Source organism: Trematomus bernacchii, unplaced genomic scaffold (assembly GCF_902827165.1).
Source record: "Trematomus bernacchii unplaced genomic scaffold, fTreBer1.1, whole genome shotgun sequence".
In the NCBI taxonomy this organism is placed as follows: Eukaryota; Metazoa; Chordata; class Actinopteri; order Perciformes; family Nototheniidae; genus Trematomus; species Trematomus bernacchii.
In genome coordinates this window covers 9,524,562-9,646,457 of record NW_022987705.1, presented here as the reverse complement: position 1 = coordinate 9,646,457, position 121,896 = coordinate 9,524,562, and the positions used below count along the sequence as shown (strand labels likewise).

General features: G+C 40.6%; 2 protein-coding genes across 2 annotated transcripts; one reads left to right on the top strand and one right to left on the bottom strand.

Annotated features, from left to right (window-relative positions):
* Positions 1-2,096: 2,096 nt before the first annotated feature.
* yipf5 (Yip1 domain family, member 5) lies at positions 2,097-7,087 on the bottom strand. Its single transcript, XM_034140299.1, has 6 exons — positions 6,991-7,087; positions 6,141-6,253; positions 5,653-5,828; positions 4,497-4,642; positions 4,143-4,324; positions 2,097-3,224 (listed from the first exon to the last, which is right to left on the bottom strand). Exons 2-6 carry the CDS (start codon positions 6,245-6,247, stop codon positions 3,062-3,064), a joined length of 774 nt encoding a protein of 257 aa, XP_033996190.1. The 5' UTR covers positions 6,248-6,253; positions 6,991-7,087; the 3' UTR covers positions 2,097-3,061.
* Positions 7,088-23,248: 16,161 nt separating this feature from the next.
* Positions 23,249-88,042, top strand: kctd16b (potassium channel tetramerization domain containing 16b). Its single transcript, XM_034139879.1, has 2 exons — positions 23,249-24,737; positions 87,513-88,042. Exons 1-2 carry the CDS (start codon positions 23,900-23,902, stop codon positions 87,974-87,976), a joined length of 1,302 nt encoding a protein of 433 aa, XP_033995770.1. The 5' UTR covers positions 23,249-23,899; the 3' UTR covers positions 87,977-88,042.
* The last annotated feature ends 33,854 nt before the right edge of the window (positions 88,043-121,896 follow it).

Here is a 121,896-nt window from a genome sequence, read left to right as displayed (position 1 = left end):
AAAACACAAACAACAGTCTCTGAAAAAAGAAATGCTTATCACAATTTGAGTGTATTATGATTTACACATTTAAATGAAATAATTCCCTTGCTTTAAACTATGTTATATACAAGGAACGAATCACACATCATTTATTGGGTGGTGGTGGCGGCTCAGTCCGTTGGGTCTTGTCCTGGGATCCGGAAGGTTACCGGTTCAAGTCCTGGGACGACCAAGTAACTACCGAGGTGCCCCTGAGCAAGGCACCGTTCTCTACTCTGCTCCCCTGGGGCCGCACAGACTCGTACATTTACCCGCTGTGGGACTAATAAAGGATTTCTGATTCTGATTACTTGAATATATACTTCACAAAGTATAAATGCATCCTAGATGTTCCCTTCTGTCCCTTCAGGAAGTAACAACAATCAGCTGGTGAAGCGGAATAAATAAGGATTATATAAAAGCAAATTAATAAATTCCTTCTCCAGGCCCATAAGGGAAAATGTGAGATACTGCTGAGTGAATCCAGATGCAAGATATTGAAACTCAACTGCAAACTGGCTGAAACCAGATACCGTACATACACAAAAATGTGTGAATGTCAACATCCTGCTCCCTTCTATCGTACCCAAAACATCTGAAGTTTTTTCCTGAGATACTCAGCGTTGAAAAGACACAGAACAAATGAACAATTGAAAGCTTGAAAACACTCTCCAGTGTGAGCAGAAGGTGCAGAACAAGTTGGAAGACAAGGAATGTTCTTTGTAGAGGAATACCAAATCCACATTTAGGTCGGACAATGAACATTTTTATACATAGAATTACTCAAATCAAGGTTGATTTTACCGCCCTTTTAAATTGTCTTACAAGACAGATTATACATTCAGTAGATGCATATTTAAACACTTGCCATCTGAGATAGCGGCCTGTGAGAGCAGACTGCTCCCGTTAGATTTGCTTGAAATGCAAAGCATATCCTCGATGTTGAGTTTTCTGGAATAGAAAAAGCACTTCATTTTCATTTTTGAATTATTCATTCCTCCTAAGTGGGTTATCGGCCATTTAAGGAGCCCCCTATGTGTATAGGTTTTGTGTATGTTAGTTCAAGGAAAACCCAGAAGGAGGAAGAAAAAAACTGTTCCAACAATAACCATCAATATTTCTTCTTGTCAACCTTCTGTTTAGATAATGCGAGAGCCTGCATTCTAAAGCCTTAAAGTCAAGTCAAAGTCATGTGCTGTTTTTCCTGCAGGCTAGCCAAACTCCTACACACACCAGCTTAGAGTTTTAGGCTCTGCCTGATCTTCTAAGTGATCTTCAGGCCATGTAGTCTTACTTGTCAAATAAAAAATATAAGACACACTTTTACCAATAATCTCTGCAGAAGCCTTTTTTTAGTAGTTTGATCAATAGGCAACAACCTCACATTTAATTGACCACAATAACATAAAGTGGTGTTTAATAAAAAAACTACACCATTATGGACAAATCCTGCCATTGACTTGTTCCTTGTTTATGTTCCCTTGTGTACTTCCTGTAGCCTGAAACCGGGTGTAAAGGAGGTTTCTACTTAAAAATCATGCTCCACTTGTAAACAACTACTGCAAGGTGATGAAACTGAAAAAAAACATGACGATAGCCACTAATAGCTGAGCCGAACATTTTAGAAAATCACTTATAATAATCCATATCCTAAACAGGAGGGAACACAATGACTATGAAAGTGGAAATATTCGTAGGGGTGAAGCAGAAGAGGTGATGTGCGGTTATTGTGCGTTATCGATGGAGTCAACATGTTCATAGAGAATTGTCTGTACTCCCTTTCATGTTATGACTAACCTGGTTTAATACCCTGAAAAGATTCCAGACCTAAGAACAAGAACATTTATGAATTAAGTGGATCAAAATGTGCAGATGTCTTCCTTTGATCTAGCAGCCTTCTGTGATAAACTCTCCCCAGGTTGTTGAAAACTGTTATTATGAGTCATACACCCACGTCTTCAAGTAAGCACCTGCCATTCTCCTGACACACAGCCACTAGCTTCAAGTTATAAAAGGTTATACCGCTTAAATTATGAGTTGACCATACAAGGCATCTTTTAAAATCACAAGGCGGATAACTTTCAAAGACAACTTTAATGTGCATATGAAGACATGAACAACAGATGACACATCAAAGCATACAAAGTGAAGTGACTAAATCAAAAATGATAGATGTCTGGTCCTAGAAATGTACACTCTCAGAATTTCATTTGTCTCGATATCTAATCAAATCTGTTTGCTTCGAAATTAGAATAATGCCTTTGTTGCAACTGGTGTCTTCTTGAAAAGCATCAACATTTGAATTAATATAATAAACCAATACATTAGAAGAGCTGCTGTTTTAACATCAAAGATCAGACCGATGCATTGATGAGTGAATGATGAGATTATAGAATCCTTGGTCATGGAGCGAAGAAGATACAGAGGAAGATATCCCATGTTTTATGTAGTCTTGTGCAGAAGGAACGTCTGTGTTTCACCTTGTCTCACAGGGTTAGATTCTAAAAAGGGGTTTTACAGAAACACCTCACAACAGCTTTTACAAAAATCGTTTCCCGCTGGCTCCAAATTGTTGCTGAGAGTCGGTTATCAGTCCTTGAAAATTGATGAAAATTGTTCCGTTTGTCTAAATTAAAATGTCCTCTTCGGGTTTTCATTGTGTGAAATAATTGCTCACTTTCTTCCCATTCATGTCCTTAGAATCATCGGACTGTACAGCCACTGAAGGCTTAACAAGGTCCATAGGAGAGTTCTTTTTCAATTCTTCACCAGGTTTATTTCACAGTCCTCTTCTTTAAGATGTATGATGGAGCAAAGTGGACAGGAGACATGAATGAGACAATACGCCAGCCTGCATATGGTCAAGTCGGAATGTAGTGAGAGGTGGAGGCTTACTAAAGAAAACAAAAACCTTGGTGCCGTTTTAGAAAGGAGCTCCTACTTTTCTACAATAACAGTGTAATTGGCCAATAATTACACTAATTACACTGAAATTACAGAAAGCGTGGAGCGGTTATTTGGAACTGTTATTTTATGGGTTTTAGAAGACAGAAATGAGTGCAAAGACCCCGTATAAGAGACCACACGGGTACGCAACCAGCAGCTGCTGCCCATCCATGGCCAGCGCCGAGATGAAGATCTTTGATGCTGAGAGGCTGCACCAGCCAATGATTGCTGCCGTTAGTATAATTCCCAGCATGCCCCTAAAGAGGACAAGAAATAAAAAGGAAGTTACCTTTTACTGTTTTATATGTAGCTATTTTGATGAAATTCAAAGACACCATTATTAACCATGTACATAGTACTACACAATATCTTACTTAAGCTGAGCTTTTTTGGAAGTCCTACAATACTAACACAACGACTGAAAAATGTAAACTTCTTCAGGGCTGTAACGGTTTCTTTATTGAGCGATATTCCAGGTCTCAGTCTGGTGCATGCAGCAGACTTCCACTCGGAAACTTTCAGCCATTCGGCGTTAGCAACATATGTTGAGATTAAAACAACAAGTTGTTTGGTGTGTGGAGTCACACACACTTTGGTGTGAACGATAATCAGAGCTGGAAGACCCTCCTACAGTTGCAAGTCAGCTACAACAGCAACAAATAGAGAGCTGTGGACAGAGGTGCTCCACCGTTGTAGGGTATGTGAATAGAAACATAGCCAACAGCTATTGTACATTTGATGGCAGAACCCAGATGTGCCGAGACGAGATAAAGTCATTTCTACCAGTATTTTTTTATTTTCTGTTTTATTGTATTGAGAGAGTCTTTTGAGTTGTATATACTATTGAGAACTGTTGCCTTTTCTTTAAGTGTTTGTTAAACCTATAATGTAATACAGAAATGTTTTATTATGAACACAGTATGCCTAAGTTGTGTCTTTCTCTAACATTTTCCGTCACACTGCCATACTCTTTGTTGAAAATAAATTGAAACATGGCATTCTTATGCATTTGTTTTTTTCGTGTTGTTCCAAACTCACACCACACAGAGACTCCCTTTTACTGTTACACCCCAGGTGTTAAGTAATAGATAATGTCTAGCAGTGCGGTCTATAGACAAATGAAAGCCGTTGCTTGTTTTACAGGTTTTAAAGAGTTTTTTTATCTCTGTACTCACTGTAAAGAGAGGAGGACTCCAAAGGTGGAGAGGAGGATCATGGGGAGGAGGCAGTAGCCCAACACGCTGGCCACACAGCCGAAGGAGACGCCCGTCATACTCATGAGGTTCAGGAGGCAGTACATGCCGAGGCAGCCGATCGCACTGATACCGTACACGTAGCCAAACTGGATCTTACCCGTCTGTCAACAGAAAGAAAACAAAGTTCACACAGTCAGATATAGATATGCACACACTGACATGATGACAGCTGTACAGGTGTAAAGATACAAGGCTGTAACAAAAGGTGCAGGATGTCAGTGCCTGATTATACTTCGACAGATTCGAAACACCAACATTAACTACATGATTTACCAGAAGGAGAGTAGCTCCGAAAGCCAAACAGAAGACCATCGGGCCAGCCAGGTCTGTCTCATTCATGATGCTGCCGTCTGCCACCTTCATTGGATGGAGGACGGTCAGAGTCTTCTGCCAGATATGGTCAAAGTTGATCCCTAATTCTAAGACGGAGAAAACACACACCAGGCATTTTGGAAATTGGATCTATGATCAAAAATAGTAGGTAGGAACAAATTGGCACGAATAGATTTACAAGAGTTATGTAGGGACTTCTAAAAAGGATGACATAATAATAATTGTACATGTAGGTAGTTTACCTAGTCCTGCATTTAAGCTGCACCATTGTTTCACTTGCACTATTTATTTAATGCAATTTTTAACTCCCTTATTTCTTTTATGTCTTGTTGTATTGTGTGTTGCACTGTTAGCAGGGGCCTGGGACCTAAGATGTTCAGTGCAAAACAACTACACTGTTGCTATTGTGCAAAGGACAATAAAACCTTTGAATCTTAGCTCTTCAACCTAAAGAATACAAGAGGGCGTACAGAAGGCGCACTGTTTTGCTATAAACACAAGCAAACAGTGAAAACCACAGACACGTCTCTCTTTCAGGAATGCTCAGACCTTTCAGTCAGCGTCTTGCAGGCCGATGAAAGCGTTTATCTTCATCTTATCTATCTAGGTCACTCTCATTTAAGTATAAAGAGTGTGGATTTGACCGATGAGCGACATTTTAACGTTAGTGTACCACACATGAGTGCAATGGAGGTTAACATTGTGATTTCAGCTCTATATAAATGACTGAAATAATAATACAAATAAAATAAATATAAGATACATTTCTAAAGTGTAAGAAGCAGGAAGTGAAACTACCATTTAAATCCACAACACAGCGTTATAAATAGCAACCAACCACATTTTGGAAAAGTCAGTTCTGCTAATTTGAAGTCACTTTTTCAGATAGCCAGCCTTGGATTTGTCAGCACTTCCTACTCTGTCAAAGCTCTCTTGCAGCTATTAGATTCTCTGACTGTGCTGCCGCCTGCAACTGTTGAATGACACCTTAATATCAACATCAACAAAATCAGCAATAGGGATCAACTGACAGAATAACAATCAGATAATTTTAGCACATTTAACAAAACATACAGTGACATTGTGGTTTGCCTACCTTCTAGCAGTGGCGGCTCATCATCGAAGCTGCTTCCATACATGGATTGTGACGGGGATGGAGTGTAGGTCTGTGTGGGCTGGAAGATTTGTCCTGTGTAAGGCTGCTGGGGCTGCATCACCCCCTGGGGAGCGTAGCCCATGGGCTGGGAGTAGTCGTACTGACCATCGTATGGCCTGGGGAAAACAGAATGAAAATGATCAACAGTACTCTCTTTGACTCCAAGAACATAAAATGCCTTGCAGGTTACTTTCTGATGATGTCGTTTCAATTAGACAGTAGTATTTCTTTTTTTTAACAGACACTTTATCTTAAATCACATTTACAAATACATTGAATAGACGTAAAAGAAGGTATTCAGCAACACAAAAACGTTAGGTAGGTTAGTCTTTAGCAGCTGAAATGGAACATCAACTATCAATTTGCCCTTTTGGATGTGATGTGAACAGCTGAGGGAGTATTAGGTAATGGAGGTTTTCTTCACTTACTTGTATGGGGTTTCAGCATTGTTGTAGCCCTGGGCTGCCTGGTTTTGGTCATCTACACTGTAGCTGGACTGATAAAAGTCTGTGTTGAAAGTGTCAAACCCCGACATCTCTCACTTTGTTGCAAACACAATGGAAAAAAAGGAACACAGCTTATCAACTAGGTCAAATATTGTGGTCTACAGTGAGATGGTAAACAACGATGGTGTCGTTATAAGAGTTATATTATCTAAGACAACATAGCACTTAGAAAGGAAACGTGTAACATGGTTAAACATATGGACGCTTTCCATAATTATTAGCTTTACTTTCGGTAACTAATGTTAGGTTAGGTGACTTAGGTGACACAAGACGTTGATTCTTATAACGTTTCAAACACTGTATTTATACACATTAACGCATAGGACAGTTAGTTAGAATAGCGGTAGCGGTAACGTAAAATCCATGAGTTAAATCCATGAGTTAAATACCACTGTGAGCTAGCTTACGTAGTCAACATCACGCTCAAAACCAAGATAAAAGTGTATGTTTTAGTCTATGATGAAACCACTCGTTTTATTATTAACTGTATACATTATCACATGGTTTAACCATAGACTGTATATATAACATGGTTTAACCATCACAACCACTACAACAAACATGTCGGAATACAACAATAACTTTGGGAGGCTAACGTACCGTTAAATCTGCTGCTAGTAGGTAAGCTAGTGTTAGCAATAACAGTTTTGGAGAACTACTGTAGCAAGCATAGCTGGTGGATAATGTCAGTGAAGCCTTAAATATTTAATTGAACTACCCTTTCGTATACATCATTATTAAACTGTAAAGCAATGCAAATGCTTACACGTACCTCTGTTGTTTGACAATTCTACACAGAGCCCTGCCAACTTGGTTGAGGCTGCTACGTGTCAGGAGAAAGGTAAATCTTCCGGGATGACAACAGCCAACAGGAAGCCTCTTCTTCTTCTTTTGTGTTTTTGGTGGACTGCACACCAACGTTTAAAGGTGCATGCCGCCACCTACTGTACCGGAGTGTGGAACGGCACGACTGATATTATTTAAAGGGGACCTACAGTATCATGCAAAATGCACTTTTGTACGTCTTTTATACATGAATATGTGTCCCCGGTGTTCCAGGGAACTCACCAAGTGTCAGAAAACACAACCCTCTCTATTTTCCTCCATACCCAAATCTCTAAAAAAGGGGCTGCAACGGATCTGATAAAAACTGATCCAGATTTGAACACTGTCCTGACGTCAGGACGGTGGCGCTACGGCCATTGCCGTTCGAAAGCGCTGGAGACGCTGTAGTACATATGCAGGCCTGTAAGTGGTGCTGTAGTCTGCCACAAAAGCAGCGAAGAAGACTTGGTTACCATGCTTACCCTTCTGTTTATTCTCCGCTGTGGCTTTCTTTCTCCCTCCCCGAGGCAAGCGTTTGCTCCCGCTGCAATGCAATCCCTCCCTGTCGAGGCAAGCACTGTAATTCTCTCCGGTTAGTCCACCAGCAGATGACAAACACCCACCTCTCCGCCTCTTCCAAGGAACGAGGGGACCGTGCGGCAGAGTTTCAGTTTCAGTTTGTTTCGCCGGTCAAGATGTCCGTTAAAGTTTAAATCTTCCGGACAAAATTAGAAAAGTGCCGGTCAAAGGTCTTCTTTGTTATTTATTGAGTTTTAAAACAAATGAATAACGACTCTATATAATAAAACACGGAGATCTCTTTTTCTCCCCCTCTTCTGACAGCCCAGCAGCTGATCAGAGCACGTCTCACCTCTCCTGCAGGGGGGCGTGGTCAGCAGAATCAGACCCGTAGACAGCAAACAGCACATAGAGCGAAATGAGGCATGGCTAAAATGCATGATCTATTTGGTATTTTGAAAACAGAAACGTATAAATATACCTTATATAGGTATGGCCCTACAATGTATCATTTAAATATAGCATGATAGGTTTCCTTTAAATGATTTAATTAAGGAAAATAAAATGCTATATTTCAGATATTAACCCTGTATTGTTCAAATAAATAAAGCCCTGTAAACCTGAGGTCCAGGAAGACTCTTCTTCTTTGTGAATTTTAAGTCAGACTAGACCCGGTGAGTAGGCCTACAACATGCCTCACTCTGGACTAAAGGTTTCAAGTTTCAAGTGTCAAGGCTTTTATTGTCATTTGTGCATTGCTACAGTGTAGTTATGACAATGAACATCTTAGGCTCCTCCAACAGTGCAACACAATAAAACAGATAAAATAGTACAAGTAAATAAAATAAAATAGAATAAAATAGAATATAATAGAAACAGAATATGATAGAAACTGTGCAGAATAGTCTACAGTAATTGGAATATTGATATATATAATATAGGTGAGTTGCAAACAGATGCATGTTATGTATGTTCTTTCAAGTACTTTTGAGTACTTTTCAGTCGGCACCTGGTGGCATAACTTTACTAGCAATTGGACAATAATTAATATTTCCACCTAACCCAAATTTCCCCCGTCAAAATGTAATAAATGGGCAGTCTATTTATCACTTGTTGTATTACATGACAGTATTACACGATAGTCACCAAATGCAGGAATTTTCAAACTGTGCTATGCATGTTTAAAAAAATAGAAGTGCAGTGCTGACCACTGTTTCTTAACAATGTAAGCAGAGACTGAAGGCAAAGCACATCCAAATCTAGGAGAAGAATAACCAGTTGCATTCCCAAAGATATGTGGTTAGATTACTGCGTGTTTTGCGTACCATATCATAATACCCTATTGAGTTCAGATTCATAGTTTGAGAAAACCAGATTATAATGGTAAGAAATAGTGACAGCGAGTAGGAGATGATTTAACAGGACAAGCTGTGGGCTCCTTGCAAGAACAAAGGTTGTCCCTTTCATCAGGATGCAGAGGAGCAGAACAATCACCCATACTGCAGAGGTGGTTCAATTCTCCGATGATGAAAGATAATGTAAAATAATAGGCTGAATAATAGGCTGATGACCTCTGCTGAGAAGAAATAAGGAAGGGAGGGAATGAGAAGCAGTCACAGATGTGGGTTTGACCTTTGATGCATGGAAAAGTACAAATCAACCTTATGTTTTAAAAGACAAATACATATAATTACATATGGCAAATACACATGGTAAATATAAAATGACTAAACCGTAATACCGTACTTCTGTCGCATCTGTGAATACTACAATCCTGGTGTCCTTTGCCTAGGTCTTATGAAAACTAGATTGTTTCTGCCTTAGCGCTGAAACAAAAACACCTCTGGCCTCCATAACAATAACATGTTTGACTTTAACTAACTGGTGCAGTGTGAAAAGGAACTAAATTATACAGACTTGGCTCTGCTCCTAGCCTGGAGTTACACAATATTTTACAGAAAGAGAAATGCGAAAAATAATGCAGTGGAAAAAGCATGGAGGGAAACGTTGTCATTATTCAACAGAGACATTATAAGCCTCTTCCGTATTTGACAAAGAAACTTTGATTGAGTTTGGGTCTCAGGGCAACAATATTTGAAAAAAATATTCATATATTTGCGAGACAAAGCAGTTGTCAAGGACATTTTCTAGCCCAAAAACTTTGTGACCATCAGTCAAATGTTGATTCCTGAGGAAGGCAATGCTGGCAATAGATTCCACTCTCTATGTAAAATTACTCGCTCCGAAAAAGCTCCAAGACAGTTTAGTATGCTGAAAGACAGATGAATGCAACTCATGACACAAGAAAAGTGGGGAACAGTGAGAAAAAAACAACAACACTAACTAATATAATGAAGAAAGAAATGTTATGAACAAGCCTTTAAGCTGTACAGGCTCAACATGGATCATTTCTCTGCCACATGATGAACAAAATACATTTGATGCACAAAACAGGAATTCCTACAACAAACGCCCACGACTAATGAAGCAGAAATGTGTCCCCCCCCCATTGCCTCTCATCTTCCTATAGACTTTTAATCATGTATGTACTTGAAGAACACGTCTTTCTTATTAATCCACTTAATGAAAGAAAATTGAAAAGTGCTGAGAGGGTAATGGAATTAAGGGCAGTGTATTACCATATGCTGTAATAATTGGTTTCCTCTTTTAAGGGCTCATGCTGTAATCCTCGTGTCACTGGCGGGGTGGATGAGTGGATTAAAACTACTGAATTTACTCTACTGCAGCAAGTCCTCATCTCCAACCACCTACTGTACCCTCAATTAAGATTAGTCTCTCAGCCTCTCAAGGCTCAAAGAGAGGAAAAAGCAAACTATCTTATTAAATGTTCGTATGGACAAAACTGCCAACGGGATCATTTTTGACCTTCTGCACACGACATGTCGAACATGATATTAAACACAGAACACACACAAACCTGAGTGATTGCAAACATTTCCTAAGAACATTTGTAGGATTCAATCAATTCCATTGATTAATAAAATTGAATTTCCTGCCCCTTATTGATATGACTGCAGCACAGATCATGAATTAGTAGGCATCTGGCATTTGCAGTCCTTTCTCTGAAGCAGTTGTTCACTCTGTCAGAGAGTCACAAGAGAACTGAAATATTAATCATGAGCTGAAGACTTTGTGAAGTGAGTTTCTTCCAACATGAGATTTCCATCCACTGGCGATGTAACGGTTGAAAGTCAACATGAAACATGTATGGCCTGAGGAGGCAGACTCTATGCTACAGGACAAGTTTCAACACACAGCCTGGAGTGTGTTTGCCACCCAGGCCACCTTGGATTCCCATACAGACATTGACCACTACGCCTCCTCCGTACTGGACTACATCAGCACCACCATCAACAGTGTCACCACTCTGAAGCAGATAACAACATACCCAAACCAGAAGCCGTGGATGAATAAAGAAGTTCGCCAACTACTGAAAGCACGAAACGTTGCCTTCCGATCAGGTGACGAACGGGCTTACAGTTTATCCAGGGCTCACCTAAAGAAGGGCATTAGGAAGGCCAAGCACTGCTACAAACTGAGGATTGAGGAGAACTTCAATAACTCCGACCCCCGAAGAATGTGGCAGGGCATTCAGGCCATCACTGACTACAAACCCACCACCCCCTCTCTCCCGTCAAACGACGTCTCCTTCCTCAACGAGCTCAATCATTTCTATGCTCCCTTCGACAGGGACAACCAGGAGACAGCCACTAAGGCTGTCCCCCCTGCAGACCACCAGCCCCTCACACTCTCACCTTCTGACGTCTTCACCAAACTGAGCAGGATTAATGCACGCAAGGCTGCTGGACCCGATGGCATCCCAGGCCGCGTTCTCAGGGCCTGTGCAGGGCAACTGACTGAGGTCATGACGGACATTTTCAACCTGTCCCTAGCCCAAACTGTTGTCCCCACATGCTTTAAAACCACCGTCATAGTGCCAGTGCCCCAACACTCCGCTACAGCAGGCCTGAATGACTTCCGTCCCGTTGCACTTACACCCATTCTCATGAAGTGCTTCGAGAAGTTGGTCGTAGCACAGCTTAAATCCCGCCTATCACCGACACTGGACCCCCATCAATTTGCATACCGGACTAATAGGAGCACGGAAGATGCTGTTTCCATAACACTTCACACCGTCCTCTCACATCTGGAAAAAACCAACTCCTATGCAAGATTGCTGTTCATCGACTTCAATTCAGCCTTCAACACCGTCATCCCCTCCAAACTAATCACAAAACTCAACGACCTGGGCATCAACGCCCCCCTTTGTAATTGGATTTTAGACTTTCTAACCAACAGACCCCAGCATGTCAGGTTGGATAATCTCTCTTCTATGATACTCAGCCTAAATACCGGTGTCCCACAAGGCTGCGTGCTGAGCCCCCTCCTCTACTCCATCTTCACCCACGACTGTACCCCTGTACATGGTTCAAACACCATCATCAAGTATGCAGACGACACAACGGTGATCGGCCTCATCCACAACAACGATGAGACGGCCTACAGGGAGGAGGTTCAGCATCTGACTAAGGTGTGCCGACATTAACCTGGCCCTTAACACAACAAAAACAAAATAACTCATTGTGGACTTCAGGAAATCGAAAGGCAACACACATACTCCCATCCACATAAATGGAACGGTGGTGGAGCGTGGGTCTAGCTTCAAGTTCCTGGGGGTCCACATATCTGATGACCTCTCATGGTCCAACAATACCACCAGCATAGTAAAGAAGGCTCACCAGCGTCTCTTCTTCCTGAGGAGACTAAAGAAAGATCACCTCTCTCCTCAGATTCTGGTGAACTTTTATCGCTGCACCATTGAGAGCATCCTGACCAGCTGTATCACAGCCTGGTATGGGAACGGCACAATGCTCAACAGGAAGGCATTGCAGAGGGTGACGAAAATCGCCCAACGCATCATCGGTGTCCCACTCCCTGCCATCGAGGACATCCAGGGGATACAGTGTTTGCAGAGGGCGCACAACATCTTTAAAGACACCTCTCATCCTGCAAACTATCTGTTTGTCCTCCTACCCTCGGAGAGGAGCCTCAGGAGCCTCCGGTCCAAGACCAGCAGGTTCAGGGTCAGCTTCTTCCCCAGGGCTGTTACCCTGCTGAACTATGCTCCCTGATAGACTCAAGCCCATACCCACCACCCACCTGTTTATATATTTTACTATTAATGCCGTTTACACTGCATATATTCATCTGTTTATAGCCTACAGTATTTATAATTATTCTATTTATAATAAGTGAACTTCCATTTATAATTATTCTTATTATGTAGACTCCTGCACCAACACCTGCACTGCTATTTTGCACTTCTGGTCAGATGCAAAACTTACATTTCGTCTCTAGTACTGTACATGTACTATGTAATGACAATAAAGTTGAATCTGAATCTGAATCTGAATTTGAAAACACATCTCCTTTTGTAAGTGATGAAACTAGTAATACCAACGCTTTTATACATAAACTTTATTTGTGAAATTTCACTTTTGTAAATCTGTTGTGGACAGAACAAACAGAAATCAGGTAACACTTCTTCGAACATGCGCGATCTGTGCTGAATAGATTCAATACGGGAGACAATTTATATTTTCACCAAATGAACACGTGAACCGATATAAGTGTAATTTTGTTTAAAGCCTTGATCCTGAAATGTAAGCCCTGATCCGAGATTGATGCCTTATGACAGACTGTGTTGTGGAGTTGCATGGCATCTTTTTTCTCATCAGCCTGTGGTTGGCATCAGGGACAGCGCCAGTCAACCCACGAGTGCTCTACATGTCAACATAGATTTAGAGGCTTCTAAAATAAGTCTCATATTAAAAACAGTGGCATGGCCTTGGATCTCCGAATCTAACAGCCACTCTGCCAAGTTTCACTTCCGAGTCCCCTTAACTTTTGTTACAAGTTTTGGCCTTGCTGATTATATTCCCTGCGTGATAGTTCATGCTGGACATAAATTGGCTTTGGCCCAGTGAGTCAATGCTGCAGAATTTTGTTATTGCAGATCAAATGAAAGACAATCTATATTCTCTCCGCCTTGACAGCATCTTGGGGGTTGTTGTTTATAGCACATCAAGAGTGCAGAATCAACATTTTACAATTAAAACCTCATCTCATTTAAGATCTTAAGTTGTTGATGCAATTATCTATTAAGATTAATGCAAGCGTCGAGGATGGTGTCGGGATCAATGTCTTTGGAAGGAAAACTTTGCCAATCTTTAGACTAACAAATTTCACGAGGTGTCAGTGTGTCGTATTGATTTCTTATAATGACAGAGAAAAGACTGAAATCCACAAGTGCATCTTCAGTACTGCTATACATCTTATTATTATTGGAAAATAGATAACACATTTCCATGCACACTTAATTATCTAAATTTGTATTCAATTTGAAAGGGCTGACACAAGGCCACTTTCATCAGTCTAGCTCCCCATCTGATTGGTTCCTCTCTTTGTCTAACTGAAACTAATGACTTGACAGGGGTAAGAGCGGGTCCAACAGTAAGAGGCAGGCTCTCTTGTGGGACTCTGGAGGAATTGCCAACTTACATAATGTGATCATCAGTCTGGCTGCTAAGTGCCAGAAAGTCCTCCCTCTGATACCCTCACACAGTATTATATCACCAGTTCATGATGTTTAACTTAGAAGTTTCAAAAGTAATTATGGCAATTTATTTTGTGTTTTTTGTTGGCCAACCCACTTCCCCTAAAACGGCCTCCTATATTTCAACTTCACGCTATATTTCCCAGAATGCCGATTCACAATCCTTTGAGAACAGGTATGATCTTGTTGGCTTTAGCTGTGTTTTCTTCTCTACATGAGTTGAGAGAAAATGACAGCCATTGGTTTATTTCAATGAATGCACAGTGTCATGAGGATCAGTTGCAGTGTAGCATTATTAAATCTACTTTCAAAAGAGAAAAGATATCCTTTTAAAATTGATTTTCTTATTGTATTACTGTTTAAAGTCACTGCTAAAAGATGAGTCTTGACATATAGCCCGTATGGTTCTGTGAGGATAACACAACATCTGAATTCACCATTTCTGTCTTGGTACAGGAATATTTTCTGCAAACCAGCTGAACTGGCAATATCCATTTAAAAACATCAACGAGAATTATTTGTATCAAAATAAATGAAGTTGTCTGTCATTTCAAGTTGACAAAAACTGACTGTCTCCTGACATATTAAGTGAGGACTATTCAAAAATGCAAACGTAGCTGTAGCCAAGACTTGTAATCCCTATAGTAATTTGCTTGGAGGTTCTGCTTTCCTGATGAAATGACTGATGACAGGAGAGAAGAGAGAACCACCAAACGTTCAATTATACATCCTCTAGTCCTTATCTGTCATCTTCACTCTCTCATGCTGAGAGATACTGACAACATGTTTTAATTTCACTCTGTGCAGCGCTGCATGCAGTTCTTCATTGCCCACTTTACGATGTGTTGTATGAAAGTCTGAAAAGTCTAGAAAGTTGTGTTTATAAATGCTGTGAGTATAAATGTTAGATGAGTATAGGGGTGTTGCAATATACTGGTATTGATGATGTAGCGGACAAAATCATAGACAAGTAAAACAGAAAGTTAACTTAAAAGTAAACTGCCGCTGAGGCACCAGATAGCAAATCTTACCCAGGGAATAATCAAAGTCCAGACAAGATCGTCAGTTCTGTGCATTGTATTCCTATCACAACTGTACAATAGCAGGTTTACTTTCCTTAAGCTTTTCCTAGGGCTTTCCTTCTTTCTTGAATCACCCTGGTAGAAAGCAATATGCCTACTCGTGCTCTGGCTCCAATATATACGATTACACCAGGTGCCCCATTAACCCAGTGCCCAAAGATGCCTTCAAAAATAAAAGCATAACACTACTTTAACTATCTATTAATATCACAATTTGTTTTTACATTTACTATACACAAAAACAACAAGAAAACAAATGTTAAACTATTAAATAATATATAGCTCCAACAGATGATAACCGATGATAACGCTGATACCTAAAACATGAAGTATTGATGTCAGATTAATACACCTGTGCTTATATTGTGTAAATAATCCAGTGTCTCTGAAATTATTCCCATTCCTTTCTCGCTTTGTCTTTCTGCCCAACGACCCACATATTATTGTATTTCATTTGTGAACATTTGAAACAACGTACACAAAAAAAAGTAAAAGAATAATTTGATTTGGGATTAATATATACATGTTTTACTAAATCCCTATCCCAAATATATTGTGAATTATTTCGGCCGTGGTAAGCGTGTAGTGAAAATCAGATATTGTGAGAGCACATTTTTACTTCTGCAATACATTTGCTTTTTCTAAAGTTCAGAAGATCCTTTGAAGCCTTTACAGTAAACTGCTGATGGTATTAGCTGAAGGGTAAAATTGGATACACCTTAAAATGGGTTTTACAGTACTAAGGGATTTTGGAGATTTGGCCTCATGCATCAAGAGATATTTCACACATTGAAGACCTGTGGAAACAACCCTTTAATCCCAAGAGCCACAGACGAAAGCATGGAAAATGTTGGAGGGAGAGAAAGAGAGCAAGAGAGAGGGAGAGAGAGACACACACACACACACACACACACACACACACACATACACATACACATACACATACACACACTCACAGAGGCAGAAACTCACACCACGGGAGAGCTGACTACGGCAGTAAACTAGCTCAGCTATCTGCCCTCCACAGTGCTCCCACATGGCCTTTACGCTATAGCAGAGGGAGAGCCGGTGCTTAGCAACATCTCGTCTGCATGGTTTCTCCAAATCAACAGGGTTAAGATCCCTTTAGGCTCAGAGAACTCACCTTCGTTGTTCTCCGCCAAGGAGGGGCCTCAGAGATGGAGAAACTGTTCGGATATGGGCTGACTTTCTTCTTGGCAAACACATCAGTTCTTTGCCTTTCTTTGAGGCTGCCAATGTGAGGTGATCGGTTTCTGTTAGGATTGTTAATGTCAAGATATATATTTTTTAAGGCAGGTATCATTCTGCATCGAGCTTCATGTTTATTCAGACTTATAGGCTACTAGATAATTGCAACAAAAGGTTTGAAATACAATTATATGTATAACAAGTTGGACAACACATTTAAACTAGTGTACAACTCTCAATTGTAAGTACAAACAGAGACCTGAGATTGAAAGGGATATCATGGAAATTGAAAGCACATTTAAGTTTATATAGTCTTTCATTTACTCAACACAACCTTCCAGCTCATATGGTCTACTGAAAATAATAATAATGGGTTCCATTTATAAAGCACTTCATATTCGAATTCAAATCCCGAAGTGCTACAGGCAGTGAGCAGGAACAGTATAAATAGACATGACACAACACGGTAGAATTAATAAAAAGCAATACAAAATAAATAAATAAAATAAAGATAAAAGGGTGGTAAAAGGGGTCTAGGCAAAGGCTCTTTTAAAAAAAACGTGCAGCACCTCAAGAACATCGTTATCCACGAGCAAATCAAACACCATTCTAAAACGGTTAGTTTAAATGCAAGAATTTGATTGTGTTTTCAAACGGAATAATGCTAAAGAACATGTACACTTTGTTGTATTTCAATTAGGTTATGCCACATTTTACTGAAGAGTACTCCTCAAAATATGAGTGCAAATGTAAACCGGTCTAACATGTATCTGATTGAATAATATATGCTCATCACGGCTCATCTGCGTCTGATGCCATCCAGAGAGAGAGAGATGAGTCAGTATGCACTTACACATGCTCTGACTCAATGGATTGCATTTGTTCTAAAACAATAGAACAGAGATTATTTCCCTTACTGAGGAGCTGTCAGATCATCCGCCCCCTCCCATCTTTACACTACTCCCACTGCTTGAACCTGGCCAACTGCTTTCTAAATCCCACATGGTGCAAATTGAATCAGACACCAGCTACTGTACTGTAAGATACCAAAAAAACCTCCTGGTTGTATACGTTTGATCATCTCTTTGAATGCCAATATACTATTTCCCTTGTAACAACAGCGGAGAGGACTATTCAGTTGGGTATGCTATTATTACTTTTCAGCACGATTTATATTCTCCTCATAGATATATTTTAACACACATATTGCAGAAAGGAGGAGTTGATTATATGTTTGCCAAAAAAGAAAACCAACTGATTGCTGTATTGCGTCCATTTGCCAAAGGGCATTGCAATCATTTTAACACAATCCTGTCATGTATATTATCTCTAAAAGTCCCAGAGTTGGACATTTAAACGTAAATGCTGGTTGTCATGAAATGATTTGCAAAGAAGATAAGGATTTTACTTGTTTCTCCCTCATTGTACTGTGTGCCCACACACAAGACTGGTATCACAACTATTTGCCTGAAAAAAAGCATGGTGTAAAAAGACTTTTAACTATAATTCTCTCTGCTCTTTCAGTGCCTGTGACAGAGGAGCGACTTGAACATACCCTGCCCTTCATCCGTTGCATGCCTTTGTCAGAATAGAAGGTTTGGGTGTTTGATGGATTAATGTTTGTTTCTTTGTTGGTATCCATTGCTGAGTAAATGTGTCTTTCAGTAAACACATCTACTTAGTTATTGAATGCTGTAACATTATTCTTGCTAAGAACTGAAAAACACATAAACCATTTTTATGCTTCAATTTCAAGTGAATGTCTTGAAATTGAAAAGCATTTGTGTGAATGACACATCATTTCACATGCAAAACTGTTTAAAGTAAGTTGCAAAAATATAACATGTCATACTGCTGTCATAAAAGCTACAAAGTTATCAATTGGGTCTCAGCCCACAAACAATTAAACATTATGGAAAAGGTCAGAGCTTCTGCTGTCAGCTCCACAAGAGTAACTCAAGAGTAACTTCTCGCTCCGCTGGCGTCATCCAAAATAGATTCAACATTTCCCTGCTCTGCTCAGACCTGCCTCCAATGAGACACCCTCTGCCTTGATGCTATCACCAGTACACAGTTCAACACACACACACACACACACACACACACACACACACACACACACACACACACACACACACACACACACACACACACACACACACACACACACACACACACACACACACACACACACACACACACACACACACACACACACACACACACACACACACACACACACACCTGACGACTGAGTGTAAGTGAGTGGGATGACAGCTTTGCTGCTGTGTTGCTGGCCAGAAGACAAGCTAGGGCGTTCAACTTCCTGTCTCTCTGTGGTTTCTTCCAGGCTCATAGTTTCCTAGCTCCTGCAGCCGTGTGTCTGTCCCTCAACACCCCGCTCTGCTCTGCTGCCAAAGCCCTTAATGTTTAGTGGGCTTCCTGTTAAATAGCCTTGTCTCCGGGGAGAGCAGTGGACCTAGTTTAGCATGGAAAGCTGCCTTGGCCTGTACAGAGAGTGGGTGAGGGAACGAGAGAGGGGCAGCAAAGCGACACAAAGCACAAAGAAAGTCATTTTTTGACCGGCTGAATCGGACTGAAATCCTGAGATATTGTAATTGTATTTCTCACGACCCAAGAGAATATCACAGAGTCATAGTCACAACAAATATTCATCTAATGTGTCTGTTGAAATGTTGTCTGTTTTGAAATATCTTTCCTGTAAAGAAATGTGTCATAAAACCGATGCAAACATTTGATTTATAATGTACCAACTAAAGCTACTTCCTCAGCTTACCTGACTGACTCATGAAGCACATCTGAGTGAAATTGGTAAGAAGCTCGAATAAGCTAAATATATTTAGTTTTGATACCAAATCTGGGACATTGGGACTTGTTGCTAATTCCCAGAAGGACTTAAAGTGTATGTTTGAAGATCAATACTGCAGAGGAAAGGAGCTTCTTGCTTATGAGTTCATCAGCAGACTTCTAAAATAAGCTGAAATCCTTGCCGAGCAGCCTTTGAAGACACAATTAGTTTGATGACTCATTGCAGTATTAGCCGAGGGTGTTGGAGGGTACCTGTTAGGTAAGTTTAAGGCTAGTCACCAGCCTGCTAAGAATAGGGGGGCTGAGCATTTGTAAACTTCATAAAGAAATGACCAAATAGATGATTTCCTGACACAGTGATTATGCTTCTATTCTTGTTTTAAATTGACAATTTTGTATGTATGTATTAAAAGTAGTTTCACCGAGTGCAATGTCCCTTCTTGCAGAAACACCATCATTTTATTTTGTGTACTATATACTTGACATTTTTCAGATGTTTTCACAACTGGTCCAATCCTCTTCATTTTGAATAAGTGAAATAAAAGGTTAACTGTTAAGTTCAAAATACTTGGTGGTCTTTGATCCACTGATTGGTTTAGTGTTTTCTCACATTTTAAACAGAATGTACCCTGCATACTGTTTTCATAACAACATTCAAAACGGACAATTTAAGTTGCAGCACTGTTCAAAGTTTTTTGTATTTATAAATAGCTGACTAAGGAAGTGCTGAGGCTTACATATAAACTCATTTTGGTAAACACTCTCAACCAATTTTCCGCACTGAATGTCTGCCTGCTGTACGAGCAGACATCCCATCGAAGGCCTGGCATCATTCAGCGTGGCTGTACTCAAAGATGGAAGTAGGAGTAGTATGCTGTGTATTTCAACCATCTGTGACTGGCCCGAAATTCCCTTTAATAATGTTGTCTGCACTGCACGAGGAGAACATGAATGTGCTGCGAGTTGGTCTTTGTAAAGGAAGAGAAGTGCTTAAGATGTTATTTGCAGAGTAAGAAGTGGATTTATTTTTAATGTACAAAATTAGAAACCTCTTGAATATTGCATCTCTCTTGGAGGAATAATAAATTATGAATGTTGACGCTGTGCTTGTGGGGTAAATATTTCATAATCTATTTTGTAATAACCAGTATAGGATTGAAATGAGTTTTCAAAGATCTGATACAGCAAAGGAAATAAGAAACTAAAATACACGTCACAGCCTGTTTGATGTAAATATGTGCTTTCAGCTGTGGGATTTGTCTCACTGACTGAGTAAATGGGAATCTGATTTTCCAAAATGTCCTTTTAAAAAACCTTTTACCAGGGAATGTTTCAGTCTATGTTAATATATTTCAAAATGCCTGCAGGAAACATGGAGGAATGTGTGGTCTCTTATGGTAAAGGGACTGCTGGGCGTTTTGCTGTTTGTATTTTAAAGCTTTTATGCCATTTAAACTAAGTGCTCTTTGGGGACTGAGAGATCGGAGTTTAAATAAATATTGTGCTGACCCAAACAGGTTTAGGTCTTTACAGGTGGTCAATTATCTGGTCTTTAAATAGCCGAGCAGCAGGGAGCGGTGCAGTGGCTACATTTATTTATGATGAATCTACAAGCATGACCTACTTCCAGGTGACTGCTCAGGTCCTAGTCAGGCTCACCTCCTCTCTTTCACTCTATATCATTCACTTTCTTTCATATTACTCACTCTCTTGCTCCATTTATCTTTGTATTTGTCAATCAATGTTAATAGTTACGGGAGGCATTGATTTTGTGATTAAGTGTCTCAAATTGTACTGCCAAGAAATACAATAAACATACTGGCTGACACAGACTGTTTAGCACATTTGTATTATTAATATCTTCTGAGCATACGCTGTGTAGTTTATGTATCTGTGTCATACTGAGCTGTTTAAAAAGTTTTAACATTTTAAAATGTTTCCCATCCTTTTTATATATATATATATCTTTTTAAACACTGAATAACACCGCAACGCAGACACAGGCGTAAATATTTTCACCATTTACTATAATTTATTAAATTGGATTTGAATTTTTCAAATGTATACAATGTGAGAGTATAGTGAAAAAAGGTGGCTTGGAAAGGTGGGACAGAGACTAGGGGTTGTTATTAATTTAGGCTACATACAGACAGGGCAGCTCGAGAGGAAATACAGGAGTTGCAGTGCTTGTTAATTTAACTGATGTCCAATATTTGCAGAAGTGCCACTGAGCACGAACAACTAACTCCTACCAATTCATGCACCAATATAACGCAATGACTGCCTCAGTGGTTCCGCCTCTGTACACGTCAGCTAATACAAGGCTGAACAGACTGACAATTCTATCATTCAAAGAGAAAAGCTGTGGCATTTTGTCTTCAGAGGTACAACACAGCTGGCGAAGGAATGCCACAAAAAAAAATCTCAGGGCAAGGTTATTGAAAAGTGGACAGATGGAAGTAAAAGGAAAATAAAAAGCAGCATGTAAGCAGAGGGCTGTGATGACAACAGAGTTTGCTAGGAACAACACTCCCGGAGAAACAGCAGACTTTGTGTGTTTTATATTTTATCTAACAATATTTGTTTTTCATACAAGCCCTGATTTGGCCCTGCAGCTGGGGCAGGCGGTGTGTGCTCGTGACTACGGATTATACTTTGACTTTTCTAGCAGTCTTGTTATTGATTAATCACAAACCTATGTAGAAATCTAATGCATGGTATCCTGTAAATCAAGATCATCTGGTCACTTCTGTCTCATAAACTCAAACTGTGACTAAGATGGATGTTCACGCAGAACCAGAAAAGATCAATCTTAGTCACATATCTTGAAAATTTAAATAGGAAATTCATATACATCTTCATCAAGTATATTCGGTTAACAATGTGACTCCACTTATTCTATTGCTGTCTGTGTGAGGATCTGTCCATGGTGCTGACAAATTAAATGTGGGCATCTTTATATACAAACAGAGGGAGGCGCTGTTGCTCATCTTTAAAAAAATGTCCCAATTCACAACCATTTACAGCCCTCCACCTGGGTTTTGAAGATTTGTGTTAAGATCATTTAATATTTACAAAGTCTTAGTCTCGAAATAAAACTTTAAACATGTTGCAATCAAAAGGCTAAACTAGGAAGAATACACTCTATTTATTCAGTGGAAACACAAATACTGTCCTGTATTTACATATGCAAACTAAATGTTATGCAAATCAATTCAAGCTATGGGTCAAATTGCAGCATTGTGAGCGTTTAGTTTATTATAATAATGGCACAATAATGAATGCAGCAGTTCCACAACTATGGACTGGAATTGCTGTGACAGAATACAACTGATGTTTTAAACAGGTGCATTTAACCTTTGACTGTGTGTCACAGGTGCATGAAGTTGGGGGTAATATTATACACATTCATATAACACATGTGTGATGTGCTGTATATGATTATTGGGCTTTTCTGAGAATAGGACAATAGGACTGATTTTAGTTGAATGGTTCCTGAAACATTCGTTTTTCCCACCCAGATGCCAGGATTCGCCCCATACGCTAGCTAGTGTGTGTGTTTGTACGTGCACGTTTGTATGTATGTGTGTGTGTGTGTGTGTGTGTGTGTGTGTGTGTGTGTGTGTGTGTGTGTGTGTGTGTGTGTGTGTGTGCGCAAGAAGGGAGAGCAGCCGTGAAGACACCACCCAGCTCTGTAGGGGAGGGGAGTGAGGAAGGGAGGGAGGGTGAGTAGGAGAGGGGGGTTAGATGCTCGTTTCAGCACCGAGGACAGCTCCCGGTAAAAGCAGCGAGCAGCAGCGGGTCGGTGCTCTCCCTTGCACCGTAAAAGGAGGACAAATCTAGATTTTTTTTTTACACCTCTAAGAAATAAGATTTCTGAGGGGGTGACTTCGGATCGGGAGACATGTTTCCAGTGACAGGCTACAGACAAAACGATAACAGGACTCCCGAGGGTTGAAGGCAATCTCTGCGAAGTTTCTCGCCACTGAAAGGCATCCTGCTTCCTCCCACAGCCCGGAAAAAACTGCCGGTGTTCAGGGGAAGTTGAGGAGAAAGTGACACTACCTTCTACTGCTTGGACTATATCCTAAAATAAGTTGTTGGACTTTTTCTCGCGTTTTCCCTGTTCTATTTCGCTTTTTTTCTGGTTGTGTGCAAAAGGATTGTTGGAAAATACTATTACTATCAAAAAGGCAAGCTTCTTACAGCTTGCTCCGGCCCCCCACCCCGTGTAATTGTCTAACATTAGCCACTGGTTTAAGGCTTTGATGTGCCCAGATACATTTCTCCTCTCTCGCTGCACTGAATCCTCCCTCCTCCAAGTCACCCATCTCAGCCTTTTCATTTAACATTCACAGAGGAACGCCCCGGACTGCAATCTTCCCCCCATTTTCGAAAACTGCTAAAGACTGGTAGGTGATAATGGCCATGGATCGATGAAAAATGCTTATTCAGTTTGTAGTGGGATGAAGTTGGAGGGCCTGCATACACGCAGAATAACCGAGGACATCGTTTGGCAACTTTTAAAATCTCGATCAGTCGCTTCTTTGCTGTAGAAATAGGTGTAGCCTGCTCTGTTCATGACGGAAACGATGGCGCTGAGTGGACACTGTAGGACTAACCCCAAAGAGCCCGCTTCAGTTCAGAACAGTTTCCCAGATGTTGTTGAATTAAACGTAGGGGGGCAGGTTTATTACACACGTCACTCAACTTTGGTGGGCACCCCGAATTCTTTACTCGGTAAGCTTTTCTCCTCCAAAAAAGATGCAAGTAACGACTTGGCGAGAGATCCTAAAGGCCGGTATTTCATCGACAGAGACGGGTTTTTATTCCGCTATGTGTTGGACTACCTCCGTGATAAGCAAGTCGTCCTCCCGGACCATTTCCCGGAGAAAGGGAGGCTCAGGAAAGAAGCGGAGTACTTCCAGCTGCCCGACTTAGTGAAGCTCCTGACCCCTGAAGATATAAAGCAAAGCCCGGACGACTTCTGCCACAGCGACAATGAAGACGGGTCCCAGGGCAGCGACCACCGGCAGTGCCCGCCGCCCTCTCTGGTCCCCGCGGACAGAAAGAGCGGTTTCATCACGGTGGGTTACCGGGGGTCGTGCACCATGGGCCGGGAGAGTCAAACTGACGCCAAGTTCCGGAGGGTGCCTCGGATACTGATATGCGGAAGGGTGGCCCTCGCCAAAGAAGTTTTCGGGGAGACCCTGAACGAGAGCCGGGACCCGGACAGGACCCCGGAACGGTACACCTCCCGGTTTTACCTCAAGTTCAAGCACCTGGAGAGGTCTTTTGACATGCTGTCGGAGTGTGGTTTCCAAATGGTGGCCTGCAACTCGTCAGTCACAGCCTCGCTTGTCAACCAGCACACAGAGGACAAGATCTGGTCCAGCTACACAGAATACGTCTTCTACCGTAAGTGACACCTTTGATTTTATAACAGCAGGTCAACTCTCACATGGACGTTGGACTGACCGCTAGGAGGCGCACTTGTTTTGCTGGTCCTTTGTGGGAGAGACATGTCGTTTTTGGGGAGGATGGGCGGTCCTAGCCAACGACAACCCCTTTTCTGGATGATGTGGGTGTACTGAACATTGTGATGAGAGCAGCTTTCACCTGTTTCCATGACCTATAGTTACTTAATTTAGGCACTTTATAGTTGGAGGCGGCCAAAATAAAAAAAGGGTCAAACTTACACGCTTCGTCATTGTCTGAAGTTTTGTCTGGCCCTTATGGAAAAAGACAGTAAGGGCTCTTGCTATTGGAGTTAAGTCAAGGTGTTTTTATTTCTCACTGGAAGCAATACAACCATCAGTAGCAAACCCATAACTGACAGGCTACTTCCCGTGCAGTGTGCTTAAACCTATTGCAGCATGTTGCAGCATTCGGTACGCTCTTGCAGGCTATTTGACATTTCACAACATTTAACCAGATTTTTAATAATTTCACCCCCATCTGAGCTACCGCAATCTTCGAGGCAATGATTTGTCAATGCTTGCCAATTTTCATCAAGGTGCAATTTTCTACTCCACCTCCTGTCTGCTTTCATCCGTCCCATCCTTTCAACTTCGTGAATTTCCTTCTGGCTTTTCTATTTCTTCCATTTCTCCATCTTACCTTAGCTGGCAGAAGTCTCGCAATGGTGACTTTCAAATTAGCTCCCAATAAGATTTTATGATGCAACTAAAACATTTATATTCTGTGATCTGACCATATGTTATCTATCAGGAACTCTATGATAGCCGCCATAAAGAAGATTGAGAGTGGAACTGTAAGTGTGCTTATAGGTACTGTAAGGATGTTATCAGATGAACTTTTCCTTGGAATAAATACTGAGATGTCATAAAATATTGTGAAAAAACAACAACAAATAAATACACAACTCTTTACTTTCAAGAGATATTTGTATCCCTCAACTTTAAATCAAGTCTTGTTACATACAGTCAATGATATACATTGCAGTATTACAGCAAACGCTGAATATTGTTGCAAATAATATTGGAGAGGCTGCCAGCACTGATATCAATGTGTCAAGGCAGCGACCATGATATTTGCTAATAGCATAAAGCAAAGGTTTCTTGCACAGTGGTTTTAAGAAATATGGTTAATTGCCTTTAAGAAAAGATAACATTTTGAAAAATGACACCTAACGCTTATCAGGTGAGGGCTTCATTTGAATTCTGTATGCAGTCATTGTAACTAACCTTGTGATCATAAACCCTTTTATTCAAACTCAAATCTTATCAGATAACTTCGTAACTTTTGGAAGTTGATGTGGTGAACAATGCTTCATATTTATAGGAAAACAATTTCAGATCAATGAAAGGGACATCTTACCCAGCCAGTTCTTTTACTTACTGGCTTTTTATTTCAGTACCTAAGCATCCAGATGTTTTGCAACAGTGACAGGACGATATGCCAACATCGTTTAAAGAACAGTTTGTAGATTGTCTTGATCAGTTGAGTTTTATCACATCAGTCAAATTTGTCTCTGAAATATGTTTTATTTATTAATCTTCCTTGTAAGGCTGGGGATTGGTTCGAAGACCGCTGGTTGGAAATCACTGAACCATACGTTCACCACCACTTAGGGAACACCACTACCAGCCACATAAATCACACAAGTCAAATGGTAACATGGTCATAGAGCTAAAAGGAGTTTAAAGAAAATTGATGACAGGGATTTGCTGGTCAAGCTCCAGGGGAAAAGAGCTTTGCTTTAACGGCTTGAATGAAGCGGCTACAATGACTGGAAAGCTTTTGGCTTTTATAACCCCTGATTTAGTGCTAACTAGCCAAAGCCAGTGGAGGTAGGGGCTACTGGCACACACACACACACACACACACACACACACACACACACACACACACACACACACACACACACACACACACACACACACACACACACACACACACACACACACACCACACACACACACACACACACACACACACACACACACACACACACACACACACACACACACACACACACACACACAGTCGTGCAGGGAGTTAGTTACTAAATGCAGCAGCCACCCAGTGGATTATATGAAGTCACTGCCAGTCTTTTGTTTATCTGGCTGTCACATTTTTGGCAGGGTTGTTTTTCTCTTCTCCCCATCCACCCTCTTCCTCGTTGTCTTTTCTCTTCCTCTTCTCCTTTCATGTCTTCTTAGTTTGCTCTCGTCAATCATACCCAGCTTTCCCTCGTCTCCCTTCTCACCCTCCCAGCTTTATTTTGCTTCATGCGCCGCAGGGGCAAGGAGCAGCGCGGCGGCACCAGTTGCCTTTACATGCCTCACTGCTCCGTCGCGCCTCCTGTCTCCATTCTTAGTCATATCTCAGCCTGTCTGCCTGTCCATCTCCATGATTGTTTATTTGACTTCATTTAGGCTGTCTCTTTTTACATTTTAGGCATTTTGTCTGCCTTTGTGTCTCTCCTTATTATACATGCAAAGAGTTTGACTTATGTTATGATTTTCCATTGAATGTCCTAAGCTCTTCGCCAGACAACATCGATGCTATAGGGAAGGGGTTTCCTGTTCAAACTTGACAATGCCCTACTCACAAAAAATGGTTCTTAGATCAATTATTTTTCCATCTTGCCCTGACTGGACCTTGTCGGTTGCGACCCAGGCCTTATCGCAACATCAGAAGTCAATCTCAATCATTTGGTTTTGGCTGAAAGGAATTACACATTTGCTATGATCCCCAACCCTGCTATGTTAAAGTAGCCTTTTGGAGTTAGCTTATAAAACCTAACTTTGCTGTGTGTAAAGATCAACTGAGCAGACTCGGTTGAGTCAGATATTGAGGTCAATGTTATAGAGAAATCTACATTTTGGAGCAGTCTTAAGCATTCATGAAACTTCTTTGTTTCAGGGATCGTATTATTCTATATTTGAGACACATTCATTTTTTTCACATGCACAGCCTCTTTAATGAAACCATATATATTTAGGGTAAAGTGTTTCAGGGCCCCTCAACAGTAATGCACTTCCCGTTTCCAATTTGACTGATTTGACCAACTTTCACTAACAGGTTTCATGTTGTTCTGCCTTAAGCCTGAACTCTTTAAACCCTCTGTTTGTTTGTTATCTATTGCTCTGGATTCTACACTCGTCTGATTGGACCTATCAATCTATTTTTCTGTTTGTGGCTATTCAAATTCCTCTGCAACCCCAGAAGGCAAATGTATTTATCAATTTGTTGCATGGCTGGAGTGACTGATAATTAATCATCACTGTTGACAGTTGGTTGTGATATTCACCGCAGGGCTTGACTGAGCCAACAGAACCATCTAACAGGACATCGTCATAGTGACAAAAAATGGGAAGCCTTTTGAAAGTTTGTTAAGGGGATGGAAATTGCATTTTTTGGCTCTGGATGTACTTCCCCAGGCTTTTTTTTCTACCTCAGCTGAACATGCCAGAGTGAAGTGTGTGTCATTGCAAATAGCCATTTTCATATGAGCATGTGACACACTGTGCCATTTGCTTGTTACACACAGTTGGACAGCTCCTTGTGTTGCAAATGTGTTTTGGCAGGTGGGAAAAATGGGGCCATGGTAATGGTGTTTGTGTGTGTATGTGTGTTAATGCGTGACCCATGTTGCACTACTAGAGGCATTTGCACACCCGTTGAGCCGCTGGCAAAACACACCTGCACATCAACCAACCCCACACACACCATCTTGCCCACACACTCATCCCCATATGAAACTTCATCACGCTCATCCTGCGAGAGTCTCTGGGCCCAGTCGGTGACGACATTAGCAGCGGTGGTCCCATGCTGCAGGCCTGTAGGAAGTGATTAGCCGAGGAGCAGACAGGCCATGACAGCTCTAAGGAGAGCCTTGATAGGGACAGCTGCTACCCCGGCCCCGGCTCCACAGGGAAGACCACCACCACACACCTCAATTCGGCATTATTCAGCCTGAGACAAAGAGGAAGCAGAGAGGAGCAGGTGGAGACCACTGCTGATGGATGAAAGAAGAGTAAAATGCTGTTTTTCTGTTACTATGACTACTGTTGAGGCTAACAAATGGTATTACAATCATACCAGGACTGTAACTACTATAGTGGTAGATCACTAGGACATTAGACAAGTTGATTCATGTAATTATTGAGATTCTTATATTAATCAAAACATGTTTCACATTTCTAAAACAATATAGTAATCATACACACCAAGTCAAAGTAGTGTCAAACACTATTGTGTGACAACAAACTTTACTTTTCACATTTAATATCTAGAAATACTGACAACATCTACTAAAATGTTTAAGAAAAAGTAAGTTATTATTTATGTAGAATGATTAAATGTTTGCATTTTTGTAATAACATTATTTCAATCAGCTGCCATATAACTTTTTTCAAATATGAACTCACTAAACGTATTCAATCTTTCCTCTGCTTTCCTCAAATAATTTGCCACAAGACCTTCCTGAAGGAATACAACCCAACATTGGACCCATTCTTGAATAAGAAATACATTTGTCAGCCAAAAATGTGGGATTGAATCAAATTGTAAGATTTTGAAGCGTTTACTTCCCTACTACTACAGCCAGCTGCTCTTTGTTAATCCAAGGCCAGATATTTGGCCTTTTATGTGTGTGACGACCCGGCAAGCAACCTGGGTAATGGTTTGCAGATAGTTTGGTATGCAGTCTGTGTGGTTGTTGACGTGAACTTGCCTTTGGTTCCTAGTAAGAATCAAAGCTTCTACATGTTGTACATGTTCTAGGCAAGGACAAGAATACAATGTTGTACATTTATGAAAATCTTGCAACTGTTGGAGGACACCTTTTTTTTAAGCAGCATGCAACTAAAAGTACAACCCCGAATGTAGCTTTTCAAATTGAAAAAGTGTACTCACCTTTGAAAGATGATGTTCCAAGATGATATAATATAAGTACAGTAAATGTTAAAGAAAGTGAGTTTGATGGAAATAATCTTTTAAAAGAAAAGAGTAACCCTATTCTGAAACAATTTATGTGTTTGCATTGATATTGCTCTTTTTTGATTTAGCAACAGAGCTCACAGTGGGGGGTGCAGGTAAGGTTGTATGAAAGCAAGAGGTTGTAGAACATAGATATATAACCGATAAAGGTTTAATTGGTCGAATGGAAGGAAGATAGACTTTCTTGTTTGTCTAGCCTCCCGTTGACCTTATCCCCTGGAAGCTTAGTGTATCTACGTAGCGTAGACTCCCATAATCCTCGGCCTCTGGAGGATGTGGGAAACTACAGAGCTCTAAGAGAGAAAGAGAGAGAGAAAGAGAGAGAGAGAGAGGGAGAAAAGAGTGAACAACAGAGCGTCAACAACAAGCTCCCATAAGCCCTCTGTGACTCCCATCTCTCCTTGCCGCCTATCAGCCCATGTTCTCCTCCTCTGTGACTCTTGACACTCTATTCTCTCTGCTGTGGTAGGCACAGTTTATATAATGCTGATGCTCTTCCCCTGTTGTGTTGGTAAAGTGCTCTGTGGTGCTACGAGGTGTGGAGCGTCGCCATAATGACAGAAGCTGCAGGTGGAGAGCCTCTTCACGCGCACGGCCCACCGTCTGGCAGCTGCAATGCATCAATGCGTTAAAAGCCCCGCTACGCGCAAACCCAGATTGGCTGGAAAAACCCATGTTGAAGATGCACAGGATTCCCATTGCATCAGTAATCGCTTCGCCTAATGCATGTCACCGTTCAGATAAATGCCTGCTGCCATTTGGTCATGTTTCCCAAATAGAGGATCTGATGCCAAATAGGAAGTACATCCTGTTGGAGACATTTCCGGAATAATGTTCTGATGTGGTAAAGTTTGGATAGTTGATTCGATTTCAGAATACTTTTCTTAGACAGGGAAGCATTTTGTAACAGTTGCTCAACTAAAACACATTTTCGTAAAATAAAAGATGTTATATAAACAACAAGTTGAAGTAAAAATGTGCACATTGTACTTTCATATATAACAACAATAAATATATCAAATGTATATATAACAATATATACAGAAGTTGAATGCAGTGTTGTTTTGAAATATCAAGACAGGCCATGAAAAGTGTTTTTGCAGTGATGTCTTCTATAAGGATGCTTTGGACAGGTCTTTGCTTAACTAGTTTTTCCTTTTTCTTTTTCTCTCCTCAGTTAGCTCAGTTTCTCATTCATCTCTACTAGACCCATCACCCATCATCTTTAGTCTGGAGCTATAGTGTGACTGATGAAACAGTCGGTCAATATTCAGACTATTAGCACTTAAACTTCATGACAAAACTTCAGTCTTTGATGGTGTTTTGGATCGTTCTGTATTCCTCTGTGCCTCATTAGAATCACACATTGTCAGTCACACAGCAGTGGTCCACAGCTTGATGGAGCATATGGTCATACTGCTGTTATTTCATCCCACAGTGCTTTATAGCATCCCAGGGCAGAATGTCAGTGGCATTTCATTCGTAAGTGGCTATGAAGTCTTAATGTCCATTAAGAAAGCTTAAGGCACTAATATAAAAAAATACAGAGGAAATTATCTCACCAGCGGCAACTTGTGATAGGAGCCTAATGTATTTTTATGTTTCATAAAAACACAATATCACAGTTATCCTATTCTCCTTTGTAGTAAAGAAGGGAGGGCAGTTTACATGTATTCATTTTCATTGACAAATGATGACTACCAAATAAGGCCATGAAAAGAGATAAAACTCTATATTATAAACTTTTTTTAATTGTTTTGATGAAATAGAAAGGATAAGTAGTTGTCAGTATGGCAACATGTGTCCAATGATTGAGACCTAAGATTGATAATTGGTCATGAAATGTGTTCCTACACAGAACAGTGAAGATGCTTTGAAACACATTTGAACAATCCAATAGGATTGTAATAGGTGTTTAAAACAGTTAAAGTATTTAGCACGATACCATGCTAAAGTTATTCTACTGGAGAGGATTATTCAAAACTCCAATACTTTGTCTCATTAGTAATCCCTTGGTGTCATTTCAGAGTACTCGACTGCTTGCTAGAGCATACTGTCATCACCATTTCATTCCTAAGTGGCTGTGAAGCTGCCTGTCCATTAAAACACACATACATTATACATATACTGTACGCATCCGCAAGCCATACAGGCACACTCTGGGTTTATACACCACGCAATGTGAGACAGTTGCATTTCACAAAGTAACAAATAACCTCACATTTATCCAATATTTTCCACCATCACTATAATTCTCAGATGGTTTGGTGACAGGATTTTCCATTCAGCATGGCTCACTAATTTTCTTCATTTGGCGTGAGCAAATAAAACAATATTGCAACGAGTCAGATGAATAATGCATTCTAGGAATTCCCCCCACTTTTGAACATGGCATGGCCTGCTGTGATTTCCAAATTAGAATTTTAACAGATAATTATGGATTGAAAGTTTGCTCCACCCTCCCTCACATTCGAACAGTAGTTTGAATTTAACACCTTACTGTACAAATCTGCAAGCGATGCCATCACTCATTGGCTGGACCATAACTTGGATAGTATTGGAAGTGAATCATTATTATTCAGACATGGTGACACTGCATAATAGACTTTTGGAACAATGAAAAGAGTTGTGTCGAATGCACAGTAAGTACAATTGGTTAAACAGGTCGATGGAAAGAAATCATTACACACGTAAGAAACACTGAAGACCCCTTGCATACGAAATGAGGCTGGAATATAACTAATACATGAAGAGACACCAGCATCACGTTGGTTTGTGTCTGAAGAGTTTTTGTTTAATGACTTTGTGTTTTCTCTCATAGCTATGATTTATATAAAATTAGAGTTTCACTATCGTCCCATCTAGCCAACACTCCTGTTTACTATTCATGCTGTAATGAATAATTGAGTGCTGTTCACAGAGGACTGCACAGTCTAAGGCAGCCACACAGAGGGCCCGACTGTTTGTTTGCAAAGGTAATGGGTTGCCGCCTGGGGTCCTCTGTACACACTCTACCTGTGTTATGGTCTCCTAACTACAGACGCCTGTATTAGCAGTGTGTAGATAATGATTTGCTGGCTGTAAACACATGTGATTATGGTCTGCAGACAGGAGGTCTGTTAGTTAATTGGTTTTGCAGGACAACATCAGACGCATCAGGGCGTAAACACACAACAGGACGTATACCGAAACACACACACTCACACACATTATGCAGATAAGATAAGACAGCAGTCTTGTCTAGAGAAATATTGTTCAACATTACGATTAACCTGGTCAAAGCTTAGAGGGATTAGTTAGTCAGTTGTCACTATTTCATCACAACCAATTTACCAACACAAACCAGCAGTTGTCCATCTTCAGACCCATGTTTGTGTCTGCATTAAGGCTCCAGCCCAAAAAAAAGAATTGCAATGATTTTGTTGCCGCTTAATCTGCACACATAAGACAAAAAGAAAAACTCCTAAATGCACCCCTAACTGTGCTGCCAAGCTAAAAAGCCCCTCCAGGCTGCTGTGCTAATTGCACATGTTTAAATAAGGTAATATGCATTCATTTGGCGCACAAGTGGCCACTTTCTATGCAAATGAGCGTCATTAGAGAAACAATCCTAATCACAAAGATCACAGCATATAGTCACAGTTACACTATCAGCATCTTTACTTGTATGGAGAAAGGTGTTCACTAAAGCAAACTTTATAGGACTGACATATTTAATCCCACAAAGGGTTTTTCCCGTCACCTTGAATCTCTTGCCTTAAGTTTTGAGAAATGCTTCTGTACACGGTTAGTCATGAAATGTAGCTCCACCTTTATATTTTCATTTGTCTTGATACAGCAGTTGCCAGTGATGCGCAAATTCTCGTTGCTATCGACGGCCACAATTCATTCTTTATAAAGTTTGCCCCCGAGAGTCGAGATCGGATCTCTGGAGTGCGGCACGCCTCATTTGTACATGCCCGTGTGTGCTGGGACGAGAAACAAGCAAATGGAGCAAGACAATTATCAACATCCATCACCTCAGAAACTCATTTAGCCAATTAAAGGCGACACTGGCTGACATTTAGGTGCAACGATCCCTTTTAATCATTGAGATTCTGTCTTTCAAGCACACGCACACACCCACACACACACACACACACACACACACACACACACACACACACACACACACCCACACACACACACACACACACACACACACACACACACACACACACACCCACACACACACACACCACACACACACACACACACACACACACACACACACACACACACACACACACACACACACACACACACACACACACACACTGTGGGATCAGAGCAATAATGTAAATGTCTCCTAGTGTAATGACATGTCCTTGTTGAAGAGCAAATCTCATTCATCTTGATTAGCCCTTGTGTGTGTTTTATGTGCATTTTCCTAATTGTATGTGAGGTCAAATAGAGGACACTGACCTTTCCAGATCTCACTCTCCTGTTTGCATGCAACACCTGAAAACAAATGTCACTTTGCCTTCCACCTTTAGTCATCACTCCTTCTCTTCCTTACTCCTATACATCACTCAGCTTCACCTCTCTTTCAGGCATGTCCATACAGTTTAAATGACCCTCATTAATACACAATTAGCTATGCCTTGTTTTATTTTTTACATACAGTCGGAGAGATTTGCTAGATTGTGCAGGCAAACAAACCAAAAATAAGCTCAAGTACAGACAAAGTCAAAGAAAATATGCATATTCAGTGAGTCAACCAATGAGCCAAAACTGAAAGTTATGAATAAATATTCAGGGTGCGTGGTTTGAAGATTACTTCAAAAATCCTCATCTGTTAATACCATAACTCCTCAAGGGCATTAGATGGCTTTGCCGTGTTTGGTTTGTGATTCCCGGCTCATTTTACTGATCAGGTGGTTTGTGTGTCTGCTGTAACACTTCATCACTATCACAATGCTGTGCTGTTAGAGACACCACATGGGCCTTCTGGGTATTCGGTAGGAAAGTGTCCAGCATCTAATCCATTATTTCACACCAAATGGCACATTGCAGTATCAGCTATGTGAGAGAAGACATGTAAAAGAGCAGAGTGGAGAACAGGAAACTATTTAGGAAGGAAGGATACATTTCTCACACACATGCACATGTACAGGATAATTAGTATGGCCCAGCTGAATCTGTGGTGATATCAGTTGATCTTATGCCTGTCGGTGTTGCATAGTTATCCGTTTTCCAGCTTGGAAAGATAATGTGAACAAATCCATGGATAACAAACAGGTTTGCAGAAGAAATACAAATATATTCCTAGATTTCTCTCACTGGCAACCTAGAAATATGTTTTGGATTGAAATCTACAAGTGGGCGTTGAGACTGTATGCCAACACTTTTTTTTTCTTGGTTCCAACCTTGTTCTGGATCCGATGTTGCTTTGAGCATTTGACTATCTGCCAGTTTTGCAGATCAAATATTTTTGGGGGTTTCCCTGGAGCATTTAAAGCATCAAGGTGTTATGCAGAGAGCTCAGGCTGTTTTCTGTGAACCATCTCTGGCTGATCTCAAATATTTCTCCAGGAGTGCACAAAGTGGTATATGGTGTTTGACTGTTGTTGTGTTTCGCAGCTCTTACTGCTCTGAACTCTTTGACTCTTTAGGCCTCTCTCCTATTACCTCTATACCTTTGTGTTTGTCTCCCTCTGGCAGCTGGAGTGGAGTGTTTGGTCAGTGCTCCTTTCAATGCTCCAGGCCTTACGGTACGTCCACACAGCAGCGTTAAAAAAATCTTGGAGGTGGGCGTATCTGAAGCTTGGGGATTTTTTGCGAGCAACGCGACCAACAACCAATCACATGAATCTCCCGCCCCCGACATACAAAGCAAAAAAGCCCGAAGTAAACTGGATATAAACTCCCCAAACAGGCGAAAACCTACCACTGTCTCTGCCACCTCCCTCCATGCCTGGCTCCTCCGGTTTGTATCCTGGTAGGTAAATAGGGACTGGTCATAAAGCACCGGGTGATTCCCTACCGCTATAATTAATCTCTCCTCCATTTTTTGGAATATGAGGAAATGACCTGCGGTATGTCTCTCCCAGCATACACGCGGTTTGATTGGCTAGCGCTTGTACTGTCAGATTTGCATAAACGGGATTTGATTGGCTGACGCTTCCACCTCAGCTTCAAAAGTTGAACATTGCTCAACTTTTGAAGCCTGAGATGCCTGGAAATCTCCGCTTTGCTTCCCACAATGCAGTTCGGCGAAAAGTGAGGCAAAGTGACGTCACCCCATTCAAAGTGAATGGGCAGAAGCGTTGGAAGATTTTTTTAACGCTGCTGTGTGGACGGGCCGCTAGTGTCTTTCCTCTGCCCTTCTTTCTGTATCGGAGACTTCTCTGCTTGAGATTGCCGTGATTTGGCCCTCATTTTCTGAAACCGTTGTAACCATTTCTTTCAATGTCTTTATCATCATGTTTCTGTTTATTTGGTTTGTGTCTCTATCTCATTCTCGCTTCAAGCGCCTGAGGAGTCAAATCAACAGCAGCGAAAACAACAGTGCAGCTGGTCCTTTTCATTTCGTAGCATTCTGTTTTCTGCTCCTCTCTCAATCTACAATATTGGATCCATTTGATTCTGTTGTTTCCTGACAAGATCCTCATATCTTGTATTTTGCTTACTACCAAAGCCAGGGAAGGAAAAACTCACAACAAGCAAGAGCAATAGAAACAAAATCACTCTCAGCACATGAGATGCACCTCAAGGCCGTTTGCTGCTCTTATATGTAACATAAATACTCTGCCTAACCGACCGTACATTTTGGTCGTCCACAGGACCGTAAAATAAACCTCTAAAAAGGTCAGCAGCAGAGGGATGAGCTGGACTCTGAGTCATTTGTAATTGAGGCTGGGTGCCTTGTTAGGTTTATTCTATACTCAATTAGGAGGCACCGCTGTGTAAAGTGCAAAAAGGTCACATTTTGAACAATTTCTCCAGCCCCTGTGGCGACTGTAAAAGCTTATGTTATTGTGTTTAGCTCATTTGCACCCTAAGGCACCTTCCACACCAAAACTACTTCATCATCTTTGATTTCTCCTACATTAAACTGTTACTTTGGAAGATAGGAAAAGGAATTGAGTCTGGTGACACTAATGTGATCTATGAGCCTCTATTGTCCAACACAATGCAACCTACCTACATGAAAACACAGGGGGAAACTATTTATGCTACAGAAAGCAATTTCTGCAAGATTCCCCGTGTAGGATAGTGACCCAATACATAATCCCTCTAACATGTTCCAGGTCTTCCACGCGGTCTCCTATCAGTTGGATGTGCCCAGAATATCTTCACAGTGAGGCATCTTACTGGCATCCAAATCAGGCGCTCAACCACTTTAATGCGTTACTTTTAATGCGAAGGAGCAGGAGCTCTACCAAGCTACTTACAGATATCTGAGCTCTTCAGCCTTTCCTGAAGGGTAAGCCTGTGAAGTAAACTCAATTATATGTGTGTGTCACGGTGTACGGCCGCCCCACAATAGATGCCTCTGGTATAGGAATTGATTTTGAGTTGAGTGTTGGATTTCAAAGCACTGCAACACACAATAATGTATATCATCAAGCCTTATCTTGCTTTTATAGACCCTGAAATAACTGTTTCATATTCCTAGAAAGTGAGTGTGTGCTTTTGCTGGATAAAAAAACTAGGTCCAGTGTAACTGAAGGGGAGATTACTTAAAGGGGACCTATCATGCAAAATGCACTTTGTGATGTCTTTTATACATACATGTGTCCCCGGTGTGTCGGGGAACTCACGCAGCGTCAGAAAATAAAACCCTCTCTCTTTTCCTCCGTACCCAAATCTTTTAAAAACGGGTGTATAACGAGTGGATACAGATTCCATCCGAACTGACCTGTACTGTAGAGCACATGTGTTTAAAAAGCAGGAAATAAAAAAAGGAACTCACCTTGTGGTAAACCCGCAAGAGAAAAAGCATTTGAGCTCCATACTGTTTCAGAAATAATCCTTGAGGTGGTTTAAACAGGATGGCGTTTTATCACAGCAGAATTTAACTTTATCTCCGGTAGAATTCTGATCAGGCATTAGCTCCGCCTCCTCTTCTTTCTTTTTTTTCAAGCTAAGGACCCAAGATCCGCGTTTCTCTAACAGGGCTTCAAAAGAGGGGTTTGAGCAGTATGAGGCATGGCTACAATGGGTGAACTGTTTGGTATTTTGAAACAAAAACTTCACAGACATGTTTTATATCAGTATGGCCCTACAATATATGTTTCAAATATAGCATGATAGGTCCACTTTAACCTTCTTCCAAATTGGGTTACATTAGCCGCATCAAGCATACCAACCCAGAATATTCGACATTAGACCAATCAAGTTGCATTATGGTATACAAGAGAGATATGTCGACGTTGGCTTGATTTTAAAACTTTTTTTAAAACTTTACATCACAAGTCAGACAATGTGTAAAAATTGCAAATACAGATCTAAATCGGTACCCAAAGAGTTGGAACTCCAATTGATTGTTATATCAAGGTCCCTTGATAATGCTCTGCTTCCCACAGCCGTAACCTTTGTTGGACCCCATTACCTTTGAGAAGGATATTGACTTAATAGAAATAAATGCAGACAAATCTTGTCTCTAAACTGTCATGGCTCGCTCAAAGCAACGGCCCTGACACAATGTTATCTTTTTATATCTGGTCATTTCAGTTTTTGCTATAGATTTCTTTGTCAATTATTTGTTGGTTTGCTGTAGAAATGTTTCGTCACTGCTCTGAAAGCATGACTTTTGAATGTATGTATAGGTTTTTTGTTTCAATTTGTGGCTATTCCTCCCATTCTGCCTCTGTGGCATTCATGTGTTCCCGTCTTCCCCCTAACATGGATATAAATGCCTCCTACTGTAACCTTCAATCACAGGAAGAAATTGTCACTCGTATTTCCTTATGTAAAATAAAATAAATAAATAACTGACTCGAGATTGTGTCAGTAATGTTTCAGGCCTGTCTGTTTCAAGTTATTAAATGTGTAGTTCATAGTAGCATCTGTGCTTGCATGAATTCACGTGTGTGTTCATGCGAGTCAGACACTGCATGACCACAGGAGGAGTCATAGGGACATCCAGAACATTAAATCACTTAACACAGCAATCTAAACAACCAGAAAATGAGGCAGGACATTTGGGAACAACCTGCTATCTCGTGGACACACACACACACACACACACACACACACACACACACACACACACACACACACACACACACACACACACACACACACACACACACACGAACACACACGAACACACATAACCTAATGCTTACGGTAAGACAGGAATCCATTATCCATATGAAGTAGCCCAGAGAGGGTGTGAGTGATGTGGTGTGAGTGGGTGGAGTGCTAATGTGAATGGATGTCTCTAATATACTGCACACAGCTACCAGCCAACCGAACTGATGACTTTGTGCATTGACGCTGATCCGAGGACTTCCTGTGATCAACTTAGTTACGTTGTGATAAATGCTAGCGAGTATGATTTCATTTCTGTGAAGCGAGGAGCTTGAAGCCTCTGTGGCAGGGTATGATGACTTAGTTGAGAACAACTTTGAAACTCACACGTAGCAGGTTCTCATATTGCTTCACCTGTATGGATGCATATTTTATTATGTCAGGGCTGGAATATTAAAGATTCATTTGTTCTTATTATATCTTCCATTAGTATAATGTTTCAGGTAGAAGCTAAGCTCTGTGTTGCTGGTCTGGTTTTATTTTATTCAGACTGCTCCATTTGTCTGGTGCCTGTTCAGTTAAATGATTTGTCACATAAAAGTATTTTAAGTTTTTACAAAGGAAGCATGATCGATTTGATTATGATGAAATGTTTCAGCTTAACAAAATGCTGACCTTTTTGAGAAATCAATCATGTGAAAAATATTGGAAGAAATTACAATTAAGTTTATTTCCGACATGTATATATTGTGTTGGTTTCTCAGCTGTGTTGTTAGTTTAAATTGCTGTCAGTCTATCAATTAAGAGGCCACTGTAAAACGAAAGCCTCTTGGTCCGTAGCTCACTGTCACTCAGCTGCTCATAGTGCATGATGGGATGTTGCTGTGTAGTTAGAGGTTCTTTAAGTTTCATGATTCTGCCAGATGGCTATAAGAAAGACACTTGTGCAGTTTCAATTAAATATTTAACACCAAGAGCAGCTATATATATTTTTTTCCTTCATTAGCTGCTGGGTGCAAACACATTTCTGCCATTTGCATCAAAGACACTCCACTGGGCCTGTAATGATGAGGTACAAGCAATTCTCAGAGGCATCGCAGCAGTCGGTGAGAGACTTACTCATTCACTTCTACCCTTTACTTTTTTTTCTTCTTTCGAGTTCACACAAACATCTGGCCAAGCCAATTTATATAATCTCTGCCTCTCCTTGAAGTTTCCCTCATGCATCCCAAGCATTATATGACCCATAAATTGCAAGGTCATGTGTTATGACAGAGAGGATCTGATCTGGTATTATCAAGCGATATTTCCACTCCATGGACTGTCTTTCACCGCTGCTTCACACGCTCATGGATCATCAGATAAGGCAGCTCTCTGACAGGGAAGCTATTGGCTGGCAGTGCCTCTGGAGACACTACGGCTCACATTGGCACTCACACTATGCACACACACACACACACACACACACACACACACACAAGATATATATATAGGAATGATGCTGTACATTGCAGAGAGACAGAAAGCCATGCAGATACACCAACACAGAAAGACAGACACACAATGCTATGTTGTGATAATATATTCTATTCTAAATAATGGAGACATAGAGTAGGTGTCGGACTGAGGCTCAGGAAGTAGAGCGGGTGGTATATTTATCACATGGTTTGTCGATCTATACTTGCTCCTTCATTCCACATGGAGAAGAGCAAGAAATTGAACCCCAAATTGCTTCTGATGGTGAGGTCAGCACTTTGCACGGTGGGTACACAGCCATTAGTTTGTCAGAATACATTTGGGAATGAGAGGCGAAGTAGCCAGCTGGGACTTGTATGTAACCAAGAGAGCTGTTGTCAAACTGTCGGGTAACCTGAGACACATGACCTTTACACACGTGACATCTCATCTGAAACTCGTACACTCACACTTGAGAGAGAGCCACAAAGTTGGAAAACTCAATCAATGCACTGCCCTTAAAGGTTGCTGGAAGATTTGAAATGTACCTCCACTTTCTCACAGGGTTTGCCGCATGATCAGGGATCCAGAAGGTTGTTCACATTGTGAAAAAGAGAATATATATAAAGTGCAAATGATGAGTATGCTTTCACCAGTGTTCATTTTAAGGCAAGCTGAAAGCATTCATAAGAAAAGCTTCAGAATAAGACCTCTGTGGGAGGCATGACCTTGAGGTTTGCCTGAACATTATTTTTTCACAGTGGCTTTCAGGGTAGGGGCCTTTGAAGTCAAGATTGTCCTGGCTGAAAGGTACTCTGTACTCTTTTTTACATTAGGAATCAAGTGCTTATGGCTCCAGGAAATGTCTTGTTCCAAATGGGATTGTCTATTGAATTCAATTTACGTGTGACTCGGCGTGCTCTGGGAACCTTTAGCTTCATAGCATACAGTGAAAGAGATATAAAGTACGGATGTTTCACCCTGATTTTGCAGCATCCATCTTGGGGCTGAGAATTCAAATGAATAGAAAAGATGATTTCCTGGTACGTACATGTAAGCAAGACCGCTGTTAGAAATAATTATTAAGGGACGATTTCAGATTGTGCTTTTTTTTAAGCCCCTGAATGTTAATGTGTTGATTCTACATGAATGCACCGTCATTTAATATGTCTTTTTCAATATTTTTTTTTTTCATTCCCACATCATTACAAAATAACAGCTTACAATGGACCTCACTCCTTTTTTAAAAGACCAGTCCTTTATTATATGAAGCGTCAGTGAATTAAAAAGTAACATGTTATTATATCATAAAAGCACTTCCAAATAAAGGAAATTAGCTACATTCACACGTGCCGAATGTGAACATCTGCTGCAGAAAGTGAACAGCATGCTGATCGTTGATAAATCAAGTGTCATGAAAGCTGCAGATGCGTTTTAAACACAGAAAGTGCCTTATTTGTGTTAAAGCTTTCTAAATACCAGTGTTGTACCTGGTTAGCAGTCTTTACATATATTGAGATTTATATAAGTAGTGATATCTCCAAACTCACTAAAGGTTGAACACTGGCATTTATTAGTTCACACATTTAAGATTTATAGCAAAATACAGAATGTCTTTTGTAATATCACATATTGCCTGGTGCTTTATTATTTATCTGAATAGGGAAGTATGCTCTCTTTAATTCAGAGAGCCGCTTCGACTGGTGGTTTTCTATAATTGATGTAAGGTGCTCTGTAAGGAAGGAGAGCAAAAGAGAGATTCAGGGATAGAGGTAGATATTGGATTGAGACTAGTAGATATTGGATCAGATATTCCTCTAGAAACATTGCAATACTTTGTCCTAAAACATACACCTGTACTCAGTACATTATTGAGGTAAAATGGAGAACTATTATTCACTCTGACTGCTCTGAAATATTTCCATTTTTCAACATATTTCTTCAAATGGAGTTGGCATCTGATTAAGTAGTCCATTAAATTCACTGCTAGTCTCATGAATTAATGAGTTTGTTCTGATCATGTTTTTTTCTCTGACTGTGAACCTAGTGTACTGATGCTGTTATGCTAATGCTGTTAGCCTTTTGCCTCCGTCAGTCCATGCCATCAAGAAACATGCAAGCTGTAATTACTGCATGTGTCTGGTTCACCTCTGCATTTAGTGATTGTGGATGAACTAAACTGTTCAGCTAATGATTTGCATGAGATGTAGATTTGCATAAAGCACACAATTACACAAGCCAGTGCCACTAACGGACAATCTCATTTGCATGTAAGTCCATGTTGGACTGCCTGCCTGAAGTCAGTAATGGACTGGACGACCACATTAACAAAATGTAAGCGCACAGTTTAAGACAGTAGTGCCACTGAAAGACACAATTGAGACATTTTTGGGAGACAATCTTTTCCAGAGTGTTCTCTCGAGAGAAAGTTTATATTTTAGGGACACTTGATGAGGGCTAGTTTCATAAATGTGAGGACTTTTCCTAAATGGCTGTCTGACCAGCTGTCACCAAGACTTAGGGAAAAACTAGAAAATGTGTGACACCAGCTCAAGCTCTTTACTTGATTTTGTTGGATGATTTTTACAGCTCAATGTCAATACAGCTATATTTGGAATACACAATGCACTTCTCCGCTTTGCTTCCTTCACCTTTCTTTTATGTGGCTTTTACTTAAAGGTGGGGTAGGTAAGTTGGAGAAACCGGCTCGAGATTGCTAGAATTTGAAAATACACAACCGGAGAAAATCTCCCACTTCCTTATAGAGCCCCTCCTCCAACACACACGAACGCGCACATGACCAATGAGGGCACGAGATAAGTTTGTGCACAGATGGAAGGCTGACAGGCAGGTAGGCCATCCAGTTATTTTAGCCGGGCCGGCTAAAATGATTGGTCGTGCTTTTTACAGTACTACGGCTTCCACAGATGACATTTTTTTATGGATTTTTTGTCAAAGCACTTCAGATATTCATTGCTATCGGGATGTTAAGAGCATTCCATGGAATATAACAAAAACTGTATCTCGAGCCGGTTTCTCAAACTTACCTACCCCACCTTTAATCACTGTGAGCGTTGAAAAGGTTAAATGCAGTACCCTTTTGTTGTCGGCCTTTCCCATAAATCAATGATCATACATGAACAATTGATTTGCCATTAGTCATTTTTGAGCACTCTAAAGGAATATGACTAAGACCACCTGGGCAAAACACTTTTAATTGGGGTTCATTTTCCCCGGGCAAAGGCCAATATACATTTCCATAACATTAGCATTTTCCTCGGTGAACTAGATCCACTGATCTTTGTGGGCAGGGACTGCTCTGACAAACATAGTCAGGTAAAACACAACAGATATGCATATATGTGTATGCATATAAAGTGTTTACTGATATGATATGATCCAATGTGATCATTTAATGCTTCGTTGCCTGTCCCCTCATAGAAGTATTTCATTGCTTAATAAGTTGAGAATCTTTTAGGACAGTGTTAAGTATTATATACTGTATAAACTATGGGTATAGGTCAGGGGGAAACCCACAAAAATGATCAAATGACTGTGCAGACAACCTACAACTGCAGTGTTTTGGTTCACCCCCATGGCTCTCATCAACAGCAGGCAGCTGTTTTCAGCAAAATGCTCTGATTAACCTACTGCAATTTACAGCACTAAGAGCAAAGACACACATTCAGCTGGTGAATGTAACATTTAGCAGAGAGCTACAAATGTCTCCCGGGAGTTGGAGTAAAACAGCTAAAAGAAGGACACTAATTAAACCCTACATTTATCAGGTGCACAAAATCTAATGAATGCTAACGCCAGCCTTGTCTACTACAATTGGCAAGATGTTTACCATATAAACTTTTTAATGTGATAATATGTTTATTATTTATTGTGTTGGCCAAAAATCAATTACTGGAGGTTTAATCTTCACATGTGCACATAAGCCCTTCACATAATACACAACATTAAAGGTCTGCGGATGAATTTCAGCAAGAATTAGAATGCATAAAAGAATGTGTTAACTCTGTGGCTAATGCTCAATCACTTCTCTGCAAATACGACAGAAAATATAATTGCTATGGAGACTTGGCATTACACACAATAGAGAACTCTGGGTGGAAGCAATTTTACAGTCGCGTGCTATTAATTAATTAGACACTGCTCTCAACAAGAAGGAAGGAGAGGCAAACAAAGTATGTATTTTAAGCAAATCACCACTGATAGCCTGTAACTCAAGGCTGATTCTCTCTCTAGAACTGCAAAGAGTTGCGAAAGTGTTGTCCCTTTATAATCAGCAACATTCATTTTCTTCCAGGAAATTAATCTTAATTTTCCTCCTCAAGCGTACTCTTTACAGCAACACTTTATATTCATATTATCCCCTCAGGGAGTTTTGCAGAACAACAACTCGTTACTGACAGCAACTCTGGAGGAAAATGGCGGCTCTGTGCCTTGCTCAAGGGCACACTGAGTGCAACCACCCATCTAACCTTTAGGCTACACCTGCAGGTAAAACAAAGCAGAAATAATAGTGGGTGTTATTATAATCAAGGAAATGTTTAAATGGAGCAATGACCTATTTGAAATCAGACATGTCAGATATAAGGATTACGCAGGAGTCACTGTTTCATTGATAACTGAGATTCTGTCTCATGACCAGTCCCCTCCATTTGTATTCAGATAACGGTGAAGCTTTTTTGTTTTGACTCCTATTTATTAAACTTCAAAGACTTTGACTTGAAAGACTGTTTGGGGCTTTGTAGATATATAGCATGTCTTGAAATAAGTTTAATACACAGAAGGAAACTTCTTAAATTCAATGTTTGAATGAAGATGAATGAGCTTATCCTTTCCTCGCTGTGCTGTGAGAGTTTAGTCAACAGCCGTGGTGGTGACAACACATGTGCTAATGAGCCGCGTCCTGAAGAACTGCATCTTCTTTCTTTTTTTAAATCCGACACCTGTCTTCCTGCATTGGCTAAGAATATGTTTTAATCAGTGGTGGAAGAAGAAATATAAATCTTATAGTAACGCATTAACAATTTCAGTTGTTAACCAGTACAGGTGGTTCTCATACTCTTTGTAAGCTATTGTACCTACAAAACATAAATGTAATTGAGTAAAAGAAGTCAAATATTACCCTTCTGAAATGTAATAATCTGGATTTCGAAAGCTTGACAAAATGTTAACACAGTAAAGTACCTGTAAATGTGTACTGTATTTTGCTTTATGAATAAAGTTCCTTCGGGAATTCAAGCAAATATATAATGACAAAATCGGTCTGCCTGAACTCCCAGAGAATTATGTAAATGTGCAATGTTCGACACATTTTTTTATACATATATTGTACGTGCCACGCTACACAATTGAAAGTAAATGTGTACAAATGAAACAAATACAATGGAGAAAGCCATTTCAGGGATTTCTGTAATGCTCCGTTTTTAATGTTTATGGATGTGATGCCGATAGATTTGAACTTTCTTTTTTTCAGTTAGTTTCCTGGTTATATTGGCGTGTTGATTTAACAATTTGAGCAACAAGAGTCGGTTGCAAATGCCCAGGGTCCTGTTTTGATGGACAGGGATGCAGATTTTGCAGAGCATTCTTCAGTGACAGTGTTCACTGTTCTATGGCTCTCTGCCTCCAAGCAGATGTCCGGTGAGGTACTGTAAAGGGGACAGGAGAAGGACACAGAACATTCAAAGCTGACCTGAACTACAGGAGAGTTCAGTCCTTCCCCAGAGGGACAAGCACCTTAACTTGTTCTTTGTGCAGGATGAAGGGATAATGAACTTGGACATATGCGACCTTGCATAACATGAAACTTTAAGTTATCATCTGCTCATGTGTACTGTAGAGGGACCAATCTGAACACTGACCTAAATCACTGGAAAAGAAAGATTTAACAACCAGCCATGTGGAGAGGAGGCTGCCATCCTTCTTGTTTATTAGCTGTGATCGGCAGCTCTATACTGTAGCTCCCTGTTCGGGGGTCAGTCCGCAAAAAGTTTTCCCCACCCTTTGACAACTTGTTCTACCCCAGGACGCTGACATTTCACATGGAAGTCAGTGTCAAGTTCATGAAGTTGTGTGTGTGATTGCATGACGCTTGGATGCATTCGGGTAAGTGGTCGCAGCTATTGAGAATATGTTCTTGTTTATTTCTGAGTCATAGTAGTACACAATGAGATAGAAGTTTCCATAAATACCACAAAGCTTCATTAGATTAATAAAAGACATCTATTGTTCTGGTAGACTTGAAGATATACGGTAGTCATTTTTACACTTGGGGGAATGACGAATGCTGTTTTTAACTCAATGATGTTTCCCAAAGGAATAGTGACACATTTATTTTGTGCGTGCTTTGGACTCCAGAACATTTGACTTGAAATGAGACAATGAATATCAAGTAAATTGCTGTCACTGTCTCAGAATAATAGCCCTTTTTATATGAGTCACAGCCAAGACTAACGGACTATACTGGATGAAAAGAAAAGACGTCAGATTACATAAAGACTGATATTTCAGTTTTTTTGGAGCATCCGATCCTTAAAGCCATTGACTTTTAGGTTAGGTTATTATTCTGCCTAATTATTTCTCCATATTTGAGTTCCATTCAGAGACCCAGAAGTATTTTTTTTTTTTAAACTAATGTGTAATTAAAATATTGCCATTCCACCAATTGAGGATACGTGCTATATTTAGACTGTTTCACACTTTATAATGTTGAATCCGCGGGGACCTGTGTTATGTCATGGATGACATCACTTACATCGCATTATAATTTTTCCACCGTGTGAATGAACTGCATACGCTGAACTCCATTTGAAAATTCTTTGTACTCTGAAATTGGGGCACAGCTTCTTTATCGTCTCTTCTCCATCTCTCTCAGCAATGTGCTGAAATATTCACACTGTTTCTCTCTGTAGCGCTGAAACATTCAGATGCTGTCTCTCTTCTTTCAAACCTTCTGCATCTTTGTGCGTCAGAATATGTGAGTGGGGAGGTGTGAGAGCACACATACATATATTATGAAGCATTTACTGTTACATTCAAGCATAATGATCAAATTAGAAAAGGTTTCCGATGGGCAAAACAATTATGCCATGGATTTTTACCGCATTTCTATTTCAGAATATAAATCATTTGGCTTTTAACGCCAATATCTGTGCTTTCCACTAACCCACACACCATTAGGCAAGTTTGCCTTCGCTCTTCAAAGCTTTCCTTCCCCTGTTTGGGGCCTTTGGAGGGAGCTGTAGTTTGTTCCTCGCACATCAAAGTAGTCAGGTTACAGACAGATAGAGGAAGAGAGAGGAAGGGAGACGGAGAGGAAGAGAGAGAACGTACTGCAGATCTCATCAGTTGGATGTATTTCTGTTCCCACATTCACTCACATGCTGAGGAACGGCACACCGCCTCCTCATTCCACACTATCCACTCTTCCCACTGTCACACACACACACACACAACACAACACACACACACACACACACACACACACACACACACCACACACACACACACACACACACACACACACACACACACACACACACACACACACACACACACACACACACACACACACACACCACACACACACACACACACACACACACACACACACACACACACACACACACACACACACACACACACAGTCAATATCCAATGGCAATAGTGAGGAGACAAAGAAGCGTATAGCTGAGAGTCAACATCTCCAACTGTCTATCTGTCAATCTACAAGTTGATTCTGCCAACAAGAATCAACAAAGCTGCTTACTCACTTGTGGGTATTTGCCATTTGTTAAATGTTCTCTTTTTTGTATCTTTCTTCCCAGTCGCCATGCCTATGTTTCGTCCATTTTCCCTTAATGTCTATTCATTTTCTGTCCTTACTAGCCCAGTTGCCAACACCCCTTTCCCAGCTCTTTCCAATCCTCTCTGTCCATCCTTCTTCCCCACTGTGTCCATCTCCTCATTATCCTTTCTCTTTCTTCATCACCCACAATGCTCATTCAGCCCACAGCAGCAATTTGCCCTGACAGTGATTTGTGTCCAAAACAATTCCCATTTCTGGGCGGCCAGGTCCTGGGCTGGGGTTCAGACAGACAGGACATGATGGGAAGGGAAAAGACAAATTGTCTCCCAGGAAAACACACAGCCAGAACAGGACAAAGCAAAAAATAATAATCCTTCCAGTTCCTGGTACAGAACAAGAACAAATAATGTACTGTTTACAGGAAGCATTAGCAACATCATATCTGTTAATTAAAAATAACTACAGAATGCATAATGAATTTATGTCTGCTTTGCTTCAATGCTATTGCTTTTATTCAGTCTTTTACAAAAATGCTACTGAATAAGATTTCCTTTTGTTATATTTATAACACTGAGCAAGGAATCAATTCAATTCCATGTTACACTAGCTATTTCCTGCATATTTAAGGACAATGCACTCCACAGCTAGCATCTTATCTCTATTGCAACACAAGCATTACAAATACGCTAAACTCATTTCTATAATCCGCTAATCTCCCCTGCAGTGTTCTCATCACACAACACACACACATGGAGGCTCACAGGCATGCACACACGGCATCGATTCGATTGAAAATCCCACATGTGTTCCTCCAATTCACAAACTTGCTCACACACACATACAGTACATGTATGAAGACATACACTCAGGACTGGTTTCCGGGATGTTCTTAGCCACTGTATTGTCTGGCTGACAACGATCCAACTGTACTCGGATCGATGGATGCTGAGTATGTCTGCTCGTGGCCAAGATGGCTTCGGGGCCAAAGTCTAATTCCTGCACATTCAATAGCAATCTGATTAGAGCTCTAAATGGCTTTTCCGCTCAACCTCTTAGCGCTCTCACAGTTTCTATCTCTTCTTACACTCTATCTCAGTCCCTTTCACCATCTCTCTTTTCCTGTTTCCAGCACGTATTCTATCTTTATAATTACCATTTACCTCTCCATCTCTCTCCTTTTCTTTCCTCATCCCTCACACTCTCTCACCACTACTACTACTGCATTGCCTCCCACATCCCTTTCCCCCCAGATTCTTTCACTTTCTTACCCTTGTCACTTCATCTCGCTCACATTGTCTTTCTCTCTCACTCCATTTATTTCTTTCTCCAATTTTCTCCCACTCACTTTCATCTTCTTTTTTTTTCACCAGCACTACCTCAGTCTCTCTGGGTTTTTTCTGTATCCGTCTGAGTGGAGGCTATTCTTCATTCTTTTCCACACTCACCCCATTAGCCCATTAGAAGCTGCAGCATGATGTACATTATTCTGGTATCAAGGGACAGCATATCACTTTCACTATAGTCAGAGAGCCTCAGAAAATGGCCTGTACTCAAGGCGAAGGGCCCGGCACGCCTTGTTAGGTGTGTCTCAAGCTCCAACGATTAGCAATTACACTGTCTGGCTAAACTTCTTGGGACTAGATGGAGTCAGCACTCTTGACCAATCAGATATCAGAAAGAAGCTGTTTTACACCCAGTGACTAGGCGTTTAGTGATGATACCGTGTTTGCCAGTGTGTGGGTCACATCTAAGAAATTCTTTATTCATCTGTAGAAATGAGTTTGGTTTATCGACCCTTAATCTAATTCACAAATGTACTATTGTAAAACTAAAGTAAGAAAAGGTTAGGAGAGGAACATAATCTATGTTTTATGTGCCTGTTTGATAGCGTTTTTATTATATCCCTTTATGTGCTTCCTGTAAGAGCTGTACAACACTTTTCGCCTTCATTTGACACCAACACACATCACATAATTATAATTTGTAGAGCATTTCTGCTTCATCTGGCAATAGAGTGGCGAGGGAGTGGAATGGTCCTAGAGATGTAAATTGAATGAGCCATATCCCTTCAATAATGATAATGTGATACCTTGATGATCACTATTGAGAAGTTCTCTGTTTGCCAGTCACCCTCCAGCAAGGTCAGAGCACACGTGTTAGAGATCCAGCTTTTAGACAATCATAACGGCTCGTCCCCACAGCGGCGTGTTCTGCCCATTCACTTTGAATGGGGTGACGTCACGCTTCGCCGAACTGCATTGTGGGAGCGAAGCGTAGCTTCAAAAGCGTTGCTCGCTGCAAAAGTTGAGCAATGTTCAACTTTTGAAGCTTCGGCGGAAGCGTCAGCCAATCGAATCATATGCCAGTACAAGCTCTAGCCAATCAAACCGCGTGCTTGTGTGTCCGGGGCGGGAGATTCATGTGATTGGTTGTTGGTCGAGTTTCAGCCCCCCCCCCGCCGGCAAGCTTCAACGCACGCCGCTGTGTGGACGGGCCGTAAGAGTTCATTGTCATTTTGAAGAACGTCTAACAGCTTTCAGGAGCAAGTTAAACAGTGAGTAACATACTTTATGTAAAAGGTCTTTTAAGAGGCTTTTCCACCCAGACCAGAAAACAGTTCTTTAAAAAAAAAAAAAAATTAATACTTGTTGTGGTCATATTTCAACATAATGACCATTGTGCAAAGTGTGTAGAATTACAGAATGTTGAAAAAAAACATTTGGTTATTATTCTTACGGCATCTTTGGCTATTAATGCTCTATTTTGAAGCTATAATGTGCAAACACAATGTTCTTTTGTGAATTAGATGTGTGTTGGAACAGTATTACAGAGGCTTTCTTGTCGTGTTTTCCCTTGTTATCCCAGATTTGAGATCAAAGCCTACTCTGATCACAAGAAGAAGAGTGTGGCCAGGCTGTGATAATCTCCATCCTTCTTCATCCCTGACTTTAAACATCCTCAGTCTGCTGCGGCTTCACTGGCCAGCTCAGCATCATTCCACCAAACACACACACACATACACACACACAACCTCATTTTATCCCTTCCCATCTCTCCCTCTGCATCCAAACTCTAAAGCCCTTTGCACCCCTGTAGCCCTTCAGCTCTATGGCCTGTTACCCAGACAGCAAAGTGATGGATTTGTTTTCATCAGACCTTGTGACCTCGCCTCTGGCCGAGCACTGGCTACACTGCCCGTACTGCGAATGACATTTAGCCCTCTACCCACACCCCTAGCACGTCTCTGCAAGGACTGTGGATGACCTTTAAACTCTCAATCACCGCCAGCATATTTACTTTGCTGATACAACACATATAAAGGCAGAGCTGGAGGGAGGGCCAAACATGAAAAGAAGAGAGGGTTGTAACTTTAGAGGCTAGGGGTTTATTAGCTAGGGCAAACCCATACTACATCTATTGATCACTGTCAGCAGTTTGCTGGGATGATAACAGCCAGACAGTTGTGCATCATCTGAAAAATAAACAAGTGAAGGAACATCAGCATAAATTCGGCTTTCTCAATATCTTTATTATTGGATTTATATTTAGTGAGTCAAAGGAGCGTACTAAAAGCTCTGTTCTGTCTTCATTAGTGTAGCTTCCAAGGTTATTATTCATTAACTAAACTTCGACTGTAAGCTGAAATCTGAGAAGATTGTGGTCATACAGCACTATCCACCCAATCTGTTTGTTTTCCCAGCATTTGATGTCCAGCTTTGATGAATGATCTTGGGGACTCACAGAAGTGTTGTCTGAGCATATCCTGTTTAATCAGCCTACAGTAGATGCAGATAATGCAGCATACGCTTGCAGTTATGAATGGTATGGCCACACAGAAAATGACAATTCTGCAGCATTGAAACAAGGGGAACAGGGCTGAGAATGGCTCATTTTCCTTTGGTGGACAACCTGTCTGGTTTCTTGAGGGGGGATTCTGCTGATTGTACACATCAAAATGTGTTTACTCATCATGGTTTGTACTACACAGCATGTTAAAACTGTTTAATAATGTTTTTGTTCTGACTCTTGGGATACATTAATCAAGTCTGAGAGAATATTACCAGGGTTGTCTCGGCAATTTACAAATGAATAACAGGACGTCAGCTACAAACTGCAGGTGTTTAGTTTGAAAGAGGGGAACTTTAAACACCTTATTTGCTTTTGCCATGCATTATGGGAATTGTAGGATCCAGTGATTTCTGAATCGACAACAGAGACGAAAAGCCAGGATATCTTAGCGTCCACTTTTCACAAAACTCTCTCTTAGCGCTTACTCAAGTTCAAACACAATACTAATGACGCCAGTATATTGCTAACACAGAGCATCTGAATTGAAAACAGTTGGATAATAAGCAATGGGTGCAACGTGTTAAACAGAGTTTTAAAATTGAAGGCCTCAAAGAACGAGGAAAATACTGTGAAACCGCAGTGGTCACAAAGGGGATATTAAAAGGGTGCTTGTGTTCCACGGTCAGGCCTCGTAGTAACAAGGTGCCCAAAGTGTTGTAGAGGTTGTGTGTGTGTTTAGATTTAACAGCCACGGTACTGCCCCCTGCAGCGACACAAGATGTGGGCTTCATCATGACAAGCCCTTAGACCCTTGCAATTGTTCTGCCATCACTTGAGCTGTCTCTTTGTCTTATTCCGTCTCTCACTCTCTTCCCTTTGTATCGCACTGTTTCTCTGTCTCGCTTTCTTGCTCTGTGTTTCAGAGCCACTCGTTGACAAGTCCTCAACCCCCTGCGTGCCTTATCGGTTGAGGCAAGCCGATGCAAAGATGCCCCAAACAAATGCTAGAGCAGTGTGTGGGTGTTGAGAGCAGGAATGGAGGCTTCTTCAATTCCATTCCCTCTAGGTCTCCTCTCATAGCAAAATATGGCGCTAGAAATGTCAGACACACTCCCTCTCTTTTTTTTCTCTGCATGTTTGTTCGCTGTCCCTGCAGAAGCCGCACTCTTTTTTTTTCCCGCTCCCGTTCTCCGGCTGTCCAAAGTTTTGACATGCACCAAGCTTGTTTAGGCCAATGATAAGGAGGCTTGTCGTTGATGTGTGGTCAAAGTGTTTCTCTGGGGAAGTTCGAGGTGGCTGTTTTTGACAGCAGATAAGGTGGAAGGTGGGTTTCTGAATGCTAATGCACGCCAAAGGAGTCAGCAGCTCCTTTCATCTATGGAGAGACGAAGCACAGACGGCTGCTACATCACAGGGCAAGAACTTCAGGTGGTTTTGTTTGTTTCTACACATCCATCAACTGCTCTTTGACCCACTTATGTCCGCTTGTACACTGCATAGCGTAGCTTCAAGCATGCTTGTAAGCTGTGAGCATCCAAATGAAGCCCCGCTGTGTTTTGTGTGTGCATAAACAAACATGCATCCGAATGCATCTACTTTCATGCCACTGTACATAACACACAAATATAATCATTGTAAACAGTGCTATTACTTTCTCTTTGTATTTCAGTCAGTTTTCCAATTTCCTTGTATTATTCTGTGAAAGGAAAGGCAATTACAAAGGCACAGTGTTCCAATTACATAAACACTGATATCTAGCTCTGCAGTGGCAGCTGGTTGAATGGTGTTCATGTTACGCTTAGCTGTTGCTTCATTTCTCTCCTCACTAATTGCCTACCCCAGAAAAGAGAAAATTAAGAAGTTCAAGGGCCTCTGAAACTAAGGTTCCACCTCTCCCTAAGTCATTGGCAAAGGGTAAGTAAGAGACAGAGGCGGGAGAAAAGAAAGGATAGTGAAAGAAAACGGGAATAAGAGGGAAAAGAAAATAAAGGAAATACACAAATGGAAAAAAAGACCAGCATGGCTCATCAAGTCACCCCAAGCAAACCTGCAGGTGTGACATCTGAAAGCTCACCATTATCACTGCAACCTCGCTTCCCCAGGTCGGCTGATAGCTTCTTCAGGGCAGCATATTGGGGTCAAGGAGGATGTTATACGAGCAGGTGGAGGCAGCTGTGCAGGACTAGAGATGAGTTCAGGGTCCAGCTCTCTGCAGGGCTGTGGAGAGGAAATCAAGAAGATGACTCAGGGGAGAGAGAATCTCAGTGGCAGGTTTATTCAGTCTTATGCAGGCAGTCAATGGCCTCCCTCACACTACACACACACACAGTCCCATTCACACACTCTCCCTGTACTTCTTTACTGCAGTGAAAACATCATTATAACCAGCAGAAGTTGCCCTGAAAATCAATTTTCATGTTGAAGCCCGGTGAAGGAATAGCTCATTCCATTTTCTAAATGTCCTCATCATTGATCTGGTACTTGACCACTTTCTGATAAATTGCCTAGGCCTGGAAGGCGCCACACACACACACACACACATACACACACACACACACACACACACACACACACACACACACACACACACACACACACACACACACACACACACACACACACACACACACACACGTCATATTTACTATGTATTTAGCATGACAAGGCATTGAAGACGTGTTTATTCTTACGTATGAATGGGGGATTAACAACAATGCCATGAAATAATTAGGGCTGGTGGTAAATAACACTGACTGTTTTACATTATCCTTTTACATATTCCAGAAAGAACAAGGTCATTTTTTGTGAACCAATCCAGCAGATTTCCAGTCGAATCCAGTAGCATGACGAAAAACAGTGTATAGGCCGATAAAAACTGGCAATAGTTATATAATATGTCTACCGTCAAAATTATTGATTGATGCAATCATATTACAATGCTGATATTAAATAGGTACTACTGATCAGTCAGAAAATAATCTGCTAGAATGCACTTCCTTGACGTAAGAAAGTTTGAATATGCCATTTAACTATTGGTTGATATTGTTGATCGAGTTGGGTAGCGAAACACTTTCATGTACATCCTAATAACCCTCCATCTCCGGGAAGCCAAATCTGAATGGTCGGTTGAATTACATGTTTTCTGACTGAGGAGGCCCAACAACTGATGAGGTTGCCTTATTTCACGGTTTGTAGGTTCTGTTTCTAGGCTTTTTCCAGCGCTTTAAACTGTAATTGGCAACCAAGGAACCTCGACCTGCTGTTGAAGTTCATGACTCTTCTTATGTTTACATACAGTATGTTATTACGCTTGTGAAAGAACATATGCAGTAAGAATCTTTATTTCCATAAGCTGGAGCTTTATTTATTTATTTCGAGTTTTGCATTCACCCATGCTTTCCCACTAGACTTTTCAAAAATGTTGAATGATACTTAACTTTATGAGTGGATCAAAAAAGTCATGGTTTAAAGTCATTCATATTAAAATCATAACTTGGTGCTGCTCAGTGTCTAAGACAGTAGTTGAGTAGTTGAAGTGTATACAGAAGAGGTATAGAATTTCAAGAGGAATTTAAATCCATCTGTATCGTCTCATAAAAGACTGAGGCCATCTTGGACTAAATCACACATATAAATGCATTATATAACAAGGATCTTTTGCAGAGGGGATTTAATGATATAATTAGCATGCAGAATTGTAATTACTCCATTATCTAAAAAGAAGAAAATTAATACTGTAGTGATTATTCTAGCCTCCAACATTGCTGTGCTGTTGTGTCACGGTTAGTTTGATCTAGTTGATGTGATAAGATATGAGGAAGTCAGTATCTGAGGATCACATCTCGACCTGCCGCAACACTAATAAACACTATAATCATCATAAGAGTGTGCAGCACAAAGTGCATCGGAGAGAAAATACGGCACCACACAAAAGAGTGAACCGCAGCTCTTATCGCAGAACTAACAACTGGACTAATACACCGCACATTTAAATGGAAAAAACCTTCAGCAATTTCAACTTGTGCCACTGTCACAAGCACAATATCTGGGCTCTGCCTCAGAGCCACTTCTTCTGCAAATTAACAATGTGTGTGTTAAAGTCTGTGTGGGGAGCTCTGCCCCGCTCTGTTTAATTTACATTTCTTCCCCTCTCATATGCTGGATGATTTAGATTTGTCTTTGTCTGTTTCAACATTTCTTCTGCCTTTCTCCTCTCTCAAACATTGTATTTTGAATGAATATGAAACCTTTCTTCCTCCCTCTCCATCCTGCTCTCAGGCCTCTTTCTGCTGAAGTGAACCAAGCATTATTTGCATTCTTAATGAGCGCTCTTTGAAAGGCACTCTGCTGTAACAGCACAGGCTGGGGCAATAAAGAAATAAACACAATATAAACAAGAACATACATACTGTAGCCTGCTCTTTTAAAAAGGTCCCCTGTAATGAGTCACTTGGGGAGGGGCGGTGCATGCTATTTTCTAACAAATACTTGCAAATCTCTTTCAATCATTTTAAGTAAGCACACAGAGGATAATATTGGTTCATCTTGCTGCCTAACCTGCCTGAATTGGAGCATCCAAATTCCTAATTTACATTCAAATACCCAGCAGCAAAATCACAAAAGGAGTGCAGGGCTTTTGGAGCTGCTCAACCTGAAGAAAAAGTGTAATTCTCAAAGCACCCGCAGAGGATAAGCTGCATCCCTAACTGCGTTGCCAACTCAATAACGTCTCGGTGCTCCTTTGTTATTTCCACATAATTCAATTAGGTGTTATGCTTACATGGTGCACTACTGGCTTCTTGTTATGCAAACAATCCTCATTGCAAAAACAGTCCAATTCACAAAAATCGGTGCTAAAGCCCCAAGCTCTTGTCTTATAATGTATTTTTGGGCAGAAAGGCAACATTTATACGTCCGAGCTATAATATCATTAGTGCAATAACTTTGGTGAATCAGACCACTAGTATTGTAGATAGTAATTGCACATGTTACTATCAGAAAACCCCCATCCATTCTTTGTAAATTCAGACGTCTGTGACAGCTGCAGAGGCCTGAAGAACGATACGACTAACACGAAAAGAAGAAGATGCAAAATGTTCACATTGTCCTGCGGGGAAAGAAAACACTGAGTCATTCGCAACAGGAGATTACATACTCCACGCTGAGTAATAAACAACAATCTAACATTTCAGTTTGGTAACAGTTCCCTTGTTTCACAGATTTATTTCAGTAGATTTAGTGATATTATGCCCTGTGTCCTTCATGATACTCGTTCATATGTTCTATTTAGACTAGCAAGAAGGATTTTAAAGATGTTATATTTATACCGTTTTTAAACTATTTAATGGGTATTTTACAGGAACTTAACTGGATTACAAAAAACAATAAGTTTGACAATTATTTTTGTAGGAAACGCCAAGAGACATGCAGTAGTGTAGTTACTGTGAAGCCAATCTTCACTTGTTCGTTATTTAACTTTTTGAATTTGTTCAGTTGCAGGGGGTAAAGTTTTTATTTAGGCTCCAAAACATCATGGAGATTAGTTTAAGATTTTAATCATAATAAATACAAAACCTTTTGCTCAACATTAGAAGAAGAATTAAGCTACTCTAATGAATATTTCTCTACTCAAATTGGTTCAAATCACTGTGTACGTGTAAGGTTCCCGTTATAGTGAGGAAAACCCAGACAATTATATCCCAGATCAGCTTCAGTCTTGTTTTTTTAGTTTTAAACTCTGCATTTTTATTCATTTTAACACTCATTAGCATTGTTTCCACCCAAATCAGGCAGCTGTTGTAGCATTAAAATGCAAAAAATCTCTTTAATGGGTTGGCTTTGATATTACAGCTCCATTTTTGCCACAATTTTATCTTACTCAAAAACTGAATGACAGCAAACTGCATGCAGCAGTATACTCTTCTGTGTTAATGACACCAGTGAGAGGCTATTCTGTAGGAAATAAACAACCATTACACATTTAAATAGTACTGGCGAAATGGTGTATCAAACAGTCCCACATTTTATCATCACTCTCCAGCACAAATTCATTTTTCACTCCATTTCCCAGAGCCCATCCAACCAGGTAGGGAGCCTTGACCTCCTCTACCTGTAATAAATCAAGAGTGGGCACTGAGTGTATCCACTCAAACATTTTATGCATTCTAATGAAGTTCTCATAATAGCCCAACACGAGAAATAAAAACAATTTCTTTGCAATGCACATTTTGTTTTGATAAAGTGAATATTCCTGGGAAAAACACTGCTCCTTTTTCATTGTTTTCCAACGTTATAAAGCAGCAATATGCACGTGAAAAGGAAGGGAATTGTCCTGCTGCAATTTGTCTATTTCTATCACCATGAATAATTTAAAACACAAGGCTATTTTAGGGGCATTGTGCAGGCTGGCAAGAGTGTGGGCAGAGTGTGAGCCAAGTGGATATGAGTACACGACTAATGATGGTAATGGCCACAATTATATGGCAGTGTTCTCATTTGGCATAACAAGTCACTCCCTTTTCCATCTCTGTCCCTGCTGCCTATCTCCCTTTATCTTTACCTTTGAAAGACAGCCACCTTATCTGCCGCTACCTCATTTTTCCATTTCTCACTTTCCCTACATCACTCTTAGTCTGTTTAGCCATCTGTGTCTGTGCTGACAGGTGAGGAGCTCTAAGGCGTCTCACTTCTGCTAACCTATCTATAGCCACAGTGACACTGCCGTTGAAAAGAAAAAAAAATCCTTGAGTGTGTGACACCAATCAGAAGGAGCGGCACTTCCATCTTAAGTGCGCTTGTTCCAAAGTTGATAAAAGAACTCTCTGGAGACTCAAACATTTTCACAGCAATTTCAAGAAAAGTTTTAAATGTTTGGGAGCAGTTTGCTTTCAAAACGATGCTAAACAAGACTCATATGGAAATAAAATAGATATGTTATAAAGAAAAAAACACGTTCTACCCTAGTAGGTGACAGACTGTTACCTAATCTGTCTGGAAATAAGAGAGGAAACTACAGTTATGATTAACTTAACAGCAGTGGGCAAATGCTTTGTTCCAAACACACCTTTAATTGTTTGTTTGATATTCATCCCACATGTTTAATGTTCTATTCTCTGCTCTATGGTCCCTTTAAAAATAATTCTTCAGAAATATTTCTCCAGATACCTTTACCATCACATTTGCCTCAAATCAACTATGATGTGTTAACTTGATCTCAATCATAGCTCTCCTTCTTCTACTTTTTCCAACTTCCTCTTCATTCAAGTAATTATTCATGTGTAGTTTAAATATTTTAAACTCTCACACATTCTAGTACAACTCTGCACTCATTACTGTCTTATAATACTGCATGTGCTCTATACGTTTGCCAAGTCTTATGAATATGCAGTGCAAGCTATGAAACTTTTATGCTCAGGCTTCTTATCCTTTTCTACACTCAGGTTTATCTCTAGAGGAAGACGTAAGCTCAACACTGACAGTAAAAGCGTGGTTGTCACAGCGGTCCAGTTGAAGCAATTTCTCTCAACACACACACACACACACACGTTCATATTTCTCTCTCAGGCATTTCATGCTGGTCAGGATGACATGATTTATAGAGTTCTCTCTGGATAAATAATCCATTGCAGTACAGGGAAATATGTAGGCTTATAAGAGAGGAGTGGGCAAGGGACAGTATTAAGATGAGAATAAAGGCTGAAGGTGAAGACATGGAGAGGAGATGGATACTCCGTTATGATGTCAGCATTGTGTGTGTCAGCCACTTATGCATTACATTCTACTGAATCCACAATACAATCTTGCATGCTATTAGATTATTTTCAGTGGGTTTGGGATTGGTTTTCCTTCACAACCCATGAAATGGGACTGTTGTTGAATGGGTTTTGTAGCCCCTATATTTGCTTTTTAGTGTTACACATGCTTCGATCCAGATATATCTAATGCCAAGCTGAAGGTACTTGTTTTAACTTCTGCATAATGTTGTTTGGATCCACATTTGGATGAAGATATTAAACGTTATTGTGTGTATGGGAAGCTATTTGTTATTCTTCAAATTCATTTTAAAGCAGAGTTTACACAACATAAGTTCCTATTGCAGCAGCTTTTAAAACATCATCAAACTAAGTAAAATCCTCTAACAAAAATGTTTTTAGAAATGATAGTAAGGTATTCGGACTTCTTTTCTGCATGTCATGGCTGTATACAGAAAAAAACTACAATAATGTGAAACGGAAAAAAACGGAGCTCCCGCACAAATACAGCATGATCAAAATGAGTGATATGAAGCAGTAAGTAAGAGTAACAATGAACAGAGAGTGTTGAAAGAAATATGATGAGCGGAAAGAAGTGTGATAACTAGAGTAATGCCATGTGCCAATTCCAGAGATATTTCATAGGAAACATGATGTCATTCACATTATTCACATGTCTGAATCTAAATCAGTTGTCTTCTGCTAAATAAAATCTAAAGAAGCTGAAGCTCACACACTACTGGTACAAAGCTGTGAAAAAGTGTGTGGGGGTAACAAAACAAGTCTGTCATGAAGCACTCAACACAAACACAAGATATTTTTAGCCTCACATAAATATATGAGAAGTACTTCTGATGTTTGCCTATAGTGTTATTACACACGCTTCCATTGGGAAGCTGCAGTTGTTTGGGCTTCGTGCATCAATTATGCATATTACTTTGGTAAAGATGCAAATGAGTCTCATGTGAGCATCTGGCTACTTCAAAGGTAGCTACGGCGATGGTGAAGGTACAGCAGGGCGATGGGGGCCACTTACTTTTGTTGACTCTAAGTATCTAATAAAAGGATATGATTATGAGAGAAGGAGGATGCTAAACTGCCAAATGCCCTTTCATCTTTGTCTGAAACGAGCATAACTGCAATGTCTTTGATGTCAAATTGAGACCATGAACTTTTCTGTAATTTGCATTGAAAATAAATTCAACACAATGCTAGATAGGAGGCATGACAAAACATATTCACGAAAAATATGCAAAAAAGTGTGCAGCATTTCCTGCCTCAACTACAAAGAAATGCCTTGAGGCAATTTAACCATTGAAATGAACAGAACTATTTATTGAACGCGAAGAGTATCGGTGCTAATCCTCTTTAGCTCATGGAAAATATATATAATAAATGACAACAATATCTACATCTTGTGACATCCTTTGGGATCTCTGATTAAGAGACAGTGAACAAAACTAAATCAATGTAAATGAATTCCTTTCTTCACACTGACAAATCCTGAAAATGGTTTTAAAGTCACTGCATCTCACATTTCCCGAAAACTTTCAAAATATGAATGGACCATTCATTTTGACTGATAGTAAGCAGAACTTCAGAAACGTTTCTGTGTCAGGTAATCAAGTTAAAGGTGGGATATTTGTGTCAATATGTTGTCACAAAAGTTGAGGTATTTGAATAATCTCAAGCTTGTTTTCCACCATTTACCATTTGTCCAACTGTGCAAACACAAGGGCGTTCACATTTCTCTTCAGATGATCGTTCATTGCCAAATCAGCTGACAGATCTAATCAGATGAATCTTTATAGAGCAGCTGAATTAGCTTGATTATCACTGGTAATCCTGCACATCAATCTACATTTCTGGTGAGAGTCTGAATCTGTCCCTGTGGCTCCAGCTGTTACAGTAGATGTGAAGAACCAATCCCCTGTCTCATTAGCAACTGTATACACCTTTCTGATGGAATGTGCATGAATTATAGAAGTGATTTCCGTTTAATATAGCGGTGCCGCCATTATCAAAGTGCATGCTGGGACTTGTAATGTCTCTTTACATTGTCCAACATTTGCTGCCACTTCTTCTGGGGGCCCAATCAGAGTTGTTCTTATAGTGTTTCATTACAGTGATGGAGTGCAGGATCAATCTCTCCGTCCCTGAGATCATTATCCAGTCATTTTGATTCTGCTACTGCTTCCAGTTCGACTATTGGACAATCGTAACTCATCTCACCTCTGTAACTTCAGATGCATCTTTACGCCTCACAAAGTCATTTGGTCAGATTAGTGCATTTCAAATGAGTTTGCTCATGCAAATATCTAAGGGTAGCCCTTGAAGAGTGTGTTGTGTAACACCCAGATTGATATGCAGTTCTGTTGACTGGACTTTGGCAACAGTGGTTGCAGAGATGTGAGAGGCGGATATGACTTGGGAATGTGTTATTCAAAAAGCATTTTGAAGTGTACATCAGTCATTCATTTATTCATGCTTTCTTCTTCCTAAAAAACCTGCATACATACATACAGTACACTATGAAAGCTCACAACCAGTGGCCACCAAAACTAGATGTGATTTAAATTCAGGAATGGAAAGCCTGACCTGTGTTCCACATTTAAGCTGTTATTGGATGTGTGTAATGCATCACTGGGAACCAATGATTTGTGGACAGGGAGCATGTGAGCGTGTTAACGTCAAACTGAAACCTCCCACACTGGCCGACCCATTACAAAGCCAGGGGAACAAACGGTTGTCCTGTAGGGATACAATGTGTTCTTGTTGGTCTTTTATCTCCTCTTCAAGAGAATCTGGTGTTCTCTTTGATATTCGTCCCACATGTTTTTCAGATGAGCATCAGAGTGGAGTGAAGAGTGTGTTGGAGAGCCCTCTGTGATTGTCTGTTCTGCTTTGTCTGACCCACAACTACCCTTGTGTACACGTGGACACACACTCTCTAGATCTATCTCTCTCTGCCTCTCGATTGATTGCTGTAATCAAACAGTGGGCTGTAGCCAGGTCGCAGAGTGCCGTGCTATTGTCCACTTCTACAGCCCATGCTGGGTGGAATACTCCATTTTTCTGCACAACCAGGTCAGAGTGAATGAGGTCACAGGTAAGAGGGGGAAACAAAAGGCAAACACAAAAGCATCACTGTGGAAAAAACACTATTCCCGGTAGTAAGAGAGTAGGAAAGATATGTTGTGATGTGGGCGGTATAGAAAATAGGAGAGAAAGGGTAAACTGTGAAATGATTAGGCCTCGCTGTGTGCTTATTCTATTCCATCACATAATGCTTACTCTTCGAAAGAGGGAAAGCATTCCTTCCTGGCACGAAGAGACAAGTGACAGTAAGAGCATGCAGGTTAATCGGCTGGCAGAGCGACAAGCTGGCAGACAGGCAGCAGATAGGAAGTGGGAGCAGACTGAGAGCTCCACAGCAGAGACAGACAGAGGCTGCGTTCAGCCAGCAGACCTTCACAGTCAGGTTAGACTCGCACTCATGGCTGAGGCCTTTGCAAATCTGTGACTGATGCAACCTGTATCTAATTCAAAGAGGCAAGTAACATCATATGAGTCCAATTAAGATAACTCAGTCGCTGTACTCTTCTCAGTTGATGAAGTAATCACTGAGGGGGTTTCCTATCCAACTGTATGAATGCCCCTTTCTAGATTTGTACACACAACTCAATGCAAAGCCTCATGAACATTAAGAGAGAAACAAATACATGGGAGTGGGAAAGGAGCCCGTTAATAAAAGGAAGCCTAAAGACAAAAATAGCAGCAGATGGTAACCTCATGTTACATACAGACAGATGAAACAAACTGCAGTAATTAATAAAAGGTAACAGATGGGAAGCGCCGGTAGCTTGACATCATTTACTGGGATACAGGGCTAGAAAATAATTGCACGTAGAGGCATTGTTTAATATTTTGTGTGGTCTAGTAAAAAACAATAAATCCCCTATTTTAAAGTACACTCATTTATTATTTTGGTCTTGGAAACCGTTTATGTTTGTTAGACAGGTACAGGTCATATTTCCCTCTCTAATATGTATTTTATATCACTGCAAAAACTAAGATATTATTCAAGTTTCAGGCCAAAAAATACATTGGACAAGATTTCATTTGAACACGTCAATGTCCCCAATAATGTATACTGAATAGAGTTGGAAGGCATCATACTCTTTTTAGAAAATACATACAAATAGACTACAACTTAGTATCAGTGAAACCTTGTTTGCACTACAGGAGAAAATATGTATATTTCCCTTTTTTCAGTTTGCTGTCTAATGCCTTTCCCCCCCGTGTCCTTCACTAGGAATTTGTGTGTTTGTGAGCATGTTGGTGAGTGCAAACAAGGACAGAGAGAGCAGAAGCAGAGTTGAGGGGTGCGGCAGAGACAAAGAGTGTGATCAAGAAGCAGAACAAAAAATGAAAACATCATAGAACTCAATAAGGACGTGACGAGAGATATAAAGAAAAACAGGAAGAAAGGAGAAATGAAAGGGCAGAGAGAAAAAGTGTTGATTCCGAGCAGGACTGAGGAAAACAAGAAAGAAAGAGGGAGATGAAAAGGAGAGAGGAGAGAGAGGTGTGTGTGTGAGAGACTGAGTGGAGGAAAGATTAGGGAGGCAATATCAGACTGTCCATCAATGTCACAGCGCCTGTGTCCTCTGTAAGCCATTTCATCCATCAGCCTGGCTGTGTGTCGACGCCTGTTTACCCTTTTCTACATGGAGAAACTTAAATCCATTTCTCTAATACCGGCTCTAGATTAGGGATTTCAGAAATCAGGCAATGGGTGCAATTACTGATAAGGTATTGAAGACAAATCCACATTTAGAGTACTTTGGAAAACTAATCATGTATTGTCCAGATGACAACAGCTTGGCACTAGTTTTCATGTACCTCTGTGCAGCATGTCAAGCTATAAAGCATGTTAAGATGTATGCTGATGTGCACCAGTAATTGGTTTTTATGCACAATCATACTAAACCTATTAACCTATGTCACTGTGCCTCCATTTTGGCCAACAAGAAACACCTCAAACGCATATCTCTCCCTGAATGCACAATTTGTCGTTTCTCTTTCTTTACGAGTTGATCAAAAACAATTACAGCATTAATATAGCAAGTTTTGAAGGTGTTGAGAGTCCTGCAAAGGCTCAATGGTTTCTTAAACTAGAAACCTTTAATTTATTGATGTACTGAAGTTGTAGATAGAAGACATCCATGTTAACCTCTTGGAAATAGTGCAATATGTGCAAGTTTGCCAAAATGTTGAACAATTCCTTTAAAGTAAAATATAGACTTGAATTTCAAGGGTAACATTTTGATTTCCCTATTGCATGATTCACACCTTTTTGATCAGGTTATGCCAAGTTTAATGGGATATTTAGACAATTGAATACAACATTTTAATCCTAATAGAGACAGTAAAGCTGTCTGCTTAGTGTACATCAACTGACCACCCAGCTCAACATTAATCCACTGTTAAGTTTTGATAAGGCGATTAGAGCTCAATTAACACAGGCTTTAATGACTGAACATTACAGTCTGTCAGCATGTTGCCAACAAAGATGCTAACAACAAGTCTGAAGGGCTCTGAAATCCCCTGTGTACGGCTGTCTATAAGTGACATTGCTTTGGAAATAGAGTAAGGGCTTTTGTAGGTTACAAGTGCTATAGAGTGATTGTCGGTTGATCCTGCTGCTGTGATTACCCCCCCCCCCCTCTTAAACACAGAATGATAGGCTCAGTGTCAGTATAACAAAATATGTTCCAGTGCTTAATATGTAAATATCTTCAGCTTTGTCGGATAAGTTCTGACCGAAAGCCTGTCGAGCACAAAGCTAGACTACCTTAGAGGCCCTTCGAGGCCGTTTTGCATGCAGCATTTTAATTGGTCTGGAGAACAGTCAGAGCTTTTCAGGAAAATTCACCGATTACCGGCTGAAATTCAGAGAATGTCCTAATTAAAAAAACAACATGCAAGCGGAAATTTCAGCAGCCTGCTCCAAATAAAGGACAAACTATTCTTAGCTTGCAGAGATATTATGCAACATTCAAATGTAATTCTGCTAGTAGGAAAAAGTCAATACCCATATTGGATAAATCTGCTTATTTTACAGTCCTCCTTGTGTCCTATTAAGGTCTCTATCTATCATGCTGTTTTGAAAGCAGGGAACCATGTACATTCTTTCACCTCTGGCTTGTTTATTTTGTCAGCATATGGAGTACAATCTGTAATGAAGGATTGGTGCTGTTTCATAGCAGGAGATTGATTGACGAAATCTCATGTAAAGTAAATAGGGAGCAGAACAACTAAATTGTGTTTCTTATTCCTGTGCAAAACATATTGAGTGAGTTCACATCAATTTAATTAAATGTTCTTCTGACATTCAAATGACATGTTTGTTTGGGAATTGATAAAAAAAAAGGAAAAGGGTATTACATAATGTTTTTAGACGACGGCTGTCTCAAGATGTTGAATCTATTCACATTGATCTATTTTGACCATGAGAAAATAAAATTGTAAAATCCTTTATTTACCTTTCCCTCACTCTCATTCATCATCTATTCGTTTATTGGTATTTGGTAGACCATGACAGAGCTTTATAAAGTTCCGCCCCGCGCTCAAAATCACTGATTGTCACCTTTTTCTGCCGCCGCTTAGGAGAATAATCTGCCGGGGCCGCTCACTGCAGGCGTCAAATAAGATTTTCAACCCTACATAATTCTACCCGGGGCAATTTATTCATTTTTCTTCTCTGTATGCAAGCGCGTATTCCAGAAGCTCCAACGTGACAATGGTCCAAGAAGTGGAGGCTATTCACAGAGCTGGGAATGAAGGTGCCTCTATTCAAATGGTGTGTGCAAAGTGCTGCATTGCAAAGAAAGGCAGATAAATGTTTAGCCACAATGAGGTGCTACGCTGAGTGTTTGCATTTGCCTCTAAATGAATGTATGGTGATGAGCATTATGATCATGATGATATTCATTTGCTTTATATGTAAAAGAAAGTGGAAGTGATGAGCAACTCTGAAACTGGCACAGACATAATCTTTCTTTCTTTCTCTCTGTCAGTTTTTCTCCATCTCAGTTGACTAGAAGATTAATGCCCTCATTTTGTTAAATAGCCATGTGCTATCTGACCCCACATTCCCTCATTTCCAATTGCTTCTTCTTTCTATTTCTGGAGCATGATGTCCCCTTACATTCACATCTGTCATCAAAGTCCATTAAGGGACTGTTCATCAAACAGGCGCCACTATGTCATGCGGTGACACGCGGTGAATAAGGCATAATTGGAGACGGTGGGGGCTGCTGGGGGTAAATTACCAGCATTGATTGAGAGAAACAGGTTTCCATTGATTACTTCCACGGAGAGACATTTTGCAAACCTTGCTTGTTGAAATGATGGAAAGATGAAGAAAAGAACAACGTTGCAGTAATACAAACAAATTAAAGAACTGTTCATTTCAACTCCTTGTTGAGATTGAATTGCTGTTGCCTTGGATACTGTGAAATGTAACAGAGAGGGTGATTGAGAGACAAATGGGCAAAGACTGAAATAGACGGCGAGAATTAGAGAAAGAGAGAGACACAGCAGGACACATCGTTTAGCATTGTGCCTCTTATCGATTCCACCCCTTCATCGCTCAGGTAATGGCGGAGAATACCTACCAATTAGGAGATTAGGGATGTGGTTTATCGCTAACGGACAGCAGGAAGGCTGGAGAGTGGAGGGATAAAAGGAGAGTTAAGTTTGGAATCGAGGCCAGTTAAAGTCCTTGAAATTCAATCGAACATCAAATGCACCATATGGTTTAATGGAGAATAACAATAAAAGAGAAGGATGGAGCAATGGAGAGCGATTTCATTCCCTCTGTTGTCCTGCTGAGTCACAAGTATAACTAAACGGAACTGATATCTGGCACATGAAATACTTATAACACACAAAGCCTCCAACACCTGCCTCCTGCAATCAACTTTCACAATGCATTTCTTTTGATGAGTTATAACAACCCTCAACTTTCCCTTCTGCATGACCATCAAGGAAGCTCATGGTCAAGCATATACATGGCTGTAGGGGTAGTTGTTCTTTGTTGTTTTTATACATTTTAAAGTTTATTTTATAGGTGGAGTCAGCCAGCATGCAAAATGTCGGACCAAGAACATGAAGTTAGCAGATTGAAATTGAGCAATTGTCAGCCATGTTATTATATACACCTTTGCTTTCTACTGTGACAAGTCAAGATGTCTTCCTTGAAGAAAGGTCTATATATTTCAGCCAATGTGAAATGTCATTGAGCACTTTATGAACAATATGTACATTTGATAAGATCATAAAAGCTGTTTTGCTGACAGTATGCTGCTGCTGCGAGGGGTAGTATGATGTACTGTAAATGCTTTTACCCCTGGTGAGGAGGAGAAGAATCCAAACTCTCCTACTGCGCCATCTGGCCTCATTATAAGACAACGGCTGCATGTTATAAACAGTTGGGAGTTTACCTGTGGGAAAGTGTGCATACTGAATCTGTAAGCCAGAAATAACTCGATTAGCATGTGTTTGCATTTACAATTCATGGGTGAGTCTTTTTTTACACTGCGGATTTGATTGGACGCCACATGACTGAATGCCCATGAGTAGCTTCAAGGCATACAATACCTCTGAGCTGCTTTCTTCTGAGTTGCAGAAGCTAAGGTAGAAGAGTCTCTGCAGTCAGTCTCCACCTACGGTAGAGCTGGATAAATCAATTAACAGACTGAAAATAAACACTGTTAAGATAACCGTCTTCCACCATTAAATTACAAAACAGCACTGTACTGTCAAATGTATGATTTAGTTGGAATATTTTGCCACAGTGAAGAAATATATATATTTTGTTTCTGGACAGTTCTGGCTTAATTGAATGGATTAATTTTAAATCTTTTTTCTCGAAACCTGCTTCAAAATATATATATAAATATACATATCCAGCATTTAGATACCTAACAACTATTTACTATTTGATAAGAGACATTTTTTGTGAAAAGCCATGACAAGTGTGTTTCTATTCACAGTTTATTTAATAGAATAACACGTGACATGTCCACAGTACCTGTCTTTCAGCGAGTAAAACAAAGAAGAGGAGAGGGATTAAATGTGACGGAGAACAGATGAATATGTGGGTTGGATTGAATCTTTGACATGTTGAGCAAATGGTACTGAACACTCATGCTTCAGCTTGCCAAAAGAACTCCATGTTATTTATTTCATTTGTTTACTCTTTTGACAGAGTATAAGAAAGCAGGTGTTTACTACAGTCATGGATTGACATGTGGTCTTTTGTCTTTTTATTTAAAGTCACCATTGCCCGCACCTCAATAGAAAATGTAGACTTTTTCCTTTTTACTGCATCATAAATGAGTTGTGTGTCTTTCCTGAGTGTGTGTGTATGGTGACCTGCCTATTAAAGAGACATAAATCACACATTGTGCAGGGTGTGTGAGGTAGAAACTGAGAGACACCATATGGAGCTCCGTCACTGAGCTGTAGAAGAGTTAAATGTAGTGTGTCGGAAGGCAACCTTCTCTCAGTATATGCACACACACATGCACACTTAAACACATCGAAATGTACACACTCGTGTTCGCCAGCTCTGTCAAAAGACGAGAGGCTTAATGACACTTAGCGTGAGATCAACTTTTGAGACGCTCTAAAAAGTCACAATGAGCCAAAGCTGCTGTAGCTAATGACCCAAAACAGCACACACACACATATGTATATACGTGCACACCCAGGGACACATGAAAGGAATACCCTAAATAACAAGGTAGCAACATACAGTAGCATACCGAATGGGGTTTCATTTAAATTCTCTGACATTTAATGTAAAGAAATCTAAAGTGACACGATCAAATTGTTTTTCTTTGTATCCGTCTGCACTTGTTTGCGTGGCACTTGGTGTACAGAGCAGTCCTGACACATCACTTTACTGCCAATTACTTTTGCACTCAGTCATGCTCAAAGGTTGTCCCCCCCTATCACATGTCTGTATGAATGTGTGTGGGCAAGAGAGAGAGAGAGCCATGGCATGTGTGTGTTGTGTCTGTGTGTTTGGTCACATTGCCCCACTTCCTCCATCTACCCATCATGCATAGTCCTTAATGAGGCCCCTGGGAGCTTGTAGTTCTCCGAAAGCGCTCCTGTTGCAGCTCTATTTCAAAGCGGTTCGCTTCAAGGTTGGCAGCCTTTGAACTGCTATGTCTGGTAACCAGCAGTCCAGATTTGTCCTTCCGCTTACTGACATTATCACTATCAGATCTGCTCTATATGACCATTTTTCAAATAGTGTTGAACACCCATTTGGTCACAATTAGCACAAACGAATAAACTGCACAGAGAACACTCCCACACAAATGACTTGGAGCCCCTTACATGATGTAGATTGTGTTTGCCCAAGCTGTATTACTAAGCATTCCATCACTTCTTTACAGTTTTTCATCTCATTGTGAGACACACTCGAGAAGAATCAATGGTGACTCAAAACAGAGCGACCACACACAGAGAAAAATAATGTCTCTGTTTTAACAAAACGCCTGCAAATGGGCAGAATAATACATGACTGGCAGGAGAAGTAAAAAGCTCCAAAATAAAAGGAGATTCGGGCAGCTAAATGTACTCCCTGAAGAAAGACAGAGAACAAAAAGCATCAACATGTAGAGATTTACAGTAGATTTAGTTAAAGAATGTCACTTCCCCCTCAGGGAATATCCTATTCCTTTTGGTTCAGCAACCATGCCTTTGTTCCTGCACATCCTGTCCTATGCTGTTTTCATTAAACCCTGCCTGCTGGGAATAGTCCAGGTAAAATGGGACAACTGCGATGAGTCTTTTACAGATGATGCTCCAGATTGAGGCACTTAACATAGGAGTAGATGCTTGGAGGCGAGTGTAAAACGGGAAAAGCAGCTCTCAAGTTCACGTTGTGTTCCGTTCTCGTGGAGTTCATGGGGATGAGATTTTAAACTCTCATAAGCATGCACTCTCACAGCCACCTGCTCGGAGAGAAAGCACTAAAGAGAAAGATGCACAACACCAGAAGTCAGTGTTGTAGGAAAAACCCTGCAAATACGCACAAATTGAAAATTATCCTTGCTTGCCTCAGACCAAATCTCTCCAGATTTCTTCGCATCTGTTTCCGCCCAGCTTCTCCTCTCAATAAAGGAAAACAATTCTGGAGCATGTGGCCGTTTGCTTAGAAAGAGTAAGACAGATCAAGTAAGAAAGAGAGCATGATGGAATCAGAGATAAAGAGGCCAAGTACAGAGAGTCCTGCCAGTACGTGAGAGGATATCAAACCGTGATAAGGTTGTATTGATTAGACGCCTTTCAGCCTGTAGAGCTTTCAAAGACAACAACAGCCTTTCTTAATCTTTTGATTCCTCCACTTTCCAGTCAATTTTTTCATCACTTCAACCATCCATCTTGGATGCAGCATTGATGCCGTCTGGATCTAGTATTTATTTGATGGTTTTAAACTTTAGTCTTTGTATTTTAACTGTTGGCAGTTATTATTTCTTTAGCTTTAATATTAAGATGTTGATTATTCCTGACAGTCCACCACTTCTCACAGTAACATGTCAGCCGCCAGGACACAAAATGGACAATGCGTTCGCTGCCAAGGCACTTGAGACGTCTGGCTGCAGATTCTTCGAGGGAATTTAGTGCCAGTCCCATGAATTGTTAAAATGAAATGGTCTGGGCTGTTGTACACTGTTTGTGAACTCCCGTGGAGCTGAACCAAAACACAGCATAGCTATAATACATTCCTCATGTTCATACAAAACTACCTTTATGTGATGTGTACAAATGGGACAAAAACAAAAGGTGCATTTTTATATTTGGCATTATTCTACAAAGTCAAAACTCGTTAGATTGCCTGAAAGAAAACTAAGCATTAACAAGCCATGGTCCTTTTTCCTGTCCTTGTTGTTACAAATGGCTCAATCCTTATGTCACTAATGTAGAAAGCATTGAAAGTTTTACTTAAAGGGCCCATGTCATGGCCATTTCCACTGATCATAATTACATTGTTGAGGTATACTAAAATAGATTTATACTGTGCAATTTTCCAAACTCACATTGGTTTCGCATACAGCATCTCTGTCAAGCATGTGTATTCAGCAGTATTCACTTTCTCCACTAAACGACTCGTTGGAGCTCTTGCCCCCCCCTCCCTGTGAGCCTAGTGTGCTCCGATTGGTCAGCTCGGCCACTCGTTCTGATTAGTCAACCACCAGAGAGGCTGCGCCCATGTCAGTGCTTTTCCCGGCTGCTCTCAGCGTAACATCAGTCTTATCATGGCGTCGGTACAGCGGTATATTTTATATACATATATATTTTTAACTGTTGTTATAGAAGAGTGTGACGGCCCCAGGGCCTTTGTCTTACGATGGGGTGGAGCTGAAGAGGCTAATCGGCACGATCACGGACACCTCCGGACACTACGGCCCCAGTCTCTCTCCAAAGCGGCTGCAGGAAGACTAACTCTGCGATCCTCTCAACCACCTATCTTTGCATTTACCACAATAAATGTGCCGTGGTTTTGTAAACTTGTGTATGTCTCCTTGTCTTTCCGTTGTGGCCTACGAGCTACTCTCATAACAAAGAGTAAGTTATTTTTACCCGTTATAAACTACTACTGTTTGATGAGAAATCAAATCATGGTTTGCTATATATGAATTCAGGGAAGAAAGGATAGGCCTACTAAGTATTTCCATTAAACTTTATTTTTAGAAATGTACAAAATGAACATAAATATACATATATACACGGTATATCATCCATTCCTCCTCCTCTTGCCTGCGCACAGCCGGTGCGGTGCGGTGCCTTTTAGCACGAGGCCTCAGTAGTAGTAGAATCCCTTCCCCGTCATGGATTGTCCGCCAGGATCTGGCTGGACGAAATCAAATGCAAATCACAAAATATTAGAGAAACTTAGTTGTTTTAGATTCGTTAGTAGTAGTTGTGTAATGAACAGCTTGCCTGCTAATATGCTAACCTAGCTTTGTTTACCTTGGTAGCTAACACGATATGAACGTTAGCTTGGAGGAAAGGCAACTATAATGCAGTGTAATAAAACTACTATGAACAAAAGCTAGTGGTTCATATTAGGCTAGCAATAACGTGTTTATAATTGCAATCGTATACGGGTATTCTGCTACCATACAATGTAACTTGCATGAATACATTGTTTTGCGCTAGCATACAGCTAGCCTCGTTAGCTACATGCAGTATATGTACGGTCACAATGTACGGTAAACCGGAGTATACTGTATGAGTATTCCGTGTGTGTGACTGCAGACATTCTCCTGCCATGACAAACATGTAAGGCCATCTGCTGACATTGTAGTTGATATATTTAAACGCTAGCAACGTAGCATCACAAAAATGTTTTTCTGACCAAAACTAGCTCAAGCTCCGTGTGTTAGATCGCTACGCCAGCTATAATGTAATTACGTTTCGCGACTGACCGGCAAATCACCCGCAGTATACTGTCAATAGGTATTTTGTGTGTGAATGCAGACATTCTCCTGCTATGAGATACATGTATGCAAGGCCATCTGCTGATATTAGAGTTGATATATGGAAACTCTAGCAACTTAGTTAGCACAGTTAGCACTGTGTCAATGGCTTAGCAGTCCAACACAGTTTACACATTTAAACAGTCTTGTTTGATAAATACACAAATAACAATGCAAACTTACAGGTTGTATACCCAGATCTTCCCCTGCTCCAAACGGTCCAAACAAGCTGTGCATATCCGGCCTCAAACTGGGCAATGTTTTGGAAGCTTTCGTCTGTGAAATGCCGGTTCTTCGAACCTCTGGAGGAGGAACACGCCGCTGCTGGTGTGGCCATAGCTCTTCGGGATTGGTCCATTTCGTTCCGGGTACCGCATGACATCAGGCGGTACCCGGAACTAAATGGAAGACTCAAATGGGCAGTGACGTATCTCCAACGAGGCGTTTTGGGGAGGTATTTTCTGTGTTAGAGTTTTACTCGCTACAGGGTGTACTTTGAGGGTTTTGACTCTGCACACCGTTTACATGCATAAAAACCTTCATAACACACAAGGGGACGGGTAATAACCGGAAAAGCATGACATGGGAGCTTTAAAGGGGACCTATCATGCAAAATGCACTTTTGTACATCTTTTATACATGAATATGTGTCCCCGGTGTTCCAGGGAACTCACCAAGTGTCAGAAAACACAACCCTCTCTATTGTCCTCCATACCCAAATCTCTAAAAAAGGGGCTGCAACGGATCTGATAAAAACTGATCCAGATTTGAACACTGTCCTGACGTCAGGACAGTGGCGCTACGGCTATTGGGCCAACTCCACCAATCAGGAGGAGACAGCCACGGCCATTGCCGTTCGAGAATTTATTGCACAAGAGTGTGTTTTGCCCCCTGACAATGACAACAAAAACCACAGCAGTCAATGGCAGTCTTGTAAATAATGTCTAAAGAATGAGAAATGCGAAAAGTAGAGCCATGATCGTCTTGAATCCTGTTGAAATCAAACATACAAAAATATGGGCAAAGAGGGTCTTATCTGATACTAAGTAAGTATGTCTGATGCTGTACGTAGGCCACTAAGCAAAGGAGGAAACATGCTTGTTTTTTCAGTAGAGGTGGGTTTGTAGCTCAAGTCTTGTGTTATTTACAGACTACTTCGGTTTGTGGATCTAAGAGACAGGTCAATGCAGATACTTTGTATTATGAACATCCAACAAGGCTGCCATTCTCACTGCTGCAGCCAGCATGAGAGCAAAAGTACTATTGTAAAACCCTCATCATTTTCCATCGCAGACAGAGCTACAAAAGACAGACTTGGAGCGAGTTACTGGGAGAGAATAAGAACTCAAAAGTGAGACTCAGACTGAAGAAAGAAAAAGAGACAGAGAAAGAAAAAAGTCGGCAATCGCACTCCATTATGTTGGCGGAGCTGAGTAAGAGGGTTCAGATGAGAGATCGGGGAGACAAAGGGTGAAGATTGATAGAGATTTGATGATGGAAACTGAAAAAATATGAGACTGATAGTGAGCCGAGTGAAAAGGCAAATAAATAAGAGATGAAAAGGCCCAATCTTGCTAATGATGAAGCAAAGCAATAATGAATGTAGAAATCGTATAGAAGATAAGAAATAGATGATGATTCTTGCAGATGATGATAATGGTGGAATTCAAATTAAACAAAGCACCATTTAACCTCAAACTCAAGATTTTGCGAGCATAATGGTCTGAAAATGACTGAAACTATGAGAGTTACCACTTACTGTCATGAGGACACATTCAGTAATCTGTAAGCAATTACAGGTTTGAAAGTAACCTTCACAACCTTGTGTGTGTGTGTTTAGCCGATGGATAATGACTAAATGTGTGTGACAGAGGAACAGAGATAGCGGCTAGTGAGCGCTCTGCTGTGCAGTGATAATGCATGTGCGATTGTTTGCAGATAACAGTCCATTTGTTGATGCTGACATCACAGATAAAATTATCACCGGACACTGTGTATATTTTTCATGGCAGACACAAATGCTGTGGCAGTGTGTGCTTTTATTACCGGTACTGTGGCATCCTGTTGTGTGTTCATACGGCTTCACCTATTGCACAAATGCTCAGTGTGTTTAACCTTAATTATTATAATGCCACAATTTGCAAAACTCGTTTTTCCAGTGGGTTGTGGTTTTAAAAAATCCCAAAGGAAAATAGTTTTGTTCTATTTCAAGTCATACCAATGCTTAAACCAAAATGGGGTAAATTTGTCTAAAACCACCTTTTAGAATTTGCCATATTACATTACATGTTACTTGTTAGACCCTTTTATCCAAAGCGACTTACATACTCAATACTGTGGGCAATCCCCACAGGAGCCATTTGGGGTGCCCAGGGACACACCGACATGCTGACTGCAGTGGGGTTTGAACCTGTGACCCCCTGATCCGAACCCCCATACGGACAACCCACTACGCCACACACCTCCATATGTTCCTCCCTCATCAGCGTCCACCCCTCAGTTGAAGAGTAACGTTTTTTTTTATTGTTAACGCAGCACTCTGTGTGTGTGGTCTGTATTCCCCTTGACTGCAACATTTTGTGCTGCTTCAGGCTTCTCGCTTGGATGCATTCAGATTAAAACCCACTTTATATTTCTCCCTGTAGAAAAACACCTGGTCAGAGGCTACTATTAATCACCCATTTCTTTGCCCAAAGGCGACATTAAACACATTAACAGGTGAATATTTAAAATCAGTACAATTGAACTGGCCATGGAAACTATGGAGGTGATGAAATTACTGCTATTTATGGTTTTTCTTTCTTCTTTTCTTGATTTTTTTTTAATGGCCATTTTAACCCTTTGCATCAGTAAAAGCTGTTTTCTGTTACAGTCTATTAGCAAACAAATGCAATTAAGGATCAAGAAGAAGACATGCATAGATGTTGAATAAATGGATGGGTGAAGGGCAAAGTACCAATGAAGAAATATTAGGAGGGTCGACAGATAGTGGATGGATGGTTGTATTAGATTAGTAATACATATACATACATATACATACGTATGCATATGTCGAGATAATATATCCCCAAAATAGCCACCATACTATAACTAACGGGAGTAACACTATTGACGATCAATAGATATTTTTGCATGACCTATTTTTTGCAGTAATTGCAAGTCTTACTGGCTTGGACATCGTGTTCTGTATGGAGAGAAAGCTACTAATTCATCTCTACAACTCATGTGAGAAACTATACAGTTTTTGCCTTTATCTGCAACTTCTTTTCATTAAGGCTGTTTATATTATTAAATAATAGAGGAGAACATTTCACACAGTAACAGTGTGAACACTGATGGCCTTGCACTCAGTGACAGCTGCAGAGATGGACCAGAGTTCTGTTTTTTCCAAAGAAGGATCATTCATTTGCATCATGATGAATTTTAAGAGGGCAGTCCGGATATGGTGGGTTGGAAATGATCATTTGCCAGTATTACTAATGAATGCCATCAGAGGCTAAGGTAAAAAAAGAGACTTTTTTAAATTTGGAGAGGAAGCTTGATTAGTAATCAGGAGGATTGGTCTTCAAGAGGGAAATGTCACTGAGCCTGCATCAGCACAGCCACTCTGAAGTGGTTCAAAATACGCAAGTCCCCATCGTTCCAATCAGGGGACTGCTGGTCTACAGTATGTCAGATATTAATGGGCAATTTTTCATGTTGCAACCGTTTAAAACTTTAAACCTTACTTTTGAAAAATTACCAGCTTTCCATATTCCCTTTGTTTGGCTTCTTCCCATCGTTCTTTTCTCAACCTCCCCTATCACAAATGTCTTTTTTTTTTACACATTCAACTTGTACTGCGACTAAAAGTGGCATTGGATTCACATTTGTTCTCGGAACTTGCACCAATTTGCCATAGTACCACTTGTAATCCCTTTACGAAATAACTTGCCAGTGTGCTTCTGTAACATATGGTGAATTATATGCATTGGCATGTGTTACATACATTTTCAGATGTACTGTTTTAGATCACCATGGCTTTATAAGAGACACACACTAAAATTCACAGTAATGACTCTAGGGATGGATGAGTGGAGAAAATCAATAGACAGAAAGAATGAGGAACAGTAAAAGGGAAATACAAGTGCTGCTAGAAATGGAAACTCCTTCCACCAAACGTGTCACCCTCAGGAAAATGTAACACCTGCTTCAAGGGAAGAGAGGCATTTCCCCTCCACAGGGACACAAAACAAAACAAGCGTGAGTGCAGAAGCACACTTACCCTTAAATGTGCAACGTGTTACACAGAGCCGGCTGCTCAAAGGAAAAAGGGGGCAGCATTTTACCTATGAAGAAACAACAAGTAGTCAGTTAGCATGCTAATTACAGTACATATCTCTGCAACACTAAGACGTATTGACACCACACCATAACAACACTGTAACCTATTCACATTATGTTGATAATGTTTATCCATTTTTATTGGTTTGCAAAAAAAATCAGACCATATCTTACACTGTCCACCCTTAAATGCAGTGGTGAGAACATGTTAGCATTAAAGAAGTGGCTGTTTAGGATGAACAGTCAGTCACATAATGTGCTGCCTTGTGAGGGACTAATTGCGCTTAAAGAGAAAGACGGGAGGAGAAGAGAGAGGCAAAGGGGGAGAGGGATAAGAAAATGCCTTATTCTCGTTATCTATTATGCCAACCTTGCAAATACAGCTCGAAATCAACAGTCTGCTTGGGAATATACGCGTCTTGCATTCTGAATATGCTGCATTTTCATTTGGCAGCTGATATCTTGGTCCAGAATTGCTTCCCAGGGCCAGGGACAGTTCAATCCATATCTGACCCACCAAGCTTCTTCCCACAGCTAAGGGCCGACAGCTGAGATGTACAGCCGGCTGCTGCAGGTCCACACTCCTGACTAAAGCAACATCTGTCACGCTGAAGCGTCCTTGGGCAAGACTCTAAATGACTGTCAACTTAAGTTGCTGTTCTTTCAACCTCTCTTTGCCCTGGAAGATATAATAAAATAAAGTATAATCTCCTTATTGATAAACACATTATCACATTTTTATCACAATTAACAGGTCGTGCCAAAGTGCTGCAGGAGCTGCTCCGCAGACAATAACATAAGACTGACTTTGTGGAACAAAGAGCATTTGTCTGAGCTTATGAACTCAAATAAAATCCATTTTACATCAGCTCTCAACCAGAAAATAGACTCGTATGCCCAGAAAATCACACAGGGTACAGCCAGCGTCTCATTTTCTCTCTTTTTTGATTGATTCTCTATGGTGCTACACATCGGTTTTTGTTCGCATAGACTGAACCCTCACTCATATAATCTCAACATTCCTTAGTATTGTAGTAATAGCATCAGAGGGGCCAGTCCATTAATTATTGAGTTTAAAATGTATTCAGTTTATTATGTATGAAATATCAGAGCCACAATCTTCTGATAGTAAAACACAGTTAAATCTGTATGTATGGTTTGAGGTTTTTTCGAAAATCATCCTTTTATGTTGTTTGACAAAGACCTCATGTGCTTAAGTGTGATTCATCTACCTCCGTGGACAGTCTCTTTAAAAATAATAAAATTAATGATTGATATAAAGCAACAAAGCAGGCCCGGTCAAAATAAGAACTGCAGTCCTCAGATTTGAGTAAACGTTGGTATTGAAATGATTGACATGATGATTGAAGTTATTGGGGAAATTAATATTAAAAAAAGGATTAATCAAAACAGCTCATCATGAATAAGCTTTGATGGTTTGTAAAAAGTATTTGAGTGGACATAGTGTTTGCATTGTGTTGCTTAAATCAAATGACAATCACTGTCAGAACTAAACTGTAATGATTTGATTTGAATTATTTCAAATCAGTGAGCTCATCAGTTTGGGTTCCCTGATTTTCATTGCTCTTGAGGTTTTCTGCCATATCTTCAAATTAATTTGCATTTTTACCAGAGATCTTTTGACACATTCAACTATAACACTAGAATAAACTGCTTCCTTAGAAAAGTTGTAGTCTGACACACAATTAAATCAAATAAAGTGACTTATGGATGGAGGAAAATCTGAGCAGGGAAGACAGAAGAAGATGGGACGGACTGAAGAAGAGACAGGCAGGTGAGAAGAGAGGAGTGACACAGTGGCAGAGAGGTGCAAAAGGCAGAGTTGAGGTGGGATACAGAAACAACTGAGTGATGGACAGAAGAGGTTTATTTGCTTTTGCTTTTACTGTAGAGCTGTTCAGGGCTGGAGCGCTAACTATCATGTGACATTTGTATTTACCTGTGAGATGAAGTGATTTAGAAAAGTATAAAGATGCATAAAATGGAAATACTTAAGTACTTTTATTTTATACTTAAGTATATCACTTAGGCAACACTGGAAAATATGATATTATAAGATTATGATTTATAGCCAAGGCTCTAGATTAAAAAGCGTTTATAATACAGTTTATAATACAGTACATTATTGTATGCCTAACCCTAACCCATATATAAAACACAACAATAATTAAGGCTGCAAGCAGGGATGAGCGTGTCTTCGACAATATGCGCAGATTTGCAGTTGTCCACAAGTTGATGTGTCACGTGGATGTCTTCAGGACCATCGAGAAAGGTGTGAGGTTATGCGCTGTTTAGACAACGTATACAAGAGTTACAGCAAAACCGTGATTCATGGCGAGGAATCTGTCTCCATAACAACGGCATATGAAGACTAACAATTCAGAAATCTTGCGTATCGTACACACGGTTCCGTCGCGTTGAAGCTTGCCGGTGGGCGTGTCTGGCGAGCGACCAACAACCAATCACATTAATCTCCCGCCCCGACACACAAAGCACGCGGTTTGATTGGCTAACGCTTGTACTGGCATAAGATTTGATTGGCTGGCGCTTCCGTCGACATTGAAAAGTTGAACTTTTCTCAACTTTCACCGCGAGCAACGGAGGCAAAGCGAGGCAACGGAACAACAATTCAGTTCGGCAAAGCGTGACGTCAGCCCATTCAAAGTGAATGGGAAGCGTCTCCGTTGAAGCACGCGACGGAACCGTGTGTACGATGCGTTGAGGGCTGCCTCGTTATCAGAGAAGAGTTGAGGGCTCTACCATTAACGGTCATCTGAAGTCTGACGATGTTTGGACCATTTACCATTGAGTTACGTCGACATCGTGTTTTATGGCGAGTTTGTGTTTCCATGACAACAGCATATGATGAGATGATCAGATTTTAACGTACAGTATCTCAGTGATTGATTTCTGTCATACAGCCTCCCAGTGCTGAGAGGCTGTATGACAGAAATCAATCAGAGGGCAATCGTCCATACACTTCCACTGATGCGCCAAACCGTCGATACAGGCATTAGTAGGGGAATGGTAAGAGAGATATATGTGGAGACACAAAAGGACACAAAATAGAAGAGGTTCTAGGAAAGGAGCATACAGAGGAGAGAAAGGAGAAAATATGTGAACTCTGAAAATGAATTCTGTGCATGTGTTTATGTACTTATGCAAGAGTCAAAAGTCCTTTCAAAATGTTGAAGTCCTTTCTCTTTTTTTAAAGGTCTATTCAATAAGGAAACATCAATCACTGAGGGACACATCTCATTCTGCTTGCATTATTTGAAGAAAAAGACAAAAATCGTGCTGCATGAGCTGTTTTAAAGACATTTGATAGTCACAAACTTCAGCTGTGTTAAATCTTAAATGGGGATGGAAGGAGATAAGAGAACTAAATATGCTTGCTAGTGTTCTCAGTCAGAACTGTGTTCTAATGGTCACAAGCTACTGTTCATTTTAGAGAGTTTGGTCAGAGATTGGTCATTGGTTGGTGCTAATTCTACAAATCCTAGCAAATGATTCAACATTTGTACTGCGGGAAAGTCCCACCTTCAGGATGACAAAGCCTCCATAGGGTCAGGGTTTCATATAGTAGGGAACAGATGCAAAAGAATGATAGATGATGGATCTTATACATCTGGATAATTGAGCTTTGTACTAAATGTGTGTTTAACCTCTTTAGTGTGCAGTGTGTGTGTGTGGAAGAGTTTATTCTATTCCACTGTGATTGTTTGTGAGGCAGCCAGGTCTCTTTACTCGCCAGAGCTAACACAAGTTGTGAAGGTCCCTGCTGAGATCAATACATCAGAGCCTAAAGCACCTGTCAGGAAGTGTGTGTGTGTGAGCGTGCGAGAGTGTGTCTGTGTGTGTGTGTGACAGTCATTAGACTTCAATCAGACTTCCTTCCCACCACCCTGGAAGAGAAACAACATGAGATCAAATGAATCAACTGCTGCACATAGAGTACACACACTCACACACACACTCACACAGAAAAAGAGGGTGTGTATGCTGAGTGATGCTGGCCAGAGGCATGGCCGACAGTCTGACACCTTTGATGACACGAATGGGAACCCCACCTGACATCAGCCACCCTTTCTCTGCCCAACGGCATACAGATAATAGTTCCAAGGCCAATGTCACTTACACACTGAGGCGCGCACACACACACATGCTGTTGATGGATAACACACACACACACACACACACACACACACACACACACACACACACACACACACACACACACACACACACACACACACACACACACACACACAATGTATGTGGAGGAAAGGAAGTGGGAGTGAAGCACAGAGACTGACCTACATCAGTGTTTAGCTTAAGGTGCATCATCTTTCACATGTTACATGCATGTGCATGTACACATATGGATTCTGGCATGCACTGAGACACACAACCACACAAAAATGCTCTCAGCCATGAAGGGAAGTGTGACCTTATTCTCCTATGAGGGCACAGGATGCTACATATTTTATACACCATATACACAATATATATTTCACACATACATGCTGCTGTATCTGCAGAACACATTCACTTATTGTACTACTCTTGTTAGCTCATTTGCAATGTAGACATAAAAGAAACATACATCAAACATAGTCAGAAAGTTTGTGTTGCGTGTTTTATGATTGATCTACAGCCTTATCACTTATTAAGACTTGTTCTCTGTTTATTTAAGGTATGCTGAACAAGTGCCCTTTTACCCTGATTCAAATGTATACAGTTAAATAAACTCTCACCCAGGAGCTTCTCAGCACACCAGTCTTTTCTGTCAGTCCCTGGTGCATGTTGGGGATTAAGTGTCTGACTGAAGACTGAAGGCAAGTGCTCCTGAAGCATTTTCCTGCCCAATTCTAGTCTGAAGCTCCAGATTTCAGCTTGCTGCCTCCAGCATCAAGCCCACTGCTCTGATGTGTTTTTGCAGGTATCAATACAGGGTTTCTATTGGACAGCATGTAGCTATGTACTAATGGCTAATTTACAAAGATGACTAATTTCTTCTGCTTTTTGATGTCATCACAAGACCAGTCTGCCTTCAGTAATCGTGTCACTAGATCTTCGCACATCAATTAATTGGCTTGTTGGTATCTTTATGTATTTAATAAATAAACCAATATATCATTCATCAAAGTCATATTAGTGAGAGAAAGATAAGTCAAAAAGTGCTCGAAGAAAGTTGTTAACACTTCTGCCTTCAGAAATGATGAAACAAAAGCACTAATGATAATTGTCAAGAATAACATTCAAAGACTTGTTTAAGAGTACAAACATTTGATGAACCTTGTATGGTTGCAAGTCCTTTATCATGCACTAATAAGCTTATCCTTCTTATTAGTCTTTGGTAAATGGCCCTTTTTGCCCTTGTTTTTACACAGCTATCTTAAAGTGGACCTATCATGCTATATTTGAATAATATATTGTAGGGCCATATATAAAACATGTCTGTTTTTTTTTTTTTCAAAATACCTAACAGATCATGCATTTTAGCCATGCCTCATTTCGCTCTAATTGCTCTTTTCCAGCCCTGTTTTTGCAGGGGCTGATTCTGTGAGAAGTCTTCTTCGCTGCTTTTGTGGCAGACTACAGCGCCACTTACAGGCCTGGCATATGTACTACAGCGTCTCCAGCGCTTTCGAGCGGCAATGGCCGTGGCCGTGGCCCAACCCCACATTCCCCTGATAGGTGGAGAGTTGCCCATATAGGCGGAGCTCCCCGTTTCTGACGTCAGAACAATTTCAAATCTGTATCAGATCCGTTGCAGCCCCGTTTTTAGAGATTTGGGTATGGAGGAAAAGAGAGAGGGTTGTGTTTTCTGACACTTGGTGAGTTCCCTGACACACCGGGGACACATATTCATGTGTAAAAGACGTACAAAAAAGTGCATTTTGCATGATAGGTCCCCTTTAATTAGAAATAGACTGCAATGAAAATAAATATATTCTCATATACAATTGTACATAAGGTGCCAAAAGTTACAAACTATAACATTATTATTCAGTTCATAATCAGAGAGATTCTGGCTATAGTAGCTGCGCCTCCCCTTCGCCTCCTGTGATTTATTCTACATCTTCTCAAAAATGCTGAGATGCATGTGGGCGTGAGTGACAGGAAATGGGGACGCCGCTCCCCCCAAGATATCTCCTGACTCGTATGAAAAATGAACCTCAGGTTATTTTTTGAGTGAGCGGATCATTCTGTGGTATCACTGTCAAATTCCTGGCATGTGGAGAGCTTAAATACCTCATCTCTGAAAATGACTAGATAGGAAATGGCTTTTTTTTTCTAATAATCATGTATTATCAGAAGTACTGATAAATTGCTCCAGTAAGTGGGCTGCCTAGGTATGATGTTGGTGAAAGTAATGCAGTTCCTGTCAGTAAATGACCTCAGGTGCAGAAAAAGAAGACGCAAACTTAGTTATAAATATCTTCCTAGAACGATAGAACTTCCTTTGGGCCACTCAGTAACAAGATGCAACATTCCTCACAAGTATAATTAAAATCAAAACTGCTTGTGTGGCAGCTATAGCCTTTAGACTCTGAAACCTTGACCTTTAATTATGGTACCTCCATCAGTGTAAACTTTGAAGCTCCAGCGAAGCCTGTCAAAAATGCAAATCATTAATAACAGTTAGGTACAATTAAACTGAGGGTCTCAGAAATAACATGTTTCGACCCTTATTATAGGACAACTGTTAAAAAATATACATTGTCAAATGACTGATTATTAGAGTATTTATAGTTGTATATAGAGCCAGAACTGTAGGACCCTTTGTTTTGGAGCGGATGGAATTTATGTCTGTTTCCTTTGTCGTTTCTTATAAGGCAGAGACGTTGCGATGTGAAGCAATAAGATAAACCTCACATTAGCAATTAAGAACGATAAAAAGGAGTTTAACCTGACAGATACAAAAACCCTGAATAAAAAACACATCATCAAGAGTGGTTTAATTTTCGCATAAATTAGCAAGACATTATAAACTTGTGGTGTAAATACCACTGAGAAGATGCAGGTCTTTATATTTACACTTTTTCCCACTTCAATTAGCGGGGGAAATTGGTTTTACCACTAACATGACGTAATGTGCCATGAAGCATCAACACTGAACACTGATACCCTTTTGGGAACCTAATTAAAGTATCACTGTAGTGGAGAGGGAAGACACTCAATTACTTATCTAAAAAAAAGATCACAGTTATCAGTGCTTGGATTTTAAACTACCTGTAAGTGGTTTTCTCGATGTATATATTTGCTAGACAATTTGTCATGAAGCTAAAGGTTTGACAGAAAATAAATGTGATCCCTCCCTGGTCTTTGGTGAGAGAGGCTAATAGCTACTCACAATACCTGTAAATTAAAGCAGCATGTCACTGTGGAGACTTAGCGTGCAGGGCTACAAGGAGGTGGATGTTATTACTCATTTTATCAGAAAGCCATATATCAAATATACAGATGCAAGGACACACACACACACACACACTCACATGAGGCTCTTTAAGACATTTGTTTCAGCAGCTTTAGCCGTCTCATCGTGTTAATGTTATTTGGACAGGCAGATTGGCTACTGGCAGGCTCAACAATTCACCAGAGTCTGGGGCCATTTTTCAAAACACCAATTAGGAGTCTGCGTCCCATCGATCAGAGCACTAGCTATTTACTCCGAGTGACATAAATTAACTCATGTGTCCCTGAACAAAGGTTTGGAAGAGACGTAATTGCACATATCATGGGGGTTACGTCTTCTATCATGCATCTGCATAACAAACACATCTTTTATTTATTGAAGGCTTATACATTTCTGGTGGAGTGTACATTAATAAGTCACCCTATTAGAGCACGGTGGGTTATTAATTATTCTCTGTCTTTGTGCATGCGAAAGCTGTAAATGCCATTGTTAATTAAAGAGATTAAGAACTATGATGGGTGACAAACGGTGTCACGTCCTATTTCTGTCACCGCCTTTAATAGGGTGATGTTTATTTTACATACACAACAGGAAGGCAATGTGCATGTGTGTGTGCGTGTGTGTTTTTGTGTGTGTTATTTAGCGCTGTACTCAATGGTTGTCTTCCTGAGATTTTGAAGAACAGATGTTTTAAGTGTCGGAGCTGTCCAAGAAATATTTCACATAAAAATAGTAGCGATACGTAGCAGCAGGTTTATGAGCGGTGCTCTGAGGTACAAGCATTGGTTGGATGAATTGATTTTTGTTTGGCTGCCTCTCTATAAACCATCCAAATACGGTGCTGAGGACAGAAGTAAAAGCAGGGGGGGGGGGGGGGGGGGTGGGGGCATTTATTTTTAAGCAGCATTATTTATAGTTATGTACTATCTCGTTTGAAGTGGAACACTCAGTAGCACATGAAAAGAAACGATGGTACTGTTGAATTTAATGGGGCAGAGGATGCATCAAATAGCGGAAGCTGGCACGTACTGTATGCGGAGTCCATCAGCAACAGATATCTCTTCAATTATTCAGCAGGTTAGCATGAAAAATAAATGGCTTCTTCCTGCAGTGAGAGGTGTGGCACTGCTCTGGTTCCTGTGTGTCTTTCATCCTTTTACTGTACAATCACACATAGGTTAGGGTGGGCAATTGATTCCTTTCACCTATTTTCACGGATCACTGCATCTCTCTCGGTATTGGACCACACTAAACTGTTTGGCAGCCGCCTCAGCCTCGTCGACACTGAGAACTTTCTATAATTCTCACTAAGCTCTAGGTCAGGTGAAAGCAGATCTGATTATCAAATGTTTGAGAGAAAAGCAGTTCCATAGTAACCATCTTCTGACCTTTGCCCCTTTTAATCAAATCATTGCACAGAATATCAAAACACTTTGCAAAGGGATGGAAAATTCTCAAGAAGGTACAAAGACAGAAAAGGTTTCTTTTAAATACTGCACACCTAAGCCATCTAAAGGTCAAATGTTTCAATGGTATTGAAATGATAATTAGGACCTCTATTACTTGGAAAATCTTTTTCATTTGAATGCTGCTGAAACAATATTTGATCTTGACATTTCTTGACCTGCAAATCGCAACATCAATGCATACTGGGTAGTTCAACATCTATATATATATATATAATGATATAACACAACCCTTTGATCATGTGTTTTTTAGTCTTGATCTAACCATGAATTTGTATGAATAGGTTTGCTGGTGAAAGGGAGGACATGCTTTAGAGAACTGACACTGCACAAACGTCATTTAGATTTGCATCTGTATTTGTTCATTAAATCGACGGACTCAAGATTACAATATCTCTTTGTGCAGTTCAAATACTTAAAAAATATGTATTCAATGTGTATTGCTGAGTCTCCTTCATTAAAGCAAGTACCATTGCATTCAGTGTTTCGCTGTCGGTACATTCATAGCATTTAATCTGGACCTTTGTTGTGTGTTTTCAATAGTGTAAGTTCTTCCACTTGTTTCATTTGACAGCATGGTGGCTCACTTCCAAGATTAGATTGAAAGCAAGCCAGGTGTCTCTGATGTCACGTCCCTTTGTTCTCGGTGATAGGCATTCGGCGTTAGCTGTCTGTTCTTTCTGTCTGTCTTCGGGGTTCTTTCCTGCCTTTCTTCTCCTGTCTAACTAAATTGTGGCTCTCAGTGTGTCGACGTCTCGTTTTTCTGTTCACGATGATCGACGCAGGAAAGAAGAAAAGGTGGAAACAATTGCTCTGCTTGAATTCTAATTGTAGCTTCCTCTCTGGTTCTATGTCTCTCCAGGTGGTCAATCTCGCTGGTCCTCCCCTCGCTGCGACTGCTGCTGCAAGAACCACAAGGGCGACGGCGAGGGCGAGAGCGGCACCTCCTTCAACGAGCTCTCCACCTCCAGCTCCGAGAGCCAGTCGGAGGCCAGCTCTCCCCAGGGAACGGTCATCTGCGGGCCGGTCAGCCGCCAGTCACACCCCCGCACCACCGTCCAAACCCTGGACAGGCCACCGAAAAAGGGCCCCATCGGCATGGTTCAGCAGTCCGAGCAGCGGCGAAAGAGTGACTTGCTGCGCACGCTTACGGCGAGTTCCCGGGACACCAGCACCAGCAAGAAAAGGCCGGCGAAAGAAAAGCTGACGACCGAGGAGGAGCTGGATAAGTGCATTCAAGACTTCCGCAAGATCAAGATCCCGGAGCGGTTCCCCGAGAGGAAGTACAATTGGCAAGCAGACCTGCTGAGAAAGTACCGCGTTTGAGCCAGGATAGAGGGAGCAGACACACGAGGCCAAGGATCAGTTTACATGTTTTTTGATCATGACCTTTGCAACAATAGGGAGATAACACTAAACTCATCTGAATCCAGTTTCTGGGGGGAACTTGACCTTCATGCCAGTGGGTTGAAAGTCTACACAAAAGCTAGCAAGAAGCATCAAAACTAGACTGTTCTCTTATTGACATGTAGTGTGTATGTGTGTGTGTGTAGTGTAGGTCTACTGTATGTACTGTAAGTATGTGCTGTACCTTGCTGAATGCTTCAGAGCTTTGAATAATTTATCTCTATGGACCAAGCCAAGTGGGTGAAAGACATCTTCTATGAACCGATTAACAACCCGAAGGCTCACTAATGGCTACAATAGGGGTTACTGAGGGTTACTGGACTACACAACTGTCATCTGTCATCATTTGCCTGGAAAATCATAACAAGAGCCACCATTTTAGTCCACAATGACACTTGATTAAGTATGTGAATGTGTGTGTTAATATGTGTGTGTTCGCACCCAGGTGGCCTAGAGGTCACAGATAAATCTACATCAGGACCCATTAATAATTCATGCTGTCCCGACAGTGCTCTCACTATAAATACACCCAGAGCTCTCTGCTGCTATGGTGGCGTAAACAGCGAGGTCAATTACTTAGTTTTAAGGTAGCATTTGATGACTTCTGACGCAGGAGGAGGTACAACTTCATCAGCAGCCCAATTCATTTCCACTTCTAATATCAGTTATATTGCAAATGCACCCCCAGTGAAATGCACTACCCCATATGCATTGATTATGTTGCCGTGTTGGTTAGATGGGGAGCAATTACCAGATTAATGAGTGAAGGATAGGTGAAAGACTGAATAATTTAATGTAATGATCAAACCTTGGAGAAATGCAGATGCTCCAATAAGAAAATCCCTGACTTAACACACCTATACATAGACACTTTTACATTTATAGCATAGGGATTTTGGCTAATTACTTCACCGTCATGACACTCACTTAATTCCCACATAGAAAGTGATTAATCTTTGTCAATATCCTTGAAACGACAAAGGCTTGACTGAGTGTGGACACAGCGATCGATAGGTTTTGATTTTATGGTAGGGTTAGAGCTGATAGATCTTATTCACAGTTATTGATTTAGCCTCTTGGTAACAAACAAAGACAAGCTGGTCATGTTTTTAGTGAAAGTTAGCCTTAATTTATGTATGCATTTATGTCCTCCTGTCTCAGGGTCTGTGTGATGTGTTATAATGTGGTAACATGAACAAAAATAGCAGATAACTATTTAAAAATAGTACAATTAAAAATATATATTTAATTTGCTCAGTAGTTATTCATTGAAGGCTCTTTTGGAACTATACCGAATGTTAATGACCTTATGATTTTAAAATGATTTTAGCCTGTCAAATTAAATTAGTTAAAAACCTCAAATGGCAAAAGCACACAGACATGTAATTATGTTTTAAATGTAACACCTTTATTTTAAGAGTTAAGATGGCAAACTTTTCAGGATGAAAAATTCCATGAACACACCTATTGTCAGATTAGTTTAATGTTAATCAAAAACGTTTTTGACATCACATTCTCTGTTTTAGGATGACATTTAAATAGGATTCAGCATATTGTACAGTGGATTGTTCAACAGTAGGGAACAAATACACGATTCAGTGATAGAGCATGGTGTCCAAAGTAAAGTGAAAGGAAACCCTAATTATGTCCAAAGTATGATACACCTTTGATCAGATTTATTTTCAGTGAGAGGAAATGGTTGATATGATCGCTGAACTGTTTAAGAAACAAGTTGGTTAATTGCAGCTTCAGGTAAAATCTTGGTATTTATGAATAGTGTAATATAATAAACACTTTTGATGGAAGATATAGTTGGAACCAGAAAGTTATAAATATTGATAAATTGACTTGCATACATTCAAGTGCAGAATGACCTCCTTTCCAGAAGGAAAATAAAAAAGAGGCTACAGGGAAAAAGCATTTTCACAGATGATCTCGATCAAAGCTTCTATGAGTTGTTGCTATTGCAGCTTATGAAGGGGCACAAAAATGGGCTTTATAAACAATCATAGCTTTTACACAGCACAAGGTATACAGTTGAATTTAAAGCACATGCACAAAAGAGTACAATATGCATAGTTCAAACTCATTCAAAGATCACATTATTTAAAAAACCTTATATGTTAAAGGTCCCATGTCATGCTTTTCCGGTTATTACCCGTCCCTTTGTGTGTTATGCAGCTTTTTCTGAGTATGACGGTGACGTGACCATACCCAGGTGCAAATGGACCAATCCGTGGAGCTCTTCACACACACACACTCACTCAGCCTTATCTTTTCTCAGCCGCGGCTCCGTGGATCTCCACTCACAGTTCGACACACACTCACGTGTGTGTGCTCAGGCTGAGTTCCGCGGTGTCTCGCTGTCTCGCTGTCTCGCACGCAGACCCCACGCAGCAACCAGGAAACGACACAAGTAATACTGTCCGCTCTTCGAGCCTCAAAGGGCGGAGCAGCGAGCCCCGCAACGTCCCACCAACACGGCACCCAGACCCCACGCAGCATTCTCATCTGTTTGTCATTACTGGTGTCCTTTTCTGGTTGCTAACAAACACCGTTGTAACACATAAACACACATCAGAGCACAGTGGGCTCATAGGGAGGGGGGGGGAGCTCCAACAAGCCGTTTAGGACACAGAGTGAATACACATACTATACAGAGATGCTGTATGAGAAAACCAATGTGATTTTGGAACATTGAACAATGTAAATATATTCTAGTAGACCTCAACAATGGAATTATGATCAGTAGAAATGGCCATGACATGGGACCTTTAATAGAAATGGACAATGGGAAAACAATATTCTATTATACTTATTTTTCTATCTGAAGGCCTTTAAATATTAGATTATCAAATGCCATTATGTTGCCCATTAAATGTATTTGAGTGATTCACGGGGAATAAAACAACTACTTATTATATATTCAGTGGTACCCATATGTCTTCTGTGGTTTAGACTGGTATACAATAACATGGTTGCAATAGGTGCTAGATACCAACCAACCCTTTTCCTCATGTCAAAACAATGAATATGACTTATTTTTCTACATTGCTGAGATATTACATTTTCATTTTAAAGTCATTTATCTTTTGAGCTGAAGTTAAAATATGTTGATCCAAACACATTATATGTAAATAAACACCATAAATCATACCTAACCAGACAAATGTATTATACTCTGTATATAACATGCAAATCCATGAGATGTGGCTGCTACGTTGTTTTTAGTGATGCAGTAGACTGACGCTAATATAATACAGCCATTCTTGCTTTATCATTTAGAGTGTTGGGCCATCAGGGACAAGGGGGAAATATAATACACACCTATAACATATTATATATTTACCACTAACAAATGCTTTCCGAGTGTCATAAACTGCCTGTCAGCACATTTGTCTGTCAGCGCCACAGAGGCAGTCACTGGTGACTAAGACATTTCAGCGATGCTGAATTGCAATCAATAAATCTCAAGAGTTATGTTCAGGCCTTAATAAAACAGCAACAAAAGGCTAAAAAGATTAGTTTCTTCTAAATCTAAAAAGGTGCAAACTTTCCCTTTGCAACCCTGCAGAGTTTGTTACCGTGCAGTGCAGTGCAGATAGAGAGTGTTAAAACAATAATGTGCTTTTTGTTTTGACTCTGTACTCTGAAGATTGGATCTAAAATGAAAGAACTAAGAGATGAAATTGCTTACTCCCAGCTTCTTACAGTGTTTGAGGGTGTTAACATCCACATTGGGAGAATGATCAGATTCACAGTCCTTTAACCTTCCAATCATTGAACAAAAGGCAGCAGGACAATAACTCTTCACACATAGACAGGGCAACAAAAATACTTTTTATTGCCAAACATTTCAGACCAAGTCAGTCACTTGACTTCAGTCCAACTGATAATGTACTTTACTACTGAAGACCAGACTGAAGGCGACAAGCATCTAAAACCACAAAGCAGTGAAGACAGCAGCAGTATAGCCAGGCAGAATGGGCAGAGTAGTCTGGAAATGATTTGCAAACCAAATATTGAATCAGACAACTTCATTTCGGGGCCACTTCTACTTATTTCCCAAGATATCTTACAAGTTAAAGCTGAGAATCAAAACTTTAACATCACAGTCACATTACAATTTAAATCTCATAAGCTGAAGTAAATACATTACAAGTCTGACTGCACTATATTGTATATATAAATCTGGTATTTTTACCCTGTTAGTTTTCCTGGTCTGACCCAAGAGAGAAATGATAACTCTTTCACACATTATTGTTTTTAAAACTATAGCACAGTAGGTTCTTACTTACCTGTTTCAAACTATGAGGATTATGGTTACAAGTCACATAAAAATGGTTATTGTTTAAAGTGGAAAGTTGAGAGAGATTTGTTCGATATCTTTTTGCATATTTTTGTAAAGTTATTTTTCGACCAGTGGTTACTCTTGTACTGTTCATATTCAGCCCAGCTTAAGCAAAGGGATATTAGGGATTGTGTTTGCTTGCCTCTGCCTGCCATTTTGAAAATGTGTTGGGTTTGTTTACTTTGAGATGATTCAACGAGAAGGTCGATCAGTCACGGAAATCTATCTGAGAGCATTTTCAAAAACAGATTTGTCTCAAGAAGTGATTAGGAAAGCTGTTGAACAGACTGAGTGAAAATGAATACCAAGACACCTGGTGGCCTTCTAGAGTAGAATACAGCTGTTTTTTGCACAATGTATAAAGTAAAAAAAAAACACAGACAACTAAGTATTTAAAAAAGAGATTCATATTAATAATCACCTTAAATGCACAACACAGCTCACATAATGTGTCTGCCATGAGGGAGAAAGCTGACCAGTTTTCATCTTCAGAGCACATGCAATGATGTTTAGTTCTGTAGGCCTAAAAATAAAAAAATATAAAATATGATGTATATCTTATTGATATTGAATGACTGCAATTTTGTTTTAAGTCAAATGTGATGTATGCAAAAGAAGAGGGACTGAACTGATACGTTTGTCAATGTATGGTATCATTGAGTGCCCGACTACAGTCTGTGATTTTCTTTCCTGAAGTTATAGTCATGTTTTGCAAGTGAAGCCTGATGTACATGACTGCAGGCCCCGTTACTTTTCTCCTGCCTTTGATGAGTCTGAGAACCACAAGAAAATCAAACTATTCTGGTACCACCATGGTGGACTTGGCACATACTGTTTGAAACAAAAGGGCGTCTGTTTTTATGTATGTTGTTCTGGCACTAAAAAGAAAAATGGTTCAGATACATTGTGAGCATGTTGGTATACAAAACATATAACAGATTTAACTTAGTCTGTTCTTGTGGAAAAAGATTATGTAAAAAAACTGATATTTAACAGAAAAAAAGAAAACTTGCAAAAAAAGAAGAAAAAAAAGATAAGCACAATGTGTTGATGGTGTCTGCTGTTCCTCCACAGGTGTATAACACTATCAAATTAAAATTAAACTCTGCAGTGTGACCAAACGCCTGAAAAACAGAGTGATTTCCACCATTAATCCTTTACAAAATGATATAGTAATAGGGTGATTAATGAATTAGGAAAACCTGCCTATCAAAATATTTGGATCTCAAATGATACGTAGATTAATCTCCAGAAATTCAATTGAATGTTATGCAATATAGCCAAACATATGTGGTGAGAGTTGCTCTGTATTCCAGGTGTTACTACATCTGTCTTTAGAGACAGTGCAAATCCCTGTAGAGTCTTTAGATACAAAGCATATAGTCATTTTGAAAATGTATGACGACAACCAATAAACGAGACATTCTGTACAGCGACCTAAGACTTGTATTTGTTCCCATTTCTCATCAACTTTTGCTGTGGTGATCGCTACATTATCAAGACGGATGGTAACATTTTAATATTGATTATTCATTTGAGATTCATATTTCACAAATGAGTGGATGGCTGCTCAGCACCAGCTCAGTTGCAAAATGAGGTCTCGGTAAGAGCAACTGCATCGATATATTGTTTGGCAAATGGCAAATGTTTATATTAATATCACCGGGCAATGGCTGTGGATTAGACCCTAATCTAATAACTGAATGCTGCAGTACAAGACATTACCAATTTGGGGTAAATGAAGAACATTTGCAATCTGCAGGCCTATATATTTTCTTTGCTTTGTGGGTGAAAGAAGTAAATGCGAATTGTGGGTTATATCAAAAATCACTTTTACTGTGTATATACAGTAGTGTAGTACTACACTTGATCACAGTGCTATATTTCATCTCAATCAATTGTATTTGAGTGTTCTAATTCTGAGTGTGAAATGTGCAATGCCTCCAAAAATTACCACAATAGAAAGAACATAGTAGGGTCCAGGGCATGCTGCCTATCCCACTATGTAACGCTACACATTTTATGCGATAAATTGTGATTATTCAAATGACTGAAATCTCAATTTGCTGCATACTGTACTATAGAGTATGTGTTTACTTAATAGAGAGAAGTGAATGAATGAGTAAAACAAAGGGCCTTTCCTCAATTAAACACAAAAAACCCACTTGATTTGATTTAATTGGTTGATTTGATCACCAGTCATCTTAAAATGCACAATTAGTCAACTGATTGAACAACAGTGGGAAGGCCCTTGATAACAAGAAAGATACATATAACACAATATACACATTACATTTGTATTACTGATTTAGCCTGGAGTTTCTTTTGTCACTTGGACCCACAAGCAGTAAGTTAAGTGTCTTTGCTCGAAGGTCAGTCAGGCTTACAGACCAAAGGATGGAAAAGCAGAAAGCTAAAGTGGTAAAGCCAGTAGGACGACCTCAAAAATAACAGGAGTTAACTTCCCACTGTATGTACTGAGAGGCTAACGAGGGAGTGAGAGGCAGCTGTGCAGGCCAGGGATTGGATCAGGTGTGTTGTCTAATGGGCCGGGGAGCCAGGCAGGGCTGGAAGTGACAGGTGAGAACTGTACACAAAAAAAACAGCCGTCTCTCATTTCCACACAATATATTCGCACACTGTAAAGCTGTTTTTTCTGTTAATTTGTAATGCTACAGAAATGTACAGCATTCCAAAATGTCAGATATCAAGAAAAAAAAGGAAGCCCTTTTTACTGCCGTTTTTAGAACAAGGGCGTGATAATGTTGACTTTTAACATAAATGGAATTGCACTTTAACCGCAGAAGGTCTCTTCCCAAGAACATTATTTATAACTGTGATGCACCAATCCTCATAAAGCAAGTAGTTCCACTTTAAGTACTTTCACTGATCATGCAGATAATGTCTATTTAAGTCTCACGGTGGCCACTGGGACTGGAAGAGACTGATCAGACATAGGAGACGGAACTGGAGCAGGAGGAGGAGTTTCTTCATAGTTAATGATGCTGAAAGACACTGCTAAAAATATCTACAATTACCATTTAAAACGTGTATTCTACTGACACCAAGTCCTCTGACAAAACTTCAGGACAATTCAATCATCTATTTAGCAACGGCATATGGAGAGAAATCTGCTATTTCTGTCTGGCTCGTCCCCTGACAATAGTTAATTATATACTGATTTCAAAGTCACAATCAGGAAGAGAAAGTCTGTGTGAGAGAAGAATGCATGTTTCATGTCCTTCTTTGTGGCTGCCAGCTCTCTGTGGAAGGGAAGAGGATGGAGTGTATGCATGACAGGCTTAAAATAGCATCGTTGGGATCAGCTATCTTCTCAAGATCAGGCGATGGGGCTTACATGTGGCTCTTAAATCTGGCCTGAGCCGGCGATGAAGAGCCTGATAAAACAAGAAATGTGTGGAAGTGGGGTGTGGATGGAAGTGTTAGGAAGAGGTGTTAAAAGAGTGTTGAAAGAGAAAAAGGCATTAAATCAGGATGAAAGGTCAGAAAAGGGAGGGAGGGCAATAGGCGGGGGGGGGGGGAGAAGATACAAAATGGAAAAATGGAAGTAGGCAAGGAAGAGGGAAGAAAGAGAGGAAAAGAGGGGAATAAATACAAAGAATTCATAGGATTAATGGATAAGAAAAGGGAGCTATGAGCCTAAAGACCATAAGATGCAGTTGAAAGAAACTACAGCAAGGGGAGAGAGTTGCAAAAGACAAAATAAAAAATTAAGAGCTAGGAGGGAAAAAAAAAGAAACAGGAGGAAGCGAGCGTGGCCTGTGTTGGCTGTCAGCATCCATCTCCAAGATAAGAGCTCCAGCTACATGATCTGTTTTCCAGCCTTACAGATGAACGCGAGCGCTCCCGCACTGCAATCAGATCAGCCGTGTGTATCGCCATTGTTGCCACTAGCCGGGATGATTTTCTCAGCAACAAAGCTGGATGATGCACAATGCCAGGCATTGTGGAGCAATGAATGATACAAGCCTTGGTGCACAATAGACTGATCCTGCCTCAGCTGTGTCCTGGAGCCACTATCGTATTGACAAGATTAGTAAAAGGACATTTAATGTGTTATCTCTTTTTCTCTGTGAACTGCACCAAGCCAAACATTACTTGGGGTTGTGCTGTGCAAGAAAAGTCAAATAACACAGTATGCGACATGTCAGTGGAGGGCTAACAACTTGCTGAGCTATTTATTCCTCTGTTTGGTACTGAACATGTCATTTTCCTGTCTTTCTCCGTCAGTCTGTATCCATAAGGTTAAAATAAACTGTATATTATTTTCTTGCTACAGTGTATATTTCTTCTCTGTCAATCCGGTACCTACCTTTATAAAACACATCCGTATCCAAAAGGGAAAAAGAATGACATGATACCTCTTGGTGGGTTCATCCGTTTGACAAATATATTTGCATTAACCAGTCAGCATGCCATGAGCTTTCCAATACGGAGATTGACGACTTGTTTTCATACAGCCTCTAAAATGTCTTTGTTTTTAACTGTATATGCCTAAAGCAGTGAAGTTGCCTTTAATCATAAGCTTATGGTCATGCTGACTAAAAGCAACCAAGCAGCTTGAGACATACAGTTAGAGCCACAGACTTTAAAGCACAACATAATTCCTCCTGATGGTGGCTATAAGTCTTATCTCAAATACAAAAGAAAATGTTTGCTGACACTGACCGGAGGAACGTTCAATGCTAAGGTCACTGTGTTGGATAGCTAATTAGCAGGTCAGGTGCAGCTTGTTAAAAGTGTTAAAAGACTAACAGTTTAAATGTTGGTATGGTCCTTAATATCAATGCTAACAAAAGATACTTCTTCCAATGGCTTTGCCTTTAGTTTTAAAAGTTTGCTTACATCTTCTCTCTGTGCCCCTGCTAAGGCTTAGCACACTCCACTGTCAAACAGACGGAATGACCCCCCTCAGAGACCGCAATATTCACTTGCAAAAACGAATTTTCATTAAAAAACTATTACGATATCATTTGGAAAATTCCTTTGACATTATGTATGAGTGCAAAAAGTATGACTAATTGTGATTTCTGTTGGACTTCATCGACGAATAGCAATGTTTCGATGATAGAGGCAGTGTTATATGCATATTTTTTTTGTGTTAAAAATGATACCCATGTAAACACACAAGCTGAAGGCATACACATCGCTGCCATCAGTTTCACAATATTCTAAGTTTATGGCAGTAGTACTGCACCTTCAAAAGGAGGGAAGAGGAACATTGACATACCCAAATGGGGTTTCCAAATATTTAATAAATCAGCATGGCAAATATTTTATAAGGAAAGAAATGCAACCAACAGTGTTAATGATTAGAGACTGTGAATGTAAATAATACAGAATTTGTTTACAGGAAAACTCCAAGCGGAGCCTTAAATATGTCTACTACAGGGTTGAGGTTTATTATTGTATGTATCATTATCTCTGGTATTCCACATTCCCCTAACATTGGGGAAGATGTTATTGATATGAGACATCACCTTTTTTAATGACAATTTATGTTTATGTTTTAGTACTGATTTACTTCAGCCTGACAAATGCAGTCTTGTGTACGTTTACAGCTGAAGACACCGATGATTTTATGAGCCATTTTTAAATTGGGTGTGTTCTTGTATCTGCTAGTTTCTCCCCCTCCTCACTAGCACTCGATTCCAACAAGGACGTATCTCAGAGGAACACATGGGAACACAAAGAAGACACAGAAGGGAAAAGAGAAGGCAGATAACGGCAACGCGTGACAGTTTGCCAAATAAAGCTCCTCTTGCTGCTTGGAGATTTCATTTTTACTTGACACATTGCTTACAAATCTTTCTTACTTCAAGCTGTCTATACAGTGAAGAATTAAATGGAAAATGTATTTTTTTTTTAGTTAGTCTAATATGTCATGATTAAAAACAGAATACAACTTGTTTTTTACTTTCAATGCATGATTTAAAAAAACCATTTGATGAATTCATACATTAAGTCATTGTGGCACAGCGCAGGTTGCATGAGTCATGAAGAATATATTTGCAATCTTTTGTAAAATGTTAAAAGAAAATGTCTATAAGCCGTAATTTAAAGCATTTATTAAAAGTGATAAGATTAACACTGACATTATAATTTAGGGCTATGGTTGTTCATTTGCATTCATTTGAATTATAATAACCATCCTCATAACAGTTTTTTAAGCCTTCAGGATCATTTATCACATGTGTTTTTACAGTTTGATTTAGAATTGGTATAATTTCATGGTAAGAGAAGGTAAAGTGTTAAATGTATTTGCAGTGATGGTGATGTGCAAGTGCAAAAATATAGTTGTCTTCAGTGTGCTGAGTGAGACGAGATTGGGGCTTTTTTTCGTCACTGAATGAATCTGTGCTTAGTTCTTCAGCATCCTCCCTCCAAACTGTCTATATATTGATCTTTAATTTAGGTAGAAAAAAAAGATATATATATATTTGAACCTGCTACTTAATTTGATTAAAAGGTAATTAAATTAGGGAATCAATAAAGAGGTGAAATGTACTTTGGTGTCAATATTTAAAGACACACATCTTTGAGGGTCAAAAGTCTTGCAGACCTATACAGCTAAGTCAAGATGCTCTAAGCCTCTCGTCTTTTAATAATTGAAAAATATCACAAAGTATTATCAGCACTGTATTATTGGTATTAGGCTTTTTCTTTTGTATTTCTTTAAAAGCTTTCTTTATCGTTGAGAAGATGTAGCCAAAGAAATAGGATGAGTGATATCATTTTAAACTCAGAGGCAGAGCAAGGTATAGAAAAATAAGCCACAATAAGAGTGCACAGCAATCTCTTCAGTCACTTTCAAAACTGCTATCTATTTTTATCGCATTGTTGACCTGGTTTATTTTTAGATATGTTGGCTCATAATATTTGGCTGCCTCAGCTGTCAACAGCTTCGCTTCTAATGCCGGATGAACAAAGCCAATCAGCTCATGACAGCTCAATCAGGAAAAACGTGTCATTAGTGCTGTTTGAAGGCCTTGGATATTGGACCGTATTGTTATTCCACTAAATGTGTTCCAGAAGCATCTTTCATTCCACCCCAAGACACAACGCCAAATTTCACAAGTGCCAAAACAAAATTAAACACTGAAATCAGCCGCAATTTCTGCAGCGTTTTTGGCAGTTGACTGTAACGTTTCCAACACCTCATTAGCCACAACAGTCAAATAAATCTTCATAAGTAGTTTATATACAAACAAGCGTAAATATATCGTATGTTCATGCATATAAACACACACACACACAAGTCAGCCTTTAGGCATACACTGAAAAGGGGGAGATAGGGGAAGTGTGAAACATTAATATTGCACCATGTTGTAAAATGAAATGTGTTAATTAAAGTTCCCTGTGGGAATACAATTTAACATGGTTCATCAACTTGGTGCAACATCACCTTTAAATCTCTTAAATCAGCGAGGTATGTGTGTGAAACCATTTTTGTGTGTGTGTGTTATCTTTTGATAAATCTTCTGTTCGTTTTACTCATCGAGACCAGGCCCTGTTAGCAACGCTACTAGGCTGTGACTCTTTATGTAACACTCTGTCGGATTAATGGAGGATGCTCATTAACGCAAGCACTGTAATTAATTGTGTTGTACGCAAAGCTGCGAAAGAAAATATAGTATCACAAAGAGAAGTATAGTCTAGTCTTGTATAATAAATCATGTTAGATCTGTACTGTCAAGGTTTAATTGTTACTTTAGTAGGGGCTGTATGTTTATTTCAACTTGTCATTAATTTCATTTAAGTTCACCAGCTTTGGCTTGTTTGCATAACAGGGTATTTTGTTTAAATACCCTAGGGCCTATATGTTGGTTCATCCTGCCAAGTTGGATCTGACCATGTGCTGAAGTGTTATTCGGAAACATATTTTCAACACTTCCATACTAGTCTAAGCATCCAATCAATGTGCCTAAAAACACAAGTCAACATTCACCCATTCACACATAAGTTCATACAGTGGTTATCAATGCTACAATAAAAAGAGTCACCTGCTCATCAGGAGCAATAAAGACTCCCAATCATTCGCACAACGGTGGCACAGTATCTAGCCATCATAGTATCTAGCCATCATAGTATTAGCGCCTAGTATTCATAAATGGATACCAAGCACATTTACCCCTGGGATTCTGTTTGTTGTAAGGCTGTACAGGATATTTTGTAAAATATTGTAACCACTTAATCTTTATGAATGCAAGGGAAGGTTACATCATGTTACAATCATTTGGAGATTGTCATTAATTTAACTAGCTAAAATGTGACAAACTTGTCATCAGCATATGTGCAGCCTCATTTAACACATTTCAATGTCAGCATTTTATTAAAATATTCCAAAGTTCCAGTGTTTAATTGTTTTACGCCAAGTCATCAGGAATTGTCTTATCTAAGTCACCGCTGTCTTATCAATTACTGAGAACTCAGTCACTGCCCATCTCTCTTTGTTGAACTAAAAGCCTTCAATCTAAAAAGGACTATTTCCCCTTTGCGGGCAAGTGAGAGCAACATCAAATGCAAGCCTAGCCAATGACTACAAAGTGTGAAGCCTGAAAGCCACCATGTTATAACAGAAAGGCGCTTTAAAGAGAGTCTGGCAGGAGAGATCTGGAAACAGCCTGTTCTTTATGTGTACATGTTGCCAAGCTGATTTTAATGGTGGAGACCACCGGAGCCTGCCAACAAGCCAGTCCAGTTATTATCGCGTATGCAGCCTGAAAGCTGAGCGTGGCTCTGTGGAGAGCAGGAAGGGCCTGTGTTAGGTTGGCAAGGTGAATGCTGCTGAGATTAAGAGACGCTCAAATCCCCGAGCATCAGACCAGGGTCAGCAGCTCAGGGCAGACAGGTGCAAGCAGACAAATGAGTTACTTCTTCATGCATAGAGCTCATTAGTCAAACTGGTTCCCTGACCTGTGAAACAGTGGTATGAAATGCTAAATTAATGTCAGCTAAAATCATTACAAACTGTATCAAGCCATGAGGATACTGCACAAGTACATTCTTACCTATATAACAATCAAGAGCTATACTATGCACTTTTTACTTTGGTATTATTTAGCACAAATACTATAGCTGCTAATGAGTAAGGCAAAGTACTTTCACCTCTGAACACTAGCTTGTTTCCTTTTGTGTGCACTGTAATCCAGTCATGCATTTGATTGCTCTTTGTTGCACTTTCCATGTATGTATGTGCAAACCATGACTTAAAAAAAAAAAAAAAAAAAATGTGGTTACAAAAAAGTGATACGTGAATCAGTCATGTATCACATGAAGTAAATCAGGTCAGTAATAAGAAGTTCTTGAATTGCTAATAAGTTGCTTTTGAGTAACAGGAAAGAAGTCTCAGAGATACTATTTAAATGCTAAGTAATCATTTCATGATTAATGATACCTGGCAGATTAATGTACTGGCCATTTTCTTCTGTTTTTGTTGGTTGAGTTATTTCCTCTTTTTAGTTGTGAATTGTGTTTGCTATCGTTATACATATATTTAGAAAAGTTTACAAGCAATATGAATTGACAGATTATTGTGTGTTTCAAGCACAGTGTCTTTAAGGCCTGTGTTATGTAGGAGCGTGTCTTGATTTAGTTTGGCCATAGTCAACTTTAATGATTCAACATCTACAATAGTAAAAAGAAAACTTAAAAATGTATTTCATGCCAAAAATAATAACAATAATAATAAAAACGAATGAAAACCTGCCAGCCAAGTCATCCCTCCATCCATCATTACATTACTGAAGCACATCTGCAGGCTCAGAAGCAATAAACAGAATCAAAATGGGAATTGCTTTCCCTTCGGTGCTGAGTCTTGTGTTATTGAAAGCCAATATTAGTGCAGTGAGTGGAATAGAAAGTCTTGCAGTGCTCCAGGCCTTCATAATGAGCTTCTATGTACAGTAGCTGGAAAAGTGGGACCCTAATTGATGACAAAATAAAAGGCTTTTATTTATTTTAAAAGCTAGTCTGCCATTGTATTCTTTCCTTTTCTTATTCTGGTATATATGCTTAGAATACAAGGGCAATTAGTCATATGGCTTGTTAAAGCATGGATACAGTGTTTCATTTGTTTCATTTGTGTCATTTATCCTACTGGACAATCAACACAAGAGACATAAATAGGGATAAATAAAAGTCAACGTGGTTTGATGCACTCTTCTATTTACAGTATGCAGGTGTCTAGTTCCATTAAAACTAATAATAAGCAATCATTTCAGACGTGGAATCAGCTGTTTTGAGAGTATAACGGTAGGATTAGTTGAAGATGGCAGTCCAATCCTTTTAGCACCATGAAGGTATTACTAGGCAACAATGAAGTACTGTAGCAGAAGAGTGAAAAACCATTTTCATCCCAATATGCTGAGAAGCATCAAAACATCACAGACCCAGACCAAGAGCTGAACATTGAACAAGTTAGATTTGGTTGAAACGAAAAGTGATTTCAGCCTTGTTGTTTGGAAATTTAAACCGTCTGAGTTATTCACGTTTTTTACAGTTCGACAGAAAAAAACAGAAACACTTTTAAAAGGCATTCTAGACGGCTGCTGTACCCCCAGATTGAAAAATGATGCGTATTCCATTCACTGTTTACACTGAGAAAACTGGCAAGAAAAGGAAGCTTTTTATCAAGCAAAGCAACCCGAGGCACCTTCAACGTGTGATGCGTTCATGCTGCCACTGGGTGACAAATAGGATATAATAGCTCTAACTATTAGGGAACTGTGTCAGAGATCTTGCTTTCATTCCTCCAATTAAATTGGCCAGGTCATTAATGGAATGAGCTGTAAAGAGGTTAGATGCATCTGCACAAGATGCAGCCAATCACATTTAATGTATTCAGTGATTAGGTCTGTACCCTAAAGAGACATGAAGGGATGGGACAGGCATTTCTGTTGACAGGGGTTCATTGGTACAGGAGAAATATTCTCAGGAGGCACAACCCCATGATCTGACTCCTAACGTCTGGGTCGCTGCCGTGACATCAGTGTCACAGCTCTGACTCCATTTCCAGCCATCACAGAGGAAGTCCCAATCTTTCTGCTCCAGCAAATCTACTCCTTTCAACTATTTTTAGAGACTAATGCACCATGCCACACAGAGAACAGCCCCGTTACACAACTCTCTATAAAAAGCTCTCTACTTAATCTATCCAAGATTTCATAGATTTATATCAGAAAAAAAATCTGCTCCCAATTGGATTAATTATGGCAAAGGCTGTGAAAAGCAGTACACAGTTCCCTCACCAGTGTAATTACGCTGTAACCTACTTGAAGGTTAGGTATGAAAGGAGTGATGGGAAATGTGATTTTAGTAAGTCAAAGACACCATTTAGACTACAGTATTAGCCCTTGAGTTTGTATTTTTAAAATCAACAATGTCCTCAACAAATATATAATATTGCAGGAAAGTAAAGCCAGTCTCTAAACTGTGTAGGATATTTAAAATAAAACTAGGGAAAACTAGGTTGTGAGACGATTGCAGAGGCAACCGTTAGAATTGTAGGTCAGGACAACAGGTGACAAACATTTTTGGTTTTAAATATTGTTTCCTTAATGTGAGTATCTGAATTGATGCGTTGAATTATCATATTGTGAGCTATTAGGTCAAAGAGATAGTACAAATAAGTAAGCAGCATTTAATATTCTTTGATCTAGCTTGGTAAAAAAAGAAAAATAACTGAAATTACCTTTGAAATAAAAATGTTCAATGGTTCAATCTAGGTAGTAGTACAATACATTGGCAAATGCTTCACCGTGACTCATGTAATATTGAAACTTTAAAATGCTTCTGACGTTTATTTGATGTGTGAATTACTTTTCAGGGACATCATTGCAGACCATTTTAAATATACAGCCTGGACTTCGAAGAATGAAATACCCTGCCAATGTTTATTTTTTGTAATAATGGATGCAGGTTTACCAGTTTCTGATTTCAATTCTAAATATATCACCTACCATGGAAAAGTAGGACATACTTTGCTTTTTTTTGTTCAGAAAATGGTACAAAAAAAGATGAACGGTGCAGTGTATGGTGTTTGGCAGCGGGTGACAAATACATTATTGCTTTGCGCTCAGCAGCAAACACTCCAAGTGCTGCTTTGGAGAGTGAGCTGTCACAGACCCGCACCCAGACAGCATCACACCATAAATATCAATAAAAGAGAGAAAGTGAGATGTCCTCGGGGAGACTGCAGCGAGGTACATGAATTAGAAATGTCACCGATACGTTTGGAAACAGGTCTACAGCATGGTTTCGCAATTCATTTCTGCACAAAACATATTTTACCTTGAGGGAGATAACATCACATGATAGCAAGCTGAGGACTCCCGTCTGCAGTAATGGAAACAACTGGATAACCATCTATCAAGAGCCAATATAAGAAATAAATAAAAAAACAGAAGATGAATGGATGTCACTAAAATAGAGAAATGTGTACTACCCCTTGAGAAGAGCAATACATCGTTGAGTAATTTACTATAATGAAGGGAAAACAGTTGATCATTTTTATTATTTATTGATTCTTTTTCTGAGTAATCATTGTTATAAAAATGTTAAATAGAAGCAACGAAAGAAAGGAAAAGGATGCTGATTTAATACCTTCCCAAACTCACAGGTGATATTCCCTTAACATGTTATTGTACTGTATATCCACTATTTGATTTACAAAAATATAAAGCAGATACATTTGAAAAATCTTGATCACTATTATAGCCTAAGAAATTACTTAAAGGTGGGGTAGGTAATTTTGGAGAAACCAGCTCGAGTGCGCTAGAATTTGAAAATACACAACCGGAAAAAATCTGCCACTTCCTTATAGAGCCCCTCCTCCAACACACACGAACGCGCACATGACCAATGAGGGCACGAGATAAGTTTGTGCACAGATGGAAGGCTGACAGGCAGGTAGGTTGGTTAAAATGATTGGTCGTGCTTTTTACAGTATTACGGCTTCCACAGATGACATTTTTTAATGGATTTTTTGTCAAAGCACTTAAGATATTCATTGCTATCGGGATGTTAAGAGCATTCCATGGAATATAACAAAAAGTGTATCTCGAGCCGGTTTCTCAAACTTACCTACCCCACCTTTAAGAGATTAATTAATGATCAAAAAACGCCCGCTCTAACTGGTGAACTACCAGTCTGCCCCCCAACATTTTGAATCAAAAAACTCCACAGCCTGTTGTTAGGGATATGCAGTTCTATATTATACTTACATAAATTGACTTAATTATTTTAAAGCATGTTTGTAGGGTTTTCCCTCATCTGCAATGGGTTAAAAGGCAACTATACTTGTACCAAAGCCTATTGAGAAATAAGAGTGTTTACTCAAAGGCATTATAAATCATCAGAGGAGTTATTTCTTCTGAGTTACCAATGAGTCACACATGGAGAGACAGATGTTAGAAGGAAGGCTATCTGAAAGCCGTTTGTCGCCTTCTGCTGACTTCAAATCTAACTGAAACGTAACAGCGAGTCGACTGGTGATATGTCAGATGCTGTGAGAAGGGGGAAACTAAACTCAAACCTGTGGTGTTATGGAGCAGGATACTATTGGCTTGTCTTGCTATTGTTGAAGAAAAATGTAAAAACGTTATAGATGTTCTTTGAAAATGTAATTTCTGTGAGTTGGTTGGAGTTGGATAAGAAAGAAAACCATTAGATTTATTGGAGTTGCTATTACCTTCTTCTTAACACTTGTTCCTGATAATGCATATATATATATGCGAGGATATGCATGTGTTGTTTGTTTTATTTTCTTACGATAGTGTACAGCATCTTGAACACTTACCTACAACAAAGTTATGGAAAACCAAAATACAGCCAGGCTGTGTTATATCATGTTCTCCTCCCTATTCTCTCAGTAGCAGCTCATTCATTTGCTATCCACAGAGTGATCCACAGACCTGATCTCTACATCAGTGGTTCTCAACTGGTCAGGCCTCGGGACCCACTTTTTACTTGGTCAATACATCGCGACCCAACATTTTGAAGCACTCAAATCTATTCAACAAAAAATCGTGCTGTAATATATATATATACGCTTTTGAGCATACAATATTAATAAAAGTGAAGTACAGTGCATATATCCCTTATATCCCTTCACAGAACTAAAGTATGCTTTTAAAAAAGGTTTAATGAGATGATGGAATCAAAGCTGAACTATATAAAAAGGCACACATGCTGAAACCCAACCCCAGCAGGGGGGTCTGGGGGGATTGTCCCCCAGGAGATTTTTAGAAATACTAACATAAACTACGCATTCTGGTACACTCTGAGAAGAAAATCGGGCCTTCAAAATAAAAGTTTGACTTTTTCCCCCCCAAAAAAAAAAAAAAAAAAATCCAATTTTTTTTTTCCAACTTTTTTTTCTTCACTCACACATCCGCGACCCACTCGAAACGGGTCCGCGACCCACTTTTGGGTCGCGACCCACCAGTTGAGAACCACTGCTCTACATAATACCACGGTGAGCTCTTGCGCTTTTACCTTGCTCTGTTCCTTTTCATAAGATTCTTCCTCTGGCTAAAAAGTCATTTATTAAGCTCTTACGGTCTCCCACAGGGAAAGTATGGCAAACAATTCCTGACCTACTGCTCATTTTAGCTTTATAGGTTCTGCTTTTTTAAAAGGGCTTGGGATGCAGAGTCATAATAAAGATGGTGGACACAGCTAGACGGCCATTTATTAAGATCTATTGTTGCCCACATAAGGAGAAAAACACTTCCGACCTGCAGCCTGATTCTGCGTTTCAGTGTGCATGAATAAAGATTGCTAACACTTTGCAGTTAAAGAACTGAAGCACAAGACCAGGGAGGGACCAGTGTTAATAGAACGGTTTTCCACTTGAAGATTATCCTTGCAGTGGTTTAATGTGCAGAGGGCTCAATTTGCTTTCCTTCTACCTAAGGAAATGCATTGTAAATTGATGGTAAAATGTTTCCCTCTAAAGTATGTTTCTATTGAAAGCATAATGGGTGGTTTTTGAACACTGTTGCTATGCATATTAGGAGCATAAACTGTATAGAAACAGTGGACATAGTGACTTTGATTTTACACAGCGGTTTGTGAACTACAGTACAGCTCTTTTTCGTTGAGTTTCACATCTTGTTTTCTTGAATCAGAAGTAACTATGACGATGGCTACAGGATACAAATGTTACTATTTATTTGCATGAACTTCATAAACACTGAAAGGTCCAAGAAGAAAATACACCCAACCCAAACAATCCCACTGTAGCCACTCACTAAAGTATATTCTGCTCTGTTGTATATTTGTACTCCAAATGGAACCATAATTTACAAAAATGAACATCACTGTTCTTCAATTGAAGAATCCTTGAATTTCAAACAATAAACTCATTAGAAAAATGTTTGCTTAGGTAGTAATATAACTGACAAGTTTGTGAATTTTCTTATAGACGTTAATATAATCTGGCTTTTAATTCAAATCGTTTTTTTTAAACAGTGGACTTCCCCCCTGCTGGTCATTGCAGGTGACTTCCACATTGGCTTAACTTTTCAGATCCAGATATTTCTGTTCGATTGAGATATATCATAAGAGAGTTTTTATGTTTGGTTGTTGAGACACTGGATATTTTTGCATTTGTCACCTCATATATTGGCAAGTGCAAACATTGTTAATCACAAGTGCGAAACATTTTCAATCCTTGAATGTTTGTAATTCTTTTTGCAAGCTGTGTTTTGGGACACTTTGATGTGCGAATACTTCATATATTTATTTTAAAATAGAATAAACCCTGTTTTATTTGTTAATGTTTGGTAATAGGATCAACATACAGATGAAATGTTTACTTGAAACATATTGCTGTGTTGCTAACCACACGCGGCTAGATCTGTCATTTAGTGTTCGACCAATGTGCAAACAGACTCACCCACTTCAGCTGATGTGAAGCAGCCAGTTTCTGGCACCGAGGTGTGTAATTATCTATTTTAGCTGCATGGGATAGACGAATCAAGCAGGCCCAGCACCAGCCATCTGCGTGAGAGCTCATGTCTCTGCTGGCAGGAACACAAATGTGTTTTCAGCCTCCCTGTTCAAACACCCACCATGAAAACCTCCGCTGTTCTTGTTTTACAGATTGCGCATTTATCACGGTCACTTGGATGCTGTCTCAGTGATTATGTGTGCTCCTTTATTCCAGCTGCCAGTCAAATGACAAATCTGGCTTGTTTTACTCCTTGCCTGACAAGTATTTATAGAGCATCACTGTAATTTTCAGATGAAAGGAGACTTCTTTAAAATCTTTGTACTGCTGTGGAGGATGGGGAACAGGGAATTCATAGTTAGGAAGAATATGGTATGTGTGAACGTCATCTGTCCAGAATATTGTCAGGTTACTCTGTGTCTTTTTACATCAGGTTTGAGGGTACTAATTATTAAAAAGTAAATCATTGATGTGAAATTCAGGGCTTCCATGTTAAACACCAAAAAAATAAGCAATCCGTAAAGTCATTCTAGGAACTATTTTATTGTATGTTGCATCTTTATGCAAAGCGTTTGGAACCAAGCCAGTTAGCCTAGAGCAGGGGTCTCCAACCATTTTTAGGATGAGAGCTACTTTCAAAAGGTTTTCAGTGTTTACTAAAAGAAAATGTATGCAATTTTATTATTTTAACCTGCTTTATTTGGGGTTGGACCTCACATCCTCTAGGGGGGTCCGGGGGCATGCACCCCCGGGAAGATTTGTTTTTAAATGTTGAAGTTAAATGCATCAATCTGGTGCACTTTGAGCACAAAATGAATTAATGGATACAGCTCTCAACACTCAGATGAAAGGGAGCTGTATACTTTTCAATAATCCAAAAATCTTTGGAATATGATCTCTGTTAGGATTATGTTTTAAACAGGACCCAGGCGCAGGCAATGACTGGAGATGTTTAAAAGGTTTATTGTTCTGAGACTCAGGTGGGTTTGGAGACTATGGAGGTCCGGAGTGGAGGTAGGCAGTTCAGGCTGGACTGAGAACAGGGCAGGCAGGTATGGTGAAGGAAGAAGCAGGCAGGTTGGCTGGAAGCTCTGGTGGCCGATGGCTGAGGGATCGTACTGGAAGTACAAGGAGAAACTAATTACAAAAAGTACAGAATAACACGCAGACAGGATAACTGAAATGAGCAGCCAGGAGGATGCAATACCACTGGTGTAGAAAACAATCTGGCGGTGAGTTGCTGGGAGACTGGAGTAGATATGCTGTGTCTTGATTGGATTGATGAGGGACAGCTGAGTCGGTCGGCCAGGTGAGTGCAATCAGGCTGCTGCCTGCAAGGGAAACCACACCCCCTCCACACACACACAGGGGAACAAACAGGGACACACAGGGACACAGTTTGGGCCGTGACAGTACCCCCCCCTCAACGGGAGCCTCCAGGCGAACCACCAGGCTTGTCTGGGTGGTCTCTGTGAAAGTCCCGAATGAGAGAGGGACCTAGAATGAGCTTGCGGGACACCCAGCTCCTCTCCTCTGGACCATAACCCTCCCAATCGACCAGATACTGGTACCCACGGCCCCGGCGGCGAATGTCCAACAGCCGCCGGACCGTGTAGGCCGGGTGGTCATCAATAACAAGGGTGGGTGGAGGGGAGATGGCTGGAGGGCACAAAGGGCTGGAAAACACTGGTTTCAACTGGGACACATGAAAGGTAGGGTGAATTCTCATGGAGGGAGGCAGCTTGAGTCTAACAGCAGATGGATTGATTATGCGCTCGATCACATAGGGACCAATGAAGCGTGGTTTCAACTTCTTAGACTCAGCTTGTAAAGAAATATTTTTAGATGAAAGCCAAACTTTCTGACCTGGTTGGAACTGGGGAGCTGCGGTCCGGTAGCGGTTTGCAATATGCCGATTGCGTTCAGCGGAGCGGAGAAGGGCAGAGCGGGCATCCTTCCAGATCCTCCGACAACGACGGAGATGGGCTTGGACAGAGGGAACTGCGATCTCGTCCTCTTGGGCTGGGAACAAAGGGGGTTGATATCCAAGAGAACATTCAAATGGGGACATACCGGTGGCAGCACTAGACAGTGAGTTATGAGCGTATTCAATCCAGGGCAGATGTAAACTCCAGGAGGTGGGATTCCGGGAGGTGACACAGCGAAGTGCAGCTCCAAGGTCCTGATTGGCTCTTTCGGCCTGCCCGTTAGTCTGAGGATGATAGCCTGAGGAGAGACTGACAGATGCTCCAAGTGCTCGACAGAATGCTTTCCATACCTGAGATATGAACTGTGGCCCTCGGTCGGAAACAATGTCTGTTGGAATGCCATGAAGCCGGACCACATGATTGACTAGGAGGTCAGCAGTTCCAGAGGCTGTGGGGAGTTTAGGAAGAGGCACAAAATGAACCGCTTTGGAAAAGCGATCGACAATAGTGAGAATGGTTGAGTTACCCTGTGAAACCGGGAGGGCCGGTAACAAAGTCTAGGCCGATGTGACTCCAGGGACGACTAGGGACTGGGAGAGGCTGGAGTAGACCGATAGGAGCCTGGTGTGAAGACTTGCTACGGGCGCAGACAGTGCAGGCCAGCACAAAGGCTCGAGAGTCCGCTTCCATGGAAGGCCACCAGAAGTGTCGTCTCAGGAGGGACAGGGTCCGATTCACACCCGGGTGGCAGGCAAAGCGGGAAGCATGGGTCCATAGGAGAACCTGTGAGCGGACAGAGTCAGGTACAAACAAACGGTTATCTGGACCATTTCCTGGATCTGGCTGGTCTCTCTGTGCATTCCTCACTGAGTTCTCAATCTCCCATGTCACAGCGCCCACCACTCTGGTAGCAGGGATTATGGTGTCAGGAACTATGGGGTCCTGATCCACTGCAAACTGCCGGGACAATGCGTCAGGTTTAAGGTTTTTAGAACCAGGTCGGTAGGTAAGGGTGAAGTTGAACCTGCCAAAAAACAATGCCCAGCGTGCCTGACGGGAGTTTAGTCGTTTGGCAGTTTGTATGTAGACCAGGTTCCTGTGGTCTGTCCACACAATGAATGGATGTTCACAGCCTTCCAGCCAGTGCCTCCATTCTTCCAGCGCAAGCTTTACAGCAAGCAGCTCCCTGTTGCCAACATCATAGTTGCGCTCAGAGGTTGTCAGTCGTCGGGAAAAAAAAGCACAAGGGTGAAGCTTTTGATCGGAGACTGAGCGTTGTGATAGAACAGCCCCCACACCGGTGTTGGATGCATCAACCTCAACAATAAACTGAAGAAATGGGTCAGGATTCATAAGAATAGGAGCCGAGGTGAAACGTCTCTTCAGCTCAGAGAAGGCAGCCTCAGCCTGAGTAGTCCATGAGAAGGGGATTGCTGGGGAGGTGAGTTGGTTGAGAGGACCGGCAACACGACTGTAGTCTCTGATGAACCGGCGATAGAAATTTGCAAAGCCCAAAAAACGTTGGAGCTGCTTCCTGGTGGAAGGTTTGGGCCATTGTGCCACTGCTTGTACCTTCTCTGGGTCTGTTCTCACCTGACCTTGCTCAATGATGTAGCCCAGGAAGTCCACTGAATCCACGTGAAATTTGCATTTCTCTACTTTGACAAACAGCTTGTTCTCGAGGAGCCTTTGTAGAACCTGCTGCACATGTTGAGTGTGTTCCTCCATGGTCTGTGAGAATATCAGAATATCATCCAGATACACAAATACTGAACGGTTCAGGAAGTCACGGAGGACATCGTTCACAAGAGCCTGGAAGACAGCTGGGGCATTAGTGAGTCCAAAGGGCATCACTAGATACTCGAAATGGCCTAGTGGGGTGTTGAACGCGGTCTTCCACTCGTCTCCTTGACGTATGCGGACCAGGTGGTAAGCATTCCTGAGGTCGAGTTTCGAGAAAATGGTGGCCTTCTGTAGGGGTTCGAAGGCTGAATTGATGAGGGGCAGTGGATACTTGTTCTTGATGGTGATGTTGTTAAGGCCCCGGTAGTCAATGCAGGGGCGCAGGGAGCGGTCTTTCTTGGATACAAAGAAGAAGCCTGCTCCGACGGGGGAAGAAGAGGGTCTTATGATGCCAGCAGCGAGTGAGTCTTTGATGTATGTCTCCATGGCCTCACGCTCAGTTCGGGACAAGTTAAACAGGCGACTGGATGGGAGAGATGCCCCAGGAAGAAGATCTATTGTGCAGTCGTAAGGGCGATGAGGGGGCAGAAAAAGGGCTCGCTGCTTGCTGAAAACCTCTCCCAGGCTATGATAAACCGGAGGGACAGCGGACAAGTTGAGTGGCTCCTGCTGAACTGGGGGAATACCGACCTCTGCTGGGGGAATTGCAGACCGCAGGCATGAAGAGTGACAAAAGGTACTCCAACTCCTTACTTGATTCTCCGACCAGTCTATGTGGGGGTTATGCAGTCTTAACCATGGCTGGCCCAGAACTAGGGGTGTGTGAGGGGAGGACATGACGTGGAACTGAATCATTTCATGGTGATTACCGGACAGGACGAGATGTAGGGGTTCGGTGACATGGGTAACGTGTGCCAGGAGCTTCCCATTCAGACCTCGAGCATTGAGAGGAGCTGTCAGAGGTTGAGTTGAGATGCCGGCTGAGGCAACCAGTTGGGCATCCAAAAAGCTCTCATCAGCCCCAGAGTCCAGTAGGACAGGCAGAGAGAGAGACTGTTGGTTTAACAACAGTGTGGCTTCAAGTGGCTTGCGGGTCTGGGGGGTTGAGGAAGAAACAGCCTTGCTCACCAGTATCCCCACCTTTACTGGCGAGCACCCTCTTTTGGGCGCTGGGGGCATGTGTCCACGAAATGACCGGAGTGAGCACAGTAGACACAAAGTCCTTCTCTTATTCTCCGGAGACATTCTTGGGGAGTGAGTCGGGCTCTGCCTAGCTGCATCGGTTCCTCTGAAGACAGGAGAGGAGAAAAGACTTCAGATGGGGCACTGGGACTTGGGAAAGTTTCCGACCCGAATCTTGCGAGAGGAGACGAGACAGGGCGAGAGTGGAGTGACCCAGGAGATCGGCTGGCTCTTTCCCTACGGCGCTCCCTAAGGCGATTATCCAGTCTTATGGCTAGAGAGACCAACTCATCCAAGTTAGCTGATTCGTCCCTCACTGCTAACTCATCCTTAACCGAATCAGTTAGCCCTGTTTGAAAAACCCCTTGAAGCGCTGTGTCATTCCAACCCGCCTCTGCAGCTAAGGTCCTAAATTCCACTGAGTATTCGGCTACACTACGGGAGCCCTGTCGCAGTGAGAGGAGGCGTTTAGTAGCGTCCCTACCGCTGACGGGGTGGTGGAATACTTTCTTCATTTCCTCTGCAAACTCTGGATAAGAATTACAAAGGTTGGACTGACTCTCCCATACAGCTGATGCCCAGGCTAGGGCGCTACCTGCAAGTAAACCTATCATATAACAAATCTTAGCTCTGTCGTTAGCATAAGTAGACGGCTTCTGCTCAAACACAAGAGAACACTGCATTATGAAAGACTTACATGTCCCTAAGGCACCTGCGTACCGCTCTGGAGTGGGAATATTAGGCTCACGTGAAGGGAGAGCGGGCTGGGCTGGAACCGGTGCTAACTCTTGTGTGGGAGCTGGATCTTCAGGAGCAGGCGGAGCAAGATGAGTTGAAACCAGGTTGAGGTGATGTCCCATCTGTGCTACGTTGGCAGCTAGTGATGCAAGGTTATCCATAACCTCTCTGAGCATCTGGTCATGCCGGCCCACGAGGACGCCTTGGTTGGAGAGAGCCTCACGAATTGGGTCCGAGCCTGCTGGGTCCATGGTGGCCAGATTGTTCTGTTAGGATTATGTTTTAAACAGGACCCAGGCGCAGGCAATGACTGGAGATGTTTAAAAGGTTTATTGTTCTGAGACTCAGGTGGGTTTGGAGACTATGGAGGTCCGGAGTGGAGGTAGGCAGTTCAGGCTGGACTGAGAACAGGGCAGGCAGGTATGGTGAAGGAAGAAGCAGGCAGGTTGGCTGGAAGCTCTGGTGGCCGATGGCTGAGGGATCGTACTGGAAGTACAAGGAGAAACTAATTACAAAAAGTACAGAATAACACGCAGACAGGATAACTGAAATGAGCAGCCAGGAGGATGCAATACCACTGGTGTAGAAAACAATCTGGCGGTGAGTTGCTGGGAGACTGGAGTAGATATGCTGTGTCTTGATTGGATTGATGAGGGACAGCTGAGTCGGTCGGCCAGGTGAGTGCAATCAGGCTGCTGCCTGCAAGGGAAACCACACCCCCTCCACACACACACAGGGGAACAAACAGGGACACACAGGGACACAGTTTGGGCCGTGACAATCACAACCAATAACAAATCATTTAAACTTGTTTAATCTTATTTTATGTTACCTAGTTAGCATTCTTTCTTTCTATTTATGCATATTTTACTCATCACTCCCCTTTTAAACAGTTTTTTTTACTGTCCTATAGTACACATTGGAATGATTTCTTACTGTATCTATATTAAATAGATAAAGGTGTGCTCGCTCTAGCTCTCTCGCTCGCTCACTCTCTCTCTATCTCGCTCGCTCGCTCACAGAGGCTGTGTGCTCCTCCGTGGCGATGACGGCTTGCGTTAAAAAATAATAATAAATATATTTGTAAAGTGGGGGGACAGAAACGGGATTTCGAAAAAGTGGGGGGGACATGTCCCCCCTGTCCCCATTGGAAATTACGCCATGCGTGTGTGTGCGTCAAGTGCAATAAATAAATATGCAAGTTGCAACACACACAGAGTAAAACTCGGCCCCTCATGTGTTGTATAGGCTGGCATGACTAGGCTGTTCAATGGGGCTGATGTGTTGTGTAGATTCTGCCAGAAAGAAAATCACGGTCACACTCCTTATGAAGCGGTGAGGTGCCGCTCCACGTTGCTTTTCTTCCCAACTGCAACGCTGGTCCCGCAAATCAAGCAAGAATGTGATTGGTCGATATTCATTGTGGGGGTGGGGGGAGGAGGGGTGTTGGATATAGAGTTGTAGTAAGTCGATAGAGTTCGCTATGATTGAGGTTTCGTTTACGCATAGGGTAGATTCTTTTAATTACATTTCCTTTTTGGTTTTGTGTATTTTTTACATTTTGGATTTGCTTGGCGAGTAATTTTAGAACATGCCCCGCAGGCGTCTCACGTTGCCCCTGCGGGCGACTAAGTGCCCGCGGGCACCGTGTTGGCTACCCCTGGCCTAGAGTCACCCTGACCTCATGTGACCCAACAAAAGCCAACTGCACAGCATTTGCACATGTTTTGTTGAGTGTGATAAAAAAAAGACTCTATCATAGGGGCATATGCATAGGTCATATCTATCTTTAGTGGAGACCGAAGGCCTATTGCAGTTGTTATCTGTGTGAAACAGGCCAGATGGGGCCTAACCTTGGCTCATTCCCCGCTGGGCATTCATCTTAGGTCTAATTAGCTGCTCTTAGAAGCTTGCTTAGCTAGTTATATCGCTCTGGACACACACACCTTTGCCTCTCACACCTTTGCTCACAGTGGAGTCCGGGCCGTGTTCAGAATAAGAAATCTCAGCCGTTGTGGAACTGATGACATTACCTGATTAAACAGAATGTAAATGGTGGTGATTGACATTCATTACACTGCTTGAATGAAAAGTAAATGCATAATCTATGATGTAGGTCAATGAACCCAGAGAGTGTGTACACTGCTTTTTTCCATTGCAATGAGATCCAATACACAACCTGTATTTCCCTTGTGTAAAACATTTAGGTACATATAAAATATGGTTATAAGCAGGATAAGATTGTTATAAAAAGAAAAAAGGTATGTGACAGCACTACTCAGACATGATAGATGCCCATACAGCCTCCTAATCTCCCTTGCAATAATAGAGACACACTGTGCATTTGCATTAAACATTGTCATTGTACATAAATCGTAAATCATCCACTAATAACTTAATTCTCTAGGGACAACCTTCAATAAATCCTTTGAAGCTTATATTGTCCAGTTTTATAACTTTCTGGTCAGTATCTGTAATTATTTAGTTGACATGGGTTCACATGGGATGATGTATTGATTCAATAATGGTGTGAATGCACTAGAACGTGTTGAACTCTCCTTTTATTACAAGACATTGAGCTCCTCTCTGACACACCTGCAGGAGGAATACTGGATAATGAAGTCTCTAGTCTAGTGTAACAAAAATAACACCTCTTTTAGCAAAATTCATAAAGTGGCAATATAGCAGCTTGCCTGCAATTGAGTTGACACAACTGAGCGTCAACAAACAACAAATCTTTACTGCAGGCGAGCTTTATTAGAAACAGTACATTGTCAATTGTCTGTTTTATTGGAAGCCTTAGGTTGGTCAGGTGCTCCAATAAAGTCCCTACGAGTTAGCTGAGATAGCATTTGAAGAGTAATGAGGTGCAGAGAGCTCTGCAAGTGTTTCATTAATAATATTGGCAATCTAATGTACAAACAGTCCCCAAGAAGTTCTAAAGAAGCTGAAAGCTGAAAACAACCATCTAACCATGGACCCACTTGAAAGAAATTGTCTCATGGGAGCACTGACTGGGTTGATATGATGAGATATCCCCCAATGTTGGGCACTTGAAAAGCAGAATTGCAGTCCTACATGATTCAGATGTAAGCCTTTTTTGGGGCAAATATTCAATAGTGTAGCGCAAAAAGAGACTCACATTGTCTTTGATTCAGTGAGACCTTCTCTCTCACTCAAAAGCACAAACCCTTTTAATTAGGCCACGGCCCCCAGCTGTGGCTGTATTGACTGTCATTTCTGCAGCTGATGGATTATAGATCTGATTGAGTTTAGCCCTGAGACAGGCATGACATGACAAGGTATTCTGTTAACACGAAAAAATCCATACCAACATTCAATTGAACACCTCCCTTCCTCTATATCTCACTTCTACCATCCATCATTTCCCCTTTCCTTCTGTCACTCATCCTTCTCCATCCAACCATTCTCTCCCGTTTGTTTTTTTCTTGTTACCCGCATCTGAATATTCCCCAATCCTATTCTGTCGTCCTTTTTTCCCACTTCTGTTTTCTAATTTCTGTCTTTGTTTCTCTTTCCTCCATTTTGAATGTAGCTCTTGCCAATCAGAATATGAAATCTGATGAGGGGTTAATAGACTTGAACTCTGACCTAATGTCTTTATGTTGGAATGTAAATGTGTAATTTACAGTGCTGCTCTTTAGATGACAATCCAAACCATTTATTGAGATCCAGCCCGTCTTCCTCTGTGTGATATTGGGTGACAGAGGAAGAAAAGCGTAATGCAGGAAATGTCCTGGAAATGGAAGTATGAACAACAACATGGGTGCATCAGAAAATAAGAGGGAAAATACTGGCTGTCATTTCAGGATTGGGATGAGAACAACATAATGCCCAGCACATGTGCTAAAGAAAGAAAAGGCAGTCATTTTCTGGCATTCTGAACTAGGCTAAATTGGTCATTTATCCATAACGAGGTAAAATACATTACTAGGAGGAGTGTATGTTTATCTGTGTCATTGCTACAGTGCTGTGAGGTTTTTCTGTTTAAAATGGTGAATGTGTGGGTGTTTGTGTCAAATGAACAAAGAGTTTTGCTTCAAATTCCTTGTAGACTTTATGGTGACAGCAAACTGTCAATTATAGACTTTACCTGTTCAACACCTGACTGTCACTTTCTGCATTTCTTAGCAGACAACTCAGAACCAAAACAGTAAAATACTAACGCAGAAACAAACGTTTTTTTGCTGTAATGTGAAAACGTAATCAGATATAAACAAAAGCAGTCGTTTGACTCTATAATTAGAGATTTCTTCATTACTTTGACTGATTTTTTTGTTGCAAATTACTACTGCATCACTTACAAGAAACCTGTGATTTATATGATTTCCATAACACAGGCACGTTGACATGCATATTCAAATAAGTTGGCATTGACGGTACCTTGAACTGCAGCAGTACTCATGATCCCTCTCTCCAACCTCCTGACCAGCTTGAACTCACAGTCCACACAACCATGGTGATTTACATAATTACAGCAACGCATCTGACCTGGTGAAAATGGTGTGTCATCACACTGTCAGGAAATGATTCCCATCTGAAAGACCCATAACAGGGAGAAGGCAGGAGGAATAATAGCAAATTACACAAACTAATTGGATTGAAGTCACGCTAAAATAAATGTCGTACTGATTTACGGTGGATGAAAAAAGTGGGAAATGAAGGGCACGCACACCAATGACTTCTACGACGGTGGCACATTTGGCCACTTTTTAGAGAAATGTGTAAAAACAGTAAAATCAAGGCTGCTCTTACCAAATAGAGAAAGCAGTGGTTGTCCCCTCTACACTAAAACTAAAAAACTGAACATTTTTGAGAAGAAGCCACAAAATCCGCAAAGAGAAGGGGTTGATTTGGCTGGAGGGGTCAACAACACAGCAAACCAATATGCAGTATATATACACATTTTAATAATGCTAAATATAGGTGAACTAGAGCTCGAAAGTTGGAGATGACAGGGCTGTTTACTGTCATCCAGTAAATCCTTTTCTAACCTAATTTGCTTAAAAAACAAGCGTGAAACTCATATGAGCATCCAGTAGATAAGGTGTAGAGGATTAGTGGCATGTGAGGAGAAGTTAAGGTTGAGAACATGCTGCACTGAAGCATTTCAAATAAATAAAAAAAGGTTAAACCAGGTATAAGCTAGCTTGACATAAACTGTTGTAGGTACAGATGGAAGAAGACCAGGATTAGAACAACATGCTTACGTAAAAAATAACATGTTGAAGAATATAAAACATATTGGCTGCTACTTTCTGAATTTTCTATCAGATGTCTCCAAACCATAACTATCCTTGAAGATACTGATGCAGAAAATACGATTCTCATGTTACTTGTACTTTTGAAAAGGCAGGAAAAAAAAGGTAATTTCACTAGTACTGCATGTAGCTCCTTGTAATTTATTGGTGGGATTTCAGCACCGACCATATCATTCCAGGTATTGTGCACCAATGTATTAGCTGCTCATTGTCCAGATTGCTCATGAAGTCTATTTGTGGCAGCCTTACTACTGTCCTGCTCTTGTCCACTAAAATGATATCCAGTTTGTCGTCTACAGTCTCCCTGAATGCAGCATTAAACAGACATCCTGGTGAAATTAGCAAAGCAACACAAACTGTTAACTGTAATTCGAGAGTAAAACATCACACACTGTCAAACTTGTGTGTGTTCTGGCTAAATCTATCCCATATCCCTGTGATTTGACAGTGGCCTGTTTGCGCAACACATTCTCACTCCCAACTCGTCACATACTGACGATCGGTCAGGGCCCCTTCACGTCACCTTATTACGCACTGGGTACCCCTTGAGCGTCAGTTTTCAACGGGCAGCCCCTGAGGTTGCTGCTGCTAATGACTCTGGTTCAAAGGAGCAACGCTTTCATGTCTCTTTTGATTAGTAAGGTTAGCCCTGACTCAAAGCTAGAAAGTATTTTGGAAACACAGTGAAAGTGTGTCCTTTTGGTTCTTCAAAGTCACAGCAGATTGCAGAATAGATATGTGGCCATCCGGGCTTGAACAAGCGTTTTGTCTCTTGTGGAGACACTGATCACATTTATTTTCTCATCTTTTCTTTCAGTATTATTTCTTCAAACCCCAAGGATTATATTTTGATCAGTTTGAATCTTAATATGTTTCCAACATTACTTTTTAGATGATCTAATATTTTTGGGCCTGCCTCATCTACCCATTACTCACTTGCTCTCTGTTAAACCTTCAGTTACTCTGCAATATCAATTACGATATCACGCACTGTTGGGAAAAATAAGTTTGTACTCAGCGTTTATTTGTATTCCTCCAAATAAATCTAATTTCTCTTCCAGTGAAATTGGTGTGCAAAATTTGATGCTCACACCCTTGGGAAAGCAGCACAAAAGAACAGAATACTAAAACTGTCTAGATTTGTTTTGCCTCGTTTAGAAAAAAGCCACCACACACTGTGCCATTGCATTGCACAGTAGGTGTCGTTTGATGAGTTGTTGTTCAGTAGTTTTGCAGTTAAGCCAGCTGCATTTGTGTTTAAAAAGTTAAAGTCAGGTATTAAGTTTTAAAGTCAGAACTCAGGCAGAAAAGTTCATTTTTAAAGACAGGAATCTCACAGTTCATGAGGTACTTGCTCATCAACATGAGAGGAAGCCAGTCAGGTAACTATATGACTATGGCCTTGAAACCTTACTGATTTCCCTCATTTCACCCTGCTTGGGAGCGTCATGGCTGAAACACTTGAGGGAGAAATAATGATCCTTTCTGCTTTTGCTTGAGACCTCTACTGCCACAGGTTGAGATCTGTGTCTGCCTGATCTCGTCTGTATTCCCATCAGGGTCAAAGGTCCATACTGTACTCTGAAAACATGCTCGAAATGCAGAGCATAAGCCTTTGTGCTATATGCAAGTTGAATACTATTGAGGCCCACTGAGTGCACTGTAAAGCAGTTAACATTAACCAGGACGCACTGATAAATAAAAGCAAAATCTCTGCATCATAAGCGAACACAGCGCAGGTAGTAAAGGTAAGCATGAAGAGTCTACAGTCAGGCTAGTGGCTCAGTGAGGCTGTACCAAGGCGCACAGTTTACAATGACAATGCTTGTATGCTGGCGTCTTCGCCATTTTAGATAAGCATGATAGCATGACAACATTTGCATTGTAGCACTTAACACAAACATATAGTGGCATTTCATTTGGAGCTCTATGACGTTTAGGGTTGCTTTTATAAAAAAAAAAATTTGAAATGTGGCCAGGCAACAGGATTTTGATAATGGCACCAACAATGTTTATATACAGTGTTGTGTGCGATGCATTTGCCATGTTAATACAGGACATTTTCATTTACTAATGACCCAAATAACTTCTCCAGCCACAAGTAAATGCCGCTCTTGAAAGACATTTTTGATACTAATGTCGTCATACAGAAATTATTCTTTAAACATTTCAGAAAACACGACAGTGTCAAAATATATATAGACTGTTCCAATAATATCTCATTTGGCATTCTAAGTCATCTTAGAAATTCATGAATAAGTTTAACACAAGATTAGGTACTCCTTTTTAGAATGAATACCACCTTGATAAGAACACAGTAGGTACTATAATAACTCAAGGCCTTACATAGTCTTTAATCTTCTTATGTACGTGACAGCGTGTTCATTCAATAATACCAGAGAATGGAATTTCATGGGCAGAATAAATGGAGATGGAATTATACCTTATTACATTTTTCCCTGAGATTACCTGAACTAGCAGAACAAATACGATATTTAATAGTGTCCGATTCATTCTCCTTTGGGCGTTGGCATCGCACTAATATGAGAGACTTCATTATGTGATAGATTCAGGCCACAGCGCTGTAATTGGCCCTTCTTGTAATGAAAATGCCAAAGGAAGCAAGGAAATGTCTAAAAAAAAAATTGTATTTCTTTTAATGTTTTATTGCCATTGCAGCAGTGGGTGGTAAGATTCCT

Coding starts and splice junctions, on each gene's coding strand:
- yipf5 (XM_034140299.1), bottom strand. CDS start 6,247: ATGTCGGGGTTTGACACTTTCAACACAGACTTTTATCAGTCCAGCTAC. Junction 5,829..6,140: donor AATGCTGAAACCCCATACAA/GTAAGTGAAGAA, acceptor TGTTTTCCCCAG/GCCATACGATGGTCAGTACG. Junction 4,643..5,652: donor TGAGCCGCCACTGCTAGAAG/GTAGGCAAACCA, acceptor TCTCCGTCTTAG/AATTAGGGATCAACTTTGAC.
- kctd16b (XM_034139879.1), top strand. CDS start 23,900: ATGACGGAAACGATGGCGCTGAGTGGACACTGTAGGACTAACCCCAAA. Junction 24,738..87,512: donor CACAGAATACGTCTTCTACC/GTAAGTGACACC, acceptor ATGTCTCTCCAG/GTGGTCAATCTCGCTGGTCC.